Source organism: Leopardus geoffroyi, chromosome A1, assembly GCF_018350155.1.
Source record: "Leopardus geoffroyi isolate Oge1 chromosome A1, O.geoffroyi_Oge1_pat1.0, whole genome shotgun sequence".
Lineage (NCBI taxonomy): Eukaryota > Metazoa > Chordata > Mammalia > Carnivora > Felidae > Leopardus > Leopardus geoffroyi.
Window position 1 is genome coordinate 965,880 of NC_059326.1, and position 144,179 is coordinate 1,110,058.

Sequence of the window (144,179 nt, forward strand, 5' to 3'; positions counted from 1 at the left end):
GATGGTAGATATATCAGTATGTTTCTCTTCCTCACATAATATTATAAAGAATTTAAAAAATATTCCACTAAATCAGTTATCAGTAATAAAAACAGCTAAAGCTTTGAGGTCTTAACAAGTATGAGGTGCAAATTTCACATGTGTATGCCCATTGAATCCCCTCCCCCCCAAAAAAAATTGTGAAAGTGAAATTATTATCTACATTTTACACATGTTAAAACTTAGAAAGTTAGCACATCACTAAAATTACCCAGCTGGTTATGGATAAAACCAGAATTCAAACTTGGACATTCTGGCTCCTAAGCTTTGCTCTGAATAACTATTATATTGCATGTCAATTACTGGTGAGCTCTTCTACACACACACACACACACACACACACACACACACAGTATAACTGTATTGATATATACAGAGAGAGAGAGAGAGAGAGAGAGAGAAAGGGAGAGAGAGAGAGAGAAATGATCACCACAGTAAGTCTAGTTAATATCCATGACCACACAATTGCAAATTTGTTTTTCTTGTGATGAGAACTTTTAAGATATACTCTCTTAGCATCTTCTAAGATTTTTATGTTCTAACACTTGAACAGAAGTTATTTGGTTGTTACAACAATGCTGCATTACTTTCTTTTATAAGTGACTATGGGGCAGCTGGTTGGCTCATTCGGTTAAGTGTGCAACTTCGGCTCAGGTCATGACCTCACAGTTCCTGAGATTCAGCTCTGCATTGGGCTCTGTGCTGACAGCTCGGATCCTGCTTGGAATTCTCTCTCTCTCTCTCTCTCTCAAAATAAATAAACATTAAAAAGTGACTATACTGAGGCTCAGAGAGAAGGCAATTTGTTCAAGGTTTTGAGTGGCCAACAAGTTATTTATGTTGTCTTCCTTCAACGCTTAGTATGCTTTTGTGATTAGTACTGAATAATTCCACAAACGCGCACACACATACACACACATTAAGCAACAGCTTTATTGAGTTATAGTTTGTACCATAGAATTCTCCCACTTAAAATGAACAATTCAATGTTTTTAGTGTATACATAGATGTCCAACCCTCACTACAGCTAATTTTAGACATTGTTCCTTCTCCATTCACTCCCTACCTCCCTATGCCTAGGCAACCAATAATCTACTTTCTGTCTTTATGGATACACTTAGCCTAGACAATTCACATAATCATACAATGAGTGGTCTTTGGACTTCCGTTTATTTCCCCTGGCATAATGTCTTCAAGGTTCATCCATCCTGTACCGTGGATCAGAACATCATTCCTTGTTATGGATAAATAATATTTCATTGTATAGATATTCCACTTTTGGCTTATGCATTCAATCAGTTAATGGACATTTGTGTTGTTTCTACCTTTAAGGAAATTAAATAATGCTGTTATAAATATTCAAATATTTATTTTTAGAGGTACTTTTATATAAAATTAAGTGTAATTTTTATTTAAATTATGACATACAAAGTTGTTTTTTTTTCCCTACCAGTTCTAAGCTTTCAACTAGGTTTCTCTGTGATATTATGCAGGCAACCCAGTGAACATTTTCTTGGACAAATAGATTTACTTATTTTTGTTAAAAATTTTTAAGTTTATTTACTTATGAAAAAATTTTTAAATGTTTGTTTATTTCTGAGACAGAGACACAGAGTGTGGGTGGGGGAGGGTCAGAGAGAGAGGGAGATATGGAATCTGCACAAAGCAGGGCTTGAACTCACCAACTGCGGAGATAATGACCTGAGCTGAAGTAGCGTGCTTAACAGACTGAGCCACCCAAGCGCCCCAAGTTTATTTGTTTTGAGAGAGAGAGCAAGCAAGCAAGCAAGCAAGCAGGGGAGAGGCAGAGAGAGTGAGAGAGAGAATCCCAAGCTGGCTCCGCACCATCCGTGCAGAGTCCAATGCTGGAACCCATGAACTGTGAGATCATGAGCCGAGCTCAAGCCAAGAGTCAAACTCTTAATGGACTGAGCCACCCAGGTGCCCCTTCCTGGGCACGTAGATTTAAATGAAGGGATACAAATGTGAATAATATATCCTACTGTAATTATCATTCGTATTAATTAATTATAAAATGGCAATAATGCCAGGAATTGGTAGCAGTTTAGAACTTCCTCAAATTAGGGGTGCCTGGGTGGCTCAGTCGTTAAGCGTGGGGCAGTGATCTCATGGTTGGTTAGTTCAAACCCCACATTGGGCTCTGTGCTGACAGCAGGAGCCCACGTGGGATTCTGCTTCCCTCTCTCTGCCCCTCCCATCCTCATGCTCCCTCTCTCTCAGAATAAATCAATAAACATTAAAAAAAAAAAAAAAGAACTTCCTCAAATTGAACAACGTGTGGAAGTCTCTTGACAGAGCTTACTGGAAAGTATCGGTATTCAAGCCTTTCAACTATAAACTCAATGAGTACTGGCTATTGCCATGGTATAAGGTTACGGAAGAGGGATGGTGTAAGTTTTCAACAGAATTATTACAAGGATGCCCTGCATCTGGTAATAGAGGGTGTTTCTGTTGTGAAGATAGTGACATCAAGAATGTCAATGTGAAACAGCACTGTGTAATATAATATAAAGTCTTGCGAGGATATTGTATTGAAAACTGACAAAAATTTCAATTATGAAATAAAATGCTGAAAAATAAAAGCAAGCAATACTGTTCTGAGCTGGTTGAAATACATGCTGGATATTCTCCAACTTAAATGAAGAACGGTGTATTTATTGCAATTAGCTCTAGGTGGAAGGATTATTTGATTTTTCAAGTCACAGTGAATGAATAAATTTCAATTTCTGCTAGATTATGCTATGTAGTAAACGTCTAAAACACGTTTAACGGCAGTCTTTACTGAGAACTTGGATGATTAACTCATTAAAAAACTCGTGTTCCTCATCATCGTGTTGAACTTTAAATTGTAACAGAACACGTCTACGTATTAATAGGCAGTGTGTTAGAGTATCATGAAATTGAGAAGTCTAATTTAGCCATCCATTTACTACCCCGACACCGTCAGTTGTAATCCCACGAACAACCGCTAGGGTGAGACGAAAGAGGCCTCGCTTTCATCTTTACATGGAATCTTGGATGTCGCACGGCACCCTGACGTGCGCCGAAGACGTAGGTGTAGACGATGAACAAAAGAGAAGCCCCATCGTCGATGTGGCTTCTCCGGGCACACCCGCCCCGGGGCGCGCCGCAACGCTGCGCACCTTCGCTCGGCTCCCCGCAGCCAGGCCGGCCCCGGTTGGGCGAAGCGATGGAGCAGGCGGTGGAGTGGAGACCCCATCGACCGTTGAGGACCAGGCGATGGTGGAAGGCAGTGGGGAGGCCGGGTAGAGGCTGGGGGAGGGCACCCGAAAGAGGCCGCGGAGGAGGACGACGGCAGCGGCGAGGGACGCACCGAGGGGAGGCTCCGGCCCTGCCAACAGGCGGGAGCCCAGCTCCAGGGGAGCCCGCAGCTTCCTCCATCTTGGTTGATGGAGGCGGGGAGCGGCGTCTGGGTCCCTCCACCGTGGCGCCCGTCCCCCAGGGCCCCTCAGACGCAGACGCCGGCATCAGGGGCCGTCCCCCCGGCCGAATGGCGGAGCCCAGTTGGGGCTTCGCGGGAACAAGTTTCCCAGCCCCACGGGGTCTGGTTTTGAACTGGTCCCAAGTTCCCACAGCAGTCCCGACAAAATGGAGGACGTCGTCTCCTCCTGCAGCCATGACGGGAGGTGGGGGGACTATTCCCCACGGGGGTGAGGCGAGGGTGGAAGCGCTCCCAGTCCCCGCGGCACGTTCGGGAAGCCACTTCACCCGCTGCCCCGACCTCCCACTTTCAATCGCTCCCGCCCGTGCCCGGGCTCGCCCCTCTCGGGGGGCTTCAGGAACTGGACAGGGAGGGCGTTGGGGACATCGAGGCCGCGTCTCTCCTCGGGCAGGGTCGTTGGGAGCGGCTGCAGCAGCCTGGGCGCCCAGGCCCGAGCCAGGGCAGGCGGCCACGGCCTCAGATTCGCGGGCGGTCCCGGGCCCTGGAGGGCACCCCGGGCGCCCCGGGCCGGAGCCCGTGGCCGGTGCAGCGGGCGGCGAAACTCGGGCCGCCTGACCCTGACGGACCCGGGGGTGGGGGCGGGGTGGGAGGCGGGGGTAAGGAGGGGAGGGGACGCGGCCGAGGGCCGAGAGCGGGCGGAGGGGGGGAGTGGAACGGCGACGCCGGGGGGGTGTGGCCTGCGCCTGACGGACAGCCTTTCGGACCACCCCCCCGAGGGGGGTCCTGAAGGAAGGCAGATGTAGCCAATGGACGTGCCCGGGGCGCCGCGGCCCGCCTTTCCGGCCAGCCAATGAGGGCGCGGAGGGCGGGGCCTCTCCGGGCTGGGCCGCACCGCCGCCTCCTCCGTCTCCTCCGCCTCCTCCTCCTCACCAGCGCTAAACCCGGGACTGGACCGAGCGGAGTTGTGCGTGTTGCCGAAGGGGGGTGGGCCGGGGGAGGGGAGGTTCGTTCCGCGGAGCCGCAGCCAGAACCGGGTGAGGCTTATCCCCGCTGTCTTTCCAGCCCAGGTCCGCCGATAGTGGGGGTGGCTGGGAGCAGCGCAGCCTCGGGAGGAGGAGGCGGAGGCGGAGGCGACTGGGGAGGCGGAGATGGGTGAGGGCAGCCTCCGGAGCCTCCCACCGACCCGGGATTAATACCCCGCGGCGCGGCCGCCGTCGCCGCTGCCGCGTCGGGGCCTCGGGGTCTCCTCCGGGCTCCGCTCATGTCACAGGCGTCTTCGCGTGCGGCCCGAAGGGCTGCGAGAGTGAGGGCGAGGCCGGGAGGGCTGGGTGAGGCGGACGCCAGAGGCGGGGGTCGCTCGGGGGGCGGGGGTTGCCCGGGCCGGGGCGGTGGGAGGTCGCGGGGTATTTTTCCCTTTCTTTCTTGCGGGGGGGGGGGGCGGAGGAGGTAGAAAGGTGGGGGGAGGGGCGCCTCAGTTCGTTCTCCCGCTCTCGGGGCTGCGCTCCCACTGTGTCCGCGGTAGCCCGAGGTCCCCAAGTTTTTCGGGGCGAGGGTGCTGCCTCTTCCCCCACCGGGTCCCCTCCGTCGCTCTTCTCTTCCCTGGGCTGCGCTGCGCGGCTCTTGCTCTTCACGTATTGTTTGGCTGGGTCTCTAATGGCGGACGGGGAGGCAGCGCTGCCGGTCGCCGACTGCAGGGGGGGGGGGGGCAAGTCTCGGGCCCAGGGCAACTGCTTGGGGCAAATATGGGAGATAGCAGCCCAGCGGTGACGTGAGCCGCCCCTTACCTCCGAATTGGTGCCCCGAGTGACGGGGATGGCGCTGGGTGGGCAAATTTAGGAGGGAGTACAATTCCCCTGCTGGCGTCGAGGCAACGTTTTCCCTTCCCCCCCCTCCCTTCCCAGTAGCAGGCTTGGTGCCCTCCAGCCTCCTCCCTCCGGATTTTGCCTTTCACGTGGGCTTTGGTCCCAGATATATGTTTTGCGCCGTTTTGCTCCACTTTACGTAGGAGGGGATTGTTGGTCGCGGGCTGTGGAGTAATAATAGAGGGGCCAAACCTCCTTGACCTCTTACTCCCTTCTCGGCCTCCTCTTGGTGGAATGGGCTTTGGTTCTCCCACCTGGTTAGATGTTCCTGATCCATTTGCCATTTTTCCTTTTACCCCAGGACCAGGAATCGCCTTCAACCCCAGCTGGTGCATCTTTGGCAGAAAGTGAGGAAAACACCCCCATTGTGAGTCCTTCGCCTCTAATTTGTTGCTCTTAGAGGACGTGGTTGGGTTGTAGGGGTTTAGCCAAGGGACTTGTCTATCCCCGTTGTTTTGAGGGGGAGGAGCCTTTCCTTGGGTGGCAGCTGCCCCCGGGGTGAAGCCTGGGTAATGGCTGGTGAGGCAGCTGGGAGTGGGCGCTGCTGTTTCCACCGCTGCAGACATCTCTCCTGCTGCTGCAATACCAACCTCAGCAACCAGACGACGGGCTCCTGCAGCTGCTCACGTTACCCGGGAGGAGGGGTGGTGCAAAGGAGGGCATATTTCTGGTGCCCTCTAGAGTTCCAAAGTGGGAACTGAAGGTACTCGTTGGAAATGCTGTGCATGCAACCATCTTTAACACTTTTTCTTCCTTGACAATGGATAATTGATTGTAGGGATTGGAAAAAATAGGCTCCCTGAACTTTTTGTTTGTGTCTAATTTGAAAGACGAATTTCGACTCTTAGGGCTCATGAGTTGATGGACGGCGCCAAGTCCGCTCTTCTAGTGTTCTAGCTCATCCAGGTGGTTGACCAACTAGTATGCTGATGACACTGGTCCACTGCTCCAGTTAAATCTCCCCCCGCCCCGTCTTCGGTGTTGATTGGTCTTCACTGGAGCCATTCTTGGATGTGTCACCTGAGTTATTGTTTAATGCTTGTAATCTGTTGGTTTTAAGGAAACGGTCTTGTGATATGCTAGGTAGTAGAATAAACATAACTCGTCAGTTGAAATTAGTTACAAAATATCAACGAAGCCAGCACTCTGGACACATTGTATTTCCTGAGCTCTGGTCACATTGTATCTCATGGACAGTTGCTATTGTAACTTGTAGATTTCTGTCAGAGGTGACATAAATACAGTAGCTTATGCTTAGATATTAAGTCCCTAATGGTTCAAAAGATAGCTAATCGAAGATGAATATTTGCCGAATACTGATTACGAATGCTAACGTGAGGATGTTAATGTATGTTTTAATACACAACATTCTAGACACACTGCAGGGCCCTTTCATGTATTACTTCCTTTAATCTTAGCAGTTATCCTGCGGAGTAATGAAAATAGCACATATTGACCCCTTAGTATATGGCAGTATAATTCTGAGTTTAAAAAAAATGTTTGTTATGATAACTTAAATTTGTGAGTGAGGATAGTATGCTGAACCTTTGTGTGCCTGTTATTTATATTCTGTGATTATCAACACATATCCAAACTGATTTCTAATATGCATTTAATAATTTAATCCTCACAAAATGAGGTCCTCTCTGATAGTGTGACACTGTGAGAGATCAGTGATATAAGTAGTTTATATTCCTAATTTGTAGAGGAGGAAACAGAGGATACCCAGGTAGAAGGAGTATTAGTATAAAACAGGCAGTTTGATTACAGTGCCCAAGTTTAGCTCCTGTGCTGTCCTGTTTCAAAGTACTTAATATTCTTGTTTTACACATTTAGAAATTGAAACACTGGAAGAGCCAAGGTTAGAATTCTCTCAGCTTCTGTCTTTTCCTAGAGAAGAGTGTGTAAACAAATAGCAAATGTTTGAATCTTACTGAGTATGTTTTTAAAAAGTTCTAGAACCGCAGTTGTCGATTAGATTATTTTACTGTCTTATTTAAAAACCGTATTTGAATCAGAAGTAATATGTTCCCTTTTTTCAGTATGTCTGTATACATTTTAGGGTCTATAATTGTTTCCTAAATACTGCAACTTGAATGAGTATAACTTGTCTCACGAGTTTAAAGCTCTTTTCAGATATTAGATCATTCAGATAAAATGGATCAAGGATCAGATCTTTCACATAAAAGGGCAAAGCTTATATTATTAACACATAGTTTCATGAAAGATTTAACTTTGTCATATTTTTTTCCTTTGTTCTCAGCTGTGATGTGGGGAAGGTTGGTAATTGGTTTATATTTAATAGACATTTGGGGAGGAGGACGTAGAAAATGTATAATCTGGATTATCTGTAATGTCAACACATATATAGTAATGAAGGCCGTGGTTCGTTCTGATAGTACCAAAATGTTGTCCTTGTTCTGCTTAATGATTTAGCTCAGAATTTAAAATTCCTTTGCTTGAAAGACACCAACTAATGGTGCTTTAATGTGCCAGATAGTAAGATGAAGATGACATGATTTTTAATTGACCTTGGCTAAATAAGTTCTTTATTATACTTACTGTCAGACACTTAATGTGAGTTAGGTGCTTTTATGTGTACTTATGAAGTGTTTTGGCAGTTAAAAATACGTTGCATATTAATGGCATCTTTCTTCAGAGCATCCTTAACAGTATGTATTCCCATCTCCTGCCTGCCCTTTTAAACACTTGGAAGAAAGATACAGGGTGGTTTCTACTTTTCCCTGTTATATATATAATCTCATGGGCTGTGGTGGGACAACCCCGTTTCACTCAGATATCACACAGGTGCTGACATGAATGTTTCAAACTTGCGTGATACGGAGCTTAATGTACCGTCTTTGTATAACAGTGTTATTAAAGATTCTTCTATTTTGCCCTTGTTTGAGGTACATAAGTGCATACTCTTAATACATTTGAGACAAAGTCTTAAAATCAGATGGTATGGTATATTACTGTGATGGAAAGAATATATATGAAATCCTGGAACACTCTGTTCGTTGTCAAAAGGCGTATAATCGGAAATTTTATATTTTTTGTTTTCTAGGCGTTAATATCTCTGTCTATCCCCTTAGCAGTGTTACTAATGTACATATTATTATATTGAATAATACTTATTTTAAGAAGATTGACATATTCAGTTTGCCTGTATTTTTTAGGTGAGCACAGTGGATTCTCAAATAGTATTTTGTGAAGGACATTTTAAGTTAGGAAACAAGCATAGAGATTACTTTGTCTCTGCATTTCCCATTTTTTAATTTCAGTTTGTTAATTTTCTCCTGTTCCTGTGAGATCATAGAATTGGGATTAAAAAAAAAATGTTTTTTTAATGTTTATTTGTTTTTGAGAGAGAGAGACAGAGTGCCAGTGGGGCAGGGACACAGAATTTGAAGGAGGCTCCAGGCTCCGAGTTGTCAGTGCAGAACCTGACAATGGGCTGGAACTCAAAAACCGCGAGATCATGACCTGAGCCGAAGTTGGATGCTCAACTGACTGAGCCACCCAGGCGCTCCTGGAATTGGGATTTTAGACTTGAACAGGAGTTTTGAACTATTCAAATCTAAAAGTTCTCATGCGCAACTAATCTGTAAGACCTATAAAGTCTGTGAGAAAAATTGCTGTTGGATAAATTCATGAGTTTGAACTATGGAATTCTGGGTAATAACTAGCTTGTTTTTTATTTTGGTTTGGCAAGAAAATTGTTTTACATAGTTGCAGTTGCACATTTTTTAAATCTGCAACCTGTTTTTTAAACAATTCACTTTGTAATCTTAGGTTTCTGTTATTAAAATAGAAATGGGAAGGGAATTATGCGGGCCAGCACCATTCACATACTTAGTAATAAGATAAGTTGTTCATCTTAAAATGTCTTAAAATTTGGATCGCAACACATTTTGAGCTTATCTATTTTATTGCATATTTTAAAATCTATTAATTTTTTGCCTCAAGTGTCATTCAACACTAGTAGCACTCTAGAACTGCAGAAAAAAAATTGTAAACCAATGGAGAAATCTATTGTAGAGTTAAAAATTGATGTGTAGAGAGGTTTGCAAAATCACTTGGTCACATGATTAGTTTGGGATTTGTTCTTAGTTCTATTTTATTTTTAACTTCATAGCAGTACATTGAAAGAAGTAATACAATTGAATAAAAATTCATGGTCTTTAATTTGAAAGAAGGATATGACCATTGGGGTTTTATTGTTACTGATTTGATTAGTGTCCTATAAGTATTGATATTTACTGTTACAAGATATGATTTAAGAGTAAACTTTGGATATTAGGATAAGTAGGTAATGAATATTTCATAGCTCTGATTTAAGAAAAAACTTCTGAATATGTGTTTCATTATCCTGTTATCTAGTTTTTGTTTATCCTTCTTGAAGAGTTACATTACTCTTAAAGAATTTTAACCACTCTTATTTATTTCTTTAATGTTTTTATTTATTTATTTATTAAAAAAAAGTTTTTTTAACATTTATTTATTTTTGAGACAGAGAGAGACAGAGCATGAAGGGGGGAGGGGCAGAGAGAGAGGGAGACACAGAATCTGAAGCAGGCTCCAGGCTCTGAGCCATCAGCCCAGAGCGTGACTCGGGGCTCGAACTCACGACCGCGAGATCGTGACCTGAGCTGAAGTCGGACGCTCAACCGACTGAGCCACCCAGGCGCCCCTTATTTATTTTTGAGAGAGCATGAGCTGGAGAGAGAGAGAGGGAGACACAGAATCTGAAGCAGGCTCCAGGCTCTGAGCTGTCAGCACAGAGTCTGATGCGGGGCTTGAACTTGTGAACCAGCAAGATCATGACCTGGGCCAAAGTTGGGCAGTCAACCAGGGTGCCACTAACCACTCTTTTAGTGTCAATAGACTGCCAAGGGTCAGGTTTCTCTTCTCCAGAGGGTTCTAGATTTTTTTTTCCTCTGGTGTTCTTAGTGAATTCAAAGATCAAATTTGTTACGTGAATTCAAAATTTAAAGGTTAAGGGATGCCTAGGTGGCTCAGTTGGTTAAGCGTCTGACTTTACCTCAGGTCATGATCTCGCAGTTTGTGAGTTTGAACCCCGCGTCGGGCTGTGTGCTCACAGCCCAGAGTCTGGAGCCTGCCTGGAATTCTGTGTCTCCCTCTCTCTTTGCTCCTTCCCCACTCACGCCCTGTCTGTCTCTCTCTCTCTCCTTCAAAAATAAACATTAAAAATTTTTTTTAATTAAAATGTTAAAAAATATACCTAAACTAATAAAATGTTATATGTCAATTTGATCTTAAGTTTTAAAAGGTTTTACAACATTTTATTCTTAAATTATTAAATATTTTAGTATGATTCTGATATTTAAAATTAATATTAAATTGTAATTTAAGATAATTGTAATTGCCTAGGAGTAGAATTGTTGCAACCTCATTAGAATAATTGAGAATGATATTATAATTCTTAGAGTAAACTTCTTTTTAACTGTACGTTTAGGTTGGATTAAAAAATACTTAAATGGCTATCTTAAGTAGGATTGTGGTGCTTACTTCAGATGGAAGAAAGTTCCCAAAATGTGACAGAATGAGACAAATTCTTCAGTTTTTTTACTTTGTGGCCGTGCCATGTGTATATTACTTTTGCCGTAGTCACCTAGATAGAGCTGTTGTCTGGATTTAGTGTTACAAGAATTTGGAACTGATATTATGATTCTGTAACCAAAAGACATTAAAGTTTGAGACTTATTTTTTGTAATACTACAACAATTTTATAATTTATTTCTAAGAAGCATGTCTTTTGACTAAGAAGAGGGATGTTTCTTGGATTATTGAGTTCACTGGACCAGATTGAATATAGTTTAGGGTAATCAGAAATCACTTATTAAAAAAATTGTGTATTATAACATTTACTATATATCAAGTAGTTGTACAAAATGTGTTCTGTTAAGAGTTGGCCAGCCCTCTCTTTGCCTCAGTGCTTGGAAGAGCATTTCATTTAGACTTCTAATGCTATATTCTAGGACTTTAATTTGGAATTTGTAAGCTTTTGGTTAGGCCAGTGATGATCAGATTAGTTAATTGTGTTTCCAGTTCTATAGCATTAAAGAAATGTCAGAGTAGAAGTAACAATTCAGTGTAAATAAAATTTTAAGGGGTACCTGGGTGGCTCAGTCAGTTAAGCATCTGATTCTTGGTTTTGGTTCGGGTCATGATCTCATGGTTTGTGGGATCCAACCCTGCGTCAGGCTGTGCACTGGCAGCACAGAGCCTGCTTGGGATTTCTCTCTCTTTCTATTTCTGCCCCTCCCTGGACTTGTTCTCTCCCTCCCTCCCTCTCTCTGTCTCTCAAAATAAACATTAAAAAATGAAATTTTTATTTTATCCTTTTGTTTTAGATCTCTGTATTATGTATCGTCATATTTTACCTATCTATCTATCTGTCTATCTATCTATCTATCTATCTATCTATTTATCTATTTATCTATCGAGAAGAGAGGCAGGGAGAGGGAGAATCCCTAGCAGGCTCCGCACTGTCACCTTGGAGCCTGGCGTGGGGCTTGAACTCATGAACCGAGCTGAAACCAAGAGTCGGACACTTAACTGACTGAGCCAGCAGGGCCCCTTTATTGTTATATTTTAATTATTTCAGTTTATTTTAATTAATTCTGGCCCTCACATGGTATCTAAATTCTTACATGTTCATGGTTCTGTTTCTAAAGTAATGAAAATTTTGTTTTTGTTTCAATTTTATAAAATCATTACTATAAAATTCTAGTTTTAACTTTACAACTTTAATTATTATGCATATTGTCTCACTTTGTGTTTTTAATTTTGTTTGAGTCTCTTAATATTGTATAGTTCTGGTTCTTAAGTTTTAACTCTTGCCTAGGAAGTCCTGTCATTCCAGTTTTATGTTGCATATCAAAGAGAAGCTTCTGTTTAAATTAGTCTTTGTCTTTCATGACCCTGACTCCTGACTTCTATGATGCCTTATTTTCTTCATTTGTATATCACATTTTCCATCCTTATGTCCTTGCCCAGCTGTTTTCATCCTATCTTTCTCCTGGATTTAAGTGTTCATTTCTCTTCTTCATTTCTAACTCCTTTTGCATTTAGAAAAAAAATACCACATAGTCTGTGTACTTTTTTTGCTGTACTTGTATGAGGCATATCCAAATTTTAGTAAACTTTTGAATTTGCTGAGATCATGGAATGTGGGTGTGGTTCTAGTGGTATGTTGGGGCCTCACATGGAAGGGGAACTAGTGGGACTTAATTTTAGAGTTTTTTCTGCCTAAAATTTTTATTTTTGTTACTTGATGTTGCTAGGGGATTTGCAGTGTGACATGAGTTTGAAGACGAGAGATTTGGGTTCAAATCTACCCTTACGAGGGAATTTTTGGGTTGATGAAAGTTTTCTTAAACTAGATTGTGTTGATGACTGCATAAGTATATAAATTTACTAAAAATTTTCACTAAAATGAATAAATTTTTATCACATGCAAATTATGCTCTGATGAAACTGTTAAAACCAATTTTGCTCTACCATTTATTTACTAGTTTGTGATCTCTGGTAAGTTATTTAACCTGTGAGCCTTGGTTTACCCATTTGATAAATCTGTATGATGCCTGCTTTTTTGTGATTGTTATGTGATAAGAATTAAAAATAATACAGAGTATATGACTGGCCAATAGATGTGTAGTTAACAGCAGCTAAGATCTATAATCCGTTTGAATGCACCAAATATCATGAGTTTCTTGCCAGTAGACTCACTGAATTGAATGCTCATCTGATAGAAGGAATTCTCTTTATCTTCACTGACTTCTCTCTGCCTGCTCCTTTGTTGGTCTATAAGAATGCTAAAGTGCTCTAGACTTCAGAATCTCTACAGAATCTTTTGCACATCTTCTGCTTCAGTTTCCCATACTTTTCAAAAGAAATTTCACTGATTTCACTCAACACTATACAGATACTTTTTTTGAGATCACTGGTGATTTAATAGTCAAATCCTTAAGTGCTTCATTTTTGTCTTAATTCTGTAGCATTTGGAATTAAATACTCCTTGAAACTCTTGATTTCTGGGTCTGTGAAGTAACATGGTTTGATATTTCTGACCGTCTCCTTCACCTACCCTCGTTAGACTCTCAAATGTTGAGACCTTTAAGTGTTCTTTTATTCTAAGGCACTCCACTCTCTCTAGTTTTGTTTTGTGTGTTGACCATAGTCCGCTTTGTTAGATAATAGGGATTTATATATACAAAGCAACTTTCATTCTATTCCTTATTCCAGTCTACAACCAGATTAATTTTTTCTAAAACCCGGTCTGATCACATCTCTTAGTTTGTAAAAACTTCAGTGATTCTTGTTGGCATGTGAAACAAAATAGGAACTAAGCTTTAAAACCCTTAAAAAAAAAGCAGTTAGGAAATGTCATATGTGATTTTTAGGTAGGTTCTCTGTGTTCATTTTGAGGAGACCATCCTGTAAATGAATGAATATAAACGATGCATAATAGAAAATATACAGACATGAATAGTTACATGCATGTCAGAAAGGACAGTTCTTTCCTTATTTATTTTTATTTTATTTTAGAGAGGGAGAGAGCATGAGCAGGAAGAGGGGCAGAGGGAGGGAGACAGAATACCAAGAAGGTTCCATGCTCAGATGGGAGCCTGACTCTAGGCTCGATCCTACGAATCTGGGATCATGACCTGAGCCAAAATCAAGAGTTGGTCGCTCAACTGGCCGAGCTACCCAGGCGCCCAGAAAGGAGTTTTTAATACTTTGGTTATAAAAATAAAACATGCCCTAGTGGTGCCCGGGTGGCTCAGTTGGCTAAGTGTCCAACTTCGGCTCAAGTCATGATCTCATGGCGCATGAGTTCAAGCCCCACGTCGGTCCCTGTGCTGAGAGCTCAGAGCCTGGAGCCTGCTTCGGATTCTGTCTCCGTCTCTTTCTGCTCCTCCCCTCATGCTCTGTCTCTCTGTCTCAAAAATAAATAAACCTTAAAAATAAAAACAATAAATAAAACGTGCCCTTAAGTACTAAAATCTTCAAGTACTAAAAAAATGTGGTGGAGAAAATGGAAGTTCCTCCTAATCCCATTTTATATGAGATGTTTCTGTTTTTAAATGTATTCCTATAATTGTTTTCTCTGTTCAGCATACTAATATTTCGCATGTATACTATTATCAGTAATTGACATTTTCTACACAAGTCTGACATTCTTGTAATTCCTTCCCTATCCTTAGGTTGCAAAAGTCTTCAGTTGATTAATGTTTGAATTCTAGTGGTTGGTATATTAGAATAGTTCATGAGTCTCAGTTCTTTGTGATTAAGGGATGGTGTGTAATGAAAGGTATGTGGACTTAGGCACAAACCCTGGTTTTGTACCTAACAGTTACAGTATACCATAGGAAAGCTACCTGATTACACAAAATAGCTTACTCATGTGCCAAATGGGGTAATAATAATATATTTAAGATACCTATTATGAGGTATATTTTAAGGTAGTTGTAATGAGTATGGTACCAAGTGTGTCTTTTAAAATTGGTAGTTGTTATATTAGGTGTGTGATAAAATTCAGAGACAAAAAAGTAGAACTCAAGTCATGAAGGGGCTGAAGAAAAGGGATAAACTGAAATAAGACTGCCTCTGCTTCAGAGTTTCACCTATGTATTAGACAGTTTAAAAAACAAAAAACTGTGGCCGTTGGGTGGTCAGTCAGTTGAGCGTCTCACTTTGGCTCAGGTCATGGTCTCATGGTTTGTGAGTTCAGTCCCCACATTGGGCTCACTGGTATCAGCCTGTCAGTGCAGAGCCTGCTTCGGATCCTCTGTTCCTGTCTGCCCCTTCCCTGCCTGTGCTCGCCCAAAAATAAATATTTTTTAAAAAGTAAAAAAAAAAAAAACCAACTACATTGAATTGTAAACGATAGGTAGGATTGTGTATTTACTTTCCATAATTTGTCTACCAAGGAGAAGAAAACACAGATTTTCTTTGGTATACTCCATGTTCTTTTTGTATTCCTTTCATTTTAAGAGCAATCAGTGAATCTCTGAGGAACATATCTCTAGGAAAGAATTCTAGTAATAAATTGAGTCTTAAAAAACACAGGGAATAGGTTTTTATTTAGTAGTAATCTGTATTGGAAAAGTAGACTCAGTACCTGAAGCTTTTTTGAATCTGTGGTTTCATTTGCTTATTGATGCAGTTATTGTGTCTTTAGGTTAGATAAGTCAGTCTTTTTTTTTTTTTTTTAAAGTAGGCTCCATGCTCAGCATGGAGCCCAATGTGAAGCCCAACGTGGGGCTTGAACTCACTACCCTGAGATCAAGAGCTGAGCTGATACTAAGAGTTGGACGCTCAACCAACTGAACTACCCAGGCGCCCCCCCCCCATTTATTTATTTATTTATTTATTTTTAGTAAGATGGGTCTTAATCATGGGACTTTTGCATTCATGTAAAGAAGATATATTCTTTTTAAAGCCATTTACTCAATCGCGTTAAAAAACATTGGGAAACAAAGTGATTACACTAGATCATAGATTAGGAATACCAAGTGTTTTAAGAATAAATGAATGTTTGTTTCCAAATTAACATATGTAGTTGAAGTTTACTTGTGTTGTTGTAGATTATAAATTATGTTTGGAGAAGGAAGTGTGGGCTTATTTAGCTTCTTTGGTTAAGGGTTAAAGAAGCTAGGGTAGGATAACCTTTTATTAGGGTCTAAGATTAACCATGTTACCAATTATGTATGTTGAGTACGGAAGTAGTAAAAAGTCATAACCAAAGATACGGGGCAGATTTCAGTTTTTCATCTTTTGAGGACTTTATTTTAATTTCCTATTCTGTAATGGGTAAACTGAAGCTCAAGGGTGAAATGATTGTGCTTTGGACAACAGGAAGGGAGGGGGAGATAGAGTTAGAATTCACTTGTGGGGAGGTAATAATGGGATAGCAGAAAAACAAAACAAAGAACAACCCAGAAAAGTTATTTGTTACCTTCCTTTATTAGAGAAAAATAGTAAATTTTGGCCAGACATTACATTAAGTACGGAGGATGCAATAATAGACAATAAGGACATAGGTCTTTGCCCTCATGGAACATACAGTATAATGGGGGATACAGATGACAAAGTAGACTAAATTACAGGGGCCCTTGGGTGGCTCAGTCGGTTGAGCGTCCGATTCTTCATTTTGGCTCAGGTCATGATCTCATGGTTTGTGAGTTTGAGCGTTGGTTCCAGGCTGTGTGCTGACAGTGCAGAGCCTGCTTGGAATTTTCTCTCTCTCTCTCTCTCTTCTCTCTCTCTGCCCCTCCCCCACTCGTGTCTCTCTCTAAATAAACTTTAAAAATCGAAAAAAAGCCCATAAAATTACAAATTGGATAACTATAGCTGAGGAAATGTGTGTGATAATAAGGGAGAACTTACTTAGACCAGGGATGATGGGTTAATTAAATGTTTGACAGAGAAAGATCTTGGGAGAGTGACATTTACCTTTAGTTTTTTAAGTTTTTATGTAAATTCCAGTTAGTTAACATACAGTGCAATATTAGTTTCAGGTGTACAATACAGTGATTCAGCACTTCCATACCTCAGCCAGTGCTCATCACAACAGGTGCCCTGCTTCATACACCATCACCTGCTTCACCCCTCCCCTCCCGCATCCACCTCCCTTCTGGTAACCATCAGTTTGTTCCCTGGAGTTAAGAGTCTGTTTCTTGGTTTGTCTCTTTTTTCCTTTTGTTCATTTTTGTTTTTTAAATTCCACGTATGAGTGAAATCATACGGTGTTTGTCTTTCTCTGACTGACTTATTTTCCTCAGCATAATACTCTAGATTTCATTCTTTTTTATGGCTGAGCAGTACCCTACTGTGTGTGTGTGTGTACCACAACTTCTTTACCCATTTGTTGTGGACACTTGGGCTGTTGCCATAATTTGGCTGTTGCAGATAATGCTGCTGTAAACATTGGGGTGCATGTATGCTTTTGAATTAGTATTTTTGTAATTTTTGGGTAAATACCTAGTAGTGTGATTGCTGGATGAAAGTTTTAACTTTTTGAGGAACCTCCATGCTGATTTTCAGAGTGGCTGCACCAGTTTGCATTCCCCCCAGCAGTGCAAGAGTCTTCCCCTTTCTCCACATCCTTGCCAACACCTGCTGTTCCTTGTGTTGTTGATTTGAGCCATTCTGACAGGTGTGAGGTGACATCTCATTGTAGTTTTGTTTTGCATTTCCCTGGTAAGTGACGTTGAGCATCTTTTTACATGTCTGTTGGCATCTGTGTGTCTTCTTTGGAGAAACGTCCTCTCATGTCTTCTGCCCATTTTTTAATTGGGTTATTCATTTTTTTGGGTGTCGAGTTTTATAAGGTATTTATTTAAACACTTTTAAATGTTTTTATTTATTTTTAAGAGAGAGACAGAGCGCGAGCAGGGGAGGGGCAGAGAGACAGGGAGACACAGAATCTGAAGGAGGCTCCAGGCTCCATGCTGTTAGCACAGAGCCCCACGCGGGGCTTGAACCCACGAACTGTGAGATCATGACCTGAGCCGAAGTTGGACGCCCAACTGAGCCACCCAGGTGCCCCTAGTTTTATAAGTTATTTATATATTTTGGATACTGACCCTTTCAGAGAGGTCGTTTGCACATACCTTCTCCCATTCCATAGGTTACCTTTTAGTTTTGTTGTTTCCTTTGCTATTGAGAAGCTTTTAATTTTGATGTAGCCCCAGTAGTTTGTTTTATTTATTTATTTTTTAAGTAAGATCAAGGCCCAGTGTGGGGCTTGAGTTCATGACCCCGAGATCAAGAGTTGTGTGCTTTACCAGCTGATCCAACTAGCCCCTCAGTAGTTTTTTGATTGTTTCCCTTGCCTCAGGAGATGAGGGAGTGACATTTAAACAGTGCCTGGAAAGATGTTCAGGAAAGATTGTTTCAGACAGGGGAAGATTGTGTGCATAGGGTCCCTTGAGCCAAGGAGGATCTTGGGCTCTTCCGTGAACTAAAAGAAAGCTTAGTTTAGCAGAACCTTAGTGATCGAAGTGCTGAAATTGAGCCTAGCAGGTAGGCAGGGATCAATCAGGCAGGAATCGGGGCACCTGGGTGGCTCAGTCGGTTAAGCCTCCGACCTTGGCTCAGGTCACGATCTCAGGGTTCGCGGGTTTGAGCCCTGCGTCTGGCTCTGTGCTGACCGCTCAGAGCCTGGAGACTGCTTCGGATTCTGTCTCCTTCTCTGCTCCTCCCTGGCTCACACTCTGTCTCTGTCTCTCTCTCTCTCAAAAATAAACATTTTTTAAAAAGTTAAAAAAAAGTTAAGAATATTACAGGTCAGGGGGAAAATCTTAGGTTGTCTCCTTAGTACACTGGAAAGTCACGTAAGAAGTAATTGGCATTGTCTGATTTCATTTTTAAAAGGATCTTCGGGTATTCTGGGGAATATGGTAGATAATATCAGTAATCCAGCATCAAAATGATGGCGAATTTTTAGGGTTAGAGGGATATCAGAAGAGATGGATTAAAGTGGACAGTTTCTTGAAATGAAAAAACCAAAAACTAGAATTTAAATAAAAACTTGAAAAGAAAAAAAATGGACATTTTCAATATTTATTTTGGAAGTAGGATTGGATTTGGGGGTGACATGACTGGAAGTGAAGAAAAAAGAAATTGAGAATGACCTCCAGATTTCTGGTATGAATAGCTAGACATAGCTGGCAACGACTGGAGGAGTTGCGGCTACAAGAGTGAGAAAGCGAGTTAAAAGAACTAGATGTAGGAAGCAGACAGTTTTGGGCTTTGAAACCACTTGATTGAGATAAATTAAGGAGACTAGGGTATTGGTAATATTTAAAATCAAGGGAATGGATGAAATCCCCACAGAAAGTTAAAATTACTTGAAAGTACTTTGCAGTTAAATTGTGGTCCTATGGGAAAGAAATGATTCCATATGCCTAGAAATTCTGTGCCCTAGAGATAACCTGAATGAGTTAATTGATTATTCATTTATTAGATCAAAGAGATTTTTGTTTAGATTCTATCATAACTCTTGAGTGGATTTTAGTGTATTAGTGATTTTCTATCAGTTTCTAAAACCACAGTAGCATCATTTTGAGTAACTGATGAAGAACTGTTAAAAAGAAACTTTTGTGGCTATATTGTAAGCATCATGAGGGTATTAATCTGTCTGTTAAATCATCAGTCAGTGGTCTCTTGGCCTCTTTCTTCACTTCCTCAGAGATTAGTAGTAGTATTACCAATTTAGTGTTTATTACTCCAGATACTTTTCAGTGCACATACTAATATGTACCCATAAGAATTATAATTTCATGTGTGCATTTGTGTGTGTGCGCGCGCGCGTGTGTGTGCGTTTTAAAAACGTATACTGTATATATCTTCCTGCTACTTGCTCTTCACTTACTGCTATGTTTTCTATATCTTTGAGTTAGTACATAAGGATCTACTCGTAGCTGTTGTGTGATATTTCATTTGGTGGATTTACTAACATAGTTTAGACATTCTTCTGGTGGACAGTTTATTTGCAATTTTTTATAACAGTGCTGCGCAGAATATATGTGTAATAGTTTCTCTGGGTTCATGTGTGGTTTTGCTGGGGGAAATTCTGATGATAGGTGTGAAAATAGGAATTGCTGAGTCAGAGTATATGTTTATGTATTTTAGTAGATAATTGCCAAATTGTCTTCCTCTGGACCACTGTATTGACCGCATTGCCACTAGTTTCTCCACATTCTTGTGAACACTGGATATTACCGAATAATTAAATTTTTGTCAGTTTAATTTGTGTTCTTTCTAAAGTATAGATATCAATTCTTTGTTATATCTATTAAAAATATATGTAAATATAGAATGTATATTTTTTATTTTCTACACTTCTACACCTTCTTGTTTTTTGTTTTTTTGCTATGTAAACATTTTATAAGGTAATGGGAAAAAAATCCATGTTAGTATTGCAAGATAGAATAATTATAATGAATATGCAAGGCTTTTATGAAGGAACTTATAAAATAATACCATAGGACGTATAAGATAACCATAATGGAAAGGCATGCATATGTCTGAATGGGAAGGCTTCAATAATGTCAAAACGTTAATTTTTTTGTCTCTAAATTAATCTCTAAATTCAGTGAAACCCTAATCAATTCCAAGTGTATATGAAAATGGTACCAAATTTAAAAGGTAGAAAGGATAAACAGTGAGAAGGAAGACTTTCCTCTTCTCCCAACTCATTGGCACAGTTCTCTTCCCTAGAAGCAAACCACTGTTATCACTTACTTAGATATTTATCTAGAGATAATATATGCATATGTGTGCATATGCTTCTCTGTGTGTGTATGATGTTTGTGTTTATCCATTGTTCTGTACCTGGTTTGCATTTAATTTAAATGAGAAGTTGTTCCATGTTAGTATGTAAGGAAATTTTTAGAGCTGCCTTGTGTCCAGGACTGCAAAATACTGTATTGTCTTCATCATCATTCAATTTATCAGGCTTTTGAGAGAAATTTAGGGTGTTTCAGTCTTTTTACTTTTCAACAAGTATCCTTTGATGTTTTGTTTTTAAAAAATGAGATAATGTGTCTGTAGGAAGGATGCTTAGAAGTGGAATTGCTTGGTTAAAAATATTTTTTTGAGGTGCCCTCCATAAAAGTTTTCCAGTTTACACTGACTTATGGTATGAGGCTCTTCCTGTACTGTTAAGCCTTTATTTTTCTTAAGTTTTTATTTAAATGTTTATTTTGAGAAAGAAAGATTGCATGCACGTGTGAGTTGGGGAATGGCAGAAAGAAGGGGGGAGAGAATAGACCCCGGGCTTATCCCATGACCACGAGATTACAACCTGAGCTGAAATCAAGAGTCGGACACTCAACTGACTGAACCACCCAGGACCCCTCTTAAGTTTTTATGTAAATTCCAGTTAACATACAGTGTACTATTAGTTTCAGGTGTATAATGTAGTGATTCAACTCTCCTGTACGACACCTGGTGCTCACTGTGACAAGTGCTCTCCTTAATCCCCATTACCTACTGAATCTCCCCCATCCACCTCCCTTCTGGTAACCATTAGTTGTCTATAGTTGAGAGTCTGTTTCTTGGTTTGCATCTCTCTCTCTTTTTTATCCTTTGTTTTGTTTCTTAAATTCTGCATATGAGTGAGATCATAGGTATTTGTCTTTCTCTGACTTTTTTCCCTCAGCATAATACTCCCTAGCTCCATCCATGTCCTTGCAAATGCCAAGGTTTCATTCTTTTTTTTTTTTTTTATGGCTGAGTAATACTCCATTGTGTGTGTGTATAAAGATATGTATATGTATGTGTGTTCATATACATACATACATATATTTATATACATGTATATATATATATATATATATATATATATATATATATATACATATACACACACACACACCACAAGTTCTTTATCCATTTGTCAATCAGCAGACACTTGGGCTGGTTTCATCATTTGACTGTTGTAAATAATGTTGCTATATAAACATTGGGGTGCATGTATGGCTTTGAATTAGTATTTTTGTATTTTTTGGGTAAATACCTAGTAGTGCAATTGCTGACTCGTAGGGTAGTTTTTAACTTTTTGAGGAATGTTTTGATCTTTGTCAATGTAAGCAAAAAGTGGTTTCCCTTTAGAATTTAAATATGCATCTTATAAATATTTCATATATTTAAGAGCCACTGTATTTCTTTTTCTACTGAACTGTGTTCTTTTTTTTTTTTTTTTGCCCTTTATTCTCTTTGGTTGTTGGTTTTATCTTATTGACCGTAGGACCTTTTTGTCTTGATTTTTTTTTTAGGATATGAGTTGCAAATAGTGCATCATTGTAGTATTCCCCCCCCCCCCCCCCCCCCCCCGTAAATGTCTGGTAAAATAAAGGAATGTAAAATTTATCATTTTTTTCTTTTAAGTATACAGTTCAATGGCATTAAGTATACTTACAAATGTTTTGCAAAGATCACCATTATCCTATCTAGAACTTTTTCATCATCCCAAACAAAAATTTTGTACTCTTTAAACAATAATACCCAGTACCCCTTTCCCCCACTTCCTGGTGACCTCTATTCTATCTTTTTGTCTGTATTAGTAGGCACCTCAGATAAGTAGAACCATAAAATATTTGCCCTTTTTGTGTCTGAATTAGTTCATTTATCATAATTGTTTTCAAGGTTTTCTGTGTTGTAGCACGTATCAGACTTTTTAGGGCTGAATAATATTCTGTTGTGTGTACATTTTGTTTGTCCATTCATTTGTTGACAGACTTTTGGGCAGTTTCCAGCTTTTGGCCGTTGGAATAATGCTGGTGTGAACATTGGTTCACAAGTATCTGTATGAGTCTCAGGTTTCATTTCTTTTAGGTATATACCAGGAAGTGGAATTGACTGATCATATGTTAATTCTGCATATAACTTTTTGGGGAACCCCGAACTGTTCTCCATGGTGGCTGTACCCCATTTTACATGACTCTGGCCAGCAATGCAGAAGTGTCCAAGTTTTTTTCAGAAGTGTTCTAATTTTTGTGCATTTTTGCCTTGTTATTGTTTATAAAAAAAGAACTCCTTCCTAATTGCTGTGAAGTGGTTATCATTTTGTTTTTTTTCCCTTATTTTGTTTTAAATTGCGTAAAACACATATAAAATTTACTGTCTTAACCATTTTTAAGTGTATAGCTCAGTAGTGTATAGCTCAGATACCCACATTATCACACAGCGGATCCCCTGAACTTTTTCATCTTGAAAAACTGACACTGTACTCATTAAACAATTCCCATGTATCCCTCTCCTAAGCCCCTGGTAACCACTCCTACTTCATATTTGTATGAATTTGGTTTGTTTAGGTACTTCATGTAAGTGTGATCATACAGAATTTTGTCTTTTTTCACTTCATGTAATATCCTCACTATTCATCCATGTCATAGCACATAATAGGTTTTCCTTTCTTTTTATGGCTGAATAATATTCCATTGTATGTGTATATACACGTTTTACTTAGCTATTCATCTGCCCATGGACATTTGGTTGCCACCTCCTGGCTATTTGTGAATAGTGCTGCCATGACTGTAAATGTGCAAAAATCTCTTGGAGATCCTGCTTTCATTTCTTTTAGATATATTTCCAGAATTGGGATTGTGGTATCATATGGTTATTCAGGTTTTAATATTTAGAGTAACCTTTGTACTGTTTTCTATAGCTACTGCTCCTGTTTTAACCATCAATGCACAAGGCATCACATTTCTTCAACCAGCCAACCAACCAACTGACCAGTTGCCCCTCACCAACAATTACTACTTTTTGTTTGTTGTAGCCATCCTTATGGAAGTGAGATGATATCTTCTGGTTTTGATTTGCATTTCTCTAATTAATAATGTTGAGCATCTTTTCACGTGCTTATTGGTCATTTGTATATCTTTTTTTTTTTTTGTATATCTTTAAGATACAGAAAGTACTTAAGTCTTAAGGCCCATTTTTAAATTGTTTTTGTTATTGACTTGTATGAATTGTCTATATATTCTAGATACAAATCTCTTTATCAGATGTATGATTTGCAAATACTTTCTTTAGCATTTTTTGCACAGAAGTTCTAAATTGTTTTCAGCTTTACCAGTGAATTTTATACTTTTTTTTTTTAAGTTTATTTATTTGTAGAGAGAGACAGCATGAGCAGAAGAGGGACAGAGAGAGCAAGAGAGAGAGAGAGAGAGAGAGAGAGAGAGAGAGAATAGATCCCAAGCAGGCTCCATGCCCATTGCAGAGCCTGACCTGGGGCTTGAACCCATGAACTGTGAGATCATGACCTGAGCCAAAATCAAGAGTTGGATGCTTATTTGATTGAGCTACCCAGGTGCCCCTGAATTTTATACTTTCCATATGTTTTCCTGTTATTTTTATTTTTTTTTTCAATGTTTACTTATTTTTGAGAGACAGAGACAGAGTGTGAGTAGGGAAGGGGCAGAGAGAGAGGAAGACACAGAATTCAAAGCTGAGCTGTCCGCACAGAGCCCGACGCAGGGCTAAAACCCATGAACCGTGAGATCATGATCGGGCTGAAGTCAGACGCCCAACCGACCGAGCCACCCAGGCGCCCCTGTTTTCCTGTTATTATTAGTGCCCTTTTGTTTTAGGTGAGAATTCTCTTTAACATGTCTTGTAAGGTCAGACTAGTGATGATGACTCCAGCTTTTGTTAGTTTGGAAAATTCTTTATTGTCTTCAATCCTGATGGAAAACTTTACTAGGTAGAGTATTCTTGATTGTCAGTAGTTTTCTTTCAGCATAACATTTTTAATTTTGATGATGTCAAGTTTATCTAGTTTTTCTTATATTGCCTGTGTTTTTGATGTTTTGTATCCAGGAAATCATTAACAAGTCCAAAATCATGAAACCTTTCCTTTATTTTAAGAGTTCTATAGTTTTAGTTCTTTAAATGTAAGTCTTTGATCCATTTTGAGTTAATTTTTTATATATGGTGTAAGGGTTCTGTTGCACCTTTTTTTTTTTTTTTTTTTTTTGAAATGACCTTTATCATTGATTGATCTTGGCATTCTTGTGAATTCACCTGACTATCTGGAGATTTCTTTCTCGGCTCTATTGTTTGTCATTGGCCTATATATTTGTCTTTATGTCAGTACCAAGCTGTTTTAATGTACTGTAGTAGCTTTGTAATAAGTTTTGCAATCTGAAAGTGTCAGACCCCTCTGGCTTTGTTCTTTTTTTTCAAGATTCTTGTCCCTCAAGATCCACATGGATTTTAGGATGACACTCTGCAAAAAAAATTTGGGTTTTGTTAGGGATTGCATCAAATCTGTAGATTGCTTTAGGTGTAATATCGTCCTCTTCATGTTAATCTTTTCATCCATGAACATGGGATATCTTTCCATTTATTTGTGTCTTTAATTTTCTTTTAGCAGCGTTTTGTAGTTTTCATAATACAAGTCTTTCAACCTCCTTGGTTAAATTTATTTCCATGTATTTTATTATTTTTGATGTTACTGTAAATGGAATTGTTTTCTTAATTTCCTTTATGGATTGTTCATTGTTAGTGTGTAGAAATGCAACTGATTTTTCATGTTGATTTTGTGTTCTGAAACTTTGCTTATCTTTTCAAAATGTAAGATTATGTCATCTGCAGAAATGATTTTACTTTTTGCTTTTCCTATTTGGATGCCTTTTATTTCTTGCTTAATTGCTCTGGCCAGAACTTCTTGTACTGGTGAGAGTAGGCATCTGTGCGTTCTAATCTTAGAGGAAAGACATTCCATCTTTTACCATTGAGTGTGATGTCAGCTGTGGTTTTTTCCATATGTGGCCTTTATTATGTTGCAGAAGTTTCCTTCTCTTTGTAGTGTATTATTTCTATCATGAAAGCATGTTGTATTTTGTCACAAAACTTCTTTGCCTCAATTGGGATGATGATGTGTTTTTTCCCCCCTTTTTATGTATTAATATGGTATATTATTTTGATTTTCTTACGTTGAATTACCCTTGCATTCTGGGATAAATCCCACACGGTCCTGATACGTAATCTTTTTTATGCTTCTGATTTTCTCCTGTTTTGGGGATTTTTGTATCTATATTCATAAGGAATATTGGTTTATGGTTTTCTTGTAATGTCTTTGTCTGGATTTGATATCAGAATAATGCTGGCCTTGTAGAATAAATTTGGAAGTGTTCTCCCCTTCAGTTTTTTGGGGAAGAATTTGATAGGGAGCAATGTTAATTCTTTAAATGTTTGGTAGAATTTATCAATGAAGTCATCTGTTCCTGGGCATTTCTTTGTTTGGAGATATTTGATGACTGATTTAATCTCCTTGCTTGTAGATCTGTCTAGGTTTTACATTATCTTATCCAATCTAATCTCTACACCCAGTGTGGAGCTTGAACTCACAACCTGGAGATCAAAAGTCTACCAACTGAGCCAGCCAGCTGCCCCTAGATTTTGTATTTCTTCCTAGGGTAAGTTTTGGCAGTGTGTGTATCTAGGAATTTAGCCATTTTATCTTGGTTATCTGATTTTGTTGGCATATAATTATTCATTGTGCTCTCTTATAATTGTTTCTATAAAATCAGTAGTGATGTCTTACTTTAATTTCTGATTTTGATAATTTGAGATTTTCTTTTGCTTCATAGTCTAGCTAAATATTTAATTTTTTCAAAGAATCACCTTTTAATTTTCTTGATGTCTCTTTTTTTTTCTCTATCTGTGCACTAATCTTTATTGCATTCTTTCTGCTAGGCTTGGGTTTAGCTTGCACATTCTGATTTCTTGAAGTATAAAAGTTATTGATTTCGGATATTTTTAAATGTAGGTGTTAATAGCTGTAAGTTTTCTGCTGAGCACTGCTGTCATTGCATTCCATATTTTGATATGTTTGTTATGTTTGTGTTTTGTCTTGTAAATTATAGGAAAAAAGTACTCATAAATTAAAAGTACAGTAATACTGGCTTTCTTTTCATTTATGTAGGTAATTTCACTTACATTCTTTATTTCTTATGGCTTCAGTTTATTCTGTAGTGTGTTTTTATTATTGCCTGAAGGGTAGCATTTCATGCAGGTAGTAACATTTCATGCAGGTAGTAAACTCCTGCTTTTGTTCTCCTGGAAATGTCTTAATTTCTCCTTAATATTGGAGGAATTTCTTGCTGGATTTAGAATTGTTAGTTGACGTTTTGTGTCGTTGTTGATCACTTTAAATATGTCCTCTCACTAGCTTCTGGCGTCCATGGTTTCTGATGAGAAATGAACTGGTAATCTAAATTATATTGAGCATTCATTGCACGTGATGAGTTACTTCTTTCTTAAAACTATCTATCTTTGGTGTCTATAATTTGATTATTATGTGTCTTGTTGTGGATATCTTTCAGTTTATCTGACTTGGAGTTTGTTGAGCTTGTTGGATGTGTGTCATCCAGCATTTGGGGCTTTTTTTGCCATTATTTCCTCAAATATTTTTTCCTGTCCCTTTCGTTCTGTTTATGATACATATGTGGGTATGTTTGGTAATGTTTTGTAGATTCCTCAGGCTCCATTCATTTTTCTTCCCTTTTTCCCTTGCTCCTCAGACTGGATAGTTTCAGTTATTCTCTCTTCCAGTTTACTGATTCTTCTGCCTCTTAAGATCTGCTATTGATCTTCTCTAGTGAATTTTTCATTTGTTATTATATTTTTCATTTACAGAATTTTTACTTGGTTACTTTAAAAAAAAAATTTTTTTTTTAACGTTTATTTTTGAGACAGAGAGAGACAAAGCATGAACGGGGGAGGGTCAGAGAGAGGGAGACACAGAATCTGAAACAGGCTCCAGGCTCTGAGCTGTCAGCACAGAGCCCGACGCGGGGCTCGAACTCCCGGACCGCGAGATCATGACCTGAGGCGAAGTCGGCCCCTTAACGGACTGAGCCACCCAGGCGCCCGACTTGGTTACTTTTTATAATTTGTATCTGTTTGTATTTTCATTTTGATTATGCATTGTTTTCACATTTCCTTTTGTTCTCTGTCAATGCTTTCCTTTAGCTCATTGAGCATATTTAAGATAGTTGATTTAATGTCTTTGACTACTTTTTCCAATGTTTGGGATTTTTCAGGGATGGTTTCTGTCAAATTCTTTTATTACTGTGAATAGGACATACTTTTTCTGTTTCTTTGTATGTTTTACAACATTCTGAGTATATTATGTGTAACTCTGGATGTCTGACTCTCCCAGTCTTCACAGATGGCTGAGTTTTTACTTGTTGAGGGATGGAGCCATTTGTTTTTGACTTTTTCTAAATAACTTTTTAACAAAATGTATATTTCTTGTTGTCATTGAAGTTTCGGTTCCATTATTCCTATGGTGAACTAGTGACTGGACAAAAATTTCCTTAAGTATTGGGGTGAAAAAAAAATGAGATAAAGGGTCATGTCTCATTAGATAGATGCTTTTGGGAAAGAAGCTCCTGCCTATACAGATGAAACCAGGAGAAGATCTGCTCCAGACCACCCAAACACAGTCCCAAATTTTTAGAAGTTCCTCACTGCCAGTCCTCTGACAAGCCAGACTCTCCAGGAATGCAGGATGCTAACCCTATAGCCAAGTTGGGGTGAGGAATGGGGGATGGTTGCCGGTTCATGCATTTGCTCACTTGTGAATGATCAGCGTTATCTTCCTCAGGCACTACCCTGGTGATTAATGAGTGTGTTCAGTGGGGTTTCAGGGATCTATAATTGGTTCCAGTCACTCTGTCCAGCTCAGTGGTTACTTGGGTGGAGGGACCCTTACCTAGAACTTCCCACTTGCCATCTTGTTGATACCTGTCTTGATTTATTTTTCATATTGTACTTAAGAGGACCTATCGCTTTGTTTCTCTGAAAATTTTGTGGTGATCGGGATACTTTTTACCTTATGACACTTGAATATTAACTACAAGTTTAACTTTACTTGTAATTTAGTCATTTCAAAACTTTATTAGGTGTTAAAAGAATTTTACCTTTTTGAGGCATTCAGTCATGATGAATCCATGCTGTTCTGTTTTTCCTCTTCTAACATTTTTTATTGTAAATTTATGTTGTCTTCACTTTATTTTACTTATTGTTTATTTTTTTTTTACATTTTATTTATTTTTGAGGGAGAGAGAGCACAAGTGGGCCACCTTGAGGTGCAGAGAGAAAGGGAGACACAGAATCTGAGGCAGGCTCCAGGCTCTGAGCTGTCAGCACAGAGCCCGATGCGGGGCTCGAACTCATAAACCGTGAGACCATGACATGAGCTGAGCCGAAGTTGGACGCCCAACTGACTGAGCCACCCAGGCACCCCTCTTTATTTTATTTTATATATTTTTAAATATAATTTATTGCCAAGGTAGCTAACATACAGAAGTAAAACAATTTGCTCATTGTAAAATAGCTAATTAGAATTGACTCGGTGCAGAAAAGTGCCTAATGATATAGGCTTTATATAGATAATGTAGAAGTGGTCAACTTTTAATCAGATTTAAATCAGATTTAATCAGGTCAACTTTTAATCAGATAAAAGGAGTAAATTAAGTGTTTGGTGGTTGAAACATTCTCAGTGACATATAGAGGTGGTGAAATTTATTTATAGTCTAGGATTTGGGAACAGTTGTTATAGTTGAGTACTTACTCTGTTTTTGAGAAGTTGATACTGCAGAGAACTAACTGTGGTAAAGAAAGTTCTATTCTCTGCTCCACTGTTCTCTTCCGAGAAGAATGAATTGGTACCTAGCAGCCAGCCACCAGAGGGAAGTCAGTTCTAGCTTTTCTGTCTTGGAAATCGTCTTGTTTTAGGTGTGCTAAAATCATAGAAAGGATCCAGAGAACTCCTGCATTAAAAGCCTATACATTTCATATCATAACATCAATAGATTTATGCCTTATTCCTCTGAAAATTGTTACCTTGATGAGGATATTTCCTGCCTTATGGCACATGAATATTAACTGCAAATTAAAGTTCATTTGTTTTTTTTAAATCCCTTTTAGCCTGGCACTTGGGCTTGATACCTCTTTTTTTTTTTTTTTTTTTTTTTTTTTAATCTTTAATGTTTCTTTATTTTTGAGAGAGACAGATACAGAGCATGAGAGGGGGAGGGGCAGAGAGAGAGAGGGAGACACAGAATCCGAAGCAGGCTCCAGGCTCTGAGCTGTCAGCACAGAGCCCAACGCGGGCCTCGAACCCATGAACTGTGAGATCATGAACTGAGCTGAAATTGGATGCCCAACCATCTGAGCCATCCAGGTGCCCCAGGCTTGATATTTCTTCTTTTGGATGCTTGCATATTTTGAATATTGAGTTGGTTTTTGTGTTACTGAATTTTTTTATTAATAAGAACTGTGCTATATTATTTTATTGTTTAATATTTAATTACATATTGGATATCATGAATATTCAAATCCTGACATCTAACTTCTTGTCTGTGGTCTTGGGCAACTTAGCTTTGAAGATGATAATGATTATTTTTTTAAGTAAGCTCTAGGCCCAACGTGGGACTTACACTTACATCCCTGGGATCAAGAGTTGCATGATCAACCAGCTGAGCCAGCCAGCACCTCTTGTTTTTAGATCTGTATAAAGAAGACAAAGTGATTTCCTTCATGGATTTGCTTTAACATGAATCTTTGGCTCATAACAAGCATCAAATAAATGTTAAATATTACTGGATGGATGCACTAATTTTTAAAAAAATTTCATTGAGTTATGAAAATTTTGAATCAATGTTATTCAGCATATTTCAACTTTTAATACCTTCTGTATAGTGGTAATGTTAAAAATTTTTTTGATGTTTACTTAAATTTATGTGAAGGCCTTATGTGAAGGTTTCCCTTAGCATATATTATTGTTTTACCATGAAGAAGTCTTCCTTAGTGAGGAACTGTTTTAGAGTAATGGTGTATATATATTTTGGTTTTTGGAAATATTTAAAACATCTTAGAATGTGGAATGGTAATTTGTAGATCTTTGTGAAAGGCAAGTAGTCACCCCTTACAGTTTTAGATACAATTATCCATTTTCTTTAAAGCAGATATAAATGTATCTTCTGCCATTTTTCAGTATTAGCATGTCGTCCACACTGGTGCACATACAGCTCTTGCTCTCAGAGCAATGATTTTGAGACTGGTTTTGGAATTCACCTTTTTTTTTTTTTAATTTACATTCAAATTAGTTAGCATATAGTGCAACAATGATTTCAGGAGTAGATTTCTTAGTGTCCCTTACCCATTTAGCCCACCCCCCAACCCCTCCAGTAACCCTCAGTTTGTTCTCCATATTTATGAGTCTCTTCTGTTTTGTCCCCCTCTCTATTTTTATATTATTTTTGTTTCCCTTCCCTTATGTTCATCTGTTTTGTCTCTTAAAGTCCTCATATGAGTGAAGTCATATGATTTTTGTCTTTCTCTGACTAATTTCACTTAGCATAATACCCTCCAGTTCCATCCACGTAGTTGCAGATGGCAAGATTTCTTTTTGATTGCCGAGTAATACTCCCTTGTATATATAGACCACATCTTCTTTATCCATTCATCCATCGATGGACATCTGGGCTCTTTCCATACTTTGGCTATTGTTGATAGTGCTGCTATAAACATGGGGTGCATGTGTCCCTTCAAAACAGCACACCTGTATCTCTTGGATAAATACCTAGTAGTGCAATTGCTGGGTCATAGGTTAGTCCTATTTTTAGTTTTTTGAAGAACCTCCATACTGTTTTCCAGAGTAGCTGCACCAGCTTGCATTCCTATGGAATTCAGCTTTATACATAGTACTTGAATTCTGATGTCTTCGAACCATGGGTAGTTTTAATGTACTGAAGTATGGCTTTATTATAGAAAAGTTAAAATCTATTTTATTTAACTCAGAAGAGGTTTTTGTCACAGTTAAGTGAAAATACAATAGCCATTCTTATAAAATACTGTTTGTTACTACAAACATTTCATTACTATGTTAAATAGGATGTGATGCCCTCTGGAAACTAAACTTGGTTTAAATAAGATGCTTAATGGTTAGAGAATAGCACAGTATATATCCAATAAGGGATCAGAATTTTATAAGTAAACGATACTTAAAAATAACTCTGGTAATCAAAGTTAACATAGGGGTTTTTGCCTTCTTGCCTTTCCACAAATATTTGGGAAAACTGAGTGTATACTCTGCCCAGGCACTGTTTTAGACATGCAGTGAGAAGAGCAATTAGTTATGGTCTATCCAGTGTTTTCATAAAATGGTTGATATACCCCTATTTAATGTCTATGAAAAGTGCTTAACCTGTATTCCTCTTGTATCTGGTGATAATTCCTTCATCTTTAACTAACGCTTTATCAACTTTTTATTATTTTCTGTACTGACTCCTGTCTTCCCCATTATTTGTTTTTTAAAAAACATTTATTTATTTAAATAATCTCTACACCCAATGTGGGACTCGAACTCATCACCCCAAGATCAAGAGTCACATGTTCCTCTGATTGAACCAGCCAGGTGCCTGTTTTTTCCATTATTCATTCAGGTGCTTAGCTGCCTGAAATTCTTTTTAGATTAATGTTGACTCTTAAGTACAATTTTGTGGGACTCCTGCGTGGCTCAGTCAATTGACTGAGTCTTGATTTTGTCTCAAGTCATAATCCCAGGATCATGGAAATGAGCCCTGTGTTGGGCTCTATGCTGAGCCTGGAGCCTGCTTGGGGTTCGTTCTCTCTCTCTCTCTCTCTCTCTCTCTCTCTGTCCCTCTACCTCTCTACCCCTCTGCCTCTCTCCTCTGCTTGTGTGCTCTCTCTCTCTCTTTAAAAAATATAAATAAATCTGAAGTGCAACTTGTTGGTCACCTCTCTTACTCAGACTCCCTGCTTCTCCCATAAGCAATGTCTATCAGTATAGTGTGATCCTTACAGAGTTTTTTTTCATGAATTTACATAAAAGTTATGTAATTTAGGAAAAATAGAATATGTGTGTGTATGGGTTTTTGGGGAAAAATAGAATATGTGTGTGTATGGTGTAATTTAGGAAAAACAGAATATGTGTATAACGTTGTAGTAATAATACTCTGTTTTCTTGTAACTTTTTTTCGGTCCACAGTAATCTTACTGATCTTTTCATGTTAGTAAGATCTGCTTTTTAAAAAACCCTAATCTGTTCAATTTTTTTCCTTCTCCTGTCGTCACCTTTGTTTTCAGCTACCATCATCTCTCAGCTGGATCAATGGCCTTCTAGGTGGTTTCTTTGCCTCTAGTCTTGCCTTCTCATCCATTTTCCACATAGCAGCCCGGGAGATGTATTAAAAACATAAGTGACATGTTAACCTTTTGGTGGAAACACTGCAATGTTTCAACCTGTTACAGTAAAATCCAAACTTGTGTTTAAAATTCATGATTTCTGATTGCAGGGATGTGTTTTGTTTGTTGATTCCCACTCTCCCCCCACCGCCCTCAGGTGTCCAGATCAGTGTCTTGTGCATACTAGGTTCGATGCTTTGTAAATCTTTGTTGAATGCAGTTAATGAATAACTTGTCATTGGAAGCTTGTTCTGTGCATGTTTTTATATCTCCTACAATTCTTCCCTACCTTGTTCAGCCACATTGGTCTTTATTTTATTGCTTGGATTCACCAGCTTCATTGCCTTCAGGCTTGAATGTAGGAATGCCCTTTCTACAATTTTGCCACAGTGAATCTTTCTTGTCATTCCAGATTTCAGTGTAAATGTCACCTGGCCAAAGAGGTCTTCTCTGATAACTCTATTACCAATTTGTTGTTAAAAACTTTAAATTTTGCTTTAAAAACAAGTGAGAAATTGTGTTCAAAAATTAAGAAAAACAATGAAATACACAATGAACAATTTCTCTATCCCCGTCCTTGTTACTCCATCTGCCAAAGTGATATGTATAGTAGTGTCATCTTCATTGTTTCTGAAGCTCTTTATAGCAAAATAAGCAAATGGCAGCATATATGAAGTAGTAAATGTTCTTAAACCACCCTTTTTTGTTTTTTATTTTTTTAAACCGGGCTAAATGACTTTATTAGAGAAAGAGGATTACAAAAGACTCAAGAGTTGGCCTTGGGGCTCTTGAACCAGTCTTTTAAGACTTGTACAACCACTGTTTTCTCACCATCTCAGAAAACCTACTTTATGAAAATTAGGCTACCATGTATAAACCACTTCAAATTCCCATCCACCTTGTCTCCAAACTAACCTACACCCCCCCGTCCCTTTTTTTTTAACCTACAATCTATATCCACCCTTTATCCTCTGCCTCTTCTATATTTTCTTTCCTGTTTAGTCACTGAAACTAAGGTGATTGATGTTCAAGATTAGTTCTGCTACCACCTGTGTCCATGACCTCATTTTTCTCCCATTGCTCAAGAACTTACCTTCTTTCTTTTCTGGCTCTCCACTGTTAACTCTTTGCAGTCTCTTTGGCTTCAGCATAGCCCTGCATATTTATCAGGAGCTCAGAAAATAATTGATTGAATACAGCAGAGTAATGAAGAGTTTGGACTACTGAGTTATAAAGACCTGGGTATGCATTTTAGCTGTGTGACTTTGGCAGGTTAATTAGCATCTCCAAGACATAAATTCTTCTTCATTAAAATGGGACAGAAGTTATAACTATATCAAGTGTTATACTGAAGGTAAAACTAGGAAGTGTAGTGTATATATTTCCTGTGGCCATTGTAACAAGTTACCATAACCTTGGTGGCTTAAAACAATAGAAAATTTTTGCTCTCATAATTCTGGAGGTCAGAAGTTGGAAATCAGTGACACCGGGATCAAATCAAGGTGTCAGCAGGGCCAGGCTTCCTCTGGAAGCTTTGGCAGAGAATCCGTTCCTTGCCTCTTCTCCATTCTGGTGACTGCCAACATCCCTTGGCTGCATCACTTCAGTCTCTGATCTGCCTCTAAGCCTGTAATCTCCTTCTGCCTCCCTTTGCAAACTGGTGCATTTAGGGCCCACCTAGCTAATCTGTTTCTAAATTCTTGACCTTAATCATATCTGCAAAGACCCTTTTACCATATAAGGTAACATTTACAGGTTCCAGGGATTGGGATCTGATATCTTTGGGGGCCATTATTCAGCCTGATAAATGGATATAAAGCATACAGCAATAGTGCCTGGCAAATAAGGATTTAAGCTTTCTGGATAAGGTCAACAAGGATTTCAGATTCTCAGAAGGATTCAATTATATAGTTGTAAGGGGGCCAGGGAATATGAAAAAAAAGGGATTAAAAAAAGATGAGGCAAGGGAAATTAGGGATTAGATCATGTCACCTTATTCAATACAGTAGATACATAGGATAAATGTATAGAGAAGGGATTTTTATTGCCAGGTTTTTGTTATTTTCCTGTTCAAACGTATATTGAAGGATTTATCCATGTTTCCAATGGTAAAGTTTTTTTGTTTTTTGTTTTTTGTTTTTTTTTCAACGTTTATTTATTTTTGGGACAGAGAGAGACAGAGCATGAACGGGGGAGGGGCAGAGAGAGAGAGGGAGACACAGAATCGGAAACAGGCTCCAGGCTCTGAGCCGTCAGCCCAGAGCCTGACGCGGGGCTCGAACTCACGGACCGCGAGATCGTGACCTGGCTGAAGTCGGACGCTTAACCGACTGCGCCACCCAGGCGCCCCTCCAATGGTAAAGTTTATAGCTTAAATAGTATGGTAGAAGGGCGGTGGTGGAAGTGGGAATATACTACATATCATTACTGAAAATTGGAGGATTACCTTTTTATATTGCAAGAGGTTCCCATGGAGACTATATGAAATTTAGTGAATGACATCATAGAATGGATACCAAATTTTTCCTTTATAAATAAGAATTGTCATTTAGAATAAAAAAGAAAATTACCTTTAAAAAGTTCTTTCAGGGGTGCTTTGGGTGGCTCATTTGGGCGTCTGACTCTTGATTTTGGCTCAGGTCATGATCTCATGGTTTGTAAGGCTGATCCCCACGTCAGGCTCTGCATGGACAGTGCTGAACGTGCTTGGGATTGTCTCCCCCCCCCCCCCCCCCCCCCCCCGCGTGCTTACATGTGCTCACATCCTATCTCAAAATAAACACATAAACTTTAAAAATAAAAACCAAATAAATAAATAAATCTTTCAGTTAGAATAACAAAAGATTATACTGACATTTGTTTTCTTTTTCTTCTTTCCATCTCCTTGACAGGTTTTTTGGCATGGACACAGGTTCAGTGGGAGGATTAGAATTGACTGATCAGACTCCTGTTTTATTAGGGAGTACGGCCATGGCAACTAGTCTCACCAATGTAGGAAATTCATTTAGTGGTCCACCTAATCCTTTAGTTTCTAGATCTAATAAATTTCAAAACTCATCAGTGGAAGATGATGATGATGTTGTTTTTATCGAACCTGTACAACCTCCCCCACCTTCTGCACCAGTGGTAGCTGATCAAAGGACTGTAACATTTACATCATCAAAAAATGAAGAACTACAAGGAAATGATTCCAAAATTCTTCCATCCTCAAAAGAGTTGGCTTCTCAGAAGGGAAGTGTAAGTGAGACAATTGTCATTGATGATGAAGAGGACATGGAAACAAATCAAGGGCAAGAGAAAAATTCCTCCAATTTTATTGAACGGAGACCTCCTGAATCTAAAAACAGAACCAATGATGTGGATTTCTCCACTTCCAGTTTTTCAAGAAGTAAGGTAAATGCAGGAATGGGTAATAGTGGTATCACCACAGAACCAGACTCTGAAATTCAGATTGCTAATGTTACAACCTTAGAAACAGGTGTAAGCTCTGTGAATGATGGCCAATTAGAAAATACTGACGGGCGAGATATGAACTTAATGATTACACATGTAACATCACTGCAGAATACCAACTTGGGAGATGTCTCTAACGGACTGCAGTCAAGTAATTTTGGTGTTAATATACAAACATACACCCCATCTTTAACTTCACAGACCAAGACTGGAGTAGGACCTTTTAATCCTGGTAGAATGAATGTGGCAGGAGACGTATTTCAGAATGGAGAATCTGCAACTCATCATAATCCTGGTAAGCAGTATGTGATCTACCCCATGTAAATGAATTTATTTGCTTGCTCCTTTTTTTATTGTAGTAATTGGTACTACCTCGGTTAGTTTACTCATGTAAGATAAGTTAATTCTATTGACTTGTAAATTTGAAATTTTAGCTAATAAGAGATGTAAAACCATGTATTTCTCTGCAGATTATTAGAAAATCACAGAAATCTATGTCTAAAGGATTGGAGAAAAATGCCTTTTACATTAACTACCACTGAAGTCTAACAGTTTGGCATCTTACTTGTCATGTAATTACTTTTTGCTAATACAATTTTAGTTCTGTCTAGTAGTAATGTGTAAATAGTGAAAAAAAGATAAACATACTTATGTAACAACCTAGTGTTGTATAATAGGCACACTTAGATTTGTTTTTACTTTACTTGTGTTTAATTTTGACTCTTATCTGATTTTAATTTTTTCTTACTAGCATTTTATATTTTAATATGTGAAGGCTGGTAAATTTCGCAACTATGAACAATTTTTCTTTAGACAGTTTTGCTCTGTGAAAACATTAAAAAGGGAAGTTACAAGAACTCTAGCTTTTTGATGACCATGTCTTTGTATGTCCCTTTATCTTTCACCTCTGCCCCTAAACCTTTGTATGTCTGTCTCATATATCCTTCTTTCTGTTTCTCTCATTTTTTCATCCTTTTAGGCTTATTAGCAACTTTATCAGCCTAGAAATTGTGGAGAATAATAAAGAATGACTAAAGCTTAGTGTAGAATGCTATAAAATGCTGGTCATTTTTCCTTTTTACTTATTTTTTTTGGTTATGAGTGATGTTTAATTGTTGAAGAATGTTTGGAAAATCTGTAATTAAATCCCTGATAGTATTTTATTAACTGAAGATTACCGCGTCAGTCCTTTGAGTGGTTTTCTTTCAGTCTTTTTCCTTTGCATTATCACTTGGTTGACATGCAACTCTGAATAATTTTGCTTCCTGTTTTTTTCCCATTTTAATATTGTGTTGTATTTTCTCATACCAATAACATTTATATACAGGTTTTAATGACTGCATAGTGGATATGGATATATCATTCCCATATTTGGTGTTTACAGTTTCCCATATTTTGCTATTATAGATTTATGATGAACATCTTTGTTCAAATTTCTCATTATTTCTTTAGAGTATATTTCTAGAAATGAAGTTACAAGGCCAAACGATATCACTGTCCCTATCCTTCCAAAGACTTTTGGTTGAAAAAAAAAATCTATCTGGTTTATAATGACTTTGGAAGAAATAATGTTCCTTACTATTCAATTTGTAAAATATCTCATGCCTTCCAAGACCCTTTCCCTCTATGTGTGTATATGTATTTTCGTAGGCAAGTCTGGGTATGGGCATGTATCTGTGAGTTTGTATGAGCATTTTAAAGTTGTAGAAATATATTGTCATATTGCCGTCCAGAAAAGTCTTACAAACTTACATGTCAGCTGTCTATATGTTAGTTTCTTTCTCATTGTAACTTTCAGGCTCAAATAAAAGTTTAAGATGCTAATGCTCAAATTAATTTGAAAATAAGTATTTTGTCTTTATTGTAATTATAAATATTTTAAAAACATAAGAGTATGAGGAAGGAAATAATCTCACCATTGAGAGTAGTACATTTAATTCTGAGATCATAGTTTAGGTATTGTTTTGTAAACTCTTTCCTCCTACTACCCCTTTAAATACCTAACAAAACATCTTGAACTTTTGACCATATCAAGTCTATATGTTTGATTTATTCTCTATTTAGCTTGGTTCCAGTTTTCACTATTTAAATAACTCTTAAGGATATTTTTATGTCTGTATCTTGAAATACTTATTTCTTTAGGGATATTGTTGAGTCAAAGGGGCATATCATTGTAAGAATTGTGTTTCTGGGGGTGCCTGGCTGGCTCAGTTGTATAGTGTGTTACTCTTGATCTTGGGGTTATTGGTTCGAGCCCCATTTTGGATGTAGAGATTACTTAAGAAAAATAAAAAATAAAAAATCTTAAAAAAAAAAACCCAATTGTGTTCCTTTTTACTCAAGCTCTTATACAAGGGAATGTATACTACTTATCAGAAAAAAACTGAACAGATATACCTTTTTGCTCTTTTGTTTCTGAATTAGCTCTTGTTGTTAAATATGCTGTTTTTATTAGTAATAGGGAGTTATAAAATCTTGGCCATTTATACTAGCTGTCAGACTAATTGTGATTTGGGCAAATTAAACTGCTGCCCCCTGATGTCCTTTGTATAAAATAGAAGGTTTAGACAAAACTTAACCTTCCTAAAAATATTTTCATGTTGGAGGATGTGAAAATTTGGTAGCAGAAATATATAAGAACTGAAAAATAGATAAATGGAGACATACTATTTATACAGGGTCTAAAACTAAATTAGAAAAAAAAGTATGCTTTTTTTTTCAAAATCAAGTTAATAGATGCCCTTAAATTTAACTCATTTCTTTAAGAATATGTTCAAGTGATAAACCTGCAAAATTGAGCATATGTTCAAATACAAGTTTTGATTGGAGGGCCTTCATAAGGTGGAATTTTCAATTAGTGACTACAGTTGGCTCTTAAAAACATAGTAAGGGTTAAGAGTGTCAACTTCCCCTCTCTCCCCATCCCCCATGCACTTGAAAAATCCATATATAATTTTTGACTCCTCCAAAACATAACTACTAGTAGCCTTCGGGTTTTGTTTTGTTTTGTTTTTAACTAGTAGTCTACTGTTGACTGGAAGCCTTACTGATAACAGCATGTATTTTCTGTATGATATGTATTATATACTGTATTCTTATAGTAAACTAAGCTAGAGAAAAGAATGTTATTAAGAAAATCATAAAAAAATACTTTCACAATACTGTACTATAAAAAAATCTGCATATAAGTGGACTCAGTTCAAACCCATGTTGTTCAAGAGCCAACTGTATTTTCTTTGTAGTCATTAATATTTGTATCTATTTATTAAAACTGGTCAATTACCCTGATCATAGCAGAATAACAGGATTCCAGAATGCACTGTTTATTCAATGTATGAAGTATAATTTTGTGGAGAGGGGTATTACGGACTAAGGTAAAATTTCAGTAGCAGTGTTATGTAGCCCCTTGAAATAATTATATTGATGGACTGGGTCGGAACCAGGAAATCTCCCTCTTCAAGGTTTTGAAAATAAAGAAGTTTCCCTGAGCTCTAGATAAATTTGTACTTCCTGTGGAAGGAAAAAGACCATTGTTTTTCATATAGAAGGGTAACTTTTTATGTATGGAAGTTGAAAATTTGGAATAACCTAGAAAAGAAAAAAATTACTAGGGACAATAGTAGAATTTAGAAATGGTGGCCTGTAAAGTTTCAAAAGGAAAAAAGGTTATGGTATTGAGAGTGTAGTGAGAGATCTGTGGAGCAGTAACTAGTGTAGTAAGCAGGAGACTTTCTGCTAAGTACCAGCTTAAGAGAGAAAAAATAAATTCTGCGCTCTACTGTTAATGTTGCACATATCTTTTAATTCTGTGCTATGCTGAAACTGTTTGCAGTGAGACCGTAATAATGATGTTGGATGAGTCACTATACGTTGGCTTATCATTTCTGTGTAACACTCTAATTTCTTAGGTATTATGTGGTCTATTTAGAGGCCATGGAACTAAACATGGGAAAAGCTGTTTTTATTTTTAAAAATGTTTATTTGAGAGAGAGCGTGCGCGCGCATGCGTGCAGGTACATGAGTGGGGAGAAGCAGAGAGAGATGGGGAGAGAGAGAATCCCAAGCAGGCTCCACGCTCAGTGCGGAGCCCTACGTGGGGCTCTGTCTCAGGATTGTGAGATCATGATCTGAGCTGAAATCAAGAGTTGGATGCTTAAGCAACTGAGCCACCCAGGCACCTTGGAAAAAGCTGTTTTTGAAAAGGTGTTTTGAATATAATCATATATATAGTTTATCAGACCTGTATTATATTTGTCAAGTGTTTGGCCAAAATTTTATTATAACTTTCGTTATCAACTTTTATGTTTATGTATGTGTTCCTTACTTAAAGGAATATTATGTAAATTCTTGTTTAATCAATAATGGCTAATATTTTTTTAATGCTTCCTCTATGCTACTTACTATGTTTTATTGCATGTATTATCTTATTTAATGTTACCATTCCTATGAGGTTGGTACCATTTCCAGTTTAGAGAAGAGTTAGGTACAGAGTTCAACTTTCCAGTTTAGTAGGTGGAGTCTGAATGTCAACTAGGCATTCTTAGTCCTTGGGTTTTTACCTCTCTGCTACATTGCTGCCTTATTAATGTCTTAAACTTGTACAGGATGGGCAGTTAAAACTGTTTCTTTGATAGAGATCCCAATGTGTGTAAATACCTGTTTCATTTATTCTTCCTTGTGCATTTTGTTTTTAAGATTCTTGGATTTCCCAGTCAGCTTCATTTCCTCGTAATCAGAAACAACCAGGGGTGGATTCTTTATCACCAGTGGCCTCACTTCCTAAACAAATTTTCCAGCCTTCTGCACAGCAACAACCCACTAAACCAGTTAAAGTCACTTGTGCAAACTGTAAAAAACCTTTACAGAAGGGACAGACGGCTTATCAACGAAAAGGATCAGCTCATCTCTTTTGTTCTACCACCTGCCTTTCTTCCTTCTCTCACAAGCCTGCTCCAAAGAAACTTTGTGTTATGTGTAAAAAGTAAGGTTTACCTTTCTCTTCTTTTTTTTTTTTTTAAATGAAGTACAGTTGATACACAGCGTTACATTAGTTTCAGGTGTACAATATAGTGATTGGACAAGTCTCTAAGTTATGCTGTGCTCACCACAAGTGTAGGTAAGGTTTACCTTTCAGCATAATTCCATGTGGTTGAATATTGGTGGTATATAATTTTAGGAAAATTCTGAGTCTTAGAGGCAAATTATGATGTTTGAAAAATTGGTAAGCTAGTTGTTTGAATCTTAAAGCAAAACTCAGATTTGCATTGGCTTTGGAGGATTCCCTACTACCACTGGGTGGCTGATGATTAAAAGGCTTCTTGTTTGGATAGGGTTTGGGGTTGATTTAGATACCAGGCCCTTGTAATTAATTTTGGCTCTAATCTCCATTGAACTCCTTGAATTTGTCAAAATGCATGTTTATTTGCATTATTAATTATTAGAATTCTAGCCAGATAAAATTGTTTTGCAATTTATATCACATTAAAATAGGTCAAATTTTGTACTGTTTTCATATTAAGATTATTTTAAATTGACAAGTCTTTGGATTTTATGTTTTTATGTTAGTTTTGAACATTCAGTCATTACAATGCCCAGTATTTTAAGACTCAAGTACCAGTTTTTGGATAGCTTTGGGGAGAGACGGTTCTTTCTTACATTATTTTTTAGGTCTTGCTTCACTAGTTAAAAATAGTGGAATATGGTATATTATGTGCACGGTCGAACCAGGTGGGCTTTCCTTCTGTGCCATCTCTTGGAGCGGCCCAAATTTGGGAAGATAGTTTAGATCTTAGAACTTTGGAAAGGTTCTCTGTACAAGTTTAATAAATGCAAGTATTGGAACAGTTCCATAGTTTTTAGATTGCTTTATATACTGTATTTATATACTGTAGTATAGGATCTTGAAATTCAGAATTTCATTAAAGGAAAACTTCACAGGTCATCACTTTTGTTTCCTACCATTTCGAATTGCATTACAGAGCTGTACAGAATGGTAGGTCGGGTCCTTTTGGGTTATGGCTATAGGGGTGTACCTAAATAAGTTCATATATCCTCTCTAGAATATATGTCATATTTCTGTGACCTAGATCATTCCAAGTTTTCTACTTACCTATGGGAAAGGAATTGACTAGGTGTTATAAGTTTGTATCTCAGGGAATTAGGCTTTGATGTTAAACTCCATATAAATAATAACAACTGATTTTTTTTATTTTTATTTTTTAAAGTGTTTCCAATGTCTGAAAGCCTTGTTAAGGAGTTTGAAGATAAATTGGGTACTGACAAAGATTTAATAGTATGAAATCATTTTGGTTCCTTATCTTCTGTGTTCACATTTTATTGCCAAGAGTTTGTTTTTTTTTTGTTTTTTTTTTTTAAATTTTTTTTTTTTTTTCAACGTTTATTTATTTTTGGGACAGAGAGAGACAGAGCATGAATGGGGGAGGGGCAGAGAGAGAGGGAGACACAGAATCGGAAACAGGCTCCAGGCTCTGAGCCATCAGCCCAGAGCCCGACGCGGGGCTCGAACTCACGGATCGCGAGATCGTGACCTGGCTGAAGTCGGACGCTTAACCGACTGCGCCACCCAGGCGCCCCAAGAGTTTTTAAATAGTAAACGTGATTTAATGGATCTAAAAATGGTGTTTGATTCCCAGGGTAAAATATGTGGAAATTAGAAATGTTAATTATTACTCTTACATTTGATTTTTTTTTTAAATACAAGTTGACTTTAAGCTGTTCACTTACTTTTCAGAGATATAACTACGATGAAAGGAACTATTGTCGCTCAAGTGGATTCAAGCGAATCCTTCCAGGAATTCTGTAGTACATCTTGTTTGTCTCTCTATGAAGACAAACAGAATCCTACTAAAGGAGCTCTAAATAAATCAAGATGTACAATTTGTGGTAAACTAACAGAGGTTTGTATTTTTGTGCCTTCTCTCTTAGTTCTAACTAATGGGAATATTCTTAGCTTTATTTAATAGTTACGACGTCATCAGTATATAGTTCTTTAAAAGTGAAGATGTATATTCCATTATGTAATCCCTGTGGGAGAATGATTTAGGAAATTTTAAAATATAATACTTTTTCCCTGAGGTTTGGAGCATGTAGAGACAAAACCATAGTGTTTAAATATAGACTTGACTCGAAACTACCATGCTTAAGAAAGAGAACAAATGGAGGGAATATTTTTAATAACTTAACATTATTCATATGGTATTAAAGTTTTTGCATTTGATTATATTAAAAGAAACCTGTGTATTACGCATACCTCATCTGAATTATTTATAACATTGGTTTTCTCCTACCTTTCTAGAGCAGTGTATTTTATTTATAGTTCCTTTTGGATTTGTCTAAAGATTTCCAGTCTCTTTGTTTTAGAAGTTTTATCCAAGTTGGGTTGTTTCCTATCATTTTTAGATCTCTCTAGAGAAGTTCATAGTGATGTCGCTAATACTTACCCCTCTGCCATAAGTGTATTTATTGTGTGTATAAAAATAAGTTCAAAGAATCATGAGCGGTACTTTGTCTTTCTTTTCCCCTAAATAAGCTTTCCACAGAAAAATTATTGAGGCATTTTCTGTTGGAGCACCTTGTTATTTAGCTACTTGTGATACTCATTTATTTTTTAAAATTTTGTTTGTTTTTAGATTCGCCATGAAGTTAGCTTTAAAAATATGACTCATAAGCTGTGCAGTGACCACTGCTTTAATAGATACAGAATGGCCAATGGTTTAATAATGAATTGCTGTGAACAGTGTGGAGAGTACCTGCCCAGCAAAGGTGCTGGAAATAATGTCCTGGTGATTGATGGTCAGCAGAAAAGATTTTGCTGTCAAAGCTGTGTCAGTGAATACAAACAGGTAACTCATGATCTAATCAAAATTGGCCATTCTTTTGAATATGTTTTAAATTGCTATAATAGCTTTATTTTAGCAACATTTATTTATACTCTAGATTTACCCTGGAATCTCGTTTAATTCCATTGTTGTCTTCATCTCTTGGAGATAACATATCTCAAATGAATACTGATATATGTAAATTACTAGAAATTGTGATTTTACATATAATGGTAAATGCTAGCAGAATGATTACTCTTTTGAAATATTACATATGTATTTTTTGCTGGGGCGCCGGGGTAACTCAGTTGGTTAAGTGTCCGACTCTTGGTTTCGGCTCAGGTCATGATCTCACAGTTTGTGAATTTGAGCCCCGTATAGGGCTTTGCGCTGGCTGTGCAGAGCCTGATTGGGATTTTCCCTCTCTCTCTGTCTCTCTCTGTCTCTCTCTCTCTCTCTCTCTCTCTCTCTCTCTCTCTCTCTCTCTGTCTCTCTCTCTGTGTCTGTCTCTCTGTCTCTCTCTCTCTCTCTGCTCCTCTCCTGTTCACATTGTCTCTGTCTCTTTTAAAATCAATAAACTAAAAAAAATATATATATATATATTTTTGCGGTGTTGGAGGAGAGGTGTTGCAAATATGATTTTTCAAAAAGCTTTGTTTAAGAAGATTATTTATATTTCAATTTTAAGGTCTTTTGATGTAGTTTGTCTTTGAATATATTCAAAAGTAAAATGTACGTTAAAATATATGTTCAGAGAAAACCAGCTCCTGTTTCTATCTTCTTTTGGTTCCTACTTATCTTTTATAGGTATCAGTTTTTCAGTTTTTATTATTTTATAGTTTCTCTTCTTTATGAAGAATGAAGAAAGTATGTAATTCATTCTTCGTTTCTCTTTTTCCTATACAAAAGGCAACATATTGTATGTACTACGCTGCCTCTTCAATGTTTCATTTCACAGTGTATCTTGGAAATCATTGTCTATCAATGATATATGGACTTATCTCTCTCTTGTTTTTTAATGGCTGTTCAAGTTAAATTTTCAGGAAAACTATGAGCTGGTTATTCAAAACATTAAAAATAAATTGTATAAACATAGATAAATTTATATTAGTCTTCTAGGGCTGCCGTAACAAAATGCCAGACTAGAGGGCTCAAACAAATTTCTTTTGTCATAGTTCTGGAGTCTAGGAGTTCAAGTATCAAACCTTTATGGGTTGGTTTCTGGTGAGTCTGCTCTTTGAGGATCGTAGATAGCCTCCTCTTTGTGGTTTCCTCACATGGTCTTTCCTCTTTACAAAAGGGTGGTGTTAGGGAGGGGAGGGGAAGGGATCTCTGGTCTCTCTTCCTCTTCTCATAAGGATCTTTGTGTCGTGTATGATCAGGCTCGCAATCTTAGGGCTTATTTAACCTTAACTGCGCCCTTAAAGGTCCTATTTTAAATATGATCGCATTGGGAGTAGGGCTTAAAGATACGAATTTTGTGGTGCCTGGGTGGTTCAGTCAGTTAAGAATCGACCTTTGACTCAAGTCATGATCTCATGGTTCGTGAATTCCAGTCCTTCACTGGGGAGCTAAAGCCCTGTTTCTCTCTGTCTCTCTCTGTCTCTCTCTGTCTCTCCCTCCCCCCCCCCCCCCGCCTCTTGCTCATTTGTGCCCTCTCGTTCTTTAAAAAAAAAAAAGATGAATTTTGGGGGAACACAATTCAAACCTCAACAATATTGAAAATAAAAGAAGTACACAAAACCTATTACTTCCTAATTAGTTTAATGTATTTTAATATTATTTGTATTCTTAAGGTTATTTGTGTCTTATGTTTATACAATGGACATTTTACAAATAATGGTGTGCTTCTGTGTGTCTCTTTCCAGTTTCATGTTTGGTTTTATTTTGTAGCTGAAATTAGCCATAGTGGGAGTGTTTTCATGACAAATGTTGCCAATTATGGGGTCTCCCTTAATCTAAGAGCTAGTGGTTAACCATGTCCCAGACAGCACTGGGCTATATAATAGTTTATTTGATCACTTTGCTATTGGATGGTCTTCAGGTTATTTCTGGTACTTTGCTATTATAAATAGCAGGTGGTGAATAACCTGATGTATTTTCTCTGTATTCGTGGAGGTATGGTTTTAGGGTAGACTCTTAGAAGCTGGCTGCTTGCCAAAGGAGTGCATATGTTAGTTAGTTGGACATGTTAAATTCCCTTCTGTTGTAATTGTGCCAGTTTGTATCTCTCTTAGTAGTGTATGTTGAGTGCCTGTGTCTCCACTCCCTCTCCAACAGAGAGTATTAACACATCATTTTGATTGGGAAAGATGGTATGTTGATATAGTTTTAATTCATATTCCTTTTATTGGGAATGATGAGCACTTTTTCATATTTCAGAGCTACTTGTCTTTCCTTTTCTGTGAACTGTTTATCTTTCACACATTTTTTCTTTGGGTTTTGATCTTCTCCGTTTTTTCCATTAAATTAAACATTTATTTTAATGAGCAAAATGCATTTGTAGTTTGTTTACAAACAATTGCCCCTACCATGTTCAAGTATTGTCCTAGTTGCTGGAAATAGTATAGTGGAAAGTAAACATAGATCCTGCTTTCATAGGATTTTTATTGAGGTGGCATACTTCAAATTCATTAGTGTAAGGATCAGACTAATTATAATCTTCCAAGACCTCACTGTCATGTTTGATGTTGATGATTATGTTGCATTTATTATCTTCTGATACATGGAAGGTTTGGTTAAGAGTGCTAGCTTTAGTTAGTTGGCCTGTGTTAAAATCCTGGCCCCACCACTCATCTATGTCCTGGGCAAATTATTTAACCTCCTCTGTGTCTTGCCTCATTTCACCATGTGTAAAGTTGTGGAAGTAGCAATCCCTGTCGCATAGTGTTATTAAAAAGTGAAATGTGAGCCTCCTTGATTTTTAAGATCCTACTTCAAGAAACTGAACGTTACCAATTCAGCCCCTTTGTGTCCTCTCCCAGTGACTTTCCCCTTCTACCTCTTTAAAGATGACCACTGTCTTTGACTTCTAGCATGGTTTGACTTTTTATAAAGTTTATTAAGTAATGATATCCTACCATGTTATAAATAACTGTGTTTGGATGCTTATAAAAATTTTTGCTGTGTAAAATTTTTATTTTTTTAATTTGGTTTTAAGAATCTTTTTTTAAAGTTTATTTATTTATTTTGAGAGAGAGAGAGAGAGTGAGCAGGGAGGGGCAGAGTGAGAGGGAGAGAGAAAATCCCAAGCAGGCCCCACTCATCCTGGAGCCCCAACTTGGGGCTCAATCTCAACGATTGTGCAATCATGACCTGAGCCACCCAGGCACCCGTAATGTAAAATTTTTAATTATTTTCAAATTTAACAGTTTTTTTTCTTTTTATTGTTTCTGGATTTTGTTTCACATACTTTTCTTACTCCTAGACTATAAAGGAATGCTTTTCTTATTTTCTTTCTAATGTTTGCAAGCCTTCATTTTAATATTTAAATCTTTAATGCATGTAAGGGAATTTATTCTGGTATATTGTTAAATTATGGGTCAAATATTTTTTCCATCCAAATGACTGTCATTGAGAATCAGTATCTTTATGTCAAAATATCCCGTTATAGAACAAGGGATTTCATTCTGTTAGATCAGTTCTTATTAAACTTATTCATAAATACTTTATCTTTTTGTTACTATTTTAAATGAGGTTTTCTCTTCCATTATTGTGTGTGTATATGTATATGTACATATATGTATGTACATATATGTATGCCTACATATATTTTTAAATTGATTTTAAATAGCTGCTGTCTAACTAAATCATCATTATTGGTTGATTTTCTTGGATTTTTGACTAAGTCATCATATCATCTGCAAATAGAGAAAGTTTAGATCTTCCTTTACATTTCTTATTCCCATTATTATTTTGTCTTGCATAATGGCTTTCCTAATAACTCCAGTAGAGTTATAAAGAGTGGAAGTATCTTTTTGTTTTTCCGGTGGGAATGCCTTTGGTATTTCCTCATTAAATTATTTGGCTTTAGGGTTGAGGTCAATATATATTAAATATATTAAAGAAGTACCCACTGATTTTTGTTTTATTAAGTATTTCACCGAAAATGAATGTTGAGTTTTGAAGGTTTTTAGTGTCTATGGAAGTGTTATGTGATTTCTTCCCTCCTTTAAATCTATTAATATGTGACTTTTTGTAATGAATTTCCTAAACCACGTAACCATTCTTGCATTGCTAGAGTAAACCCTACCAGGTCATTGTTATATTTTAAATGTTTAGTTGGAACTGTTAATATTTTATTTAGTATTTTCCCATTAGTATTCATAAGTGACATCATGTTTAATTTTTGGGGGGATGCATTCTTTAAGATACCAATAGGATATTTATTTTAAAAAATGCTTGAGTAAAATTCAAATCCTTACATGCTTAAAACAATAAAAATGAAAATAAATGAATTAAATATTCAACTCAAAAAGTTGTAAAAAGAACAAACTAAAAGGAGAAGAAAGAAATAAAGGTAAAAGTAGAAATTAATGAGTTAAGAAATAAAAACAGTACCAAAATAAATCAGAATACTGCTTCTATGATAAATCAGGTCTGTGAAAAACTAGACCAACTGATCATCAATCTAATCAGGAAAAGAGGCTTAAAAAATGGGTAAATTCACAAAAATAAGTGACAAGGTAGACTGAAGCATCTAAACAGAGGAAGTTGAAGAAAATCAATCATAAGGGACTACTTTGTGTGCAGCTTTATATAAAAATACTGACAACCCAGACTGAGTAATTTTCTGTGAAAATAATTTTTGTGTGTGTGTGAAAATCTAATTTACCTAAATTGACTCCAGATGATACAGTATAGCAGAGAATCTCCCTAGAAGAAATAGAGATAGTTATCAGTGAACTAACCCACAAGGAGAAACAGACTCAGATGGTTTCATAGGAAAATTCCATCAGATTTAAACTAGGTAATCTGAGTGCTATTTTATTTATTTATTTTTTTTTAAATTTTTTTTTTTTTTTCAACGTTTATTTATTTTTGGGACAGAGAGAGACAGAGCATGAATGGGGGAGGGGCAGAGAGAGAGGGAGACACAGAATCGGAAACAGGCTCCAGGCTCTGAGCCATCAGCCCAGAGCCCGACGCGGGGCTCGAACTCACAGACCGCGAGATCGTGACCTGGCTGAAGTCGGACGCCCAACCGACTGCGCCACCCAGGCGCCCCTCTGAGTGCTATTTTAAATCATTCCAGAGCATAAAAAAGGTGTAAAATAAGTTGAAATTTTTTTTTTTAAATTGTGATAAATATATATAACCGAATTTTCAATTGTTCTGAAACAATTAGAGGCATTAATTGCATTCATAATGTGCAACCATTGCCTCTATTTTCAAAACTTTGCAATGACCCAAACAGAAACTGACAAGCCAGTAACTCCTCATTTTCTCCTACCTCCCTGATCCCTGGTAATCTCTAATCTTCTTTGTGTCTTTATGAATTTGCCTATTCTAGATATTTCATATACTTGAAATCATACATTACTTTGTCCTTTTGTGTCTGGTTTATTTCACTTAAACATTTGTTTTTTTATTATAATCCTCTCAGTAGGTGTGGGGTGGTATCTCTGTGGTTCTCATTAGCATTTCTGTGATTACTAATGCTGTAGAGCATATTTCCATGTGCTTATAGACAATTTGTGTATCTTTGAAAGTATTGAAGTCCTTTGCCCGTTTTGATTGAATTGCATTGTTTTTCCTTTTATTTTTCAATTATAGTAGTTTTTTATATGTTCTGAATATTAATCCCTTATTTGACATGTGGTTGCAGATGTCGTCTCCTGTGTGTTGCCTTTCTGCTTTTTTGGTAATGTCATCTAAATGTACAAAAATTTTGATGTTAATAAAGTCCAGTTAACCTCTTTTCTCCTTGTTGATTATGTTTTTGGTCCATACCTAAGAATTTGTTTGCAAAATCAAAAGTTAAGATGGTTTATCCCTATGTTTTCTTCAAGACGTTTATGGTTTTAACTCATGTTTAGGTCTTTGGTCCATTTTGAATTAATTTTTGTTTAGGATATGAGACAGGCATCCAGCTTCTTTCTTTTGTATGTGGAAATCCAGTTGTCCCAGCAGCATCATCTGTTGAAAAGAGTATTGTTTCTCCCATGGAATGGACTTATTATACTTGTGAAATATTAATTAGCCATAGATGAGTAGGTTTATTTCTCGACTCTCATTGGATATCCATTCATCTACGTGTCTGTTCTTATGCAAGAACCACACTATTATGATAACTGTGTAGTAAGTTTTGAAATTAGGAAATGAGTCTTCCAACTTTGTTGTTCTTTAGAGATTGTTTGGATATTCTAGACTCATTGCAATGTTATGTGAATTGGAGGATTAGCTTTTCCATTTCTCCAGAAAAGGCTATTAGAATTTTGATAGTGATTGCATTGAACCTGTAGATTGCTTTGGGTACTATTGACATTTCAACAGTGTTAAATGTTCCTGGCTGTGGATATGGGTTGTCTTCTATTTATTTAAAAAAAAAAATTTTTTTTTTCAACGTTTATTTATTTTTGGGACAGAGAGAGACAGAGCATGAATGGGGGAGGGGCAGAGAGAGAGAGGGAGACACAGAATCAGAAACAGGCTCCAGGCTCTGAGCCATCAGCCCAGAGCCCGACGCGGGGCTCGAACTCACGGACCGCGAGATCGTGACCTGGCTGAGGTCGGACGCTTAACCGACTGCGCCACCCAGGCGCCCCGAGGTTGTCTTCTATTTATTTAGACCTTTCTTAGTTTCGCTTAGCAGTTTTTTCATAGTTTTCAGTGTACAGGTCTTCCATTTTCTTGGGTATATTTATTTCTAGGCATTTTATTTTTAACACAATTGTTAATGTAATTGCTTTATTAACTTCCTTTTCAGATTGTACATTGCTAGTGTTTAGAAATACAAGTGATATTTAAGTGTTGATCTTGTACCCTGCAACTTGGTTGAATTTGTTTTTTAGCTCTAGTAGCTTTATTGTGGATCCCTTGGAATTTTTCCCATCTAGTTATGTCATGTGCAAATAGCAGTAGTTTTACCTCTTTGTTTCTAATTTGGTTGCCTTTTATTTCTTTTTCCTAAATGTTTTGGCTAGAACTTTCACTATTTTAAAGTGACGAAATTGAGCATCCTTGTTTTGCTTCTAATCTTGGAAGAAAAGCCATCTATCTTTGACCATTGAGTCTGATGCTAGTTGTGGGTTGTTCATACATGGCATTTATTATGTTGCAGTACTTTTCTAATATTCTTAGTTTGTTGAGTGTTTTAGTCATAAAAGTATGTTGGATTTTGTCAAACTTCTTTACCATTTGATTATCATGTGGTTTTTACCTTCATTATATTCATGTGGTTTATTACATTCATTATTTTACGTTGAACCACTCTTTGCATTACTAAGATAAACCCCACTTGACTGTGTTGTATAATACTTTCAGTATGCTGCTGAATTTGCTTAACGTTTAACCTCTTAAGTTTATATCTAATTTAAGCTGGTAACAACTTAATTGGCATTTAAGAACTCTGCTCCTGTAGGGGCTTCTGGGTGGCACAGTTAAGTGTCTGACTCTTGGTTTCATCTCAGGTCATGATCTTGCAGTTTGTGAGTTTAAACCCCACGTTGGGCTCTGAGCTGCCAGTGTGGAGCCTGCTTGGGATTCTCTTCCTCTCTCCTTCCCTCCACCCACCCCCTTTCTCATAAACTTAAAAAAAAAAAAAAAAAAAAAAAGGAACTCTGCTCCTGCTCCTGTATAGCTCCAGCCCCATTTATGTTACAATAAATTACATCTTAAACATTGTTTGCACAATAACAGGTTTACAATTATGTTTTGTACATTTGTCCTTAAAATCATGTAGGAAGTAAAAAGTGGATTTATAAGCTAAAGTACTCCAGTACTACGTTTTATATTTGCCCATGTAGTTATTTTTTTTTTTTTTAATTTTTTTTTAACGTTTATTTATTTTTGAGACAGAGAGAGACAGAGCATGAACGGGGGAGGGTCAGAGAGAGGGAGACACAGAATCTGAAACAGGCTCCAGGCTCCAAGCTGTCAGCACAGAGCCTGACGTGAGGCTCGAACTCACAGACCGCGAGATTATGACCTGAGCCGAAGTCGGCCGCTCAACCGACTGAGCTACCTAGGCGCCCCTGCTAAAGAGTCTTATTTGTTCACTCTGTTACTGTCTAGTTTCCTTTCCATTTCAGCCTAAATCTTTGACTGTCTTTAACAATTCTTTAGAGTAGGTCTGGTGGTAACAAATTCCCACGGTTTTTTATTTGATATGTCTTTATTTGTCCTTCATGTTTGGATAACAGTTTTGCCGGGTATAATATTTTTGTTTGAAAGTTTTTTTTTCTTTAAGCATTATATATATGTCTCTCACTGCCTTTTGGCTTCCATGGTCTCTGATGAGAAATTGGTGGAAAATCTTACTGAGGTTTCTTTGTACTTGATAAGTAGCTTGTCTCTTGCTACTGAAGATTCTCTGTGTCTTTCAACAGTTTGATTATAATTTGCACTGTTGTGTGTCTTTTTGAGTTTATCCTACTTATAATTTGTTGTGCTTTTCAGGTTTGTGGATTTCTTTACGATCATCAAATTTATGAAGTTTTCAGCCATTGTTAAAATAAAAATTTGCTTGTTCTCTCTATTCTTTTGGAGCTGTCATAATGTACATGTTGGTCTGCTTAATTTGTCCTATAGGTTCTTTAGACTTTGTTCACTTTTTTTTTTTTTTTTTTTCATTTTCTTTCTGTTCTTTAGACTATATTTAATTTCAGTTTTGGCCTTAGTACTGCTGGTGAAAGTTTGACTCTGCTAGTTCTCATCTTGACGGGTAGGTGACAAGGTACCTTGTTACTTTTTGATAGGTTAAGAAGTTCAGGCTCCCTACTTGACCTTTTCTTATGTCACCCTAGCTGGGTTGCTGACGTGGGGTACCTCATTATAGCCAGGCAAAGGTGGAGTCTAGGCTTTCTACTTGTCCTTTCTAGTGTGGGTGGGGTTGGTGCCACATTGCTCCTGTGGTGTTTGGATTGAGTGGAGGGTCTGTTGACTGAAAGTTTTCTGTCCTTCTAGGTTGTAATTCCAGTTGTATTTCTCCTATAGCTGTGTCGTTTCTGTTGCTGGTTTTAAGATTTTTTTTTCCTTTGTTTTTATTTTTATCCAAATTTTAATATTATTTAAAATTTTTCAGAAATTTGACTCTGATATATTGTGATTCCTTCAGTTTATCCTTCCTGGGGTTTGCTCAGCTTCTATCTGTAAGCTTATATCTTCTGCCTAGTTTGCAGTGTTTTCAGACATTTTTTTGAGAACTTTTTCAGCCTTATCCTCTTTTTCCTCTCCTTCCAGGACTCTAGTGATATGAAAGTTAAATATTTGTTACAGTCTTACAGATCCCTGAGGCTCTGTTCTTTTTTATTTTTTCCATCCAAGCCTGTTTTCTTTCTATTCAGATTGGATAATTTCTGTATTTTCCTTCACTGCTTCTTTCCTCTGTCTTTGTTCTGCTATTTGTTTTTTTCTTGTTGTTCACTAATAATTTTTTTTAGAATGGTTTTAGTGTTATAGAAAAATTAAGAAGATAGTACAGTGTTCTCATGGTAAGGTCTTCTGTTGACACCTTAAATTAGTAAGATAATATTTGTTACATTTACTGAACTGGTATTATGGAATGTCCATAGTTTATTTGGATTTCCTTCACTTAAAAAAAAAATTTTTTTTTATTTATTTTTGAGAGAGAGAGAGTATGAGCAGGGGAGGGGCAGAGAGAGAGGGAGACAGAATCTTGAAGCAAGCTCCAGGCTCTGAGCTGTTAGCACAGAGCCCAATGCAGGGCTTGAACTCCTGGACCGTGAGATCATGAACTGAGCTGAAGTCGAATGCTTAACTGGCCCACCCATCCAGGTGCCCATGGATTTCCTTAACTTTTATATAATGTCTTTTTTCTGTTCTAGGATCGTATCTAGAATACCACATTATACTCAGTAATCATGAAACCTTAGGGTAGTCTTGGTTGTGACATTTTCTCATAGTTTTGTTTTTAATGGCCTTAACAGTTTTTAGGATTTAGGTATATTGTAAAATGCCTTTCTATTGGAATTTGATGTTTTCTCATCATTAGATTGTAGCTGTAGGTTTTTAGGAGGAATGTCACAGATGTGTTTACCTTTTACAGTTTTGACGTTTTCAGCATAGCATATCAGCATAGCATATCATCTATCAACATGATTTAAAATGACTGCTGAAGTTGATGTTTATCACCTTGCTGCAGTAGCATTTGTCAGGATTCTCCGTTGTAAAGCCCGCCTCCTCCCATTTCCACGTTGTATTCTTGAAAATGAAGTCACTGTCTCCTTTAGGGTGGAGTATACAGTTACTAGGGCTTTTTCTGCATAAGAGATTTGTCTTTTCTCTTACATTTATTACTTTAGTCAGTCATTTATTAATATCAGTAGGGACTCCTGGATCACATGGCAACAAAAGGCAAAAGAAAAACAATTCAGTTTCTTTACAGTTTACAGCCCATTGACAAGTCCTTGAGACAGGCAGAGTGACCTTCCTCTAGGAATTCAACTGACTCACTATTAATACTTTAGCTTAGCATTAGCCTGCCTCCAGGATCCTAGAAGTCTCCTTTAACATGTAAAAATTCCTTTGGAAGCTTCCTTTTATCTCTACCCCCAAGATGTATGTTAGTAATCATCCTCCAAGCTTATGTCTCCATGATATTTATCTGAAAGGTCTCCTGACTAAGGTTTTACTAGACCATAGTAAATGACGTTTTCCTAACAACAGCTGGCTACTAGCCCCTCAAGGTTCCAGAAACCTTGCTTCCAAACTTAGAGTCTTATGCTATCCCTAACTCCCTCCCAGCTTGAAAGTGTATAATCAGCCACTCCTCACAACCCCAGTGCAGCTCTTTCTGCCCTCGGGTCCTATCCCTGTGCTTTAATAAAACCAACTTTAAAGGGGTGCTTGGGCGGCTCAGTTGGTTAAGCATCGGAACTCTTGATTTTGGCTCAGGTCATGATCTCGTGGTTTGTGAAATTGAGCCCTGTTTCAGGCTCTACGCTGACAGAGTGTTGTCTGCTTGGGATTCTTCTCTCCCTCTGTCTTTACTGTTCCCTGTTCCTGCTCTTGCTTTCTCTCTCTCTCTCTCTCTCTCTCTCTCTCTCAAAATAAATAAACATTAAAAAAACAAACAGAAACCCCCCTTTTGCACCAAAGACACCTCAAGAATTCTTTCTTGACTGTTTGCTGCTAAACCCCAACGTTATCACATCAATGGGTATTTTATAATTTGGGGCTATAATAAAATACAGGTTTCTTTTGTTAATCAAAATTTTCTAGCTTTGGCCATTGGGAGCATTTTCACTTGATTCCTGTGTTCTTTTGACATATCTTATATATCCATTGATTTTTAAAATGTCTGTTAATAGTTTTTTTCAGTCTAGAATTTCCATTTGGTTCTTTATATCTTCTCTTTTGATGAGAATTTCTATTTTTCATTGCTAAATATTTATATTCTTTATTGAAGCATTTTTATCATGGCTGTTGGGGCACCTTGGTGGCTCAGTGGGTTGAGTGTCTGACTCCTGATTTCAGCTGATTTCCTGATTTCCTGATCTTGTGGTTCATATGATCAAGCCCTGCATTGGGCTCTGTGCTGACAGCACTGAATCTGCTTGAGATTCTCCCTCTCTCTCTCAAAATAAATATTTAAAAAATCTTTGTCATATAATTCTAACATTTCTGTACTTTCTATGTTAGCATCTACTAATTATCCTTTTCCATTTAAATTGTTGTTTTTGTGGTTTTTGGTAGGATTCATGATTGATTGATCGATCAATTGATTGATTGATTGATTGATTTTGTTAGAAGCCTGGAAATTTGGGGTATTATGTTGTTATATTCTGGATCTTATTTAAACCTTCTGGTTTAGCTGGCTTTATTTGACACTGCTGTGGCAGGAGTATGAAGGCCTCAGTATTGCCAGGTGCAGGTAGAAATCCAGGCTCTCCACTTGGCCTCTGTTGACACCCATGAGGTGGGAAGAGCTCCTTGTTACCTTGGAGAGGAGGGTAGGAGTTCTGGCTCCCCTCTGGGCTTTGACGGATCCACCCTAACTGGGAGGAGTAGGAATATCTTCTCACTGCTCTTCACCTAGCCTCTATTGACACCAAATGATCCTATTCTAGTGGGTATAGAAAATACTCTTTATACTGTCGTTAAATAAAATAAAAATTATTTTAAAAATGTTTCATCTTTCATTCTATAAAATATTTTCATGTTTAATTCATATATTGCATGTTGATAATTTACAAGTAAGCAAATGGAAATCCATGCATACCGTGTTACTTGATAAAAGGACACAGACATTTTTGGAGAGCCCTACACATGATGCTGTAGTGAATGTCTCTTCCTATAGCCTGGGGAAACTGAAATTGAGTGGTGATCTTATCCTTGCCTTCCCCTCCCCTTTTGACCTTTGTCTCTAACATTTTAACTTGGCTACCATTGTTGTTTATGCCCCCCTTGGTGAATTAGTTTCTGGAATATACTGATAACAGGTAATTAATAATTGAGATCCTGGCAGCGGAGATTGTATGATACTTAACACTTCTCTTCCGGTATTTTATTTTCCATTTTCTTGCATAGTATTTTGATTTTAACGGAAAGCAGGATGCTTTTCTGCAAGGAATAAAGGTGTAAATTCGTATGTGCTGTAAGCTGTCACGTGTTCTGAAAAGAGTTTCCAAAACAACCCATTTGCCGATAATGAAAACTGTAACTACATACTTTCCAAATCACTTCATTTAGAATGCTTTGAGGTACCAGAGGCTGTAATGAGATCTTACAATACATTGTCGCCTAAGAGAAATAAGTAATTTTTCTTTTTGGCTATGTCAGAATAGAGGCAAGTCAAGTCTAAGGGTCTGTCGATAATTTGTTACCTGTTATTGTATTATTTTATTATCAAATGAGGTTTTTTTCCTATAAAGTCTTAAAATCTTTTTTCAGGTAGGTAGCCATCCAAGCTTCCTGAAGGAGGTTCGAGATCACATGCAGGACTCTTTCTTAATGCAGCCTGAGGTAAGCAGGAATGTGTCTCTGGTTAAGCCCTTGAGAATTCCCTATACTGCTTTACTGTCTTTATTACGTATCTGAAAAATCACGGGCATTTTAAAGTATTATGTTAAAATTTATGAACTTAAAATATGTCAGATGATGATTGTTTTCATATGTTATTCTAGGCAAACTTTATTTCACTAAACTTTACATGTATTTTCTTGTGGTATGCTTGTTTGCTTTTAGGTATTTGTTATGAAAAATTATTTCCAGATAAAATTTAGGCACAGTACCTTGTCTACAATAGGCACTTAAATTTAAGGTATAAAAGGCCCTTTTGTGCCTACTTCAAAGATATTACAAACCCTTTATTTCATAAAAATTTCCAAATTCATATTCCTTAATCCAGATGAATAAGTTGGTGTATAAATTAATATGTGAATGATAAATGTATACAACTAATAGTAACTGTAGTACAAGGAATTTCATATTGAGATAATGCTGCTATATGATTAATCTATAGACCTTATTTGAATTTTAAAATATTGATGTCCCTTATGTAAATGAAAAACAATTATGTCTTGTTTAGGATCAAGTCTAGGATCATAGGCCATTCATTATTTCTCTAAAAATGTGTATCTTTTTCCCTCCCTCTTCTTCTGAGACCCGACTTCCAGATATATTAGATTTCCTGCTATTGTTCCATGGTCCGTGTGGCTCTTGTATTTATTGGTTTTCTTTTTTTTTCTTCTTCTTCATTTTGGACAGTGTTTACTGTGTCTTTAATTTTACTAATCTTTTCTAATCAACTGTTAGTCCCATGTGGTGTGTTTTACATCTTAGCTCTTGTATTTCTCATCTCTGGAAGTTCCATATGGGTCTTTTTTATATCTTCTTTTCCTTGCCTCATTATGTTCGTGTTTTCCTCTACCGATTTCTTGAATATATCAGCATATTTATCATAGCGCTTTTAACATTTTGCCTATTATTTTCATAGCTGTCATTTCTAGATCTGTTTCCACAGCTTGATTTTTTTAATTTCTACATAATGAGTTATATTCTGTTTTGTGGAATGTTTAAAAGCCATTGTTTCATATATTTGGTATAGTTTTCTAGTTTTTAAAAGTGGGAGGTTAAATCCAGCCTCTGATACTCCCATCGTGGCTGGAGTGGAAGTCCCATCTGCTTTAATCTGAAATAGTTCCCTAGTCTTTGTCTTTCATGACATTGACATTTTTGAATCCTATAGGACATTTCATAGAGTGCCCTCAGTGTCAAGTAGATTAAACCTTTATCTCTTGAGGACCTTCCCACGTGGTTCACCGACTTGGTCAAAATGTAGTCAAAGAAATGTATTAATTAACATGTAAAAGGAAAAATTAAAGGGAAGTTTTAAAATCATGTGATGATTAATTTTGGTGTGCATATGGAATTGGTTAAACTTGAAATGTAAGGCACCATTTTTCAATGAGTATACTGAAAATGAACCAATCTGCCATAAACTCCCCATTATATTTACCTTTTGCCTTACCAGTATCTCGTTTTAATTAGTTCTACCTTAATTCTTTAACACTGAATTTATAAGTAGGTTTATTTTCTCCCATGCCCGAATGAGGAATATAATAATGGTGAATTTGTTACAGTTAATTTTGTTTTAAAAATCACTCAATGTATAATTTATAGGATGAATGAAACTTAAATATGATCATTTTGATTGTTTACATATAAAACAGAAAACATGGCATGAACGGATATCCTTTTTTTTGCTAATGTTCTTTCATTAAGTGAGTCCTTTTATTTTTGATGTAGTGGTGGCTGTGAAAGTGGCTGTGTTAAAATATTTTCAATATTAATGATTCTATCTTTCTGATAGTACTTTCTCATTCTCTTCAGATAAAAGTATTTGTCAGTGTGGACCAGTTGCTTAGCTCCTTGTTTACTTGACCCAATTCAACTGGTCTACTTTTTATTGGTACGTCTTAAAACTTACTAATTACTTAACCATTCTGCCAATAAAATTATTGTCAACTTGAAGGATGTTTCTAATAAGTTAAAACAAAAATCTAATCTGAGATTAGATTAGATGGTTGTACTTCATTTCTGTTGGTAAAAGAAATCTTTATGGGTGCTGCTACATGCAGGTCTTGTACAAACATCTCCTGAGAGCTACTTGGCTTTATCTCTCTATAATCCTGCGATCTAATGGCAAGTGTCCTGATAATTTTAGTATTCCTAATTTGTACTGTGGTGCCAGATTTTAAACATTCTTTTTTTCTTTCATTGTTTTATTGATGTTTTCTTTTATCCTTTCCCCATTATAAAAATTTAAATTATCATATAGGCCTCAGGAAAATATTTTGTCATTTCAAACAAAAACCAGCATTCTCCTCTTTGTAACATTGGGAGAGTCATAATTAGATTTAATAGGTTTGCAGCTATTCTTTTTTGTTCCTTGTTACCATTCTTTTGCTGTTGATAAGTGTTTCCTTTTGCAGTCTGTCAGATGTTGAAGAAGGAGTTGATTTCTACTTTGAAAAGTAAAACTTAGGACTTATGTTGAAGTAATATGAGACTTAAGTAAATGAGGAGTAGACAGCGTTGGTTACTTTCTTACGGTACCAGAATGCATCTAACATACATTCCTGGCACATAAACAGCTCTGTTTTTTTTAATACCTCTTCTGTTTGTTGCATGCTAAGAAAGTTTTTTTCTTTCTTTGATGTGGATGTTAGTTATTTGTTTTGGTTATTTTCCCTTCAACTTACTACCTTTATTTCCTAAAATCCTGTGGCGCTCATGAAATTTGTCCATGCAATTTACCCATTTTGTTATTTTTGGCCTGCTTGTTATTTTCCCCGATGTCTATTGATCAGTCATCTATCCGTGGAATATTTTAAGGCCTTTTAATATCATATTGTACTGAATGCTTTGGGGTATGATGAGGAGAAATAATCTCAACACCGGGTAGAAAGGTGGATACAATTATTTTGCAACACGATATGTGATACTTGATCTAAGTAGTTATGATGATCGTATAACCACTCAGAAGACAGCTCAGGTACAAGTTGCACCTATCGCTTTTCAGTATGTTTGATTTCTAATGTGACTATTTGTGTTTTTCATATAAACATACCAGTTCATCTGAATTGTATTTTTGTAAGACTCTGTATTTCAGTAATACTGCTTTTGTCTAGTAATTTTCAACGTGTACCTCCTTTAGTCTTACCATCATGTATTTTACCTTGTTGCTTTGAATTAGTGTTGGCAAATATTCACTCTTGCCAGAAGGATTGACTATTCTTATCTGTGGACTAATTATTAGCTTTAGTTAATAGCCCAAAATCATGTTGAATGACTTTGTTTTAGTTAAAAAAAATTTTAAATACGGTGTTTTGTGGTTGAATGAGGTTTCAAATGTAGAATACAAAGGTATGGTTAATTGGTTTTAAGAGAAGTTCCATAAGTTTTTGGGACAGCAGCACAGCTCAGTGCAAAAAGTATTTAACATCAGACTTTTCTCTGAAGGACCGTAGTCATTTGATTATTAAGGCTTACATTTTATAGACACATTTAATTTCTTCTGTCAGATGACAAAGAAGTGTGTCATGGTCAATAGAAAACACTGTGTCTTTGTTGTTTTCAGTTTTTACTTAAGTATATATAGGGATTCTGTTAAACTAATTAATAGGGGAAAAAAATCCAGTTTTTGAAAGAGACTTAGCTGAGCTCATTACTTTTGTTTGAACCTAATTTAGATGCATTGCAGTTAACAGTTTGCATCCAGATGAAGATTTCTGACCCACTAAACCTGATTAGAGATTAACAGAATTATTTTGCAGAGAGAAAAGGTGTACTGAAAAATAGAATTTTTTTCTAATTAAATTGTGATTTTCTTAATTTTCTTCTTTGTTTCAAATTTTAGAAATATGGAAAACTGACCACTTGTACTGGTTGCCGAACACAGTGCAGGTTTTTTGATATGACTCAGTGTATAGGTCCTAATGGATATATGGAGCCATATTGTTCAACTGCTTGCATGAACAGTCACAAGACAAAATATGCAAAATCACAAAGTAAGTTTCAGGTATTTGGAAAGTTAGAAAACTTTGATAACATGACTAATCTCTTAACTGCACTTTAACTTTGTTTTTATACTTGTTTTTAACTGCATAAACTATTTTTATTCATCACATTAAACTTTCTTACTGCAGACTTCTTAAAAATTTTTTTTTAATATTTATTTTTGAGAGAGAGAGTGTGACCAGGGGAGGGGCAGAGAGAGGGAGACACAGACTCTTAAGCTGGCTCCAAGCTCTGAGCTGTCAGCACAGAGCCCACATAGGGGCTTGAATTCACAAACTGCAAGAACATGACCTGAGCTGAAGTCAGATGCTTAACTGACTGAGCCACCCACATGCTCCCACTGCAGACTTTTTCAGTGGTTTTTAACCATTCCGTATATCTTTCATTTTCTTTAATTTAAAGTGGTTGGTGAACTTCTGTCCATGGCTGCATTCTTAGCAAAAATGTTTTTCCCTCAGAGATTAAAACTGAGATTGTTTCATATATCCATGTTTGTTTTAGAGATATGATATTGGACTCTTTATAACAGTATATATATATATTTATTTTATTTATTTTTTTTTTTTCAATGTTTATTTATTTTTGGGACAGAGAGAGACAGAGCATGAACGGGGGAGGGGCAGAGAGAGAGGGAGACACAGAATCGGAAACAGGCTCCAGGCTCTGAGCCATCAGCCCAGAGCCTGACGCGGGGCTCGAACTCCCGGACCGCGAGATTGTGACCTGGCTGAAGTCGGACGCTTAACCGACTGCGCCACCCAGGCGCCCCTATAACAGTATATTTTAAGGTGGACATAATCTTGGAAATTTATTTTAATAAAAGAATAGTTTACAGAAGGTTCCATTAAAAATTACTCTCAGAGGTCAAGTAGGATTTGTTTTTAGGCTTTTATTACTTTATAAAGAAATCAGATATGTACTTTTTCTCTCCTAGGTTTGGGAATTATTTGCCATTTTTGTAAGCGAAACTCCTTACCTCAATATCAAGCCACAATGCCTGATGGGAAACTGTATAACTTCTGCAATTCCAGTTGTGTGGCTAAATTTCAGGTTTGTTATTTATTTTGGATCTTTCCCACTCCCAACAAAATACACATGGGAAATAAACAGTGTAATATGCTTCATCTTTATTTAATATGGTAACTTGCGTGTTGTTTGTTGAGGGCCAGACTGCAGGCGGAGGTCATAGAGTCACGGTAATAGACATGGCTGCAGATGCTTACTGTGTGGCATGGAGACTCTGATTGACACTTCAGTTGTTATTTATATAACAGACTTGAAGGAAAATAAGTTTTAGTATAATGGAGCTCGATGCCTGATGTGTACTATTTTCTTAGTGGTTTCAATAACATGTGACTCTGAAGGAGACTTCTGTTTTATGATAAAACATAAAACTATGACAGAACTATGACCAACATGAACAAAACATACGACAACTATTTGTCAGAAATATGCCAGTTAAAAAGGGGATTGGACTTGTTACAGTGGGCCCTAATTTAATACAAAATCAGTTTAGGGAGACCTTTTTCATTTTTGTAAAGGTAAAGAACTCTCTGGCATACTTCTTCAAAGTTGGGGTTATGGATAATTTCAGAAGGTGTATTACTGGAAGTGTTCGGACTTAAACGGACCACTGGGAGGGAGTAGTTGAAGATGGGATTCAGCACTAGTTAAGCGGCATGAGTAGGTTTACTTATGTGAAAAATTCAAAATGTTTTTGAAATACTTGTGAATACTTGAAATATGTGTGAAATACCTATGTGAAAAATTCAAAGATTCAATCCAGGACATAAAGTGATGCTTCAGGATAGTGAATCGTCCAGCGGTTCCACAATGTTGTATGTAGGTCCCGTATTCTGCATTATGTGGCCTGAAAATGTAGTCTCTTAAGTATGTGGCAGTAGTTGTAACCATTATTATCATTTAAATTCAGGTGGTTTTTAATTCAACCAGGTAAATGTTGTTTTTGTTAATAGTTATATCCTCCACTGAGTTAAGTTAATAAGCCATATTCATAACTAAACTTTTATTTTGGAAGCTGGGATCGTGGCAATTGAGAAATCTTTTAGAGTGGTAAAATACTGCTTCTGACTTGGCTTTTCCAAAACTAGAAATTAAGGAATAAGGAAGGATTAATTAGATGAGAGAATGACAGAGTCTTTGACATGCTGCTTCTCAGACTTCACCTTTCTGTATTAACTTTTTGATGTTTGAAATGTTAATGGAAAATGTTTTTTAAAAAACGTTTTCACTACTTTTTTCACTTAACTGAAACTTGTATTGCCCATGATTTGATGAGACCACTCGTATATGTACATTGTATGTACATTGTATCTTGTAAATACTTAATGTGGATTCTTATAGCCAGATAAGCCTGGAAGCAGCCTCCTCACTATAACGGCGTAAAAGTAATACAAAGTTGACAAATAGACAAGCAGCATTTTTTTTTCCTTTCTCTGTATCTTAAAGCAAACCATAGATTTTGAGCTTTATGTCTTTATTAGATGTTTTTCCATTTCAAAATAAGGTAATAGGATAGTATTTCATTTGTTTTGAAAGAAAACTTTAATGGACTTGCAGTTTTTTTGAAGTGAAGTGTAAGGACACTTGCTGGTTTTTATTTAAAAAATGTATTCACCTGATGGTTACTGTCTTAACTCTGCATGTTTTGTTTTTTCACAAATCTTGATTGTGTTGTATGTTGTATGCAGAAGTTTTAAGAGATGTTTAAAAAACATCTTTGTTTAGATGTTTCCGTATTTATTTTGAGAGAGTGCACACGTGTGCGTGCGAGCAGGGAAGAGACAGAGAGAGAGAGGGTGAGAGAGAGAATCCCAAGCCTGTCACGGGGCTTGATTTCACAAACTGAGATCATGACATGAGCCGAAACCAAGAGTCAGATGCTAAACCTAGTCACCCAAACGCCCCAAATTTTTTTCAAATAAATTTTTTTTCCTCTCCTAACTGCCACCCTGAAAAAAAAATTTAACTTTAATATATTCTGAAGATTATATATGCCATGTAATATATTAGAGAACGAAGATTACAGCATACTCACCACTCACGTTAGAAACTCGAACAAAACTTTTAAAACCCATCTATGCTTATATCTTTTCCTATTCTGTAAGTTGTTTGAACTTTTAAAAATGCCATAAAATTAAGACTATTGTTATCAATACCAGTCTGTTCATCTTTCCCCCCTGCCTAACTTTGTAAAAGAAATGACCAATTTAAAAAAGTATTATAGGCTGTTTTCCCTGATGGAACTGGAATAAAAATGATAGCAATATTGCATGTGGGACAAATTACTACTTAAAGTAGGAGCTAGGCTTTTTTAAAGATTTAATTACTAGTTCAGAACTTGGTGAACTTAACTCTTATTTGCTTACATTTTCTTAAAGAGAAAAAAAATCATACTTGAACTGTATGGTATTTTGTCCTTTTTCACATTATTTTAAATAAGTACTAGTAATCCTGTAGTAAAAAAAATTTCAGCTTCATAAAACTGAACTGTACTAGTGTAGTTTTTATTTATTTGGTTATAATGTTTTATTTTTGAGAGAGAGAACACAAGTGGGGGAGGGACAGAGGATCTGAAGCGGGCTTTGCACTGACAGCAGAGAGCCTGATGGGGAGCTTGAACTCATGAACTGTGAGCTCATGACCTGAGCTGAAGTCGATGCTCAACCAGTAGCCTCCCAGGTGCCTCACTAGTGTCATTTTTAAAGACAAAATTGAGAAATGTAATTTTATGTGTTGAGGAAATATTTAAGCAAAATACTGTTTTCTGGACATAGTCAATATTTGACAGTAGTTACAAGTAAAAATTCTAAAATCTGTGTCAGGCTCAGAATGTTTTTATTCTTTGTTTTAGGCGCTAAGTATGCAGTCATCTTCCAATGGCCAGTTTGTAGCTCCAAGTGATATTCAGTTGAAATGCAACTATTGCAAAAATTCCTTTTGTTCAAAGCCAGAAATCCTGGAATGGGAGGTAAGTTCAATTTTGTTATGTATATTATCTTGCTTAAATGAGAGTATAGTAAACTAATAATGGTGTTTCAATTTGAGGATCTATTTCTTAGTGTATAGGGATTCTTCAGAATTTGTGATGATTGAATTATTTACTTTCTTATGGGAATAGCATCGACAAAGGACATGTTTATTTTTAGGTCAAACAAAAATTATTGAAGTCATATTCATATATTGACATTATGTTTGTGATAGTGTATGGAATGTTACTCTGTTTAGCTACATATCTGGAACATCTGTTTGTACCGTGTTTTTTCATTTTTACTCTCATCCTTATAAATATTGTCTTTGAACTGTAATATCTTGTATTGCCTGCTACCTGTATAAATTAAAATTTGTTAGTCACTTAACATATTGTCATTTAACATTTTATAATTGTCTTAATAAAAGAATCCTAATATAAATTTATTTTATTTTCCCTTCTCATCACTCTTGCTTTCACCAGTTTGACATATATTTTTGCCATTAGTAAAGTCCTATCGTTATTGTTTATTTAAATAAGGGAACAGTGATGGATGGATGGATGGATGGATGGATGGATGGATGGATGGGTGGGTGGGTGGGTGGGTGGACGGAAGGATTAACAGACAGGTGGACCTGGCTGAACATTGCTTTCTTGATCAGTGTTCACCCTTGGCCATTCTTTCTTTTCTCCTTTTTTGATGGCATGGAATATGTAATAAAATGGTGTATAAGACATTAGTATTAACAATAAATTGCTCTTGAACCAATATTTGTTAGTGGCTATTGGCAGTCACTCAGTATCTGAGTCTTAGGAGAAAGGTGTAACCAGAACGTGACTACATGAATACTAAAGTATTCTGGGAATCTGAAATTTCATTGTTTTAAATTTAGTCCCTAGAAAATTGTTTAGTTTGTTAATTTGTTTGGTGCTTTCTCAAGAGCACTTAAACCAATTCTTGGAGACTGTTGTTGGTACCCAGTGACGATTTTTAGTGACTGTAACTCTCTCTAAATCATAACAGGAAAAATGTTGAAGGCCTAGTAAGAATAAAGGAATGGTGGGGAATGAAGAAAGAAATCCATAAGCAAGCACATGGAATAATATCATATAGGGAATAAAGATCCTGCCTAAACTGAATTTTGATCATACTAGATGAAATGGAGGTCCCTTCTGTCGATCTCCATGTTAGAACTACCTGGCTTTTGTAGTCTTGGTGTTGATTTTATTTACATGAAGGTTAAGTATTAGGAGGAGTTAATAAACATTGTCTATCAAACTGAATTAGAGTCGAGCCATTCCCTCAGGTGATTGAGAATTCAGAGGCTTTGTTCTTCTCATTCCATGGTTGGCAGTTGTGGTTTCTTTGTTGCTGTTTTTCCTCTTATAGGTTAGATGTCCATGATGGGGCAATTTTCCACTGATGATTGCCTTACTACTTGAGTTGCTTCCTAGACTCTTTCACCTTCCTTATCTTGGTCTTCAGCTATCTTTGCCAAGCGTTAGGTAGATAGATTAGACCTAGTCTGTATCCTTCATAATAACAAAGGGGAAAAGGTGCTGCCCTGTAAATTTTAACTTGATTGTGTTTGGCTGCATATTTGGAGAGCATAGCTCTGGCTTTATAGGTTTGGGGCCAGGAGAAGTAACTAATAATACTAACCTAGCTCCATTCAAGGGAACCAACTGAGTCTCAAGTTTAGCAGCATACTTACGATGGCCCCAAATGAATACTTTATCCATCATAGGTCTGTGATAGGAATGTGATTGAGTCTGCTTGGCTGTACCTACGAAGAATATTTCTTTTTGAGTGAAACTGGTGTTAATGTCATATTTCTCATCTTTTCTTAGTTTACCCATGTTGTATCTTTCATTGTTTTCTACCCATTAATCCAGTTCCCTTAGCAACACCAGACTGCCATCTTGTTTTAGTGGTACCTTTACTATTTTACTGAGCAATTTTGGGGTAGTTAATGGTATTGAAGTTTGTGGAATTATGTCTAAATATAGCAGTGAATTAGTTACATTAGCTGTCTGTGGCCTATTGAAAATGTATCCCCAGGGATTATCAATCACATTAACTAGGTAAATGATTTAAGTTTATTTCTGTAAAAGTGGCTTGTTTATTTCTTAAACTTGTTCTTGAGGTGGTTGTCATATACTTACCAAGGTTCCCATTGTGCATTTAGAACAAAGTGCATCAATTCTGCAGCAAAACTTGTTCAGATGACTATAAGAAGTTGCATTGCATAGTTACATATTGCGAATACTGTCAAGAGGAGAAGACTCTTCATGAAACAGTAAATTTCTCTGGCGTTAAGAGACCTTTCTGTAGTGAAGGCAAGTGTATATACAGTGTTGTTCATAACTTTTATTAATATTTAATGTTAATTTTGTGCCAAAATATTCTCAAATATATTAACTACACATGTCCAGGGTAGCTGTGCAATTTTAGTGTAGCTGAACAAAAAAATTGAATTTGATTTTCTACTGACTTGTTTTGTTATTTTTATTTGTAGACCTCTAGGCCTCAAGGTGTTTTATCTCTAAAAATTTGATAACCTTTTTTCCATTAAAAGGAAGTCTTGAAAATAAAAACATTATCATATGTCGAATCTAAGCATAGAAAATGTGATCTGAAAGTTGATTTTCCAAGTGGAATAGAATTATTTTCCTTTGGGTTCGTTTCCCTGCCCAGCTTACTGCCTAGCCTACAGAGATTTTCTGTATACCAGAAAGAAAATCATATGTGGCATTACTACAGTGGAAAAATACTTTTAGGTTTTAAACAGGCGAACACTGGCTCTTACTATTGTATATTCAAGAATTCTTTTTCTTCTCATTTGCACCTTTGCTGCTCTGGCGCCAGGCAGCTGATTATAGAAATGAACTCCTGTTCTTGATTCTGATTGTCCAGAGATAGGAACCAGGATTGTAACTATGGATTTGGGGCTCTTGGTTATTATTACTTTCCCCTCCAAGTGACACATTCTTGCTCTACACTGGCTTTCACTTTCTATTCTTTCTTTGGTCCTAGGCACTGAACTCTCGCAGCTGTTCTATCTGCTGTCCTCATCTGTGTTTCCTAGTTAGATTCCACTCCTCCCCTCGGATCCATGTTTTATATGGTTTTCTACTGTTAGGGGCAAGAAAAAGGTTGGAGAGTCCTCTAAGTGCCAGCAGTAGTGAATGACCAAAAGCCCAGAAGATTATCTGTCCATTCAGTTAGTGTCTTCATCTAATATGTTATACGTTTCACATAATAAGATTATGTATAAAAGAGGGTATTGCTTATAAAACAAGGCATTCCTGCTTTTATAGGTTTAATTGAGTACATTTCACCTGGAATGAGAAAGGTAAACATGTTTACTGTTAAGATCACAGCTGTGATGAAAAGTGACATAATGTTTCACTGAAAAGATTGATTCTTTATTTTGCTCATTATACCTGAATTTGTATGCATTGACAATCTTTAGTGATTCATTAAGTCTGAACATACTGGTGTTGATGGCTAATATACCCATACGTGATCTTGTATCCTTTAGATAATGTAGATTTTACTAAAATGAATAGACAATCGCAGCGGATAGAGAATTGACATTAAAGAGAATTTTCAATTAGAGGGACTTCTATCTTTAGGCAATAAAAGTTTCAAAAGGATGTGTGTCTTTTTCCTGTTCAGTAATCTATTTTGTGCTTTCTCTGACGACACCTAGTTCTCTGCTGGAACTTGGCAGAAATAACAAAACATGTAATACCTGATACTACCATCAAAATCTAATTAGAAAGATAAAGCTTTAATAAGGTAAAATATTAAAAAGACTTAAATTTCAAGATAACAGAAGTCATAGGACAGTACATAAATAATTGCCAAATAAAGTAATAGAAAAACAAGTAACAGTTTGAGTTCACAGATAAGAAGGATCACTTAAAACTAGGTTAGAGTACAGAGTTCGTGGAGAAGGCGTAATTTGAGCTCCTTATTAGTATGGGTAGGATTTCAGTAGATATGAGTGCATGGTCATTCTTATGTGGCACAGCATGAGAAAGTATGGAAACTTTTTTAATTCTTTTTTTTTTAAGTGTATTTTTGAGAGAGAGAGAGAGAGAGAGAGAGAGAGAATGAGTGGGGGAGAGGCAGAGAGAGAGAGAGGGTGGAGAATCCCAAGTAGGCTCTACATTGCCAGCATAGAGCCTGATGCAGGGCTTGACCCACGAACCATGAGATCATGACCTGAGCTGAAATTAAGAGTCAGACACTTGACTGACTGAGCCATCCAGGCGCCCCAAAACTTTAACAGAGATATTATAGAGATTAAGGCTGATATGTGAAAACACTTAAACTGCTGCATTCATATAATAGACAAAGGAAATACTTATTAATAAGAATAACAACGTTTTCTCTAAACAAGTCTATATACCAGTTTTCCTTTTCTGAAGGTCCTTGTAGGTTGACAGAAAGGTAAGGCTAGAAATTTTGGCTAAAATGCCTACTTAGCTGAGTATATCTTTATGTTTACTCAGTGCTTCTCAACAGTCTACATTGTTTCATTTCTCTAATGCCTATTTGTGGTGTGTTTGCTGTATGATACTTCTATTTAAATAGAGCAAACAAAATAGTTATGAGGCATTGCTAGATTTGAAAGTCTTAGAACATTAATTATTTGAATTCACATGAGATCTAATAAAGTATTCCATATTCTGTTTCAATATTTACAGGTTGCTGATCACACTAGATTTCAGTTTGGGTTAGGAGAAAAGAGGATTTTATATGCAAACTTATAGACTCTTCTAAAAGTTAATGAACTATTTGACCTCTAAGTACTTTCTTCATGTGTTTTTGTTTGTTTGTTTGAATATGAAAACCTTGTGTTTTTCAGGCTGCAAACTATTGTATAAACAAGATTTTGCACGACGTTTAGGACTGAGATGTGTTACTTGCAACTATTGCTCTCAGCTGTGTAAGAAGGGAGCAACTAAAGAACTTGATGGTGTCGTGAGAGATTTCTGTAGTGAAGACTGCTGTAAGAAATTTCAGGATTGGTACTACAAGGCAAGTAACTAAAATTTTTTATTACAGTAGCTGCTTTAACCAATCTTTGATAAGACATTACAGTTATTATCATTACACTTATGGTAGCTTATGTATTTAAAAAATGTGCACACATTAAGCTTAGCCCAGATTATGGAACTCATTAAAATTTTTATCATTTCAGTTTTTCTTTACAACTTGAATAGCATTTTTACTTGTTTTATAACTTAGCTATTCCCCAAAACTAGGATATAGCTTTGTTTTCAGCAAAACAGAATCTTTGTTTTCATTTTAAACTATATTGCTTAAACAAAATAGATTATTTCTTTAAAATTTGTTGGGTCTTTATTTCACCAAATAGAAACTTTTTTTTTTTTAATGTTTGTTTATTTTTGAGAGAGAGAACAGGGGAGGGGCAGAGAAAGAGGGGGGGACAGAGGATCTGAAGCAGGCTCTGTGCTGTCAGCAGACAGCCTGATGTGGGGCTTGAACTCACAAACCGTGATATCATGAGCTGAGCCGAAGTCAGACACTTAACCAACTGAGCCGCCCAGGCACCCCACAAATAGAAGTATTTTTGATAAACATGATCAGTGTTGAACAGTAGCAGGTAATTGTTTTAGGCACTTATGATGTGTTTTGAAACACTTTGTTCTTTTTTACCTTTTAAATTGTCAAATTGAAAAGACACTATATGAATAGAGACCAAAAACATTTAATTTGAAACTGTGAATAAGTGTGTGCGTGTGTGTGTCTGTCTGTCTTATTAAAATCTACTTCTAGAAGAGTGAAGATAAGTCACTTGTTGTCCGCTGTATTTTTTTTTATATAAGAAAAATGAGTGTATATTTGAGCTTTGTTTAGTCAGATATTACCCAAGAAAACGTTATTAGTTCATATGTCCGTAACAAGGAAAACCATGTCAATGTTAAAACTTCATTATAGTTGCACTTCTAAAGCATGTGAAGACAGACATCATCATAACTTCAAAACTGAAATATTGCTAAAAGAAATAAAGAGTAAAATGGCTGAAACATATAGAATATCATTTAGTTCACTTAGTGCAAGTGATTATCGTTAAATGATACTATTTAGGAGAATTCTTGGTGTAGTTCTTGAATGTCTGCAGCTCAACATATTAAGTAACATTTTTTTAAATAAAAAGAAGATACTTTCCAAGTTGTAAGAGTTGTGGAGGCTAAGAGTTTTGGTGCACTTCATTATTTTACTGTTGCTTCTGACTAATTTAAGTTGTCTTACAGTTAAGGTTCAAATTTTAGAAACACACAGGACAGGGGCGCAAAGGTGGCTCAGGAAGTTGAGTGTCTGACTTCGGCTCAGGTCATGATCTCTGGGTTTGGAAGCTTGAGCCCTGCATCGGGCTCTGTGCTGACAGCTCAGAGCCTGGATTCTGCTTCGGATTCTGTGTGTCCCTCTCTCTTTGCCCTCCCCTGCTTATGGTCTCTCGCTCTCTCTCTCACTCTCGTTCTCAAAAATAAATAAACATTTTTTAAACATTAAAAAAGAAACATACAGGACAAACATACTAACACCCTCTAACATGCATTTCTTTTAGTCTAAACCAACCTCTTATTTTGTTATAGACAGTGGCAATTTTGAGAACAATTGCTCATAATGTTACTTTCGTACCTTTAAAACCTCAATTTTAGTTTAGCACACGTGAACACTGTCCACTGTTTAGGAGGTTTTATTTTTGAAAATTCGTTTTGGGTAACCTCAAAACAGTAAAGTGGCTACAGATGGGAGAATTCCATTTTATTCTTACGGTTACCTTTTTGATAATTTATTTTATAGTTAGAGAGGCAAAGTTGTTACCATGTGATAATGATGATTTCTCTGTTATTTCACTGTATAAATTTCTGCTTAATTGTGAATCCAAACCTTTAATTAAAAAAAAAATTTTTTTTGGAGGATTTTGTTTTTTGTTCAAAGGACGCTGAAAGTATGTCTCTGTTTGGCTTCTTTCTTTGAATGAATTCTTGTTTTCCTTTTATATTAAAATAGAGAAATCTTTTGGTGGGTTCTCCCCCCCCCCCCCTTTTTTTTGGGAAAGCAAAGAAGTGTTCTTTGGCAAATGACCACATTATTCTAGATGTTGCCATTTGTTCCATTTTGCTATTTATTTTAAAGGATAATTGTATCTAATATTTTTATTTATGCACTGTTTAATGAGGAAATTTTGGCGAGGCAGTGCATTTCAGAACATATAAGAACATGTTAGTTTAATAACCAGTTGTTATTATCTGTTGGTTTAATGTCAGTATTCTATACCTTAAACACATATTTATTATTTGTCTTATTTTAAGCCCAACAAATGTTTGTATAATATGCACTATAACATTATTATATACTATACTAATCTGAGGAATAAAGGTAAGAACATTTTTGTCATGTGGTAGGGATTTTTAAAGCAAGTAATGACGATTTTTCTGTGTAATCAGTAGGAATACCGGCTTTGAGATGCAGAGTTGCCCCCCTCATTCATCATAGGCTTCTCTGTGAAGGCAGCCAACACTAATCAGAGAGTACGTTTGCTCTGTGTGCTTTCCACTTGAGTCACATTGTATTCTTCCACGTCCCATGAATCTCTTCTGCTCACCTCTCAAAAACGTAGTGAGTTGAGTCCCCACCAAATTTCGGTTATTTTGACCTTCTTTCCTCTTCCACTTTTGAAATTTAAGAACTCAAAAGTTTTACATTTTTAGTTCTTTAAAACATGAGACCCTTTATACAGTCCATCCAGCTTTTATTAGAAAAATCATTTTTTAAAAAGTGTGTCATCAAGGAAACTTTGAAAGCAACGGCTAGCCAACCCAGTTGTTAACTTCACCTGTAGTCATGAGCATTGCTACCTAACCAGAGGAGCACATACATTGCAGTTTCCACCTTCTCTTAGCTTTGTGCTTCAGTTGGAGAGACTATCTAGAGTACAAGTGACTTGATGTTTTTATTTATTTAAATTAAATATTTATAATTCTTATGCCTTAACATTTTTGGCTTATGTTTGTTTTACTGGACAAGACGTTTTGAATGATCTGTTTTTGGCATTATAATGGTTTACATTTGGATTTAAATAGAGGCTTATTAAATACTCTTCTCTTCTAAATTGGAACACATGCAACCAAAAGATGTTGAGAATAAAATTAACAAACATTTTTTTCTTCTCCCAGATAATTCTTTAGAAGGAAGTAGATTTTACTTTTCCTCAAAATAAATGTTTCCAGGCATATTGTGAAACCAGGTGGGAAGATAGTTCTTCGATCTCTATAAGTTAAAAATATGGGGAGAGAGAGGAGTTAGTAGTATTATAATGGAGTGTGATATGTTTAATGTAAAGCTAATTTAAAAGACCTACTGTTTCTTCAGAATACTTCACAGTACTTAGTAGAACTAATAATCTTGATTTAAATGTTATTACTTCAAATTACAGTGTTTTAACACAGGTTTTGACTTGTTGTCCAAACCAGTAGTAAATGGTAGGGGTATTAAAGGCTTTAATGTGAATACCCTCTAATAGTATAAAAGTATGATTTATGGGTTTTGATCAAATTAATACTTATGTTTTAGTAAATCTGAGTCATAAAAGGAGCTCAGTAAAAAAGATTGGGCTTTAAAAACTTTGTGTTTTGTAAAAAAAAAAATTGCTGTAAGTACTGATTTTAAAAGATTATTTGTTTTTGAAATAATTTTAGAAAGGGAATATCTAATATTCTTACTTTAGATACGCTTTTTGGATAACTGAAGAATTCCTAGCACTTTGTTAGATCTTATTGATAAAATAGGAAACAAGTAGATACGAAAGTTACAAAGATGTATATATGTCACCCAAAAATGAGAATTTGAAATGGCCAAATAATAGGGACTGCATCAGTACAGGCTGAATGAATAACCCTTTGTCAGTTACTGAAGGAGAAATTCCTGTATTAGCTGAGATGTTGGATTAAGAGTTTTGAATTAAGAATTTAGCACCTGCGTATTTAGGTTGTTTGAACTGTTGACTGTTACCCCCTTTCCCCCCCACCCCGACCCCTTATAACAGACAATCCCTGATTTTCCACAGTGACAGGGAAACCACTAAGTAGATGATGAAGTGGTATTTTTTTAAACCAGCAATTAAGTCATACTTCAGTTCTTTTGCATAGAAATGTTCGGCTTTTCTAAGAGTTCTCTTCTGTGGTTGGGAAGAAGTGGTTCTGGTAAAGGAATGATGGTCATTTTTAACCATGTTTCCCAATTAGTCATTGTATTTGAAGCTCAATTCCAAACACTTGCATCCAGAATTTGCATGAGTGGTTGTAAAAGAAAAAAACCAAATGGAAAAAAGGTTTACAACTTTTAAAACTTTGATTATGGCATTAAATTTGGGATTAGGATTGAGTACTGCTATTATCCTTCCATTCTGAAAATGTGTATACACGTTTTGTTTCCATTTGCACATTGGCATTAATTTTGCTCCTCTTCAGATACAGAGAAATCAAATTAATTCAAACAAATTCAAATTGTTTTGAATCTTTCTGGAAGAAAGGAGCTTCAAGCACAAAATCCAAATGTCTATAGTAATCATGAAGTGATTTCATTGTTCAGATTCTTTGAATATAATGTGCTGGGCTTTATGTCCTTGACCTTCTAAGTTACTGTGGAAATGGAAGTATTTTAAGAGTTAGCATAGTATAGGTAGTGATTTGAGTAAGTTTTACACAGATTGATTTGGGTTTTAGATATTACATGGAGAACCTTCTTGCAGCATTTTACTTCTGTTAGGATTTGTATTCTCTAGTTAACTCATATTAATTCATTTTGTCTTTCCATTGTCTTTGTAACTTGTTTGATTTGGATTGTCTGCCTTGAATCCTGTCTCTGCATTTTTAATGTTTGACCTTACACAAGTCACTTGATCTGTTTGGACTTTAGTTTCCAGCATTGTGTTGAGGATTCCAGGGAGTAGATACGACATGCGGGGCTTTTATTTTTCAGGTTCTCGAATGAGGTAGTCAGGCAACAACTTCACTTATGCTGTGTTCTTACACTGTTTAGACTCAATGGTTAGAAGGTTAAGCTTTTGATTTCTTCCTTTGAGCTTTGTCTTTTAGTGTAAAATGTGAAAAGGGAACCAAACACTGAAGCTTTTAATACTTCAGAGGTTATTTTAAAGAATAGTTTTTGGGTGGTGACCAGGGACCTTTTTCTTTATTGAGTAAAATATGACCTGGGTGATAGTAAGTGCTAATTATACTGAAGTTACCACATAGTCTTACCAGCAATATAAAATTTGAGGTCACAGTTCTTTGGACAAGAGATGTGATATTGGCATCACTTAATAGTCATAATTTATACTACAAATCTTCATTCATTTAACATTTATTCAGCAGGAGAAATACCTGACCTGGAGAAAAAAAAGAGCCTGTGTTCTAACCTTGGGGTATGTTTGTTATATAAGACCTGTTTATCAACAAAATCATTTGTAATATTCCTGACTAGGAATTTTGATACAGTATTTATTCATAGAACTCCTATTGAAACATAAAATGAGAGATTTCAAAACCCACAGTATAGAACCATAGATTACGTAGAGTAACGAGGAAAAACCACGTGATTATTATGAACGTAGTATGTATTGCTTTATCAAAACTTCTAAGTTGTTAAACCAAAGGGTGATTTAAGAAATATGGTAATTTATTTCTACTTTAACTGGATCAGATACTTAATTATGAAAAGAACTGTATTTGAAATTAACCATTCATATCCTTTGGTCCACTCATTGATCAAGTTGTTAAGAATTAGTGAAAATGGGCAAAATTTAGGGGATCACTAAAAAATAAAAATCTGTCTATTATGGATTCACCATCATAAGGTTTAACTTTTTATGTATGGATTTTATTTTTGTTTTGTGGGTTTTTTTTTTTTTTCTCTTTCTTTTTTCTTTTTTTTTTTTGCCTATGAAGTTGTTAGACTAGTTGAGGGTGAATTGTGTTCCTAGAGGTAGGTCAAATTTGTTGTCTTAAAGTATAATTATTTTTCAATCAGTTAAATATTTTGAGTATTTGAAACATGAACATGAAGTTCTTGTTAATAGTTAAATCAGTGTATTTAATAAAGCTCTTTAAATTTATTAAACTGTTGAATACACTTCAACTTAACACGCATGATTTTCTCATAAGAGCTTGTTTCAGAGTTTTTCTGGTCTGACACAACTTCTTTAAATTGATTTTTCATGAGCTATCAGTTGAACGCAGGAAATCTGTTTATTACTCAGAGATTTTCAGTGTAATGATTGTAGAAAACTTCTACAGTATGCCATTAAGAGTCCTCAAAATTATTTTAAAATATTAAAATATACTGTACCTATTTGGTCTACCAATGTTCACTTTTTTAGGTTATCCTATCTTTGTAATGCTGGCCTTTAACTTCTGGTAAGTATAGAAAGGATTTTGATAATTAGGTAAATTGCTACAGTTTTTTCACTTTTATTGTGGATTTTATTGTATGTTTATGATTCATACCATTTTTTATCAGAAATTGTTTTATCACATTTGGCAGAATTACTGATAAACTTTTAGAAATCTTTTAAAATATATATCTGACTTTAAAAATTTTTTAATTTGAAATGTCTGATACCTTCCTTTTTTTTTTTTTTTTTTTTTTTTTATTAAGGCTGCACGGTGTGACTGTTGTAAATCTCAAGGAACACTTAAAGAGAGAGTGCAGTGGCGTGGGGAGATGAAACATTTCTGTGATCAACACTGCTTACTACGTTTCTACTGTCAGCAAAATGAGCCCAACATGACAACTCAGAAAGGACCTGAAAACTTACATTATGGTATGTAATAATTTAGGTGGTAACTTGAAAAATCTGTACAGCAGTGTTTAGTTTCTAACCGATCTGAATTCAAAGCAATGATAATGAATAGTTGATTTTTGACCTCGTTTACTAGCAGATTTCATAGTTTTTCTGGGTGGAAGTGCCCCACGTGATATTTCTGTAGATTTATTGCTTTTTATTTTATCCTCTTTTAAAACTTTAGTGCTAGTTAAAAGCAATGCAATTCTGAATGAAAACCATTTTTAGCATATCGTATATGCTGAAACTCGGTTTGGAGGAACAATAAAAACTCTTTACAAGTTGTGACTTATTGAAGAGTTAAACATAAGAACATAGTACTGACCCCAAAGCAGCGCATACTTTTTGAGAGGACAAAATGGGAAAAGGGTTAATTCCACTTATTTAGCTTTGTGTCGCAGCTCTCACATTTGATATTCTTTACTTAAAATAGCTTAAAATATTTTCTTCATTAACTCTTTTTAAAAATCAGTAACGTTTAACGAGAAATACAGATTTAGAACATTGTGCAGAAAGTGTTACTTGTCTTATTTTTAATTTGTTTGTTTTCAGATCAGGGTTGTCAGACGTCCCGAACCAAAATGACAGTAAGTATTATTTAAGTAAAGTACTAAGTGTTGATTTTTTAATGTGGGTATGAATAAAGAGTCCAATTTAATCTGATCATAATAATAAAATAATTTTACTTTCCCCTGTTGGGACAGTTGAAGTATTCAGCTGAAGTACCCAGCATTAACACAGATACTTTGAATTACTTATGGCCTCTACCCACATTGGAGGAGATAGACATATAAATGGTATTGAAGTTGAAGTGCCTATAATCTTTAAGGCAGTAGCAATAGTATGTTTGAAATGATTGACTGAATGATTGTGTCTGTTCCTGGTGGCTGTGAAAAAACTTCTCAACTATTTAGTAGAAGGTTGCCAGGTAGAAAGGGATGAAAAGTAGGAGAAATGTGCTAAGGGCATGCATAACTATTCATGAGGGCCAAACTTAAGGGGGACCTGTGGTGAACTCAAGGGAAATGAGGGTAAAAAGAGGGGCTGGGCCAGATTATTAATGGCTTTGAGCATATATTTCTCCAATAGGTATCTGAAGATATATGTTGGGGCCCAGAACTTGTGAGTTTTTAAATATGAGAAATAACTTTCATAACATGTCCTGTGGACTTTTTTTCTTTTTTCTTTAGCCTTTTGGTGTAATACATCAAATTCTGCTTTATGTTAGCATTTTAAGACTTTTGTAGTTTGAAAGTGGCGGCCATTTGAGTAATGAATAAGAGAGGAGGCAAAGTTTTGCTATACTCTGAAGCACATTGAGATACCCTTTTGTATGCTGAATAACAATAATCACCAGTGTTGGAATGCAGGTATTTCTGGTATGCTTACCCAAGGGAACCTCTATAGGAGTCATTTATTGGCATTATATTAACCCTCTGAGCTAGTTTTTATCTTGGTAAGAAAGAACAAATCAGTGGTTCTTAGCTCTGGCTACACATTAGAATCACCTGAGGAGTTTTCAGAACTTTCCAATGCCTACGCCCCAACTCAGAAATTCTGCATTTTTAGAAAGTTCTTGAGGTGATTTTAATATGTAACCACAATTTAGGATCACTGACATTGATGAAAAATTGGTGATTTTACATTATTCCATTCAGTTTTTGCTTGTGATGTTAATAGTTAGAATCCTAGAAAGTAAGAGTGCTTTCTCCTTTGCTTTCCTCCCCTATACGTCATCCCCTCTGCCTTGTGGAAAATTATATTTAAAATCAGATAATTCATAAATACTTTGAAGACTTCGGCTGAATCCTCTGATTTCAATACCAGGCACTTTTATCCGTAATGAGGAATATAAGGATGGCCACTCCCTATTTTGTTAACTTTGTACAGCCATAAGGCAATTTCTAGCCTTGTTTCAAAGGCTTTAAGGCACCCCTTCTACCAGCACAGTATTAAATACTTTTTTCCTCTCAGAGCACTTGAGCCACATTATTATGACAGACAGGATGGTCTAGGGGAGAGTAAGTCAGTGTGCCACCGCAGCTATTACCTTTTGTCTTACTAAAGCCCTCTCCCATTTTTTCCTTGTAAGCTTTTGGAATCTTAATTCCTCACCCATGAACTTCAAAGGGTGAGAGCCTAGCTGTATAATTTTGGACAAGTCCCTTCAGAGAAGTTCTCTGTGAATTTCCTTATTTGTAAAATGGGGATGAAGATAGTGCCTGCTTCAGGGTTATCACATAGTAAGTATTAAACACATGGTAGCTGCTATGTTCCAGACCTCATAAAGGCGGTATGTATGGTAGTTAAGAACATAGGCTTTGTTGTTAGATGAATTTACTTGAGTCCTGACTTCAGAATTTTTAGCTCTGTCATTGTTACCAGGTTGTTAATTTCCAAGCCTTAGTTTTCTCATCTGTAAAGTGGGAGTGATTAAGTGACTTACTTCTTGTAATGTTACAAGAATTAAATAACCCATTTCATGAGTTACGTAAATTTGGTGCTTTACATAATGTCTTAGCCCATTCGAACTGTTGTAACACAGTGCCCTAGATGAGATGACTTACAAACAACAGAAGTTCTCACAGCTCTGAAGGCTGGGAAGTCGAAAATCAAGTTGCTAGTGTCTGGTGAAGGCTCACTTCCAGGTTTATGAACAGCTATCTTTTCACCGTGTCTTCATATGGTGGAAAGGGGTGAGGAATCCCTAGGATTTTTGGGGTTTTTTTAAGTTTATTTTGAAAGGGAGAGAGAGAATCCCAAGCAGGCTCCACATTCTCAGTGCAGAGCCCAAGGCAGGGCTTGATCTCACGAACCATGAGATCATGACCTGTGCCAAAATCAAGAGTCGGATGCTTAACAGACTGAGCCCCCAGGCACCCCAGAATTTCTTTTATGAGGGCATTAATCCATTCATGAGGGCTCTGCTTTCATGACATAATCACCACCTAATGACCACACCTTCACATGCCATCACATTGGGTATTAGATTTCAACATATGAATTTTAGGAGGATACAAACATTGTAGCACATAGTCCTTGGCATGAAGCAAATACTCAACAGTTGGTCGCTTTTGTCATTATAATTTTCATTGTTTTGGGTCCTCCTTCAGTACTTATTTTTTTGAGTTTTTATTTATTTGAGAGAGAGAGCTTCAGCTGGGAAGGGGCAGAGAGAGAGAGAGAGAGAGAGAGAGAGAGAAAATCCCAAGCAGGCTCTGCAGAGTCAGCACAGAGCCCAACGTAAGTAAGGCTCGAACTCACGAGACTGTGAGATCATGACCCGGTCAAAATCAGGAGTCGGCCCTTAGCTGACTGAGCCACCCAGGTGCCCCAGGTGACGTAGTTTAATTGACATGATGTAATGTTTCTGGAATGACAGGAAGTAAAACATTGAGTAATCTAGGACATACATGATTTTGGACCCCTTATTCTTATGTGGGGTTTCTAAAGTATTTTGCAGTTTGGACCGAACTTACCTAGTCTTAGTATATAATAGATACACAATAACTCTATGTTAAATTATTCTTTCCATTTTACAGTTGAGGAAATTGAGACATGAGATTGAGTCAGTTGCCTGATGTTAACACAGCAGTAGTGTTAGAAATAAATTCCCTAGGTTCTTGTTCACAGCTCTTTTTCTTAGCTGATTAATTATGTGGTTTGAAATCCTGATGAATCTAGAATAAGCTCATACTAGTACCAGCCCTGTGGCCATATGTATTAGTTTTTAAAAATTTATATCTTTCCACATCTTAAAATATGCACAGATAAATTTATTAAACAGTGATAATGTTTTTTTTTTTTAATTTTTTTTTTTTCAACGTTTATTTATTTTTGGGACAGAGAGAGAGCACGAACGGGGGAGGGGCAGAGAGAGAGGGAGACACAGAATCGGAAACAGGCTCCTGGCTCTGAGCCATCAGCCCAGAGCCTGACGCGGGGCTCGAACTTACGGACCGCGAGATCGTGACCTGGCTGAAGTCGGACGCTTAACCGACTGCGCCACCCAGGCGCCCCATAAACAGTGATAATGTTTTAAGTACAATTGATCATCATTCATATTTGCAAATTTGCCTCTTCTCTAAAATTTATTTGTAACCCCTAAATCAATGCCCATGACACTTTTCAAAGACATGTGCAGACATGTGCAGAGTGGTAAAAAAATGCGAATTTCCTGAAGTGCATCTTCCTACTGAGGTGTGGAACAAGGCAGAGCTTTCCCTTCTTGTCAGCTCATCCTGTAAACAGGTCTCCTTTTCATAGTCTAATTAGTGTACCACCTTTATCATATTTTGTCCTTTTCATTGGTGATTTTGCTTCATAAAAGATCCCCTAAACGTAGTATTAAAGTGCTGGCTAGTGTTCCTAAGCACAGGAAGGCTGCTTTTTGCCTTACAGAGGAAATAAGGTGTGTTAGGTGAGCTTCATTCAGTTTACAGTGAGTTTAATGTTCGTGAATCAACAATATGGTATACCCAGAAAAAAGGAATAAGAAATTCACGAATCTGTAGATAAGCCAACTCCAAGTGCTAAAATAAAACCTATAGTGCATGGTGAAGCTGTGGAAAAGAAGGAATAGTGACTCTGTTTATGGATTCATGGACTTAGGACTAATTAAAAAAAAACCCCAAAAACAATGAAATGGCATTGTGGTGAGACTTTGAGCTTACAACACGTTTCCCAGGATCAGGGCAATGTTAAACGCTCCTTGCCTCCTGCTGGCTGGCTCACGCATTTTAAGGAAAAATGGTGTGAAAAATGTTAAACTTGCAGGCAAGGTGGGTTCTGCAGATCAGAACCAGGATGCTGTGGAAGAATACCAGCTAAGTGATAACACAGGAAGAAGGGATATCCAGACAAGCAGGTTTTCCACACTGATGAGACTGGCTTGCTTTCACAAGGTCAGTGGCAAATGAACCCATATAATACAAGTGGTGTCCAAAGCCCCTGACCTTTAAGTCATTTAGAGACCATACAACCTTGCTAGAGTGTGCCAGTGCCAAGAGTGGTTTTATGTGTAAATCCTTCGTGGTGCATAGAGCCCCAAGTCCATGAGGGCTTACAGGGAAAAACTGAACTGTGTGCCAGCCCATTGGAGGTGGGACAGAATGCATGAATGGTTATCTAAAATATTCTGGGATTGGTTCTCCCAACTGCTTCATCCTAGAGGTTGAACTTGGTTTTCAGAATGAAAACCTTGCCTTTGAGGTTTTATTCCTGGATAATATCCATTGCCTTGAAGAACTCAGAAATGCCTATCTCAGTGTAGTTCCTTTTATGCCCCCAAACACTGTGTCTCCCATCCACCCCCTCGATCAGGGCACACTTAAAGCTTTCAAGGCCTACTTCATGAGAAAGCTTTTGAGGCTCTCAACACCAACAAGGAAACCACCCTGATAGATTACTGGAAGTCAGTCACCATACGCAATGTGATTGTTTTGGCACAGCTTAGGACAGCATCGAGCAGGCTCCTGTGAATAATTGTTGGGGAAATGTTTGACCAGACTGCGCTGAAAAGTTTCAGAGGCTTTGAAGGTGTTACAGAAAATAAAAAGAACAGTGTTAAAAACATAGTGTGTGTTGCACCAAGTAAGTGAAGAAGGCTTTGGGGCCATGCAGGAAGAAGATGTGGAGGAAGTTTTGGTAGAGAAGGCAGGAGAGCCACCGATGAAGACCTGGACAAGACGACCAAAAGAGGCGGCAGATTCAGTGATGCAAGGCAGCCTAAGACTCCCAAGAATTGCTCTTCTAACAGTGGCCAAAGCACTGGAATGGAATTCTGCCCTGGGAAAAATTGTCAGTGACACACACGGAAGAATGTGACTCTGTGCTTGAACAAAGCCTCAAATTTAACACCACTGTGTTTGCCCCTTACGTCAAGACACGTAAAAGATTTGAGGTGAGAAGTTAAGCAGACAAGGCTGACTTAACTCTTTGGAGCCAGTTTGGGAGGGAAAGTTGCTGATATTGTCCACAAGTTGCAAGAGCCAAACTCTTGAGGTAGAACTGCCAGATGTCACCATGTCACCCTCATCGCCTTCTTCCTCTTCTGCAGAATAATTGTCAACAACCTTTCCCTTGGTTTTTATGGGCACGCCAGCCACACAGTGCACTGCCCCATTGTACATCCTGCAGGTCCACTAAGAGTAAGACGCTAACGTTTTTATAAACCTTTAAATGTTTAATCTTTGGTCTCTTTCCTAGGACCTTATTTGCATTAGTGTACAGTATATAGTGTGTGTTAACAGGACTGAGTATGAGTACTGTATGGTGTGTGTGTATTGTATCTGTGTACTGTGTGTGTGTGTGTGTGTGTGTGTGTGTGTGTGTGCGCGCGCACACATACCCGAGTGCGTCCGTAATCCTAGTACAGTACGCAAAATGCTATGATCATAATGTGTTATAAAGAATCTACATATAATTATTTGTAAGAAATATATATGAAATCAGGGGTGTTTTCAGCAGAAACAAGGTTATGCATTGATGGGACCAGAGGCTTGCAGGAACCTAACCTTGTATTTCCTTTTGGAGTAATGGTTCAGTAGTGTTCATGGTGACCGTCTAGAACTTAAGTACCTCAGATATTCTGTACCTTTTTTCCTACATCAGTAGGTGGTATGGAGAGCACCTTATGTTTTGTCCCTTATGGACAGATCATTAGCTTATTTTAGATTTTATGTGTGTGTATGTGGGTGGGGGAAGGGGGAAGCGTTTTCAATTGTAAATAATGCTACAGTTAACATGGTGAAAACATCTGAGACTATTATCTAGAATAAGTTTCTGAAATTGTAATTGTTGGGATATAAGAATATATAGTTGGAAGCTTGATAATATTTTTGGTAATTCTTTTCATCGTTCTTTTTTTTTTTAACTTTTAAAATGTAGTATGTAAATATACAAACTATATATCCAGTACAGGGAACTAGTATGTATCAGATGGCCATAATAACTAAGAACTTTTTTTTTCTTTCTCAAATAAATTTTAAAAAGCCTAATTATTTGCAAAATTCGGGTTAACAACCTTTTTTTTTCCTTTTTATTTAAAAGTGGCAATTGTCTTTTTATGGTTTTTTTAAAAATGTGCTGGTGGTATCCATTGAAAGTCACAAAGTTCTGTAGAATGAATGATTACTACTGCTTTGTCTGTAGTTAGGACAGATTCATACTGATCCTTTCAGATTAAGACTATGGTAAACATAGTAATAATAACATAATTTGGTTATACTCTTATACTTTTGTGTGTTCCCTCCACATGACCTAGATATTCATTAACACCAGGAAGTAAGAAAATTAGAGGCAAAAATAAAATGTTTCCCTTTGCTTCTCTGTAGGGTTCAGCTCCACCCCCTTCTCCAACACCTAACAAAGAGATGAAGAACAAAGCCGTTCTCTGCAAACCTTTAACAATGACGAAAGCTACTTACTGTAAACCTCACATGCAGACCAAATCTTGTCAGACAGGTAACTTAGGAAAATTTGACTTAACACCTCACTCACCGAAATTCATGCTTGTCTCAAATAATAGGCTACGGAATGTGTCTGCTTGGTCACTTTGTCATTCCCTATTGATTTTGCTTATCCGATTTTAGATATTGCCTTGAGAATACAGCATAATATTTAAAATCATTAATGAAAAGCTGTGTTAAAGGTCTAGAATAAAAATTATGTCACAGGTGAAAAGCTATATTAAAAATTTCCTTGGGGCTAAAATTCACTAAAGTTAAAAGTGTTGCCTCAGAGATCACCTCTTTAAGAATGACCTGTAATGTTAGCAATTCTATTTCCTTGTCAGAATGCGATGAAATAATTCAAATATGTGTTTTTATGAGATTTAAATGTATCTTAATTAGATACATATTTTTGCAGGGGTTATGAGGGGAATCTAGGCTATCTGGAACTATGTAACATTTTTAAGGGATATTTTCTTTGTATTAAGAAAAAAAAAGACCTAAATTCTATTTTATTCTCTTTAATACAGCTGCTATATTTAGTTTTGTTGTTTTTACATCACCTAATTTTGTGAAAACTGAGAATTTCTTTTAAATGGGAACAGAGGCACTTAAATATTTCTTTGTTACCAAATTATTTTAACACTGAGTAATGATACATAAGTGCTGTTTAAACACATTTTGTATTCTTAGATGATAATTGGAAGACAGAATATGTTCCAGTGCCTATCCCTGTGCCTGTGTATATCCCAGTACCTATGCACATGTACAGTCAGAATATTCCTGTTCCTACTACAGTTCCTGTTCCTGTAAGTCGGACTTTAAGTTCTTTTTCATTATGAGGTTTATCAGGCATTAAGTGGGAGAACAGTGTTGTTGTAATTACTCTCTCAGTGAAGCTAGTAGGACAGAGGGTTGAGTCTTCAGCTTCACCAGTTAACTTAGGTTTGGTTGACTGTCAGTGTTTGATTTGTGTTTAATCAAGTAGATCCTTAAAGGTGAAGTTTAGCAAGTGTCTGCATCTGCTTTATGCACATGATGTTTTATATTCGAGTTCATTGCAGAGAAAAACATTTGTAAAGTTGTCAGGTTTAAAACTGAAACACGGAAGAGAATTTTGTATATATTATAATTACATTATTTTGTCCTAAAACACTTGCGGTACTTAAGACACTATGCCACGGCTTGGCTGTCCCAGTCCTCTGCGGGGGGGGGGAGGGAGTGGGCAGAAGTACCTCACTTATTTTTCTTTAATGTTTATTTCAGAAAGTAGCTGGCTTATATTCTGGGCTTACTCTGTTATAGTTGATATCTTAGTTTTGATATGTGTTTTTTTCCCCCAAAGCTTTTATCCATCCTGTGTTAGAATAATTTTTAATTTGGAAAATTATCGTGTTTTTTTTTTTTTTTTTTTTTTAAGAAAAGATTTTATTTTTAAGTGATCTCTGCACCCAGCATGGTGCACAAACTCATGACCCCGAGATCAAGAGTTGCATGCTCCACCAGCTGTGCCAACCAGGTCCCCCCGGAAAATCATGTTTTAACATGGAGTAAACTTAACAGTAAATACTTTGGTTAATTAGGTGCCGGTTCCTGTTTTTCTGCCTGCCTCCTTGGACAACAGTGAGAAGATCCCTGCAGCAGTTGAGGAGCTAAAAAGCAAAGTTTCCTCAGATCCTCTTGATGCAGAGCTGCTTACAATGACAGATATGATGACTGAGGACGAGGGGAAGACGGAAGCTGCCAACATCAACAGTGAGCTGCTCTGTATTTCACTTTGTGAATAAGTGTATTATTGGTTTTCAGAGGGTTGTAATTGTTAAAGTATGTTCCAGAGCATATCATTAAGTTTCAACTTGATACGGGAATGGGGGAGGCATTGCAGCAAAGATGTATTTGAAGAGACCCATGCTCTAGCCACAAGCTCTCTTCTGTCAAGCCCAGTTTCAAGCAGGAATTTGAATGGTCCATGTTTTAATTATAATAGGATTTGACTTCTAAAATTAACTCAGAATTTTTCCTGTTTTAGTGGACTACCTCAGACACAAAAACAACTTGTAGTCGGCTTTAATAATCATCCAAACTCTTATATCGTAATGGTTATCCCCAATTTGTTTGTGGGCTGTACTTAGTAAGTTGCATTATCTAAAGGAGGGTTTATCCCAACTTCTGTTAGGGCAGTGCTTGCCAAATGGTATATATGATGAGTATGCCATGGATGATTCTCTTAGAATATTTATTCCTACCCTTACTCCTCTGGTAACACGTAGAGTCCTGTTTCAACCATAAGCTGCCTAATTCACTTTACCCTAGTGTACAATAGAAACACTGTAAATTCTCTCTATTTCATAATGTGACCTTGTTTATGAAAGACTTGGTTACAGTGGTTTTGTTTTTTAAGGAAGTGAAATGGGAAAAATGTCACTGTTAATCTCATAGAAAGGGTGTTGTTTTGTGAAACCTTTGTTTCGTGTGTGTGTGTGTGTGTGTGTGTGTGTGTGTGTGTGTGTGTCTTTCTGTCTGCCATCACCAAAATGGATAAAATGCATATCTTACTGTGGCTTACAATACAAAAATGTTTGAAAGCAACTGATCAGAACATTAGAAAGCTGTTGTAATTGAATGATATGGATAACCTAGGTCACAGTTCGTAAAGAGTGCTGAAAATTGCAGTGATCCACCCTCATTAGTTTATTTTTGACAAGAGATTGCTTTTAGAAATATCATACATACATACTGGAATTGCTTTACTATCATTAACTTTTGAAGAGGGGCAGTCAGAAACTTAAAGGATTAAAAGTTTCCGTGTACTCATGATCATGTAACAATTGTATAGTATTTTACATTTCAAGATGGCTATATAACTTTTCCTTTTATGACTATTAATACATGTGTTTATTCTTGTTTATATATTGTTCATATATGTTTCCAGACTAAATATAAGTACTGTTTGCCAGATTAAATATAGACTAAATATAGGTGTTTTGATTTGTAATTATATCGTGAATTGATTACAGGTGTAATTATTGAAACAGACATAATTGGTTCAGATCTCTTGAAGAACTCTGACCCAGAGACACAGTCCAGTATGCCTGATGTACCATATGAACCAGATTTGGATATCGAAATAGATTTCCCTAGAGGTACTCAAAATGCTATTATGCTGTTTTATTCTTTCGATGTGAACTTTGGTTATGGAATTTAGTTATGGAGTCATAATTGTGGTTATGATCATTAACCATTTAATGTTCATGTTAGTGCCTTTACTGTTTATATTTGGTTTTGTCTGTTTTTTTTTACCAAACAAAACTCAACAGTTAACTTCTGAGATGAGGCATAGGACTTATAGAAAATTTCTTAGAGCCAAAAAAAAAAATCTTTCGCAAAGTAAGATTACTTTGAAAATAGAGAAAAGTTAAAGAAGTGACTGTTTCTTTTCTTTCTTTTTTTTTAAACGTTTATTTATTTTTGAGACAGAGACAGAGCACAAGCATGGGAGGGACCAAAAGAGAGGGAGACACAGAATTCGAAGCAGGCTCCAGGCTCTGGGCTGTCAGCACAGAGCCTGACGTGGGGCTTGAACTCACGAACTGTGAGATCATGACCTGAGCTGAAGTTGGATGCTTAACCATCTGAGCCACCCAGGCACCTCTTTTTTAAAAAAATGATTGTTTGTTTTTAAAAAAAATTTAAATAATCTATTGATGGCTAATAAGCACACCAAATACAATGTAAAGCATTTTGGGGCACCTGGGTGGCTCAGTTGGTTAAGTGTCCAACTTGGACTTCTTCCCTGGCAGTGGAGAGTGGAGAGTTCTCTCTCTCTCAAAATAAATAAGCATTAAAAAAAAAAAAAAAAAAAAGAATGCAAAGCATTTTATTTTGAGAAAGATTTGGTATGTTGAAACAGATTTGTACTGAGATCATTTGTTACTTTTTAGTTTTTTTAAATGTTTATTTATTTTGAGAGAGAGAGAACATAGCAGGGGAGGGGCAGAGAGAAAGGGAGAGAATCCCAAGTAAGCTCCACACTGTCAGCTCAGAGCCCCATAGGGGCTCAGTCCCATGAATCGTGAGATCACGACCTGAGCCAAAACCAAGACTTGGACACTTAACCGACTCACCCACCCAGGTGCCCCTGTACTGAGACCATTTAGATCTTAGAATTGAATTTCAGGTTGTAATATTTTTCTGATATTATACATTTTTATGAAAATGTCATATTGTTATTCAGTATACATGTGTTTTATGAGTCTGAATAGGGCTTATCAGAACTCAAGACAATTCTCTATTCACCCTCTCCTGTAGCACAGGTTACCCCCTGTATATAGGTGTTTGTTTATATTCTGCGATTAGTTCTTTGTTGCTGGCTGTATTTATGTAACATAAGCCTGTGCTGTTATATTTGGAAATAAAAGTTCTTCTGATTTGATTGTTAGCTGCTGAGGAACTTGATATGGAAAATGAATTTTTATTACCACCTGTTTTTGGAGAAGAATATGAGGAACAGCCTAGACCTCGATCTAAAAAAAAGGTATAAATGAATAGTATTCTTACATTCAGCCACTATCTCTTTGTAGTGGTAACCTCTTTAGTTATAGAGCAAGGATACAGTGAGTGACCCACAGTTGTGCTGAGAATATGGGAAGACTTTTTTCCCTTAGATGTAAAAAGACTTCAAGAGTTAATGTGAAAGTAATAAATTAATTTTCCAAGTAATAAAAATGTCTCATATTTGTAACTTCATAGAAGAGCAAGTATTTTTGCCATTTGCTTTTTCTTTTTAATTTTATCCTGACAAAAGGTTGACATAGTTGCTCAAAAAGTAAACTCCATTCTTTGCCAAGAATTGAGACTGTTTTCTAGGGATCTGTTTTTTCCACTGTTATTTCTGATGAGACTAATCTATGAGGTTAAGTTACAGTGTGTAATATCTGGTCTTTTTTACGCAAGCTAGTACATAGAAGGACATGCTGGACAGTTTAATTGTTTAGGCAGACCAAATCTTACTGTTGTTAACAGATGTGATTTAAAAAAATACTTTTTCAACAACTTTACTTATTTCTGATTTTCAACATAAAGCAAGATCAAAAGAAACAAAAAGGATGACTTTCACAAATTTTCCCACAAAGAAAGAAAAAAACTGAAAAAGGAGTGAGTACCTGCAGTAGAATGAAGTTGGACTCCTATTTGACACCACACACAAAAATTAACTCAAAATGGGTTATAGACCTAAATGTAAGAACTAAAATATAAAACTCTTAAAAGAAAACAGGCCTAAATCTTCACTGCCTTGGGTTAGGCATAGTTCTTTGACAGGATACCAAAAGTACAAGGAACAAAAGGAAAAAATAGGTGAATTAGGTATACTACATCAAAATTTAAAACTTTTATATAGTAAATAATGCCATCATGGAAGTCAAAGGAGCTGAGTGAAATTGAAATTGAAAAGTTCAATTTCTCTCTTACCTTAAGATTTAGAACCCTTTTCAGATTATTTATTAATTATGTCTTAATTTTCTTACCAGTGACTCTCACAGCAGGAGTTATTATGATTTTGATATACAAAGTGGATTATGTAGAAATATGGCATTTCTGGAGATACATTTCAAGTAATGTTATAGGTAGCTATTCTCAGATTTCAGAATACCAGTCAATTCTAAGCATATAAATAGATGTTATTTCTCTTTTAATTTTTATTTGTTGAGGGATGGCTTACATAAAGTCGCGAAATAATGTAGGTATTTTTTTAAAAAAAGATTTTACAATGGTATTTTACTATTAGGGAGCCAAGAGAAAGGCTGTATCAGGATACCAGTCTCATGATGATAGTTCTGACAATTCAGAATGCAGCTTTCCTTTCAAATATACGTATGGTGTAAACGCATGGAAACACTGGGTCAAAACTAGGCAACTTGATGAAGATCTTCTTGTATTAGATGAGCTAAAATCTCGTAAGTGTTCTGATTTTGTTTCCTCTACACCCTATTTCAAATCAAGATTTTTGTTATTAACTACCTTTACTTAAAAAAACATAAATGTAGCTTAAAATATTTTAAGTACATTTAAATGTAGCTTTCATTTTACTTTTAAATTCTAATATTTAAGTCTAAATCAATTTCAGAAAGTTTCTTAATCTTAAAAAGAGAAAGTTTCTTAATCTGAAGAATAAATAATAATAATTACTAATGTTTTACTTCTTTTTAGCTAAATCAGTAAAGTTGAAAGAGGATCTGCTCTCTCACACCACGGCTGAGCTTAACTATGGGTTAGCTCATTTTGTGAATGAGATCCGACGGCCAAATGGAGAGAGTTATGCACCTGACAGCATCTATTATCTTTGCCTTGGAATACAGGAGGTTAGTAATTTGATGGCTATTTTTGGATATAATGTTAATAAGAAAGGTTTTTGTGGTAGGGGTGCCAGGTGGCTCAGTTGGTTAAGCATCCGAATTCAGCTCAGGTCATGTTCTTGCAGTTCATGGGTTCGAGTCCCGTGTTGGCGTTTGTGCTGACAGCTCAGAACCTGGAGCCTGCTTTGAATTCTGTGTCTCCCTCTCTATGCCTCTCCCCTGCTTGCACTCTGTCTCTCTCTCTCTCTCTCTCTCAAAAATAAATAAACCTTAAAAGAAAAACAAAAAAGGTCGTTGTGGTAGTTTTGGAAGAGAAAAATGTTACGTTTCAAGAATATTAAGGGTGGCTTTATGGAACATAATGATTTCTTGGCTTGCCAAGAAAAAAAAAAGAATTTACTCTATTTGAATATATAATACTAGGATATTCTTTTTTTTTTTTTTTTTTTAATTTTTTTTTTTTTTCAACGTTTATTTATTTTTGGGACAGAGAGAGACAGAGCATGAATGGGGGAGGGGCAGAGAGAGAGGGAGACACAGAATCGGAAACAGGCTCCAGGCTCTGAGCCATCAGCCCAGAGCCCAACGCGGGGCTCGAACTCACGGACCGCGAGATCGTGACCTGGCTGAAGTCGGACGCTTAACCGACTGCGCCACCCAGGCGCCCCAATACTAGGATATTCTAAAGGATTTTCTTAGTTACTTTGTATATAGGTGTTTCATAATGAGATCTGTTCTTCAAAATCCTCAAAATCTTGAAAACTGTTGTACCAAAACCAAAAAGAATTCATGTTTAGGGGCACCTGGGTGGCTCAGTTGGTTAAGCGTTGAACTTCGGCTCAGGTCATGATCTCACGGTTTGTGGGTTCGATCCCCGCATCAGGCTCTGTGCTGATGGCTTGGAGCTTGGGGCCTGCTTCAGATTCTGTCTCCCTCTATCTCTGCCCCTCCCCCACTCCTTCTCTCGCTCTCTCTCTCTCTCTCTCTCTCTCAAAAATAAACATTAAAATTAAAAAAAAGAGGGGCGCCTGGGTGGCGCAGTCGGTTAAGCGGCCGACTTCAGCCAGGTCACGATCTCACGGTCCGTGAGTTTGAGCCCCGCGTCGGGCTCTGGGCTGATGGCTCAGAGCCTGGAGCCTGTTTCCGATTCTGTGTCTCCCTCTCTCTCTCTGACCCTCCCCCGTTCATGCTCTGTCTCTCTCTGTCCCAAAAATAAATAAACGTTGAAAAAATTAAAAAAAAAAAAAAAAAAAAAAAATTAAAAAAAAGAAAAAAAAGAAAAATGGTGTTAGGGACAAGTCACTTGAAACTCCTGCATCTATCTTTTGTTACAGTTAGCAAAGCTGTATATTTGTTGCCATACATATGATAATCAGGATGGCTTCATTTCTTCCTTAAAATTGCAAATAAATGAACTAACATCCTGAGGTGTGATCCTATATATGTATATATAGATCCATGCTGGTATACATGTAAACAGAAAAATGTGTTCCTTTGCAGATAGTGGATCTGTTTCAATTGTACACTCCTGATGTTTCTAATTTGTTATATAGGTAAATTACTCTTTATTTTTTTGGAATCGTCTTATAAAAGAAGATCATTCTTTAGGGGTTTAAATAAGCCACATATCTGTGAACCTTGATTGAGTCTACTTTCCGTAATAGACATAAATACCAACTTTAGGTGTTGGCTTGTAATTCTGAACAAATTGTTCAGGTTTGAGCCCAGAGGTCAGAAAGTATCTTAGCTTAACATCCTATGTATTTTTTAGCTGTGATAAATGATAGAAGGAGCTCTTTTTACGTAGAGTTTTGTTTATAGCCCGAGAATTTAATGTTATGTTGCCAACTGATGTAGTCACTGAAATTATTCAGAAAACTAGAACTGTCTTAATTTGTATTTTAAGTTGTGTTCTCTTCAGGGTAGAAATTTGCCCAAGATTACATAAGTGGTAGTGGGAAGGTAGCACATGGCTGTAAATTATTGTGTGTTCAAGGGCCATCATATATTTTGCAGTAGCAACCTAAAAAATATATAGTAGGTTTTACTTTTCCTTATTCTTCTTTGATAGATTTATACGTACCTTAGCCTCATATTTAGATGGTGACAATAGGTCATCCACCATTCCAGATCTCAAAATCCTGGAAAACTAGAGATTTTACTCTTTAGTTTTTCAGAAACACTCATTTGGTAGTAAAACCTGAGTTGAAGAGTTGTGAAGTTTTTGTCTATTTAGTGTACTTTCTGTTTGATCATCTACAGAATATTAACTACATAATTCACTATAGAATAGTTAATGTTTCTAAAGGAATAAAGGGTACTTTCCTAGATCACTTTAGGAATATTATGTAAATATGTACATGCCCTGAATTTCCTCTGTAAAATCCAAAAAAGTTTTGAATTCCAAAACATATCTGGCCTCAGTGGTTCTGGTTCAAGGTTTATAGACCTGTGTGTGTTCCCCCACCCCCCATTTTCTTCATACCTAGGAGTAAAAAAGAGTAGGAATAGCAGGCAAAACCATCTCAACTGTCTGGTTTCAAAATAAGTTACCTGTTACATGATAAAGACTCTTCTTCAGAGCAAATAGGATTTGGGTTTTACTCTTTGTGTCTTACCCCATGCTGGCCCTATTGTAGGCGCTCATTAACCTGGATAATTGTCAACAGCTAGTACACAATAGACCTGTATTGTCCAGTTTTTCTGCTGCTTTTTATTGTGTGTATGTATTTAAGATGGTGGAACAATCTTTTTTTTAAAAAGAAGAACATTTATATCATCATCTTGGAAGTAGTTCAGTTGTTCAGATCAATCATTTGTAAAAGTGTAGAAGAGGATATTAGGGTTCTGCCAAGTTAACTCAGCAGGAAGGAAAGAGATTGAGTTCTAGGCTCTTATTTGTGTTGTTTCAATGCAGCTCTACTTTTTGGTATGTTTTGGGGTTCTGTATAAAATTTCATTTAAAAATGGCTTCTAGAAATTCAGCTTAAAAAACTAGTACCTGAATCATAAAATTTTAAATCACAGGGTAATAAAAGACAACAAAATGAGCAGTCTCTGTCTTACCCATCTCTGTTCCACTTAGTTCACCTCCCTGAAGTCAAATACTCTCTGTTGGCTCTTTCCTTTCCTCGGACATTACTTTGCATATAGAAATACAATGGATTTTTGTATATTCATCTTATATTCTGTATGTACCAATTCATTATTCGTTTTGTTAGGTGGTAAAGACAGTTTTGCCTCTTTCTTTCCAATCTGCATGTCTTCTTTTTCTTGTCTTATTACATTGGTTAGGGGTGTCAGGCCTCCTTCCCCCTCCCAACATTGAAAGCAAATGATGAGAGCAGAAACCCTCACCTTGTTTCTAATTCTTGAGGAAAGATGCTTCACCATTAAGTATGATGTTGCCTATAGGTTTTTTGTAGTTTCTTGTTTGTTACCAGGCCAAGGAAGAGAACTTCTCTCCCTAATTGGCTGAGAATTTTTCTTAACCTTTTATTTTGTTACTGAGGGTTTTTATCATAATCGGTTACTGAATTTTGTCAACTGCTTTTTCTGCATCTATGGAGACAATCATATGGTTTTTCTCTCTTATTCTCTTAAGAGAATTAATTTTCAGATATTAAATCAACCTTGAATTTCTGAGAGATACTGCATTTGATAATGATATATTAACTTTTTTATATACTGCTGATTAAACTTGCTAATTTACTGTTAATGACTTTGCAGAGGTTCATGGAGGATACTAGTCCATAGTTTTCTAGAGATCTTTCCCTGGCTTTGGTGATACCACTGGCCTCATAAAATAAATTGGGAGGTGTTCCTTTCTCCTACTTTTTTTTTTTTTTTTTTTTAAAGCTTGCTTGCTTTTCCTTCCTTCCTTCCTTCCTTCCTTCCTTCCTTCCTTCCTTCCTTCCTTCCTTCCTTCCAGAGAGCATGAGCTGGAGTGAGAGAGAGAGAGAGAGAGAGAGAGTCAATCTTAAGCAGGTTCCACACTGGTGTGGGGCTCGATCCCAGGACCCTGGGATCATGACCTGAGCTGAAATCAAGAGTCGTATATTCAACCAACTTAGCCACCCAGGACCGCCCCCCCCCCCCCCCCCCCCCGCCTTTCTTCTCTTTTCTGAAAGAATTTGTGAGAATTGGTATTATTCCTTTCTTAAGTGTTTGACAGAATCCAGTGAAGCTACGTGGGCCTGGTTTTTGTTTTTTTTATTTTTATTTTTGTGGGGTTTGAGGTAGTTTAAATTACTAAGTCAATTAATTTAATTTTTATACGGTTATTTAAGTTCACTCTTTATTTTGAGTTCATTTTAGCAGTTTTGTCTTTAAAGAAATTTGTGCACTTGATCAAAGTTGTCACATATTTGTTAGCATGGGTTGATGTTGATAGGTAGATAGCAGCTTAAAAATGTAATGGTTTATAATGATAAAAAACATAGCCCTTAGTTTATACATTGTGAAAAACAAATGGCTAGTGGGATTGGGCCTAATGGGGCTAGGGTTCTGGTTTGCCTGTATTTGCTGATCTAGCTAAAAGTTTATCAGTTTTCTTTTATTGATTTATTCAGAGAGGCAGCTTTTGGTTTCATTGATTTTTCTCTGTTTTTCTGTTTTCTCTTTTTTGGAGTCTCTGACCTCCATTTGCTTTCTTAATTTGTTTTCTTTTTTCCAACTTAAGATCATTGATCTTCGACCTTTTTTCTTTTCTAGTAAAGCATTTAAAGGTATGCATTTTCTTCTATCAACTAGTTTACTTGCGTTCCATAAATTTTTTTTTTTTTTTTTTTTTTCAACGTTTATTTATTTTTGGGACAGAGAGAGACAGAGCATGAACGGGGGAGGGGCAGAGAGAGAGGGAGACACAGAATCGGAAACAGGCTCCAGGCTCTGTTTTCATTTTCCTTAAGTAAAGAGAATTGGCTGGCTACCCTGTAACTCTATTATAGGAAGTTGAATCTCTGGATTGCTTTTTACTGAGTGGGTTATTTAAATATTAGAACTCCAAATACTATTAGAGGTTTGAGATCTAAATGGATTGCATAAGAAGGAGTTATAAATCATGTCTTTAAGTTGGTCTTTTTTTCTAATTTTTTTTTATTGTGGTAAAATACACGTAACATATAACTTACCCATTTTAACTGTTTTTAATGTACAAGTCAGGGATATTAAGTACATTTGTAATCCTGTGCAAACATGACCACCATCCATCCCCATATAGCATAACTGAAACTCTGTACCCATTAAACAGTAACTCATTCTCTCCTCACTCCACCCTTGGCAGCCATCATTCTGTTTTCTGTCTCCATAAGTTTGACTACTTACGGTATCTTGTATAAGTGAAATCATACAATATTACTCTTTTTGTGACTGGCTTTTTGCACTAAGCATAATATCTTCAAAGCTAATCCATATCGTAGCATATGTCTGAATTTCCTCCCTTTTTAAACAGGGTCTTTACATTTGACTAAAACTGTTTCCTCAGAAATTTTTTTTGCTACTGAACTAGAATGAACTAGAATGGTTAAGATAGTAAATTTTTCTTTTCTTTTTTTGTTTTTATACCATAATTGAAAGAAGTTTTTTTTACTATTCTCATCATTGGACATATTTTCACAGACTTGATTTAATTTTGTAAAAGGCTGTATGGGATTTATAAGCAGCTTTAAAAATAATCTTAAACCTCAGTGTAAAGATAAGCTATCTAAAATATACTTTACAGAAATCATTGCTGTTTAATGTTACTTCAAGGATGTGTACAGAAATAGAAGCTATTTTTGGAAGAGTGCATATTTTTCTGTTGCATTTATTGATTTTGTTTGCATCTGGGAATAAAATAATGTCGAAGAAGTAGGACTTTTTTTGTATTTGTTTATTGAAGGAATAACATCTTTAGTTGTGAGGACCAGGTGTTGTGAATGTAGGTAGTAAATAGGTAGCCGCTTCTGTACTGCATATTGAGAAATTAGGTGTAATTATGGATGTTTAATTAGTACTGTGTGAAAGGGGTGCACAGCATTTTTTTTCTAGCTCACAAACAGAATAGCTGACTTTCTCCCCTGATTGTATAAGGATAACGGTTATTGTTAAAAAAGAAAATTATGTGAACTCCTACAATCATGATCATTCTTTCCTCTCATCCACTCTTACCTTACACATGTGAACACATGCCCTGCACACCAAATGCATTGTCAGTGGAATTGTGGATACCGTTTTCCTGAACCTTCCCCACTTCATCAGGGTTAGCTAAATGTGTATGCTTCTCGTATTTTTTTATGAACACGGCAAAAGATATAATAGTTTGTCAGCTAAGAACATGGAGCCATATTAAACTCTTTTGTACTATAGTTTCCTTCCTTCTGTTTCTCAGCACATTGTGGCAGTCCCTCTAAGTCAGCTGGAACAGACTTAACTGTGTGTATTTCATACTACATTTAATTTATCATTTCAACAATGATGAGCATTCCCTTTGTTTCATAAAATTTTGCTATTATAGATAAACAGTGTACACCTTCTTTCCCCTCCTTCCCCAGATATTACATAATGATCCTAAAGATGTTTTTCAAAAAAAAAAAAAAAAAATTTTTTTTTATGTTTTATTTTTGAGAGCGAGAGACATAGTGTGAGTGGGGGAGGGGCAGAGAGAGAGGGAGACAGAGAATCTGAAGCAGGCTCCAGGCTCTGAGCCATCAGCACAGAGCCCAGTGCGGGGCTCGAACCCACAAACTGTGAGATCATGACTTGAGCCAAAGTCTGATGCTTAACCAACGAGCCACCCAGGTGCCCCGATCTTAAAGATCTTAAAGATCTTATTTCTATGAGATTAGATTTCTGAAAGGGTATTATTAGACCATAAAAAAGCATATGTTTTATTTTATTTTGTAAGTTTATTTACTTAGAACGTGCACATGCAAGCGGGGGAGGGGCAGAGAGAGAGAAGGGGAGAATCTCAAGCAGGCTCTGTGCTGCTAAGTGCGGAGCGTGATACAGGGCTCGAACTCACGAAACCGTGAGATCATGACCTGAGCCAAAGTCTGACGCTTAACCGGCTAGCCACCCAGGTGCCCCAAACATCCTTTTTATTGTAAATGCTATCACGATATTGCTTCCCAAAAGTGCTGAGGATCTTTTTAGTTGGCCATTTGAGTTAGCTTTTCTGTGAAGTTTTGCTTTGTTGCGTTGTTTATCTCTTTCCATTTGTGAGAATTCTTTGTTTATTCTAGATAGTTATTCTCATTTTCCAAAAATTTTTCCAAAATTTCTTATCTTGAAAAATGCTTTTTTCAAGAAGAGTTAGAACTCCATTTACTATATTAAAAACTAGAGTAAACTCACTTATTAATTTGAGCTTGTTAATTTGAGTTCTATTATATAGAACTTTTAAAAATTCTATTAAAATATGTATAACAGTTTAAAATGTATTTAATCTTTGATTCAGAAGGGCCTTAAGAATTTGCCTTATTTTTCACAGAAGTGGTGTAATGCATTCAGAGTTTTGCTAACTTTCTTTCATTGGTTTCTTCAGGAGACATTAGTTAACTGTTTATTGTATGCTGAACACTGAACATTGGAGTAGATATTAGAGATTACTTTTTTTTTTTTTTTTTTTTTTTTTTTTTTTTACTATTTACTGATTTCCATGCACTGTACTAACTGCTTGACATGTCATTTAATCCTCTCAACAACCTTACTATTCTTCTCACCATTGTTTAATGATGAAGGAAAGTTAAGTAGCTCACCTGAGTTTATATAGCTCATATATTTTGAATCTGGTAAGCAGTCTGACTTAAAAGCTGTAATATGTTCTGCCCAAGGATTTGGAACACATACAAAAATAATATTTAAACAGTGTTGTTCTCATGGTATGGTATGTCGGTGGCACAGAGGTGGGACTAATTGGTTCTATAAGGATGTAATCTGAGAAAATAGTGGGGAAGATCTTTAAATTGAACTTTGAAGTAAATCTAGAAATTCTAGGCAGGAGGGATGAGGGAAGAACAATGGCATTTCAAGAACAGAGAAAAATATATACAGGGCACAGTTTTCCAGGAACTGCTTGGCATGGCTGGAATGTAGAATATGAAGTGTAGAGAGCTTTGGGTGCAGCTGGGGTATGAAGTAGGTAACAGTCATGCAGCAAAGGGCCTGTATTTATTGTTAAAATGTTTAGACATCTTTTATCCAGGTTGAAACAGGAAAAGGTTTTAAGTATTTTTTAAAGATCACACTTGATTTTTTTTTTTTTTTTGCCTTAGAGGTAGGCAGCTGAGGGTTGGAATAATATTACTGAAACACAAATTATTGTGCAGAGCTGCTGATTTGTAGCTAAATTAATGGTGGGTTGTGTTTACATTGGTTTTTTTTTTTTTTTTTTTTTTTTTTTATAAGCAAAGGTCCCCTCTTGGGCTCATCCTTTTTTTTTTTTTTTTTTCCCCCAACGTTTATTTATTTTTGGGACAGAGAGAGAGACAGAGCATGAACGGGGGAGGGGCAGAGAGAGAGGGAGACACAGAATCGGAAACAGGCTCCAGGCTCTGAGCCATCAGCCCAGAGCCCGACGCGGGGCTCGAACTCAGGGACCGTGAGATCGTGACCTGGCTGAAGTCGGATGCTTAACCGACTGCGCCACCCAGGCGCCCCGTGTTTACATTGTTTTTAATGAAGCTTTATGCAAGTAGCATTTTATAAGACCATCAATTTTAGACACCTATAAGTACAATCTCTTAAATATATCTAATAACCCTTAAATGATGAGTGCCTTGTATTCTCAACATACTATTTATAAATTGTTATGCATATTGTTACATATAATAGGTTTTGCTTAGCTAGTTTTCTAAAAACATTGTCATTACATATATACTATATTAGTGACAATTCATGTCTAAACAAACATGTTACTGACTGAACATTTTCTAAAACATATGATTTTCAACTATGTTAGTAGACTTATATTCTACTTCTCAAATACCAGTGTCAGAATTTCTGCTTAAGTAGATAAATAGTTACCAATGTGCTGCTTTGCATTTTTAATCCAAAAGAGAACAGAGCCCTTGAAACTTAGCTCATCCGAAATAAGTGCTCTACGTGTAAAATACACATAAGATTTCAAAGAATTTATATTTTAAAAATGTAAAACGTATTCTGTCTCCTTCTCTTTCTGCCCCTCCCCACTTGCATTATCTCTGTCTCTGTCAAAATAAATAAACATTAAAAATTAAAAAAAAAAAAAAAGATTTCTAAGAAGGGGCGCCTGGGTGGCTCAGTAAGTTAAGCATCTGACTCCTGGTTTTGGCTCAGTTCATGATCTCACGGTTTCATGGGTTTGAGCCCCACATTGAGCTCCTCTGTGCTGATGGTGCGGAGCCTATTTGGGATTCTCTGTCTCCTTCTCTCTCTGCCCTTCTCCCACTCACACTGTCTCTGTCTCAAAATAAATAAATAAACCTAAAAAAATATATAATAAATAAATAAAAATGTATAATATCTGATTAAGTTTTATATTGTATGTTTAAAGTAATGTTTTAGATATATTGGGTTAAATAAAATATTTAACTGTAACTTCTAAAAAAATTTTAGAAGTTTTAGAAAATTTAAAATTATATGTGTAGATCACACTATATTTTGTTGTTCAATGATACTCTGTGCAGTGGTTCCAAAATTATCTCTGGATCTCTAGTTCTCTCAAATATTGTTCCAAAGCATTCTAAATGCAATGAGAAACCAGAACCCTTATAAAGGAATTTATATTTTGGAAAGAGAATACTTATTAATTTAAATAATTCTGTAATTATTTAGTAATTATTTTTTAGTAAAAATTTTTATTAAGGTTGCTACTCTTGGGGCACTTGGGTGGCTCAGTTGGTTAAGTGTCTGACTCTTGATTTCGGCTCAAGTCATGATCTCATGGTTCATGAGATCAAGCCATGTGTCAGGCTCAGCTCTGGCAGTGAGGAGCCTACTTGGGATTCTCTCTCTCCCTCTTCTTCTCTCTCTCTCTCTCTCTCTCTCTCTCTCTCTCTCTCTCTCTCAAAATAAATTAACTTAAAAAAAAAAAAGAAAAAAAGATTGATACTCTTTAGACAAGCCTGACCCATCACCGTGTTTTTTCCAGGGTTACTTCCTAGAAGGTGTTGATGGCTTCTCCTTTGCTTCTGAAAAGCAAAAGTTACTGCGCTTTGGTGATGGGGCAGATTAGGTGTTCATAAGTTGTGTAGATTGGGTGTTTGTAAATTGGGACTGCCTTAATGGAAAATAACAGCTATACCATAATATAGTATTGCTTTGAATACTACAGCAATGACTAATAAAGCTTATCGTCATTCCTTCTGTAACAATAAGAGCAGCAGATCTTTTGATTTATCAGGGATTGCCAAAAAAAGCACATCTTTTAGGAGCTACTTGCAGTAAAGTGGAGTTGGAAGCATGGTAGTTTTTGGCTTGTTGTTAAGGTTCTGAATGTACATAGAAATTATTTCCCCCTTGGGGCGCCTGGGTGGCTCAATTAAGCGTCCGACTTTAGCTCAGGTCATGATCTCTCTGTGAATTGAAAGCCCCGTTTCGGGCTCTGTGCTGACAGCTCAGAGCCTGGAGCCTGCTTTGGATTCTGTCTCCACCACCCCCCCCCCCCCGCCCCTCCCCCATTCACACTCTCTCAAAAATGAATAAACATTAAAAAAAAAAGTTATTTCCCCCTTATTGCTTGACTTATAGCTGAAAATTACTTCAGGATCATTTCTCTCATGATTGCTGCTTTAAATGGTAAGAACAAAAGAGAAAAATTGCTGTTCTGAACATGAGGATTTCACTTCTGCAGTTGTTTTGTATAATGGGCATCAACTTTACATTAAAAAACATTAAAGAGATTGAATTGTGATATTGTATTTTAACCAATTAATGCTACAGTCATAACACTGAGAATTTCCAGATATTTTTATAGAATTTCTGCCCTCTGACTAACTCATCAGTAGGGAAGGGATCTGACACTGTCACTTCATTGATTGCCAGGCACTTGGGTTGTCATCCTATTCGCAAGGTATCAGTTACGAATTTTTGTTCTGCCATTTTGAAATTATGCTGTCTCTCTTCTGACTAGCAGGACTAACATTATAATGATCAGTTCAGATGATGATACGCTAGTCTGATATTTGATTATTATATGGTGTTTTTTTTTTCCATTCTTTTACTTTTCATTTATCTGTGTCTGCATATTTAAAGTTAGGTGTCTTGGAGCACCTGGCTAAGTTGGAAGAGCATGCAACTCTTAATCTTGGGGTTGTAAGTTTGAACCCCGTGATGGGTATAGAGATTATTTTAAAGAAAATAAAACTTAAAAAAAGTAGGTTTCTTGTTAAGCAGCATATTGTTGGGCCTGGCTTTTTTTTTTTTTTTTTTTTTTTTTTTTAAAGTCCAATTGACCAATCTTTGTCTTGGTATGTTTAGACCAATAAACCTTTTTTTTTCCCTTTATATAAAGAACCAGATAGTAAAGAACCAGTTTTATTTGTCTTTGCAGGCCATACTGATATATCATGCACCCATTCAGCTCTGCCATTGCAGTATGAAAACAGACTTTGGCAATATGCAGATGTCACTTGTGTCTGTGTTTCAAGGAAACTTTATTGACAAAAATAGGCACTGAACCAGTTTTGGCTCTCATTTGCCACCCTGGTTTAGATCTTTTATACTTAGTATAATCACGGCTGCCATTGGATGAGAATCTGCCATTGGTTGTTTTGTATTTGTTTTATCTGTTCATTATTGGGTTTGTTTTTTTTTTCTCTGCTTTCTTTTGAATTAGTTATTTTTCTGTGATTCTATTTTGTCTCTGCTGTTGGTTTATTTTTTGCCTCTTAGTTTTGTTGTGGTTGCCCTAGGATTTATAATATGGGTCTTCAGTTCATTATCTACCCTCAGATATTATTGTACCACTTTATGTATCACGTATGAACCTTATAACAGTGTCCGTTTCCCATCGCCTGCCCCTTTGTGCTGTTGTTGCCATACGTTTAACTTTTACATTATTTTATTCCAGATTCCACTGGAGATGGACTTTGCAAACTTTAGTTTTTAAATCATTCCTTAACAACTCTCATTGTTAAGATTTGTCATAGTAAGTTATTAGAGTCAAGTTTGTAGTGACTCACAGGAGTTAGAGAGGAGCAGTAAGTAAAAAAGCGTTCCTTAACAATTGAGTGCTAGAAGAGACCCTCAGACCACTGCAGAATAACATTTCATCCAATTCAGAATTTTTCTTTAATAATTTATAATTTAATTACTCTTACTTGAAAATCTAATTTTGTTTTCTCCATGTTCTGTATAATGAACATTGGAACCAGATATTCTGTTTTTATCTGACAGACTGAAGATTTCTGCTAGTTCTTACATTCTGGATTCTAAGTAATTGGCAACTTTGATTCTTTATGATTTCTAGGTATATAGATAAAGCCAGTAATCTCTCCTGTTGTATTATGTTAGTGTGCCTGGTTTTTTGGTTTTTGATTTTTGGTTGTTTTTTTTTTTTTTTTAGATATAAGCTTTCTTTCTTAAGACATATTGTATAAGTATATATTCACTCTTTATAGTAAGCTGGTTTTCCTTCAAGAAACTTTTTTTTTTTTATTGTAGTACTTGTGTGGTAGTAATCGAAAAGACAACATATTCATTGATCCAGGATACCAGACATTTGAGCAAGAATTGAATAAAATACTTCGAAGTTGGCAACCAAGTATACTTCCAGATGGTAATGCTCGCTTGCTGTCTCTCTCATATATATGTATATACACACACACACATATATGTATATATATATGTAAAATTTTTCAGGATTGAGAGTTTTAAATGTAACTTCTGTACTATTGTATCTGTCTCCTATGAGTATTCTGGTTCTTGAGGTAATCCTCTCTTAAATAAAAGTGTTGCTGACTTGCTACTGGGATTTTTATTTTTACAGAAAGTATGTTAAAAATAGTTAGGAAATAATTTAAATTAGTGTATTTTTCAGAGTACTTATTCATGAACTCATCTGTTCATCTTTTGTTGAATTAGAAATGAATGTAGTTGATAACTAGTGTTTATAAAGAGCTTTGTAATAAATGTGACCTGCTTTCTCTGGAGTAAGAAACTGGGTGTGTATTCTTAAGCCCTGCTGTGGATATTGTGATACAAATTTCTCTAAGAAATCTGTTTTAGATGTGTGAAGAAAATGTGTTTGTGAATGGAAATCACCTATTTTTTTTCCCCAGCAATCATGCAGATTTAAATTCCTTTCTGACCGTTGTGTGCTTGTCCTATAGAAGACCAGAAGCAAACATCTAGTCTCTTATTCCAGAGATGCTAGCACCATAGTCTTGTGTATTCCCTAGCTTCTTTTGTCATAGAGCTGCATAGGTAATTCTGAAAGTGTGTTTTGACCTGGTGTGAATGGAGGATTGAAATAGGTTTGTTCTTGAATTAACTTTATTTTTTTTTTTTAGATGGTTAAATGATCATTATTTTATTTGTTGTAATTTTTAAAAAATATTTCTGTTTAAGGGTCAATATTTTCTCGAGTCGAAGAAGATTATCTCTGGAGGATAAAACAACTGGGCTCACACTCTCCAGTAGCTCTTCTGAATACCCTGTTCTACTTTAACACTAAGTATTTTGGTCTGAAAACAGTGGAACAACACTTAAGACTTTCCTTTGGCACTGTGTTTAGGCACTGGAAAAAAAATCCTTTAACAATGGAAAACAAAGCATGTCTTCGATACCAAGTGTCTTCCTTATGTGGAACAGATAATGAAGGTAGTGTAACATATTTTTATTTTTGTACTGTCTGTGGCAGGGATGGCCAAACTTGGCCTTAGTAAAGACCACCTGGGTCACTTGTTAAGACTCTAAGGACTGCCATTTTCATAAAGTAAGACAACCTATATCTTCTTAAGACCTCTTAGTTCATTTTGTTTGAAAAAGCCACGTATTTGGTATAACAGATACAAGGAGTGAATAGTACTATTCTTTCTTCAAGATTAGTCTCAGGAAGTTCATGTAATTTTTTTTTTTAAGATAAAATTACTACTGGAAAAAGAAAACATGAAGATGATGAGCCAGTATTTGAACAAATTGAAAATACAGCCAATCCTTCTAGATGTCCTGTGAAAATGTTTGAATGCTACTTGTCTAAAAGGTAAGTGTTAATGATATTTAACTTTTTAAATGGTAGTATAGGTTAGTTTCCTTGAATTTAACACTACCAAGAGGTGACATTTTTCAGTGATCTTTCTTAGATTTTTCTCTCACTTCTCACTCACATCTAATGTTTGTAAGTCTCATTATTGTAAAATACCTAGCTTATACTTCATACTTTAAGGTTCAAGCAAATGTTAAGAAATTGTTGTTTAGTGAAGTTACTACTATTATTGTCATCTTTTAAATTACAGCAATTCCAATAATAAAGCATAGGACACAAACTTTTTTTTGTAAAGCGTCAGATAGTAAATATTTTAGGCTTTTTAGGCTATAGAGTCTCTATTGAAGTTAATCCATTCTGTTGTTATAGCCAGAAACCAGCCATATACTATTATAAATAAATGGCCCTATAGTATTTTTATAGTACTTGTAGTATACAGTTTTATTGTGTTCTAAAACCTGAGACAAACAAGTGATGGGCTATAGTTTGCCCACCCCCTGGTGAAAAGGTATGTTCAAAGGTAGAATAGATGGAGATGAAAACGAAATCTTTACATGTAAGAGAAAATGTTCCTTTAAGAAGGTCTTACATAGTGTTCTGAAAGTACTATACTTTTCAACTATACCACCACTTTGTTCCCTCAATCTAATACCAACAGGCATTTTAGAAAATGTTAAACCATTGAGATGTTTAGGGATCATAAACTATGTTATGCTTGTCCATTGCTTTATATATATGTACTCTTTAATTTTTGAAGGCTTAGTATGAACTAAGAGTTCATTTCCTTATGTTAAGTTATATAAATTATAGATAGGTCCCCAAATGAGTTCTTAAGAACTAATGATGTCATCTACAGATAATAGTAATATTTTTGACTGGTTTGGGGTGGCCCTGTTTGGCTGCAACAGTGTTAGATCTTCCAGTCGTGGTAACTCTTAGTTGGAAATCCCTATCTCAGTATTGTTGGTATTTTAAAAGTTAAATTTCTATTGTATAATGCTATTAGGTATTTTTATTTTATGGGCTACTATATTTCATCAATTTTAAGACACACTTTTCAAATTTTACTATCTCTGAAACTGGGATGCATGTTATAATTGATACAACTTAAAATTATAATTGATAGTGTTCTACTTGTTTAGTGGCAACATTAAAATAATGATTAAAAATATTATTTCTTTTGATGGTGTTTTGGATTCAGTGAAATCACGGAATTCAAATGGTGGGAAAATAATCTTTTATCACAGAAATTAACTTTGAAAATATCTTAATGATAAAAAAAATTAATATAAGTAATGACATGATCTGACCACATAATATGGTTAGTAGTAACAGCATTGTTCTTGGAAGACGAAAAGAAAGTTGTGGGGAATTTTGTATATATACTGTGAAATTGACTTTCTCCTTTCTCCCAAAGTCCACAGAATCTTAATCAGAGAATGGATGTTTTTTATTTGCAACCAGAATGCTCTAGTTCTACAGATAGCCCTGTCTGGTACACATCTACTTCACTGGACCGAAACACCTTGGAAAATATGCTTGTACGGGTTCTTTTAGTAAAAGATATTTATGATAAAGACAATTATGAACTGGACGAAGACACAGACTAAAAAGGAACGTTTCAGAAGCAATCGGGATAAAACAGCATTAGATAGTCATGCTGCTAGATCTTTATTATGGAAAACATTTCAAGTTTACTCCTTCTGTTTTGAGTTTTGTAGCAGTGTACCCACACTGGGTATTACCATGTAAATAATCTGTGAGTGAAAGTTGCCATTATTCTATGTAGTGGTTTTAGGATACTTAACAAATACATTCAGATTCTTTTTTTATTATTTATTTGATTAGGTATGTTTGTAACTTTTTACATTACAAAATACGAATGAGAATGTGCCATGTATAATTTTTTTCTTGTAGTAAGAAACATCCATATTGCACAACTCTACTGTTGCAAAGCTTCCTTGAAAGGAGGCTCTTTTACTGGGTTCTTTACCAGATGGTTGTGTATGGGTAGCACTACTAAAAGTTTAGAACTTGCAGTGTCTTTCCGAATTTTTAAAATAAACTGTAAACTAATAGGCTGGGTTTTTTGTTTTGTTTTTTGGGGGTTTTGTTTGTTTGTTTTACGTTTTAGTTACTGAAGCCTCACAAGGTTATGTAGAGAGATACCATCTTCTGTACCAAAAATAGACGAGAGAATGCTGTCGATATTGGTGTACTGTAATGTGAATCTATACTGGTGAAAACAACTTTTTGTTCCCCTTATTAAAACCTTAGTGTCCTTTTCTCATTTGTGGCTTTCTGCATCACCCCAGTCAATAATATATATATATATATATATATATGTGTGTGTATATATATATATGTATGTATATATGTGTGTGTATATATATATATATATGAAGAATGATGTTGAAAACATGATCATTGAGACATTTTCTTTGTAAAAATGTCCAGTGAAAGTACAAAATTCTGTTTTCTGTGCCAACCATAAGTATCCAAAATCCCATTCATTTATAGAAGTTTGATTTTTCTTTTTTCCCCTTAAAGATACAGATCATGTTGCAGTATCTGAGTAGTACTCTAAAACTTTACCAACTTTGTTAGGATTTTTATATTGCCTTCAAATATGACTGATGGATACATTGGATAAAATTATTTTTAGAGATGCCGCTCCTAAAATAGTTGTTACAGAAGGTCGATCAAGTTTAAATAAGAGAGTATCACATTTTTACTATGAAGATTACCAGTGTAGTGATTCTGATATTTCAGATGATTGAAGAACAAAGAAAGAAACTGATGGATAAAGTCTATCTCAAAGGAAATCACATTTGATGTTAGATTGTTTGGCTTTTAAAATTACTTCTTATAGAAGATGAAAGCATTTTAAAACTTTGTGCTTCTGCATAGCAATTTATCTGTTTAGACCTTTTCTTTTAGAATAAGGAAGTTTACTTAAAATCCTACTTGATAAAGACTAAGCAAAATGCTGGCTGCAAATTATTATAAAGAAACCATTTGGCTGACTTCATAGAGCATGTATGTAATCATATTGTTTTGTTTCTAATTCCTGACTCACCATGGTGACATTAGTTTTTTAAAATTGTTGCGGGGGGTGGGGGGGGGGTGCGGAATTTGGGCTGTTTTCCACAGTGATTAGGCAACATCTACACATCCCTTAGGTATTTCTCCTTTGCTTAGGATAAATGTTAGCATTCAGAAGAAATTTTCTCAATCATGATATAGAAAAATTCACAAATATAATCACTGTATTTTAAAGCAATAATTATCAGAAATGGTTTTGGCATAAAATTACTTTATAATGTCCTAATTTGTTTTATAAGTTTGAATAACATACCTGTCCCTTAATTTTATATTTGTTGATTTCATAATTACACAGCAAATCTTATATTACTTTACTAAAATAGATTGCTCATTGTCTATTTAATTAAGAAAACTGGGTAACATATAAAATATATACTATAAAAATTTCCTCACACTTAACCTTTTTCCAGAAGTACTTTAAGCACTTTTCCTATAAATGCATATTGTTGATTAAAAGGTGGTTAATCCTAGCCATCTTTTATTCTTCACAGTGGTGCTATATTCCATCAAGAGCAATAACGTTTTCCCCAAATGTCACTTAATGTTTATTCTCCCAAATACCATACATTTCTGCCGCGGTGCTGTTAAGCACCTTGTCTGGCTATTTACATCTCCTTTATTGTACATTAGCTTTTCTAAACAGAAATGTCTACATGATTTTGATCTCGACATGATTGAGGATTTAGAGCTCTTGTTTTTGTCTTGAATGCAATCCAAGGATTAACTTGACTCTCAGGGGGAAAAGAAAAACAAAACTTTATAAGAATTGTTTGTTCTGTGAAACTTATTTCACCTAGAATACATTTCATTGGTTCCTGGATGTCCTTAGTTTGTGTGGTCATAGCTGACTGCTGAGAAAAAGGACAGTGAAATGGTAGCAGTTTCTATTTGCTTCTTAGTGATTTCTGTTTATAGCATCCTGTAAATATAACTTTATTGTCTTTAGATGTCTATTGGAGATGCTATATTTTTTTTGTTCTGAAGGTTTTGCCATTTAAAATGAATCAAAGTTTTTATTCCTATTGAGAAAAGTGAATTTCCCATGCAAATTGAATCTTCGTTAACACAGTTTTTAGGTTTTAAACTGTATTAGGTAATATAAGACATTAAAAGATTTTTCTAGGCAAGAAGCTCAACTTTTTTTTTTTTTTTTTTTGGCATAAAAATATTACACAAGTTGTCACCAGTGTGTTAAACATCTTGAGACAGGAAAGAAGAAGATGCATATTGTACTGTGCATTCAAACTTTTGTCACTGTTTTTCTGATGGAATTTCCCTTTGTCCTGGCCAATATGGAATGGGTGACTCACTTATGGGATAATCTGGAAATGAGATAAACTCATTTATGCATAGCATGAAGGTTTACAGTAATGGAGAAGTCAAAATTGCAAATTTTTGGTTTGTACTACTCTAATGTGGGTTCACTTTGTCTGAAATCTTAAATACCATGCAGTCTTAAATCACTATAAAAATTTACACTTTTATTTTGCCAGTTATTTCCAAAATGTATTGTTTTACATATGTCACTTATGTTCTAAGTTACCACTGACTGTAGGATAATGTCCTTGTTCCCCTCAAACAAAATAGTCATGAAAGTGTACATTAAAATATTTTTAAAGAATAAATTTCTTTAAATTATAATACTTTTGGATTTCCCCCCTTAATAAGCCCCTTTCTCATTTTTAGAGAAGTTATTTGAATTTCAGTTATTCCATTTTACTATGTTTTTAGGAATAGACCATTTTTAATACTGTTTTCCAGTGTTAAGTACTTTTTATTGTTTCTGGGTTTATCATACTTGAAAATGATACTACTAACAATATCTTATAAATATAGCAGTTGATGTCCAGAACAGGTTAACTGCATTGGTCTGGGTTTGAGAGTAGAGGCATTTAAAGTGATGTTTCAATTTGTACTATTTTTTTTTTTCTTAGAAGCTATATGTTAGACACCCCAAATACGTTACTGTGATTCCTTGCCTTATAGTGAACTGGACAAGAGAAAGTCGTTCTTAAAATCTGGGCAGATGGTGTCCTAATTAATTACTGAGTTAAACAAGGTCATGAATTTAGGCCTTTGGAGGAAAAAGAACCAAAGAGAAGCTAAGATTTATTCTGTAAATAAAGAATTAAGAATAGAACCAAAGAGAGGGCCACAGACCGTTGGGTCTAGAATTGGAGGTCTTTGTATCTTTGAAGGAAGGCAGGTGTAAATCCTAACTGAGCGTATTTTATTTTCTATTGTAGTGCAGTGAAAAGAATAATTACAGCTCTTTCTGAGACTTTCAGCTGCATACTTGATTCTGATTGGACCTCAGTTTCTTTATCTGTAAAATGAAGGTATTGCCTTAATTTCTGATTCTGGAGTTTCAAATTAAGCATAGTTGATACATGGCTTAAGAGGCTTAGTAGTAAATCTTACAGATTTATGTTTGAAGCCTTATGATTTTTTAGAAACACATTTTCTTGGAGGGGAAAGATCTTTCCTAAAATAGACTTAACACAGGCTGTGTCATACCTGATTTTTATAAGTCCTATTCAAGTAACTCCTCAGAAGAAAACTCAGCGTAATGAAACTTAAGTTTTGTTATAAAACTTAAACAGTGGATCTTCATTACATATTTCCTTTGTGCCAAAGAACTATTGTCAACCATGGTAGTTAAGGAGGAAGAGAAAGTAAAAGATTAAAAAGACATTAGTGTTGCAATTATGGGTTGTGAACAAGATGTACTGTTGTATGTATATTTAACTCCTAGGGAATATAGAATATAGTCATGATAGTTTACAACACAGAACACTGTGTACACCCAGAAACCCTAAAAAGCTTTTATGTTCTAGAGTAGGTTTCATAGCATTACCACCACCTGTAATTATATAAAACATTGGATTCCTGTAACGTTCTTGATGGTGCTTTTAGCTCTGTTTAAAATGGCCAGTGGCACAATTTCTGACTATTTTGATGACACCAGTCTTCATCTCTGGCTTTCAGGCCAACTCATTACAAGAGTAGTTAAATATAGCACCCAAAGGAAAAGCTTAGAGTACCTTCATCATGCATTAGAGAGGATTCTAAAAGGTGTTAAACCACACTGAATCAAGGTGAGTAATTCAACTTGTAGGTTATGTTATATGGATGGAAGGAACACACAAGGTGCAATATATTAAGGATATTTTTTAAAAACTTAATCCACTAAGGATTTTTTTTCATAGTAAATGCTTTTGGAAATAAAACCTCTCAAATATTTTCTAAATCTTGGATGTGCTATTCTTAAACCTATAAGCAAAATTAAGCCTTTCCATTTCGATTACATATTTGTAGTTCTAAAGTGATGTCAGCAGATGGCAATAGTATACAGCACAGAGTTTCAATTGCCTTTTTTTTTTTTTTCCCCTCCCCCTTTGTTAATGCTACTATGAGTAAAATGACCCTTGATCAGAAACCTTTGGGAGTTTTAGAATTGAGAAATTTCCCCTTTTCAAAAATATGTAGATTACATAACACCCTCAGTGGAGCCAGGGCAGCACCCCATAATCAATGTCTACAGCAGTAGGTCAGATATTCACAGTAACTAGAATAAACTATGGCTATAGAAAGCTTTACATGGTTCAGGTCAATTTTTGTCACAAACAGGAAAAACTAGATTTTTAGATTTTTTTTCAGATCTCAAAATTGCTAACAAGGAACTGCAGGCCTGTAATAAAACTAATGTTCTATCTAGTGTTTTCCTTTTAATAAAACATCTGTTATGTTTTATTGCTTAGTTTTGATAGAAGTAACTGAAGGCTTTCTGTAAAATTTGCATATTAGATTTAAAGAAAACATGCAAGGAATGCTTAGAATAAGCATAACTATAAATGGCAGTTCTAGAACCATTATTGAATTCTGAAACTTAAAAAATAACTACTTTTACTTTCCATTTTGCATTTGTATTTGTAGCATAATTATTCTTCATAGGTGATACACCTTTATGAATAGCTGCAGTCATGTGATGGAGCCAGTCATTTATTCATTCAACAAAAACTTGAGTGATTATTTTTTTAGTTGCATTAAGCCAGGTGCTGAGAATACAATAAGATGTAAGACCCACCCCCTCCTCGGAGAAATGAAAGTGTGATGGTATGTCGGAATAAGCAAGGGTCTCAGGCCTTATTAAGAACAATCACTTGTATCAGAAAGCAAACTGATAGTCAAGTCATTTATCAATACCCTACTCTTAGCTCAACTCCTTAACTCTTGACCGCAGTTCCAGGTTTCCCTATTACACCAATCTGTTTCCCATTCTGGAAGGGGAGAGGTGCCAGCTACTTTTAGGGTGAAGAGGAAGATGCAAACTGAAAAATAGCAGTGAACATCTACCACGTTGAAATTTCTCAAAGGTTATCTGTTTTTCAATTCGGTTTTTTATGATCATGCTGCAGCAGCAGAATATATCTTCTTAGAATGTAAGTTCTTGAAGGTAGGGAGTTTTTTGTTCCCTGCTGTATCCCAAGCACCTATAAACGTTCCTAGCTTAAGCTAGGTGTTAACAAATGTCTGTTGAATGAATTAATGATTGATTATAAGTACTTTGAAATTCATTAACTTACAAAATAAAGGAACCATTCAAACAGGGCCTGCGACCCATAAAGTCACACCTGATTTTTGGTGTGCCTTTGAACACTTGCTTGTGTTTCTGTGGGTGTGTGTGTCTTTAATTTATGCTGTGTATACTAGTACTGCTTGAGCTTCTATAACCTTCCATTTATGAGGGCCAAGGGGATTGGGAAGTAGGGCTCAACTTGTAGTAGTGTTCAAAATATAGACACTTAAAAGTCACCTGTGAAGTTTGTTAAAATGCAGATTTCTGACCTGTCTCTGGAGACTGAAACAGATTTACAGTGGGTCTCAGAGCTGCATTTTTTAAAATTTATTTTTCAGAGCGAGAAGGAGGGGATGGGCAGAGAGGGGGACAGGGGATCTGAAGCGGACCATGTACTGACAGCAGAGAGCCTGATGCAGGGCTCAGACTCAAGAACCGCGAGATCATGACCTGAGCCGGAGTCAGAGGCTTGCTTAACTGACCGAGCCCCCCAGGTGCCCCACAGAGCATCTTTAATTCCTGGGTTAAAAACCCGAAGGCCTACGGTCAAAAAAAATGGCCCACAAGCATTTTTTAAAACAGAATTGAGTGGAATAGAACACAATAAAGGTACTTCCCTCATGAAACTTGTATATTTGGGTATTGGGTGACCGATCTAAAATCTATTTCTTAATGCTTTTCAGTCAAAGTTTGAAAGCCCTCTAGGAAACTCAGTAAGGGAAACTCCACATTTACGGAAGGATGTATTGATCTCCGAGCCTCCCGTTTTGTTTTCAAATGGCACTTAATTTTATCCACATTGAGCTCCAGAGAATTGTGAGCTATGGAGACACATGCTTTTCATTTTGAAATAAGTAAACTAATGTGGACTGAGATAGACCTATTTCTCTGCCTGTTTTCTATAAATTTGGGGCTTTTTTTTTTTTTTTGAAGAGTGGGAATAAAATCAATAGTTATTGGTGTGCTTTTTGTGTGGCAACCCATGAGGTTTGTTTGTATTCTCTCCAATTCACAGATCAGTTAAGTGCTTAGGGCCACAAAAACCGTGCTGGGGCTGTGATCCAAATTGAGGATTTTATATGGGAAAGCTCATATGTGCTCCTTAACCTTTTGCTGTCTATTTACTGTTACAGACATGAAAGTGGGTAATCCTCTCAGTCTACACCAGTCATCCATGAACTGCTTTTCAGTGATAGAACAAGCGTCTAGTAAGCGTATGCCAAGACAAAAGTGATAGGTGAGGATACAGCAACATTTTGGAAGGCAGAAACCAGATGGCTAAATGGGTAGACCTCGCAAGGCTAGTAATTGCCGCGCCTACGACACTTCACTTCGCCTGCCCTCACCTGCAGGTCTGCAGGTTGGTATACCTGAGAGAGAGACCCAACCAAACCGGCACTGTTCTGGTCCATTCGTTGTCTCACTCTCCTAGGTTACTATTTCATACCTTTCCCTCTTCTCAAATCTCCCATCCCCCATCCTTAAAAGCTGACAAACTCTGTAAAAGGCCAGAGAACCTATATTTTGGGCAACATGGAGGTTATTATGTAGATACTATTATGTAGAGAAAATACGTTTCCACAAATTTATTGACGAAATTCAAAATCTAGTAATTTAGAGTACAACTTTTTCTGATACAGATCTATTGAGAAGGGTGGAATGCTTTTGGGGGCAGTATTTTGCTTAATTGGAATTCAAAGTTTGCTACCAAAGTCGATTGCAAATGTTCATCTGTTAGGTTTTGTGCATTTCAGCTTTGAAAATATCTTTTCAAACATAAGTATTTCCAAATACTGATGAGTCCACGACTGTATGATTTTGACCAAGCATCTTCATCACTTGGAGGCATTTATACAATTAAGATTCTTGATGGTGGCCTTTTAGCATGTCATGTTGCAGATGAATCACTTCTAATTGAAACTTAGATGGAATACCGTCAGTTGCACAGTTAAATGAATTTTTAAATCTGGAATTTTCCTTTACATTTGCATTGATCCTTGAAATACACTGCTGGAGCTGTAGTTTGCGCTTGGAAGATGCACCTGCTATAGATACGTGTGGGAGTGAACGTGCTGCTGTTAACTTCCAACGGCATGAGAAGTGTAAGCAGCTGGATGGTTCAAGCAACATTAGTTGTTGGAAATTACAGCAATGTGTTTTTTATAAAAGCACTGTTTCGCCTTGTAATACGAGGTTGAATTTATTAAGGACCCATTATCAAGTCTAACAAAAACTAATTTCCAAAGTTATTCAGTGTTCAATATTAGTGGTTGAGTATGGTTCTTCTCAATGGAAAGGCCCTGAACTCAAAACCTCACAATACCACCTTATTGATAAGCCATCAGACTGCTGTCAGGATATTCAGGATATTCAGCTTCTTATCTGACGTATTCACAGAACTGATGGATGATGGTTGAGTCCATGAGAAGAATGAAGTTCACCCTTGATAGGACAGGTTCATTAACACATGACAGATTCAACCGAAGTACTGCTGGAGAACAATACCGTGAACAACCAACCATGGGCTTTAAACATTTACATCTCAACTAAGAGTGTTTACACTCCATATACGTTTTTTTTTTTTTTTTTTTTTTTTTTTTTTTTGCCACAATTGCATCCATCTTACTTTTTCGGGTTTTACTAAATTAGGGTTTTCCCAACTTCTTTGAAAATGTTCTTGCCTGTAGTTACCTACATACTGTTCATAGAGGCTAATTCTTCAGTCATTTCAAACTTGGCATTGACTGCTTGAAAAGACAACTAAGCAATACTGGTTTAAAAAAAAATCTTTTGACTCCTCAAGGGCTAAGAAAAGCCACTTGAAATCATTTACCTTGTTTTTAAATTTTTAAATGACTTAAAAGACTAAGCTTATTTTATCTGGATACATTGCTGCAATCAGATAGGATTTAATTTGCCATTGGTAAATGGTTTGCTTGGCTAACAGATGAACCACTTGGAAACTTATTTTGGTTGCAGTTTGTGAATGTTTTCTTTTTTGTGAGGAAATTCTGCTGGAATTCCATATTAAGTTTTCTTATTTTTCTGACCATTGCTTTCCTCTGAGTTGAAAATACTGTGATGAATGCCCCATCTGGTCATGTATGTGGCTGTTGCATTCTTTTAGCACAGCTATAGTATCATTGCATAAAAAGGCAATGCTTTCTAATTTGATAGATTAATGCACACTCCACTGTGCTTTAGGAGTGTGACATTCAAAAAACGTTTTGACATGATGGGTTTGCACTGGTAAAAAAAACCCCAAAATTAAATATTGGTGTATGGCAATACACATGGCACTTGAGACACTGCTTTCTTATAACTAAGTCACTGAGTAGCAGCCTGAACCTAGGAAAGCACCACATAATACTCTTGCAGTTCAACTGCCCTAGTATTGCAGAAGCAGCCATAACAATATGTAGATGAAAAGCGTGACTATATTCCAATAAAGCTTTGTGGACACTGAAATCTTAATTTCATGTGGTTTTCATGTGTCACAAAATATTTTAAAATTAATTTCCCAACTAGTGTTGGGCTAGTGTGCCATGCAAAAACAGGCTGTGGGTAAGACTTGGCCTGCTAGTCTGTAGTTCGCCAACCCCTGCTGAAGTCGTTTACCTTGATTCCTAATTCAACAAAAATAATTAATGCAATGTTAAAGCAGTCAAGAGACTTCCACTGATCCCACCATCACCTTTACCCACCAAGTCCATATGGATTGTTTCTCTTAGCATACTATCTCTTGTGGATCTCATCTTTAAAACCTCTTAACTACTTTTCTACCTCATTTCTCCACCCCTCTTTTTAAAAGAATTCCTCAAAATCATTTTATATTCTCGTGGTCTTTAATTTCTCTTCTGTTTCCTCTTAAGAAGGTTTTTGTCCCATCATTCCACTAATTGTGCTCACTAATGTCACCCATGACCTCTGTGGTGAAATCCAACGGGCAATTCTAATTCATTGTATTACTTACATATCAGAAGCATTTGAAACTGTAGACCACTTCCTCCTTTTTGAAATGCTTTTTAAAACTTAGTTCCCAGTGTTCTACATTACGATTTTTCTCCTATTTCATAGAGCTCCTCTTCTCCGTGTTTTTTTTGCTATCCTCCTTATCCTCTGATTTCTTTAAAGTTGGGGTGCCCAGAGGTCAGGTCTTGGGCCTCTTTTGTCTAACTTAATCCTTTGGGATTCTCATGTGGTCTCAATGGCTTTAAATGCCACTGACATGCTGAAAACTACCTTGGGAATAAATGAATGAATGACTTTATTTTATCCTTATGCTTCAGCTGTATTAATTCAGTTAATACAACTACACTAAAAGCCAGGGGACAGAATACTTTTTCTGTAAAAGGCCAAATAGGTTATTTTAGGCTCTGTGGTCCTCTTAAGGTTTTGTCACATGTTCTGTGAGTTCAGGTTTTTTGTTTTTGTTTTTGTTTTTTGCAACCCTTTAAATATGTAAAACCATTCTTAGTTCACATTAAAAAAACAGAAACGGGCTGTGGGCCAGATTTGGTTTGAGGATTGTAGTGTGTTAACCCTTGATATAAGCTATTATACAGTAGTTGTATTATCCCCACTTTACAGGTGGAGAAACTGAGGTACAAAGAGCCTAAATAACTTGTCCAAGCTCACCAGCTGGTGATGAAACCAGGGTTCCAGTAAGCAATGATGGCTCCGGAGACTGTGTGCTTATTCACTACACTACAGTTTCTAGAAAGTGAAACATGTATGTCTGCAAAAAGATAAGCTAACAAAATGCTAGTGATTTATGCCCAGAACCTGCAAAAGTCTCAGGAACTGGAGACACCAGTTACTCTGAAGATAGGATACAGGAGATTGTTTAAAAGTCTACAAAAGAGGGACGCCTGGTGGCCCAGTCAGAAGAGCATGCAACTCTTGATCTGTGGCGGTCATGAGTTCGAGCCCCATGTTGGGTGTAGAAATGACAATAATTAAAATAATTAGGGGCGCCTGGGTGGCGCAGTCGGTTAAGCGTCCGACTTCAGCCAGGTCACGATCTCGCGGTCCGTGAGTTCGAGCCCCGCGTCGGGCTCTGGGCTGATGGCTCGGAGCCTGGAGCCTGTTTCCGATTCTGTGTCTCCCTCTCTCTCTGCCCCTCCCCCGTTCATGCTCTGTCTCTCTCGGTCCCCAAAAAATAAATAAACGTTGAAAAAAAAATTTTTTTAAATAATTAAAGTCTACAAAAGAAGTCATTTAGCCCTTTGCAAAATCCTCTCCTCAATCTATGCAGCCTTTCCCTACGCCTGTAGAAGTCTGGGGGTTTAGTGGAGGGTGAGACTGAAAGACCTGGGACTCAGAAACCAGGCATAACTGAGGCAGGACAGAAAGGCTTTTCTGGAAACAGGATTGAAAGCGCGAGTCCTGGTCTTTGGTGCCCAGGATGCTTGAGACCAGGCTTCTAGCCTATCTGGCAGAAGATCTGAGGATTCCTCTTGGGAAACAACCATCCCAAGACAAAAGACAGATACCTACAGTCACTGACATCACAATCTATAGTGAACATATACTGAACTCCAAAAGTCGGGAAACTTACCCACACCCTCTCAGGTGCTTTTACATTTTTGAGAAAGATGGACTAAACATTTGAGAAAAGCTTCAACGAAATATGGAGATCAAAATGAAGAAGGTGGAAGAAAAAGCCACAGTGTAGGAAGCAAAAAAACAAAACAAAACAAAAACCTTAAAAAAAAATTAGAACACTCAAAAAAGACTAAAAAATTTACAATAGCAGAAATAAAATATTCAGTAGGAAAACTGGATAACAAGGTTGAGAAAAATTTCATAAAGCCAAGAAAAAAATGAAAAAAGGGAAAGTGTGAGAAAGGAAAATATATTGCCTCTCATCTCTAAATGCTATTGGAGCTGAACCCCATGAACACTCACTTTGCCCATGTAACAATGTCGAGCCTTGTCAGTAGAGGGCACTGGAGGACATTGCAAGAGGAAGGGGCTTCTGGATTTCAGGCTTTGGTTTTCTTGTTTTCAGCGCTCAGAGTGCAACAGATTGTCAGTGGGCAGATTCCCAGAGGTTCAAACCAGGGGGTCCAACATCAAACAACTAGATGTTTCAGAAAGAGAACAGAGAAAGTGCAGGTGTGGAAAATGGCAGAGATATAATATGGGAAAAGTTCCCAGAATTAGAGAACAGGATTACCCGTATTGAAAAGGCACAGAATGCCCAGAGAGGTTAATTTAAAATGACTCAGACCAAGACACATCATTGTGAAATTTCAAAAATCTATATAGGAAAAAAGGATCCTATAACGCTTCCTCAGAGGAAGAAAAACAATCCAAAAAACGGATCACGTACAAAAGATCAGGAATCAGAATGTCATCAGGATTTTTTTTAATTAAAAAAAAAAAATTTTTTTTAACATTTATTTATTTTTAAGACAGAGAGAGACAGAGCATGAACGGGGGAGGGGCAGAGAGAGAGGGAGACACAGAATCGGAAGCAGGCTCCAGGCTCCGAGCCATCAGCCCAAAGCCTGACGCGGGGGCTCGAACTCACAGACCGCGAGATCGTGACCTGAGCCGAAGTCGGACGCTCAACCGACTGAGACACCCAGGCGCCCCTCATCAGGGTTTTTAACAGCAGTTCTGGAAGTTAGAAAATAATGGTGCAATGCCTTTAAAATTCTGAGGGAAAGTGAGTTTAGAATTCTGTAACTAGCCAAACTATCAGGTACTGTAAGGACATTTCCAGGATGCATGTTCTCAGAAAGTTTACCTCTTAGGTAGCTGTCAAGAAGTGACACTTCTACTAAAATGAGATTGTAAATGGAGAAAGAGGGAAGATATGGATCCAGGAAACAGGAGACCAACCTAGATGGGAGGCAGTGAAGCATGGTGAAGGGGGTTTCCGATTACCTATGTCTCAGAAACATGGTGTGCTGTTTGTCACTATATCACATCTCAGCTCTATACCCACCCGTCTTTGCCCTCCTTTGTGATAGTGGAGCTGGACTCTGATTTCTTTTGCTGATGTCACAATGTCAAACCTCGTCAGTAAGAGGCACTGGTGGACACTGAAAGAGGAAGGGGCGTCTCTTGGGTTTCAGGATTTGGTTTCCTCGTGTTCATGGTAAGGCTGCCCAACAGATTCTCAGTAGGCAGCTTCCCGGTGAGATTCACCGGCACCTCAGCGGTGGGTTCCTGGGTATTAGCCCAGCCTCAGCACCTCATCACACTTCTCTGCCACAACCACACCCTGTCCACCTTGGGGAGAGGGCTTTTCCGAGCAGGCCCTTCCGTGGGCACTCCCCTTCCATCCTGGAAATATTAGTTTCTCTGTACACCTGATATTTCTGTATTCTTTAGGGTTCTCTGTATCTCAGGTATTTCCCTAGTTGCTGGTGAATCATTCTTCCTGTTAAAGTTTCTCTGTTCGTATTACTGGTATGGTTTCTGTCTCCCAGCTGGACCCCGATTGGCACATATAGTACTATCAATGTATTTTATCAACATGTGTGATGTAGTTGTATTGGCACAATGGTAGAGGGGAGATAGCTATAGTTATAAGAAGGGTGTGTGCAATAGGAGAGTCAGCTTTTCTACGATGGAGGGGTGGTGGTCAGCAGATTACATTAAAAAGTTAAAAACGGGGGCGCCTGGGTGGCTCAGTCAGTTAAGCGTCCGACTTCGGCTCAGGTCACGATCTCGCGGTCCGTGAGTTCGAGCCCCGTGTCCAGAGCCTGGAGCCTGTTTCCGATTCTGTGTCTCCCTCTCTCTCTGACCCTCCCCTGTTCATGCTCTGTCTCTGTCTCAAAAATAAATAAACGTTAAAAAATTTTTTTAAAAAGTTAAAAACAAAAAAATACACTACAAGTGCATTTAGAAATATGGCTGAAACGACCAGAAAATGGAGCTTAACGACATGAAAGTTATTCCCTTTGGAGAGCAACAGGATGGCAGACGGGAGACTGCTAGTTTTCATTATACGGCTTTCAGTACTGCTCCATTTTTAAATTATTTAAATGTGTTACTTAAACATTTTAAATTTATTCACAATAGCCAAAAGGTGGAAACTCTCCAATTGTCTGTCAACAGATGAATGGATAAAAAAAATGTAATCTACAGATACAAAGGAGTATTATTTAACCTTAAAAGGAAAAGCAAAATACTGACACATGCTATGACATGGATGAGCCTTGAACACGTTACGGTGGAACAAACCAGACACAGAAGGGCAAACATCGTGTGATTCCACTTATATGAAGTACCTAGAATAGGCAAATTCATAGAGACAGAAAGTAGAATGGGGGTTGCCAGGGGACGGGGGGAGAGGAGGGCAGGGGGTTGTTGTTTACCGGGTACAGAGTTTCAGCTTGGAAAGGTGAAGAAGTTCTGAAAACGGACAGTGACGATGGTTGCGCATCTGTGCGAACGGACTTCCTGCCACTGAACTGCACATTTAAAACTGGTTACAATGGTAAACTTCATGTTGTCTGTTTTATCATATCAAGAAAGTTTCGATTTCATAAAATTGGTACGTTCAAGCTACGGGAGCACGTCTTGAAGACGTAGAACATTAATCGTACCTGATGACTCGGAATATTAACACCTCTGAGGAAATAATCACACGTTGGTTTGAGAAGGAGGTATTCTGGGAACTTCGTTTAATCACTCACCCTGCGGAGTTATCTTGTCTCTGGCTTCCACATTAAATGGCCGCCGCCTTGTTTCTCTTACCGCAGTCATTACTTCACTCCTGAGAAAAACGCGTATCAAAGAGCCGTGTTCGACATGGCGTTCCATGACTTGCTGAGCGGACGTTTCCACCTCTTTCAAGAAGTCTTGAAAGACCTACGACGGTTTCGGGCCTGCCCGGCCCTGGGCAAACAGAGACGGATAGTATTCCCTGCAAATATCCCTCATAATCTCACAGGAAAAAGGGCCTGGGACACAACGCGAGACAAGACCAGGGAAAGCGCGGCAGGGCGCTGGAGTCGGGCCCTCCAAGGAGAGAGCGAGTTCGTCCCGCGGCCTCGCGGGTGCGTCGGGCCCGAGGCCGCCCGGAGCACCCGGCCTTCGCTCTGCTTTGAGTCCGTCACGGCCGCAGATCAGCCGATCCCTACTCTGAGCCACCCCGTTCGTTCACTCGAACGAGGCCGGTGACGCGCGGACCCTCGGGCTCACGGCCGCGGCGGAAGGAGCACCGCCGGGAGCACCGCCGAGTCCGTCTCCGGAAGCGTTCAAAACGGAGTCACAGAGCCGCCGGGGACGTGAAACCCCGCGGCGGGGCCCGAGCCAAGAGGGGCGAAGCCTCGGGGACCCCGGCCCCCCCCCCCCCGCCCCGGGCCGGCCTCGCGCCCCGACCTCTGGCGGCCGCTGCACTTGAGCAAGAGACGGACGGACGGACGGACGGAGGCGGGAGGTGGGGGCGGAGGGAGGGCCCCGGAAACGGAGCCGGTGTAGGAGTCAGGCGAGCAGCGCTGGGTGGCTTCACGATCCGGCACCCCTTTACACTAACATGCTTCAAACGGGATTTAATAGAGACGCTGCCCTGGGAGGGGTGGTGGGTAAAAAGGAGGCCAGGAGGAAGGACGCGGCCTCTCGCTGAAGGTCCTCCGGGAGTCCGCTCGGGCCCCCGATGTACACACCCCACTCGGCAGACAAGAGGTCACCTGGAGGCGCCCTCCAGAGGAGGCAGTTGGGGCCATCTGTTGCGGTTTGGGGGTGTCCTTGGGGGATCGCCCCAAGGCGATCAAATGGCTGACCAAAGCCCATCCTCGCACCACACTTGCTGCTTTTGCTGGGAGGCGGTCTGCAAACACCAGTTCTCTGTGTGGTCGTGTAAGCAGAGAGAGAGTTAGGGGTCCCCCCCACCCCCCCCAAAAAAGGACAGACTTAGCTTTCTGGTGATACGAGAAAAAGGCATTTTCGGCCCCGGGCATCTCGTGAAAGAACGTAAGAAGAAATAGCCCCTATCAGGCCGGGAGAAACCCTAATCACATCGGGGACAAGAAATCGGAGGTAAAACTCCCAGTGCTGATTCAAAAGTGGAGGTTGACCTGAGGCACATCCTTGAGTTATCTCTGCAAGATCTAAACCCCTGTGAGCACTCAGATAGTGGAGCCACTGGAGCCAGAGACTCGTTGACATTGACCCTTGCTGGCCCTCCTGACTTTGACCTGTATTCTCTCACCTTGGGATGACTTCCAGGCCCCCCCCTCCCCGCACTGCCCCCCCCTCCGTGAATATGTATGCCCCTGAGCCCAAAACTTCCCCTGTTTTATTGTTGGAGGAGACACTGCTTTGGGAAAGATCCCTGGTGCTTTCCTTGGCTTGTTGCAAGTAAAACCCTTCCTTTTCCTATTCTTTGGCCTGGTCGTGTCTCTTGGCCTGACACTCACCAAGCACCAAATGCAGCTTCCGGTAACGGTTACATTTCTGGTCATGTTTTAGTGCCCTTTACTGGACTGGCATCCCAACAAGAGGCCGCCTGGCCTACCTCGTCTCCAGTTCTGGTGGTGAGGATGGGCCGTGCGGCAGGCCTCGATGTCTGGCACATGGTAAGTAGTTGGTAAGAGCAATTATTATTATTATTATTAATTATTGGAAGTTGACTAGGCTTACAAAATTCTTCAGTTGAAAAGCAAGAGTAAGGGCATCTGGGGGGCTCAGTTGGTTAAGCGTCCCACCTCGGCTCGGGTCATGATCTCACGGTTCGTGTGTTCAAGCCCCGCGCTGGGCTCTGTACTGACAACTCAGAGCCTGGAGCCGGCTTCGGATTCTGTGTCTCCCTCTCTCTCTGCCCCTCCCCCTCTCATGCTCTGTCTCTCTGCCCCTGTCCCCCCCCCCCCCAAAATCAACATTAAAAAAGAAAGAAAGAAAAGCAAGAGTAAAACTATGTCAATTTTTTCTGAACCCGAAGGAAAAGGATCTATATTTAAGTATTATCTGTTGTCACCTGAGCCCAGCCGGGTATACTTGAATTTGTTCCTTTGGGTAAGAAAACAGCATGTGTTGACTTAAGTTGGTGGGTAATTCAAAGAGCTTCAGATCCTCACATCTTGAATAGCTTGTATGTGTTGGTCAGGCATCACGTACAACTATTTTTTTCCTCAAGGTGTACACGAAGGAGAGTTTTCTCTTTGGCAGTGTGTGTGGGATTGCTCTGTTTGAGGGACGTTTCAGCTAGTGATGAGGACGAGAGTCACTAAAGAAAGAATTGCATTTATTTTATAACTGAAGTCTCTGTGGTAGCTTCGTAGAAGCCCTCAAGACCTAGCCGAGTTTTGCTCAAAGCTTTTTCTATGAAAAACCGCGCCATCTGAAAGAAGAGGTCATTGTTTAAAGTTTCCTTCTTCTTTCTTCTTCTCTCCCCCCAGTCTGATGATGTTGACCAGAAGCTTCTCCATCCTACTGAATTAAATGTCTGAGACCGTCATGTGGTCAAGCTTTCAGCTAATACACAACAAAGAACTGCAGGCCACGCACTGACCCTGTGTAATGAAAGGCTGATGGAAACACATTCTGGGAACTGCAGGAAGTCGAGGACGTGAAGGAAAAAGACATTAAAGACTTTCTGTGTCAGAGATAGTAGAAAATGATTGATTACCTTTTAGAGGTAGGATTCTTGCATAACGGCTTTCTGGACAATTCATATTCTTCTGGGTAAAATACTCTGCTTTGGACTTTTTAATTGTGGGGATCAGATTATTTTGTAAGAGCAGTAAAGAATATTAAATTGTAACCAGGAGGGAGAAACATCTTAACACAACAAATAGATCTGAAATTTGATCTTTTAGGGTGTGATTTCCCCTATCCGGTCCTTATCTGTGTGTTCATATTCTTTGTATGTAAATACAATTATGTTTATATTCCACATTTTCATTGGAATATGTGTTTTTATATAGTTCCTTTGATGGTTTTTCATGATGTACAATATTGCTGTAGTTACACACTTAAAAATGTTTTTAAGCATAAGGTCATTGGGAAGAGGCTGCCATTCTGTTTTACTTGTTGCTGTTGTCAAGGTGAATTTCATATTTATGAAGACCCACCAATGAAATTCATGTCTGTGCTAGTCTTTGAAATAAGTTAAAAGGTACAAAAAACTTAACCCCCCAAAGACTTTTGTGGATCTTTTCTCCAGAAATGGCAAAAACAATACTCTTCTCTCATTAATGCTTATGTATTTGATCAATACTCTTAATTGGATACACACAATGGGCAAGTCAGTTTCTGCCCTCGTGAGTTCATTATCTACAGGAGAGGTAACTGACTGTCTTATAGTGATGTGTCTCAAATACCATGCTTTCACTCGTATGTGGAATTGAAGAAACAAAACAAATAGCAAAGGAACACACAGAGAGAGAGAGAGAGAGAGAGTGCAAGCCAGGGAGGGGCCGAGAGAGAGGGAGAGAGAATCTGAATCAGGCTCCAGGGCTGTCAACATAGAGCCTAATGTGGGCTTGATCTCATGTACTGCGAGATCAGGTCCTGAGAGTCGGACGCTTAACCAACTGAGCCATCCAGGCACCCCCAGACAGAAGACATTTTAGTATCAGAGATAAATAAAAGCAGTCACTGAAGAAAGGACCCCTAGGCATGTCAGAAGAATAACGAGTGGTCCACATTTGTTGAAGTGTAGAGTTCACATGGGGAAATGGTGCCGAAAAAGCCAACAACAGCGTGGCTCTGGGTTATGGAGGGTCTTGAGGATGTGTTTAAATGAAAAGCCACAGATTGGTTTTCAATAGGTAAATGACTTCAGCATGCAGCTTTAAAATGTTAATCTGGGTGGTTTTGCTCAAGATGGGCTGAACAGGGGCCAGTCTGCAGGCAGAGAATACAGTTAAATGGCCAGGAAATGAGTGGCAGAAATAGAAGGGGAGGGTTGCCAGGCAGAGGAGCTGGGAACAGAAGAATGGATACAATTTGGATGGAAGAAGAGGGAGAAATAAACGATTATTCTGGGGTTTTGACTTTGGGATGGTGAAAGATGCCACAAACTGAAAGGACCCTTAGGACCCTTAGGACCCTTAGTACTCAGTTTGAGGCAGTTCCTAAATCCAGCTTTGGACATGTTGAGTTTGGGGTCTAGATGAAATATTGAAGCTCAAGCGAAAGGCAGGAAGGGACTGGGGTTGATCACAAAGACATACAGACCTAGAAATGAGCGAGATCTCAAAAGGGGAACTGTATACACGGAAAGGAACAAAGGACAGACGTTTTGGGAAGGACCATATTTGAGGTTAATAGAAAGAGACTACAGGGCACAGCCAGGAGCCTGGCGGTCAGTAAATACGTTGCTGTCAGGCAGGGGTGGGGATTAAAAAAGATGGGGATGTCTAGGATGTCAGAAGCACTGGGGCAAACACAGATGTTGAATTAAAAACACAGACTAGGTACTTGAAAAATTCCACTGCCCCCCTCCAGAGAATTTTGCTGGTGAAAAGGAAGAGGAGGTTTTGGAGGTCGGTTTCCCTTTTGAGGCTGCCCGGGAAGTAGGCACTTCAGTTGTCAGAGGGTGATTCATCCTGACGCATATTCCCTGTAGAAGAATCCGAGCGGTGGGGCCGGACTTCAGCCGCGCCCCCGCCCCCCTTGGGTTGCCAGCCCTCTGCGCACCTTTGCCTTCGGCCTGTCGTCTGAAGAGCTGAAAGGTTCCACTGGCCACTTCTCATCACAACACAGTCTAGGAACACATTCAGCACACCCGTCGAACTGGAAGATGCACCCGTGACTGAAGAAATTTAACAGGAATTGAATTAAAAAAAATTTCAAATGGTAACAGCTGAGCCAAAAGAGAAAGGGAGAAAACCCTATGTGTGGCCTCTTCCAACTGGTGGTTTTCACTGGCCGGTATACCGAATCCATTTGCATCTGGAGATTAGCAGAACTTCCCTCTTCTCCACCCTCATCCCAAACAGCAGCCCACATTGGACAACCCGAATCCAAAATGCCACATGCCCCAGAAGTCCAAGCCCAGTGACAGATTCGAAGCGTTTCAGAGTAGGAAAGACTTCAGAGATAAGTCGTAGGTTGTAAACCACTGCCTGGTGGTCGAATCCTGCCACGGCCCTTTTGGGTAAAGTTTTATTGGTACACAGCCACACCCATTGGGTCCCATAGTATCTATGGGTGCTTTCTCGCAACAGTGGCGGAATTGAGCCGCTGCAGAGAGACCGTCTGGCTGGCAAAATCTAAAGTGTTTACTGTTTAGCTCTGTACAGAAAGTTTGACGAACGCTGGATTATAGGGCTGGCTACCTAGCTAGCTGTGCTCTCATTGTGAGCGGACAGACCTCTCTCTTTCAACCTGGGAAAATTGTGATGCTTCTAAAAAGCACCAGGAACACTTTTTGGAAGTCAGAGTTTTCCATCAAGTGGCCTTGGCCAGATTCCAGATAGTTTCTATTCATCCGGCAGTAGAGCTGGGCTGGGGCACATGGCGTAAAAACAATTCTCAGACCCCACTTTTGTTTCTGCTCAATCCCTTGTCCTTTTAACCAGCACAATGAAAGTGCTTCAATAAGCAGGGTCAGGTAGGATATACCAGAGAGAAATGTGAACACGAGATCACAGGCTGTGATTAGAGGCTCTGACGTGGGCTGAATGCCCTTCAATCACATGGTCTGAACTAAGGCCACCATTTATTATAAAACAAACTGCCCAGCTCTTGGAGGCATGGAATAGATGACAACTGCATTTTAAAATGGTTTGTGCGAGTAAATGAATAGTCATTTTGGAAAACAGGGAAGCAAAGTTTCAAAACAGCTGAAAATGTTTTCAAATGTCCATATTTTTGTGTTCTTGGGGATTTTGGTTCTTCTAGTTCTCAAGCGGCATGGGAAATGATGCTCTCACACCAGTTCATAAGCACCAGGGTCTTTTGGTTTTGGACAGATGGAAAAATGAAAGCCCGTTAACTTTTGGGGATTAAGTGCACCGAACTATTCTGAATTTACTTGAATAAGGTCAGGAGAAGTCCTCCCATGTGGTGAGACATGTGTGCTCCTGGGCTGCCGAGAGGGGAATAATTCGTTATGGTGTTTTGGGGAAGCAGTTTGACAATATGAATCAAAAATCTTTTTTTTTTTTTACTTTAAACAAGTAATATTTTATGAGCACATATTAATTTTATAATTTTTATTCATTTTATTTTATTATCATTATTTTTTTCATCAGGATAAATGTACTCTTTCGTTCCCACCCCTTATTTCACCCATCCCCCCACCCACCTCCCCTCTGGTAACCCTCAGTTTGTTCTCGACAGTTAAGAGTCTGTTTCTTGAGTTGTTTCTCTCTCTGTTTTCCTCTGCTCATTTGTTTTGTTTCTTCAATTCCACATATGAGTGAAAGCATGGTATTTGTCTTTCTCTGACTGACTTATTTCTCTTAGCAGTATATTCTCTAGCTCTTTCCATGTTGTTGCAAATGGCAAGATTACATTCTTTTTAAGGCCGAATAATATTCCATTATATATACATACCACATCTTCTTTATTCATTCTTCTACTGATCAACACTCGGCTGCTTCCATAATTTGGCTATTGTAAACAATGCTGCAATAAACATAAGGGTGCATGCATTCTTTGGAATTAGTGTTTTTGTATTTTGGGGGGTAAACAACCAGTAGTGCAATTATTGGATCATAGGGTAGTTCTATTTTTAGTTTTTTGAGGAACCTCCATACTGTTTTCCAGAGTGGCTGCACCAGTTTGCATTCCTACCAACAGTGCAAAAGGATTCCTTTTTCTCCACATCCTCACCAACACGTGTTGTTTCTTGTGTTTTTGATTTTAGCCATTCTGACAGGTGTGAGGTGGTATCTCATTGTAGTTTTGATTTGTATTTCCCTGATGGTTAGTGATGTTGAGCATTTTTTCATGTGTCTGTTGGCCATCTGGATGTCTTCTATGAATCAAAAAGTCATAATCAAGTTTATATCCATCAACCCAGCAATCCCACTTCTAGGAATTTGTCCTAAAGAAATAGCAGTGTAGGGGCACCTGGGTGGCTCAGACGGTTAAGCGTCAGACTCTTGATTTCAGTCCAGATCATGATCTCGTGGTTTCGTGAGTTTGAGCCCTGAGTCGGGCTCTGTGCTGATGGCACAGAACCTGCTTAGGATTATATGTCTTCCCCTCTCTCTGCCCCTCCCCTGCTCATGCTCTTGCTCTTTCTCTCAAAAACAAATTTTTAAAAAAGTAAAAAAAATAAAGAAAAAAATAGTGATGTGGAAGATATTTACATATAATATGCATTCTTTAAAATAAACAAAAAATGGAAATAATTTAAATGTCCAACAATTAGATTCTACTTAAACAAATTGTCATACATTTATTTATATGGTGGAATATCATGGAACCTTAAAATTAGGGTTTTGAAGAAAATGCATTAACATGGAGAAATGTTCATAATATATTAAGAAAAAAAGTATTTTTTTTGTTTTAATGTTTATTTATATTTGAGAAAGAGAGAGAGACAGAGACAGAGCACCAGCAGGGGAGGGGCAGAGAGCGAGGGAGACACAGAATCTGAAGCAGGCTCCAGGCTCTGAGCTGTCAGCACAGAGCCCGACGTGGGGCTCTAACCCACAAACCGAGAGATCATGACCTGAGCTGCAGTTGGATGCTCAACTAACTGAGCCACCCAGGCACCCCCCCAAAAAACCATTAATGAATGTTAGCAAAGTTTATCTCTAGGTAGTGAGATTTAAAATTTTATTTTTATTTTTTACATGTATTTATTTTTGAGAGACAGAGTGTGAATGGGGGAGGGGCAGAGAGAGAAGGAGACACAGAATCTGAAGCAGGCTCTAGGCTCTGAGCTGTCAGCACAGAGCGCAGAGCGGGGCTCAAACCCATGAACTGTGAGATCATGACCTGAGCTGAAGTTGGACACTCAACCAACTGAGCCACCCAGGCGCCCCTAGGTAGTGAGCTTTTAAATGTCTTTTATATTTTTCTTAATGCTTTGGTGTTTGTACTTTCAGTATAATGTGAAGATTTTTTTTTTTTTTTTTTTTTTTTTGGGACTTGGGATTTATTGGGATTTTAATCTACGGATCAGATCTTTCATTAATTCTGGCAAATTCTTAGCTGTAATCTTTTCAGTTATTTTCTCTGCTCCTTCTCCATTTCCTTTCCTTCTAGTATATTGGTTACATATAAGACCTTCCCTATTCTTCCTGTCTCTGAACCTCCTTTTCATACTTTCCATTTCTTTGGCTCACCATGCAGCATCCTGGATGATTTCTTCAGCTATATCCATATTGTTCAGATCAGCAATTCTTTCTTCAGTTTTGTGTTAAATCTATCTACTGAGTTTTAAATTTCAATTATTATTATTATATTTTTAATTTCTAGAACTTCCGTTTGGTCATTATAATTTCTTGTTCTCTGCACATATATTTTTTAAAGTTTATTTATTTTTGAGAGAGAGCATGAGTGGGGGGAAGGGCAGAGAAAGAGGAAGAGAGAGAATACCAGGCAGGCTCCACACCGTCAGCATGATGCCAGATGTGGGGCTCAAACTCATGAACTGTGAGGTCATGACCTGAGCCAAAATTAAGAGTCAGATGCTTAACTGACTGAGCCACCCAGGAGCCCCTCTGCACCTATTTTTATCTTGTCTTTTAGTTGTTTAAAATAGTAAATATAGTTATTTTACATCCTGTGTCTGATCATTCTAAAATCTCCAGTCTTTGTAGGTCTGTTTCTGCCATCTGTTGTTTCTGTTTATTGTCACATTTCTTTTGTGCATGTAATGAGTTTTATCTGTGTGCTGTATAAAGGTAAATTAAAAAACAGATTTTTGTGCTGATGAAAGGGAAAGGGATGATTACTTCTCCAGTAGCTACTCACGGGAAAATCATTCAAGGGTTTCTTTGAGACGTAGGATGAAGAGAGAGAGATTCCTCTATAAAGGGTTTGAAGATGTTTTCCCCAGTTTGAAGACACCGTAAACCCAATTCTCAGTGTGAAGAGGTTCTTTCAAACTGCTATTGTGAATTCAGGCTGCAAATTGCATGAGAACTAGCTGTGACTGTAAGTCATCTGGGGCATGATGCCCTGTCCACTGAGCTCCAAGGACCAAAGCAGACAAAGTTTCTTGTGGTCTTCGAAGAGGGGAGGGATTTTTAATTCTTTTTTTTTTTTCTTGTTTCTTTTAATTCTTTTTCTTTTAATTCTTTTTAATTCTTTAACTCTTTTTCTTTTAATTCTTTTTCTTTCTTGTTTCTTTTAATTCTTTTTTTTTCTTTTCTTTTTCTAGTTTTTAATCTGTAGTCGTTTGGGGTGCCGAATTTTGGGTACCCATCAGATCCCTTGGATGGACTTTGTCCTTAGCCCTTGTGTTCCCCATCAGGCCATAGAAATTGAGGCTCAGATGAATCCTTGACCCCTTTCTTTCTCACCATTTTGCACGATGAATCTGGCAGGATATCATAACGACTTTATCTTTAATTATAAATAAGATCTTACTACTTCACACCTCCGCGACTGTTACCTCTGGTCTGAACCACCGTCACCCCTAGCCTGGGTTGCCTGAACCTCCTGCTTCTGCCCTCGCACTCAGTCTAGTCTCAACACGGTGGCAAGTGTGACCTGTTACAGGTCAGATCATATTACTTCCCTGACCCAAACCCTGAAACGGCTCACTTCCCTTAGAGCAAAGCAAGTTTTTACAAAGCTCCAATTAGACATCTTGCCTCTCCAACGTCATTAACTGCCACTGTCCCCTCCCCCATGTCGTTCAAGCTACACGACCCCTCTGGCGTTTCCTTGGCCGTGCAAACTCGCTCTTCACTCAGCTGTTCCTCACCTCGTTTAAGGCTTTTCTCAAGTGTTAGTTTTCCAGTGAGGCCTACCCTGTTGAATCCATTAATAATTGTGAACTTAGCAACACCACCGGACATCCAGTTGCTTTATTCTGATCTAAGTTTCCTTTTTCTTTGCATGCGCTTGTCAGATTCTAAGTATTGTCATTTTCTCGTGTTTGTGTTAATTTTTTATTATCCATATCACCTTATTAGATTTCAAGTTGCTTCACGCAGGCAAGAATCACTCTTTGCTGAGAAATATAAACCACAAGCCCTCATTCACATGGTGTATGGTCAGAATCTACACTATTTGAGTGGTTTGAGAAAACCTGAGCCACCTGAGACATCACGACCACCACCCCCAACGACAGCAAACAGAACAAAACGTTCCTGAGTTAATAATGACCCCAGAACTCAAAACTAGACCTCAAACTATTCCAACAGAAAACAATTCTAAACAACAAAAGCTCACAAACTCATGTCGCTAAATGCGCGGAATACGAGTGAGAGTCAGCGGAATGAAATTCCTGAAGCAGACCCATGAAAATTGAAGAGACTGGAATTATCATATGAAATCATAAAATGAATGTTTAAAGAAATAAAAGAGAAAGTTAATATATGGCAATCAAAATGGAGTTATAAGGAGCGCCTGGGTGGTTCAGTCAGTTAAGCGTCCGACTCTTGATTTCAGCTCAGGTCATGATCTCGCAGTTTGTGAGTTCGAGGCCTGGGTCAGGCTCCACACTGACAGTGTAGCGCCTGCTTGGGACTCTCTCTCTCCCTCTCTGCGTGCCCCCTTCTCCTGCTCATGCACGTGCTTTCTCTCTCTCTCTCTCAAAGTAAATAAAAAGATGGACTTATAAGACCAGAAAACAAATTTTTAAAACCCTTTAGGACTGAAAATCATAATGATTGAAGTTAGAACTCAGTGGATGGGTTAAATAGCAGATTAGACACAGCTAAAAGTGTACCAGGGGAAACTACGCAGAAAGCCATTGACAGAGAAAAAGAGATGAAAATCAGACAAGGAGTTACAAAGAAGATGTCTGATAGAAGTTTAACTGGAGTTCCAGAAGTCAAGAGGCAATGTTTGAAGAGATAATGGCTGAGAATTTTCCAAAGTCAACAAGGGACAGCAATCCTCACAACTCAGGAAGCAGAAATCTTAAAGGGAAATCCATTCATTATAATAAATATGCTGAACACCAAAGAGAAAAAATTCTTTTAAAATACATGCGGTAAGAGGTGTTCTTAAAGGCCTCTTTACAAAAATGGGGACTGACCTGTGCTTAACTGCCCCAAATTACAATTTACTTCAAGTGATATTCATGTGCCCCTTAGAAACATATAATGAGAAAATGTCCATAACTCCTCTGTATAAACACTAGAGAATGGTCTTGTGCTTATCTGCCAAAGTCTACACTTTCCTCAAAGTGGGTTTCAAGAGAATCCTTGGAGAAGTGAGGGAAGAAGTTTTTAAAACAATTTCGTATAGCACTGGGGCTCCCGGGTGGCTCAGTCGGTTGGGCGTCCGCTTCGGCTCAGGTCATGATCTCGTGGTTTGTGAGTTCAAGTCCCGCGTCGGGCTCTGGGCTGACAGCTCGGAGCCTGGAGCCTGCTTCGGATTCTCTCTCCCCTTCTCTCTCTGCCCCTCCTCTGCTTGCACTCTGTCTCAAAAATAAATAAATAAACATTAAAAAAATGCATAGCACTAAAAAGTGGCCTTTTCTTTGACTTCCTGACACTGCACTGGGAAGGGAGAACAAGCCTTAACAGCAGTTGTGAAGAAAGAGGAACTTCAGGGAAGAAAGAACAGTGATGCTTAGAGCAAGTCACTTTTCCCACAGTAATGGGGGCAGAAGACAGCGGGACGACACCTTCAAAAGTACGTTAGCCTAAGTTTCTGCACACATTGAAACTGGTTTTAATTGGAAGGGGGAAGTGAAGATATTTTGGGTAAATAAAAACTGAGAGTTTACCAGCATTAAGTCTTCCCTTAAGGAATTTCAGTGCTTCCTTCAGGAAGCGGGAAAATGTCTGAGATTCAAGAAAGAATGGCTAGTAAAGAAATGATAAATACGATAAATTCCATAAATGGTAGAATGTTCCTATGGAGCCACCCTATGAGCCTAACTAGAAAACCGGTATTTTCTTTGCGGCGAGATTTTTAACTACTGGTTCAATGATTTTAATGCTTATAAAAGCATTCAGGTTTTCTTTTTCTTCTGGAATCTATTTTAGTAATCTGTATTTTTCTAGGAACTTTTAAATTTTATTTTTAATTTCTTAAATGAGTTTTTACTTTTCTTAAATAGCTTGTAATCTTCATTACTAATACCGCTCATTTGTAGCTTGTCTCATTTTGTAAAACACGTGGGTATTGCCTAATGAAACTGAACGTGTAAATGCCAAGCAAGTTCACTCTCAGATACATAAAGTAGACATACGCTTGCACTGGAGCTCAAGAGACATGTGCAAATATGTTTGTAGCATCATTGCTTAAATTAGCCTACAGCAGAAAACAACCTGAATGCCCACCAACAGTAGATTAGATAGTAAATACAGTGGATACAGCAAGATAAGACGCAGCGATGAAAATGAGCTTAATGGATAAACGATATGGATAAATCTCAGAAACAATTTTAAGGAACAAAAAGCGACGTTCAAAGCAATGTGTGTACACTGATTCTATTTATATGAAGTCCAAAGTAAAGGAAAATTAAGCAATGTTTATTGTCTACGGATAGCTACAAACGCTGTAGAACCATAAAGAAAAGCAAGGGAATTATTAACATGAAACTTAGGATAGAAGTTACCTCTTGTGGGGAGGGAGGGCATGGTGATCACAAAGAGGCAAACGAGAGCTCCCTAGGTCTTAGTAATATTGCATTCCTTACTCTGAGGGTGGATGCCCGAGTGTTCAGCTTTTACGATTCTTTACGCTGGATGGATGGAACTTATACCCCTCTTCTCTGTGCGTAAAACATTCGGCAATACAAATACCGAGGGGAAGAAAAGCGGCTCCCGCGACTCCAGCGCAGGCTAAATTGCCGAACTGTGGATTCAGCTCTCGTAGCAATCAGCTGCGCTGAGATCAACGACACTGGGGGACAAGGGCGTGCTTCTGCATCCCAGTCCCGGGCCTCTTGATGACTTTGTTTTCTTGAAGGGTCTCTGATTCTCCAGTTGTAGTAAATGTGATACACTGCGTGTGAAAGATTGATTGCCTTAAGGACCCTGCCTGCAGCTGTGTTCCTTCCCACGCGAGCCTTTGGTTCTCGCTAAAGAGAGGATGCAGCTCTCCCTCTCCCTGGTTCTGAGTTCGGCTGTGTCACTTGCTTTGGCCGCGGAAAGTGAGCAGATGTGACACGAGCGAGGCTTAAGGAAACGCTTGTGTGTCTCTATTTCCACTCTTACTCCTCACGTGCCCTCAAGGGCATGCCTCGGTTAGCCTACTGGGACCTGGGGCACGCAGAACACAGCAGAGCCACCCAAGTTTCTGCCAGCAAACGTGTCCTACGTCAGCCAACAGCCAGCGACTGTCAACCATCCGAGTGGCCCCAGCAGCGATAAGAGAGCTTTCTGGCCCTACTGGCTAGCCTGAGTGACACCAACAGTCCAGCCCAGATAAAGTGAAACCTGCGGTCTCATAAATGAAACAAATGTTTCTTGTCCTATGTCACTGTTTGTTAGGCAGCATTATTGTGGCAATAAATAACTGACACACCCAGGTTCCTAAAGGGTAACTCTGGATTTTCCTTTTCCACTGATTCAACTGTCAAGGATGTAATCAACTAAGTAATGATATTGAAAAAGCAGATGAGGGGCACCTGGGTGGATCAGTCGGTTAAGCGTCCGACTTCAGTTAAGGTCATGATCTCCCGGTTCGTGGGTTCCAGCCCCGGGTCAGGCTCTGTGCTGACAGCTCAGAGCCTGCAGCCTGCTTTGGCTTCGGTGTCTCCCTCTCTCTGCCCCTCCCCTGCTCATGCTCTGTCTGTCTCTCTCTCTCTCTCAAAAATAAACATTTAAAAAAAGCATATGAAAAATCTGAAATGTATTTGTATACATTTCATGATTTCTCTATTTGCAAGGAAAATATTTATCTTCCATGTTAAATTACCAAGAATGTGGCAACTGTACCTGAAACTCTCCTACCCTGTTGGCACAGATATAAGATTGTACAACCACTTTGGCAAACACTTGAAAGCTTATTTTAAAAGTTAAATATACACTCACCATAGAGCCCAGCCATGGCACTCTTAGGACTAAAAATATGTCTCCATAAAGGTTTGTACACAAATGTTCATCAGAATAGCCCCAAACTTGGTTCAAACTGGGTTGAAAAATGAACTATTCATGATGGTTAATTTTATAAGTCAACTGGACCGGGCCACAGGATGCCCAGATATCTGGTCAAACATTACTCTGGGTGCTTTTCTATGAGGGAGTTTTTGGATGAGATTAACATTTAGATTGGTAGACTGAGTGAAGCAGATTGCTCTTCCCAATGTGGGTGGGCCTCATTCAACCAGTTGAAGCCCTGAAGAGAACAAAAACGCTGACCCTCCTGTGAGTAAGAGAGAATTCTCCTGCCTGACAGCTTTCAATTGGAACATTGTTGTTTTTTCTTGCCCTCAGACTTGAACTGGAACATTGGCTCTTCCTGGGTCTCAAAGTCTACTGGCCTTGGAACTAAAATTCACACCTCAGACCTCTCTGGGGTCTCCAACTTGCCAACTGCAGATTGGGACTTGTCAGCCTCTATAATCATGTGAGGCAATTCCTCATGATACACACATACATACGTACATAAATCCCCCCTCTCCCCGGAGAACCCTAACACACTACCCAAAAGTTCATTAACAGGAGAGTGAACAGATAAAGGAATTCTCAGCAAAAAAGGAACAAGCTATTGAAACCTACAACAACAGAGATGAATCTTGAAAACGTTATGTTGTGTAAAATAAGACGGACATAGAGAGTTGATTCCCACTGTATAATTCCATTTATGTGCAACTCCAGAAAAGACTATTCTATGATGTCAAAAAGCAGATCAGTGATTGCCCAAAGTTGGTGGTGAAGAAGAATTGACTAGAAGGAGCTCAAGGGAAACTTTTGGGGTGACAGAAATGTTCTTGAGTGTGGCAGTATACATTTGGCATATACATGTGGTGAACACAAATTATATCTCAATGAAGCTGGATTTAGAAAAAGAATTAGCTCTGGCAAGGGAATAAGCTTCTCTGATATCTATTCTGTGTCAGTTTAAGTTTAGAACCCAAGTTTTCATTCATTCAGTCATTCACTCATTGGGTCACTATTAAGGGCCTACTATGTGCCAAGCCATGGTGCAGGCAGACATGGTCCCAGCCCAGCACAGGGGGGCGAGGAGGAGCTATCCTCACTGGGTCCACTTCTAGGCTGTAACCCAAAGTTCTTACCCTCCTAAATGACTCATTCTAGAGGCATATGGAAAGTTAGAGGTTGGGCTGGAATCAGAAATTGGCCAGCGCTTACCTCTTGGTCTTCTACCAGTCAGCGCCATACTTACGTACACAAAATCGCCTGGATGTCTGAGTTCAGTCTGGTGTCTATATAAATACAAACTCTGGAGGACACCGTTTCAGTGTGGACAAGTAGGTTTCTACCTGGAAAAGCAGCTGAAACCTCCAAGCAGGTTTTCATTAGAGAACGTTTCCCAACTTTAGCTCATGTCGTGATCTTGTGGTTCATGAGTTTGCTGCCCACCCGCCCCTTCCCCGCCACCAGTCTTCATGAGTTTGCAGCGCCCCCCATCACCAGTCCTCATGAGTTTGCAGTGCCCCCGCTCACCAATCTTCATGAGTTTGCTGCCCCCCCACCAGTCTTCATGAGTTTGCAGCGCCCCCCATCACTAGTCTTCATGAGTCTGCTGCCCCCACCACGAGTCTTCATGAGTTTGCAGTGCCCCCCCCACCAGTCTTCATGAGTTTGCAGCGCACCCCATCACTAGTCTTCATGAGTCTGCTGCCCCCCTACCACCAGTATTCATGAGTCTGCTGCCCCCCGAACCAGTCTTCATGAATTTGCAGAGCCCCCCATCACTAGTCTTCATAAGTCTGCTGCCCCCCCCGCCACCAATCTTCATGAATCTGCTGCCCCCTCTCACCAGTCTTCATGAGTTTGCAGCGCCCCCCTCCCCACCAGTCTTCATGAGTCTGCTGCCCCCTCTCACTAGTCTTCATGAGTTTGCTGCCCCCCACCAGTCTTCATGAGTCTGCTGCCCCCCTCACCAGTCTTCATGAGTTTGCAGTGCCCCCCATCACTAGTCTTCATGAGTCTGCTGCCCCCCCACCACCAGTCTTCATGAGTCTGCTGCCCCACCACCACCAGTCTTCATGAGTTTGCTGCCCCCCACCAGTCTACATGAGTTTGCTGACCCCCCACCAGTCTTCATGAGTTTGCTGCCCCCCCACCAGTGTTCATGAGTCTGCTGCCCCCCTGCACCAGTGGAACTGTTTCCTGTCTGTGCAGACCCTGCTTCAGATTTTCTGTCCCCCACTCTACCCCACCCCTACTCATGCTCATGTAATCTCTCCCTCTCTCTCAAAAATAGACATTAAAAAACCAAATTTTATGAGGTCTTGAATAAAAAAAAAATAAGAAGCAACTATTTTCCATCTTAGCTGGATTTGCCAAATGGATAAACTCCAAATTTTTAGTATTCTGTCAGCTGCTTTGTGTCTTACCCAAACCAGCCACATCTCTGCCTACTAAAGGCAGTAATAAAAGACATAGTCTTGCAGCCAAAGTTTGATAGTGATCTTGTTTTTGTAGTTAAAGAAATAGTTTTTCAACAATCCTTTCAGTGATATTAAAAATGCTTCCTAGGGGCGCCTGGGTGGCGCAGTCGGTTGAGCGTCCAACTTCAGCCAGGTCACGATCTCGCGGTCCGTGAGTTCGAGCCCCGCGTCGGGCTCTGGGCTGATGGCTCAGAGCCTGGAGCCTGCTTCCCATTCTGTGTCTCCCTCTCTCTCTGCCCCTCCCCCGTTCATGCTCTGTCTCTCTCTGTCCCAAAAATAAATAAACGTTGGAAAAAAAAAAAAAAAATGCTTCCCAGAGTTGAGAACTCATTCAAAGGAACATATCATAACATTAATAATCTGATTTTTGTCAAAAACACTGTATTTAAAATTCATTTTTATTTTTTTAATTTTTATTAAAACTTTTTTTATGTTTTTACTTTATTTTTGAGAGACAGAGACAGACAGAACCCGAGCAGGGGAGGCACAGAGTGAGAGGGAGAGAGAGAAAATCCCAAGCAGCCTCCACACTGTCAGTGCAGAGTCCAATGTGGGGCTCAAACTCAAGAACCATGAGATCATGACCCGAGCTGAAATCAAAACTCAGATGATTAACCGAGTGAGCCACCCAGGCGCCCCTAAAATTCACTTTGAATAGAAATGTATTTTTTTGTTGAGGGCTTTATGTTGCACCCTATGGTATGAAAGAGGCCAAGCCCCACCGGAGTGCACAACTCACATGCCAAAGATGGGACACTTTCCTACGAGTTCTGAAAGGCACCTGTGGGCTCAGACAGACACGGCGGGTGGTCAAGAGAACCAGCTCTGCAGCCAGATCGTCTCACTGGAGTCCTGGCAAGTGTCCTCCTGACCTCAGGTCTCTGTGCCTCAGCTCCTACCCGTGAAATGGAAGTACCTGTAGGGCCCTCCTTATAGGGCTGTGGAAAGGACTCAGAGCAGTGACACTTAGGTGGTAGTGTTAGGACTAATGTCTTTACACGTGGTCTAACTTGCAGCTTCCCCCGGGTACATCGGCGATGATACTTTCTCGAATGGTTGTTGCGAGGCGTAAGTGACATGATTCACGTAAAGTGCCTGACACATTCAGTGAATAAAAGTTATTTATTTGGGAAGTTTATAGCTAAGCATATACTTGTAAAAACAATTGGGGGTGGTCATTTTAAACCTAAAATTATATATTTGCCTATTTTCAATTTGGAGATAGAGACATTTGTTTTTGTTTTTGTTTTTGTTTTTGTTTTTGTTTCAACGTTTATTTTTGGGACAGAGAGAGACAGAGCATGAACGGGGGAGGGGCAGAGAGAGAGGGAGACACAGAATCGGAAACAGGCTCCAGGCTCCGAGCCATCAGCCCAGAGCCTGACGCGGGGCTCGAACTCACGGACCGCGAGATCGTGACCTGGCTGAAGTCGGACGCTTAACCGACTGCGCCACCCAGGCGCCCCGAGACATTTGTTTTTTAAAAAACTTTTTTTTTTTAACGTTTATTCATTCTTGAGAGACAGAGAAACAGAGCATGAGTGTGGGAGACGCAGAGAGAGAGAGGGAGACGCAGAATCCGAAGCAGCCTCCAGGCTCTGAGCTGTCAGCCCAGAGCCCGACGCGGGGCTCGAACCACGAACCGTGAGATCATGACCCCAGCCGAAGTCGGACACTCAACCGTCTGAGCCACCCAGGCGCCTCATGGAGATGGTCACTCTTGGGTTTTACATGTTCTGTCAATTTCACCGCAATCGCACGAAGTAAGGGTCTCTCACAGCTGAGGGAGGGAAGCTCAAGAGGTTTAAATACCTTGTCCAAGGACACATGGTGGGTAGTGGCGAGCAGGGCCCGAAGGGCGGCCGGGTCAGTCTTCCCAAACCTGGGTCCTTAGATGGGAGGCCGGTCCGCTTCCACATCACTCCCATGTTTCTACGTGGACAGTGAAAACCCAGAGTTGTCAGATGGCTTGTCCGAGGCCTGCAGCCGGCCGGGGGTGGAATTCAGATGCAAACTCAGGCCCTTCCGGTTCTGATGCCCAAGTCACTCAGCCCTGCCTGGCTGTTTCAGCTAGGATGAGGAGAGAAGCGTTGACGGAAAGCTAGAGACAAGACCAAGGAGAGAGGGTGGGGAGGAGCAAGGAGAGAAAGGGAGAGAGCAAAGAAGCGGAAAAGGTGAAGCCAGAGACATACGGCTCCCCTCACAGCTGCCTGCGTCAACCTGGGGCGCAGAGTGGGCTTGTAACCTGACGCCACGGGTGGAGAGGAGATTAGAAGTCACGTTTTTGTCTGAGCACACTTAGCAGTCAGTGTAGCAAGTGGCTCTGATCATCAGAAAGCGTTCAACATTACCCACACTGGGTTACTATAGGCTTGTGGTATATCTTGAAGTCTGGGGTTGTGAAACCTCCAGTTTTGTTCTTCTTTTTCAAGATTACTTCTGTGGTTCCATACAAGTTTTAGGGTTATTTGTTCTAGCTGTGTGAAAAATGCTGTTGGCGTTTTCACAGGGATTGCATTGAATCTATAGATTGCGTTGGGTAGTATGGATAAATATAGACACACAGATCAATGGAACAGGATAGAGAGTCCAGAAGTAAACCCACAATTGTATGATCAGTGGATCTTCAACAAACGAGGCAAGAATACACAATGAGAAAAAGACGGTCTCTTCCAGAAATGGTGTTGGGAAAACCGGACAGCAACACGCAAAAGAATCAGTTTCTTACACTCTACACGAAAATAAACTCAAAATGGACTAAGGACCTAAATGTGAGACTTGAAACCATAAAAGTCCTAGAAGAGAGCACAGGCAGTAATTTCTACGTCAGCTGTAGCATCATTTTTCTAGATATGTCTTCTAAGTCAAAGGAAACAAAAGCAAAACCAAAATATTGGGACTACATCAAAATAAAAAGTTTCCACACAATGAAGGGAACAATTAACAAAAACTAAAAGACAACCTACTGAATGGGAGAAGATACTTGCAAATAACATATCTGATAAAGGGTTAGTATCCAAAATATAGAAAGCATTTATACAACCCAATACCAAAAAACCCAAATAATTCAATTAAAATAGGCAGAAGAGACGAATAGACATTTCTCCAAAGAAGACATGCAGATGGCCAACAGACACATGAAAAGATGCCCAACATCACTAACCATCAGGGAAATGCAAATTAAAATCACAAGAGATATCACCTCACACCTGTCAGAATGGCTAAAATACAAAATGCAAGAAACAGCAAGTGCTGGAGAGGATGTGGAGAAAAAGGCACCCTTGTGCACTGTTGGTGGGAGTGCGAACTGGTGCAGCCGCTGTGGAAAACAGCACGGAGGTTCCTCAAAAAATTAAAAGTAGAACTACCACAGGATCCAGTAATCCCACTACTGGGGATTTACACAAATACAAAAACACTGATTTGAAAAGACGTATGCACCCCTACGTCCGTTGCAGCATTATCTACGATAGCTTAAATTATGGAAGCAGCCTAAACGTCCGTAACAGATGAATGGATGAAGAAGAAGTCACATACATACACACATACATGTCACGGAATATTGCTCAGTCATAAAAAGCATGAAATATTCCATTATAATATTCCACTATATATACATTCCATTAACATATTCCATTTTACATACATATAAATATTAGTCATAAAAAGCATGAAATCTTGTTATTTGCAACAACATGGATGAGAATACAATGCTAAGTGAAATTAGTCATAGAAAGACAAATACAACATGATTTCACTCATACGTGGAATTTAAGAAAGAAAACAAATGAGCAAAGGAAGAAAAAGAAAGAGAGGCAAGTAACAAAAGACTTTTAACTGTGGAGAACAAACTGATGGTTACCAGAGGGGAGGTGGGTGAGGGGATGGGTGAATGGGTGAAGGGGATTAAGAGGACACTTATTGTGATGAGCACTGAGTGATGCATAGAATTGTTGAATCACTATGTCGTACACCTGAAACTAACTCAACACCGTATGTTAACTCTGCTGGAATTTTTAAAAAGTGTTAAACGTCTATATCAACAATGATGCCGCTTCCTACACCCGGAGGTGGCTTAGATGACAACTAATAATCCAGAACATAAATGAGAATCAGACTGAAGCAAGCAAAACAAAATACAACAAAACAGAAAGCCAACTTTCTGAGAAGTTATATTGCATTTGGCCTATAGAAATTAAGGCTACCTCCCTTACCCCGTTTTGAGCCCACCCTTACTTTGGTTCTTTGGATGATGCGGTAGGTAGAAACATGTCCCCCCAAAGATGTCCACATCCTGAACTTGTAGATATGTTAGCTGAAACAGCAAAGGGAGAATTAAGGATGCTAATGCAATTAAGGTTTCTAACAAGCTGACTTTAGGATAGGTAGGTTATCTGGTGAGCCCGATGTAATCACAAGTGTTCTTAAAAGTGAACGAAGGATGGGGCGCCTGGGTGGCGCAGTCGGTTAAGCGTCCGACTTCAGCCAGGTCACGATCTCGCGGTCCGGGAGTTCGGGCCCCGCGTCGGGCTCTGGGCTGATGGCTCGGAGCCTGGAGCCTGTTTCCGATTCTGTGTCTCCCTCTCTCTCTGCCCCTCCCCTGTTCATGCTCTGTCTCTCTCTGTCCCAAAAATAAATAAACGTTGAAAAAAAAAATTAAAAAAAAAAAAAGTGAATGAAGGAGGCGGGAGAGGAGGTTGGAATGATCTGGTCTCAGATGGACTCAACTATTCTGACTTTCAAGATGGTGGAAGAGCCACAGGTCAAAGAATGAGGGCATCTAGAGAAGCTGGAAAAGGCAAGGAGACAGATTCTTCCCCAGAGTTTCTGGAAGGAACCAGTCCTGCCAGCACCTTGATACTGGCTCAGTGAGACTCACTTTGGACTTCTAATCTCCAGAACGATAATAAATTTGTGTTGCCTTAAGCCATGAAATTTGTGGTAATTTGTTGTGGTAGCAACAGAAAATGCATTCGGGTGGCAATGGGAAGAATATATTTCAGAACTCCCAAATTTTACTCTCCCTTTATTTCTGACAGGAATATTGCCGAGTTATCGAAACTTCCCAAGCTTCCTTTCTTTCAATGAAACAGCGATCCTTCCTTTGCAAGGTTGTGGCGAGACTCAGAGAATATGTAAAATGACTGTAACCAAATTGAAAATGGGGAAATAATATATAATTTTAGGTTTAAAAAAATCACCCCAAATTAATTATTTTTACATTTATATGCTCATAAACTTCCCACATAAATAACTTTTACTCATTGGACATGTCAGGTACCTCGTGTGAATCATCTCTGAATCCTCAGGACAGCCACGCAAGATGATAGTATCGTCGCCAACGTACACGGGACAAAGTGCAAATTAGACCACGTGCAAAAGCATTCATACTGACACTACCGCCTAAGTGGCACCCACTGCTCTGAGTCCTTTACAACAGTCCCACGAGGGGGGTCCCACTGATACCTCCA

General features: G+C 37.8%; 1 protein-coding gene and 2 long non-coding RNA genes across 8 annotated transcripts; 2 read left to right on the top strand and 1 right to left on the bottom strand.

Moving 5' to 3' along the window:
• Positions 1-4,403: 4,403 nt before the first annotated feature.
• ZMYM2 (zinc finger MYM-type containing 2) lies at positions 4,404-107,728 on the top strand. 6 transcript variants are annotated; one of them, XM_045443884.1, is made up of 26 exons: positions 4,404-4,497; positions 5,627-5,692; positions 35,985-36,486; positions 36,748-36,841; positions 41,242-41,527; positions 43,298-43,463; positions 44,196-44,408; positions 57,459-57,530; positions 61,429-61,579; positions 62,524-62,639; positions 65,464-65,580; positions 67,770-67,920; positions 70,461-70,633; positions 77,285-77,450; positions 78,024-78,058; positions 84,806-84,935; positions 85,616-85,731; positions 86,506-86,677; positions 87,940-88,065; positions 89,362-89,456; positions 90,708-90,876; positions 91,130-91,281; positions 103,900-104,014; positions 104,806-105,057; positions 105,319-105,439; positions 106,860-107,728. In XM_045443884.1, exons 3-26 carry the CDS (start codon positions 35,995-35,997, stop codon positions 107,050-107,052), a joined length of 3,873 nt encoding a protein of 1,290 aa, XP_045299840.1. In that variant the 5' UTR covers positions 4,404-4,497; positions 5,627-5,692; positions 35,985-35,994; the 3' UTR covers positions 107,053-107,728. The 6 variants fall into 6 exon arrangements, with proteins under 6 accessions (XP_045299840.1, XP_045299813.1, XP_045299820.1 ...); XM_045443864.1 differs by lacking the exon at positions 4,404-4,497 and adding an exon at positions 4,524-4,615; XM_045443874.1 differs by lacking the exon at positions 4,404-4,497 and adding an exon at positions 4,626-4,791.
• Positions 107,729-112,534: 4,806 nt separating this feature from the next.
• On the bottom strand, positions 112,535-132,683 carry LOC123579846. The gene is made up of 3 exons (XR_006702978.1): positions 132,672-132,683; positions 116,891-116,897; positions 112,535-112,640 (listed from the first exon to the last, which is right to left on the bottom strand). It is a non-coding gene; the product is annotated as an uncharacterized LOC123579846 (long non-coding RNA).
• Positions 119,733-124,985, top strand: LOC123579843. Its single transcript, XR_006702977.1, has 3 exons — positions 119,733-120,237; positions 123,561-123,667; positions 124,487-124,985. It is a non-coding gene; the product is annotated as an uncharacterized LOC123579843 (long non-coding RNA).
• Positions 132,684-144,179: the final 11,496 nt, after the last annotated feature.

Excerpts from the sequence above, each read along its gene's own strand:
- ZMYM2 (XM_045443857.1), top strand. The coding sequence starts at position 35,995 with ATGGACACAGGTTCAGTGGGAGGATTAGAATTGACTGATCAGACTCCT. Across the intron at positions 62,640-65,463 it reads GTTGTGTGGCTAAATTTCAG|GCGCTAAGTATGCAGTCATC; the intron begins GTTTGTTATTTA and ends TCTTTGTTTTAG. Across the intron at positions 89,457-90,707 it reads GACCTCGATCTAAAAAAAAG|GGAGCCAAGAGAAAGGCTGT; the intron begins GTATAAATGAAT and ends TTTTACTATTAG.